General features: G+C 42.1%; 18 non-coding genes and 4 pseudogenes across 18 annotated transcripts; 9 read left to right on the top strand and 13 right to left on the bottom strand.

The window, feature by feature from the left end:
- Positions 1-2,767: 2,767 nt before the first annotated feature.
- LOC140283335 (U2 spliceosomal RNA) lies at positions 2,768-2,955 on the bottom strand. Its single transcript, XR_011910040.1, has one exon. It is a non-coding gene; the product is annotated as a U2 spliceosomal RNA (small nuclear RNA).
- A 275-nt stretch (positions 2,956-3,230) lies between these two features.
- Positions 3,231-3,344, bottom strand: LOC140283534 (U5 spliceosomal RNA). Its single transcript, XR_011910131.1, has one exon. It is a non-coding gene; the product is annotated as a U5 spliceosomal RNA (small nuclear RNA).
- A 411-nt stretch (positions 3,345-3,755) lies between these two features.
- On the bottom strand, positions 3,756-3,943 carry LOC140283344 (U2 spliceosomal RNA). Its single transcript, XR_011910048.1, has one exon. It is a non-coding gene; the product is annotated as a U2 spliceosomal RNA (small nuclear RNA).
- Positions 3,944-22,675: 18,732 nt separating this feature from the next.
- LOC140283310 (U2 spliceosomal RNA) lies at positions 22,676-22,866 on the bottom strand. Its single transcript, XR_011910017.1, has one exon. It is a non-coding gene; the product is annotated as a U2 spliceosomal RNA (small nuclear RNA).
- Positions 22,867-34,123: 11,257 nt separating this feature from the next.
- Positions 34,124-34,314, top strand: LOC140283394 (U2 spliceosomal RNA). Its single transcript, XR_011910081.1, has one exon. It is a non-coding gene; the product is annotated as a U2 spliceosomal RNA (small nuclear RNA).
- A 1,196-nt stretch (positions 34,315-35,510) lies between these two features.
- LOC140283379 (U2 spliceosomal RNA) lies at positions 35,511-35,704 on the bottom strand. The gene has a single exon (XR_011910078.1). It is a non-coding gene; the product is annotated as a U2 spliceosomal RNA (small nuclear RNA).
- Positions 35,705-35,971: 267 nt separating this feature from the next.
- LOC140283541 (U5 spliceosomal RNA) lies at positions 35,972-36,085 on the bottom strand. The gene has a single exon (XR_011910137.1). It is a non-coding gene; the product is annotated as a U5 spliceosomal RNA (small nuclear RNA).
- A 397-nt stretch (positions 36,086-36,482) lies between these two features.
- LOC140283311 (U2 spliceosomal RNA) lies at positions 36,483-36,673 on the bottom strand. The gene has a single exon (XR_011910018.1). It is a non-coding gene; the product is annotated as a U2 spliceosomal RNA (small nuclear RNA).
- Positions 36,674-46,999: 10,326 nt separating this feature from the next.
- LOC140283523 (U5 spliceosomal RNA) lies at positions 47,000-47,113 on the top strand. Its single transcript, XR_011910121.1, has one exon. It is a non-coding gene; the product is annotated as a U5 spliceosomal RNA (small nuclear RNA).
- A 298-nt stretch (positions 47,114-47,411) lies between these two features.
- LOC140283343 (U2 spliceosomal RNA) lies at positions 47,412-47,599 on the top strand. The gene has a single exon (XR_011910047.1). It is a non-coding gene; the product is annotated as a U2 spliceosomal RNA (small nuclear RNA).
- A 6,864-nt stretch (positions 47,600-54,463) lies between these two features.
- Positions 54,464-54,651, bottom strand: LOC140283366 (U2 spliceosomal RNA). The gene has a single exon (XR_011910068.1). It is a non-coding gene; the product is annotated as a U2 spliceosomal RNA (small nuclear RNA).
- A 275-nt stretch (positions 54,652-54,926) lies between these two features.
- Positions 54,927-55,040, bottom strand: LOC140283530 (U5 spliceosomal RNA). The gene has a single exon (XR_011910127.1). It is a non-coding gene; the product is annotated as a U5 spliceosomal RNA (small nuclear RNA).
- Positions 55,041-55,451: 411 nt separating this feature from the next.
- LOC140283323 (U2 spliceosomal RNA) lies at positions 55,452-55,641 on the bottom strand. Its single transcript, XR_011910029.1, has one exon. It is a non-coding gene; the product is annotated as a U2 spliceosomal RNA (small nuclear RNA).
- A 27,225-nt stretch (positions 55,642-82,866) lies between these two features.
- On the top strand, positions 82,867-82,956 carry LOC140283480 (U2 spliceosomal RNA; annotated as a pseudogene).
- A 302-nt stretch (positions 82,957-83,258) lies between these two features.
- On the top strand, positions 83,259-83,392 carry LOC140283486 (U2 spliceosomal RNA; annotated as a pseudogene).
- A 411-nt stretch (positions 83,393-83,803) lies between these two features.
- LOC140283506 (U5 spliceosomal RNA) lies at positions 83,804-83,917 on the top strand. Its single transcript, XR_011910105.1, has one exon. It is a non-coding gene; the product is annotated as a U5 spliceosomal RNA (small nuclear RNA).
- Positions 83,918-84,192: 275 nt separating this feature from the next.
- LOC140283367 (U2 spliceosomal RNA) lies at positions 84,193-84,380 on the top strand. The gene has a single exon (XR_011910069.1). It is a non-coding gene; the product is annotated as a U2 spliceosomal RNA (small nuclear RNA).
- A 17,021-nt stretch (positions 84,381-101,401) lies between these two features.
- On the bottom strand, positions 101,402-101,592 carry LOC140283276 (U2 spliceosomal RNA). Its single transcript, XR_011909986.1, has one exon. It is a non-coding gene; the product is annotated as a U2 spliceosomal RNA (small nuclear RNA).
- Positions 101,593-106,530: 4,938 nt separating this feature from the next.
- Positions 106,531-106,707, top strand: LOC140283392 (U2 spliceosomal RNA; annotated as a pseudogene).
- A 14,795-nt stretch (positions 106,708-121,502) lies between these two features.
- On the bottom strand, positions 121,503-121,693 carry LOC140283280 (U2 spliceosomal RNA). Its single transcript, XR_011909990.1, has one exon. It is a non-coding gene; the product is annotated as a U2 spliceosomal RNA (small nuclear RNA).
- A 4,973-nt stretch (positions 121,694-126,666) lies between these two features.
- Positions 126,667-126,843, top strand: LOC140283393 (U2 spliceosomal RNA; annotated as a pseudogene).
- Positions 126,844-136,946: 10,103 nt separating this feature from the next.
- LOC140283559 (U2 spliceosomal RNA) lies at positions 136,947-137,137 on the bottom strand. The gene has a single exon (XR_011910154.1). It is a non-coding gene; the product is annotated as a U2 spliceosomal RNA (small nuclear RNA).
- Positions 137,138-144,179: the final 7,042 nt, after the last annotated feature.

Here is a 144,179-nt window from a genome sequence, read left to right on the forward strand (position 1 = left end):
ATTCGGATTTTGCAATAAAATTAATTCCTTCTCTCAAACCAAGTTCAAACTGCTTTGTCCTTCATATTTATCTACTTCTAATCTAGTTTCAACAATAAACAACCCCACATCATATTTGCTCTTCGCCCAAAGATCATTGGGCACTTCAGCCAACATGGGTATCGAAGACAAATCTTTTTCAGATTAAAAACATGCTTCAAAATGTGATTCTGTGGTAGGAATTAATTCCACAGTTCTTTGACAATGCATTGTACTCAAAAATATTTTTTTGTATGCTGACAATCGTTCAGAAAACATCAAATTTGGATCAGCAGGTGAAACGGTCCAATCCGTTTCTTTCTGACATGTAGCAACAAACTCTCCCACACCTTGTCAATGCCAGTGTGTAGGTTTGGCCAAGGAAATGTGAGGGCGAGTACCACAAACATTAAAAAAATCGAATTGCTCTGGAGTGAGCGACACAGCCAATAAAGTAGGCGCACATATTTTTTCACTTCTTCTCATAGTCATTGTCAGGCCCCAAAGAAATGTGTGATCTTCAGTGCAAATCAGCAGGTTGCATGAAATCAGAAAGGGGTGAAACTAACGCTTTTGCTTCTTCCACTAGTTGTTGTGAAAAAGGAGAACTGGGAAGTTTCCACTCATAAGCATATGTAAGTGCAGATGAATCAAACTGCACTGCTGTGAAAACTTTGTCAGACTGTAACATAACGTTAATACCCTCTGGTGTAGAAGTTAAAATAATGCCTAATTTACACATGAGATCACAGCCCATTAGGTTAATGGGACACAACTCCGATAACAAAAATGAGTGTTTGAAGGAGAGCCCATCGGGAGTGACACACGCAATGGGCGATATCATTTTCTCCTTCACAACCTGGCCTGATGCAGACATAGAGTAAACGTGATTTCCACTTAACTTTGGAGGACAATCAAACTCCCCTGACGTCACTACTGATGAACATGTTCCTATATTCTGAGAGAAATATCTTTGCTCTAGGACGGAACTAGCATGCAAAACTTTACTACGTGAATCACAGTCGGCAAGCGTTTCTTCACTACACAGAGCAGGAAAAATGTGTGAGTGTGTTTGTGCTATCACCCATTAGTGGAGGCTCCGCTGCCGCGTGACGTCCAGAACCTGCCTCCCACCCTCAGTCAGCCTTTGGCCAAATTTCATCACTTTTCAGCTGTGGACAGTCCTTCTTCCAGTGTCCAGTCTGGCCACAGTAAAAACAAATATTCGGATCATAGCTCTGGCGTGGCCCATTTCGACCTCCTCTCTCACACGTCCACGTCTTCGACTTCGGCCTCGTGCTCTGTTTACACCAACTGCGTAATACATGGTCATGGCTGCCAAATGCAGCTCCTTTTCACACTTGTCCCTTTTGGTTGTCTTACGCGTCTCAACTTGGTTCTGAGCATGGCGAGCATATCGGCGAACGTCAGCCAAACGAGGACCCTCATACCATCCCACGTAAATGTTCTTTACTTCAGTGGCGACATCTGGCATGAGGCCTTTAATTATTGCATCGCAAACTGTGGCCTTCTCTCAGCCAAACACCTCTGATCTCGCTTTTCATGATGTAAGGTTGGGCATGCAGACCTTGCTTCACCTGCTTTTCACTAAATATAGTCGGACATTCACACCTTCTTGCAGCCGAACACTTCCGCTCCACCTTTTAGTGTTCTATCACACCTTTTTTTTCACCGCATTTTATAGATTATGGTTGGAAATCCTAAACCACTCTCATCCGAAGACCTCTCCTCCCGCTTTTGATCATAGATTGTCAGGCATTCGCACCTTGTCTTACCCGCTTTTTACAAAATTTAGTCGAACATTCACACCTTTTTGCAGCCGAACACAGTTTTTTGCAGCCGAATTTGGGCATTCGAACCTTTTCATACCCACTTTTTACCAACTATGGTCGGACATTCACACCGTCTTACAGCGGAACACCTCCGCTCCCTCTTTTGATGGTGTATGTTCGGGCATTCGAACCTTTTCTTACCCGCTTTTTACAAACTATGCTTGGACATTCAAACCTTCTTGTAGCCGAACACATCCACTCCTGCTTTTGATGATGTATGGTTGGGCATTCGAACGTACTTGTTGCCCGCTTTTCATTAATTATGGGTGGACATTCACACCTTGTCGCAGCCAAACACCTCCGCTCCCTGTTTTGATCATGTATGGTTGGACATTCGCACCTTTTCTCACCCGCTTTTTGCAAACTATGGTCGGCCATTCACAGCTTCCTCTCCACCATACTTGTATGGTGGGATATTCACACCCACTTGCATCCGAAGACCTCCGCCCCCACTTTTGTTGATATTTAGCCGATCATTCGCACCTTACCCGCTTTTGGCAAACTATGGCCTTCTTGCAGCCAAAAACCTCTGATCTCGCTTTTGATGATGTAAGGTTGGGCATTCAGACCTTGCTTCACCTGCTTTTCACCAAATATAGTCGGACATTCACACCTTCTTGCAGCCGAACACTTCCGCTCCACCTTTTAGTTTTCTATGGGGCATTCACACCTTTTTTTACACCACATTTTATAAAAACACCACAGGAACACCGTATTGAGGCTTTGTTCTGACCGCTCATTCGGTGTCGCGTTTCTTTCAAGCAATTCTCCTGGTTAGCCCGCACTCGGCTCGCTCCCAGAGCCGTGTTAAAGTCTGCTTCGCATTCACTCTCTTTTCTCAGCAGATTAAAGAAACTTCCATCCTGCACCGCTGTTTGCTTTTTCACAAGAGCAGAGGAGAGCGCACCGTTCCCAGCGGCACTGCAGTACCGGGTCGATGCTTGGAGTGAACGGAGCAAGCTCCTTTTTCAACTCCTATTGATAAAAATCCATTTAATATGTAGTCCTTGCATAGACATATCACATATTAAACTGATAAGTACAGATACTACACTTGATCTTAGCCAAAAGGCCGAGAAGCGATAACTGTCCACTGGTTCACGTCCGAGGGCCCTTCCTGGCACAATGCGCACTTGTAGCGGTGTTCGTTTTATGGCCATAGTGTCACTTTGCACCTCCGCCCACCCGCTGCACTGAGCACTCTTCAACCCTTTTAAATGGTATAACTTTACACTACCGCACGCTCCAGCGAGCACCATTCAAGCAACATCGGCACAGTCGCAACAAGTAAGGCGACTCTACTCAGAGAAGTCACTCTGCACAGTAACAAGATTTCTTTTGCACAGACAGAAAGGGCTTCACCCGCAAAGGTAAAGCCTGCCAAAAATAGAAACAATTCATTAGTGCTGCTCGCCACGGAAGTCTTTAGTAAAAGGCGAAAGACTTGTACATTATGAAGAGAAACCAGTGTATGATTATCCATCACTGCGGGAGCAGGGCATCAGGCTAGTTGGCATAGCCACCTTCCCCATGGTGAGCTTTGCTTGGTTGAGACGCTTGCTCCCCCCCCTTGCTCCTCGGCTGACCAAGTAGGAACAATCGGGCCCTATTCGATGGCTGCCTTGTCTTTTACTCTGTGCAAAAGACAAGGCAGCCACAAACAACACGGGAACACCGTATTGAGGCTTTGATCTGACTGCTCATTCGGTGTCGCGTTTCTTTCAAGCAATTCTCCCGGTTAGCCCGCACTCGGCTCGCTCCCAGAGCCGTGTTAAAGTCTGCTTCGCATTCACTCTCTTTTATCAGCAGATTAAAAGAAAGTTTCATCTTAGGCTCCCTGAAACTTCCATCCTGCACCGCTGTTTGCTTTTTCACAAGAGCAGAGGAGACCGCACCGTTCCCAGCTGCACTGCAGTACCGGGTCGATGCTTGGAGTGAACGGAGCAAGCTCCTTTTTCAACTCCTATTGATAAAAATCCATTTAATATGTAGTCCTTGCATAGACATATCACATATTAAACTGATAAGTACAGATACTACACTTGATCTTAGCCAAAAGGCCGAGAAGCGATAACTGTCCACTGGTTCACGTCCGAGGGCCCTTCCTGGCACAATGCGCACTTGTAGCGGTGTTCTTTTTATGGCCATAGTGTCACTTTGCACCTCCGCCCACCCGCTGCACTGAGCACTCTTCAGCCCTTTTAAATGGTATAACTTTACACTACCACACGCTCCAGCGAGCACCATTCAAGCAACATCGGCACAGTCGCAACAAGTGAGGCGACTCTACTCAGAGAAGTCACTCTGCACAGTAACAAGATTTCTTTTGCACAGACAGAAAGGGCTTCATCCGCAAAGGTAAAGCCTGCCAAAAATAGAAACAACTCATTAGTGCTGCTCAACGTTGTACTTTGCAGTAAAAGAAAGAGCAAATCTAAAGTTTCAGGAATCCGAGAATAAGCTTACTTTCATGAGTTCTTCACGATTTCGGATTTTGCTATAAAATGAATTCCTTCACTCAAACTAAATTAAAACTGCTAAACCGCTAATCTGTTACATACAAGGCAGATGTCAAATTCACCGAAATAGGATCTAAGGGTATTTGGCCAATCGAGCTGTAGCAGCTTCGGTAAAAGAGTATAAGTTGAAGAGTTTTTGAATAAAGGTGTGCGCACACATAGTGAGTTGTAGGAAAATAGGCAGGGAGCAATGCCGGCTGGGGTATATGTTCTTGTATGTTGTCTGACTGTTTGATTTGAATGTGTTGTGTAAGTGTCCTGAAATGTTATATGTTTGGGCTGTGTGACATGCTTAATGCTTTTCAGTAGCAACCCACTTATTCATATATAGCAACTGACAACATAAGAAGTCCGGACATACTTTGATAGTAGTTGTAGAAGGATCCTTATTGATAATAGATAAACTAATTCATAGTGATAGAACAGTAGATGAACAGGTGCCTGCACATGTCTCATGAAAATAAAATGGGTGTATGATTGCTGACGGCAGAGCAATACTGCCAAACTTATGAGTTCTTTTGGCAAACTTGATTCAGTGTCTTGACGTGTATACGCTGTTTGGCTGACTTGTCACAAGAAACAAAGTGTGTTTGATAAGATCCGACCATTTTATTACGGGAGGATCAGTATGTATGGATTCTGATGTGACTGATAAACCCATTCGTATCTTAAGCATAATCTAATACGTGAGACAACGCCCTGGCACACAATCAAAAAAAAAAAGAGAGAGAGCGGTTTTGTGTCCCCACAGTCCATAATGTAGAAAAGAGAGAAAAAAGCCTTTCTGATTTGGTGTGTGTGCTCACAGTGCAGAGTGTAGAGAAAAGAGAGAAAAGAAAGCCGTTTTGGTGTCACGGGTGTTGTGACTTACACACACACATTTCTGAATTGAGAAAGGAAATTATTTTAGAGAAAGCACTAGAGTTTAGATCCCACATTTGTTGATAGGCATTCATTTAATTTTTCTTTTAATCAGTTTTAAAGTGAATACTAACTGAGAAATGAAAAAGGTGAAGAGTTTAGAAGCTTGGTTCAAGAGCAAAACTTGGTTTATGATCAGCTGAGTCTCTAAACAGAACAGCAAAGGGCTTCATCGAACATTTAAAAAAGATTCAGATTGTTAGAATATCCAGAATTTATAGGAATGGTGGTGATTACTCTTATTTTCTAGAATGGAAATAACTGCACCATGTCTGTTTTATGAATTTAAGGGGCTAAAAAGTTTTGTTCTCGTTTTTCTATGATTAACCGAATGTATGTGAGAGTCCAAACAGACAGAAGGGTTACGGCCGAGCGCTGGACCTTCCAAAAAAGATGAGACAGGCTGGACCTGTGCCATACTAGTTAAGACCTGCCTGTGGATAACAGGTTCATTAAACTCTCACATACACAAACTCACACACGTTCGCACACATACACCCATTCACACACACATTCTTGAACTTGCTGCAAGATTAAACATTTGCATTAACTGACTCCAGCAACTCTGAGTCTCATTGAGAGACTTTTCTCAACAATTGGGTCCTCAAACCAGATCTCAACGTTTTTTCCGCTTTCCAGGGTCGGAGCTGAAACCGTGCACGGGGGAGTCCAGTACTCCTAATGAAAGACCCCCTGCTGAATTGCGGTAATTAGGGGCAAGTGTCCACTGAAAGGGGGAAACAGGGACGAGATCGTACTTTTGAATCAATGGCCAGAAGCCATTGGCAGTGCAGGCATCAACAATAATGGTGTTATTTCACCCATTAACACTTAAGGTACCTCATGCAGTGGCTGTGATATGGTTACTTAACAAAATATCTTTAGCAGACATCTCTCCTACATAACAGTTCTTCTTTCACAGCCACACCTTGTTGTCGAGAGATGTGCTACACTTAATCCATCCACACTGCTACCTACCCCACAGATGGAAAGCCTTATGATTGCATGTCAGAAATAACCATCAGTGTTTTACCCAGGCCAGACTTAACTGATATACGTTATGAAAATGCAGAAATAACTATATTTATTCAACAGGTCAAGCAAAAAACCCTGATGGCACAAATGCTACAGGATTTGCAGTAGTAACAGAAACTGAAGTTTTCTTAAAACACCAACTACCAAAAAATTACTCTGTTCAAGCAGTCGAATTGGTAGCTTTAACTGAAGCTTGTAAATTAAATAACAAAAAGGTTGTTAACGTTTACACTGACAGTCAGTATGCCTTCTCAACTGTACATGTGTTAACACAGCATTGGAAAAACAGGTATGTTGACATCCACAGCTAAATGTATAAACTACAAATATTTTAGCATTATTAGATGTTATTCAATTGCCATCTACAATAGACTCGTATGAATGACCAGAAGGAAAACCATACTGCCAAAGAATTTGTTTAAATATGCTGCAGTATTGAGCCACGGACCATGTCATGTCTGAACAGGAGGGATGGAAGCAATAATGAACAAGGTTTTTACAGCATATGGTTTTACTAATTATTGAATTTTTTTTTTAGAATAAATAAATGAATAAAGTTTTGTCTAGCAGGTCAAATATGTGCAAAATACATTCCACAGGGCAATCTAAGACCAAAACGAAGATAATTCCCTAAGCCAGTTTATCTTTTTCAACATATTTGTTTGTATTTCATTATTTCATTATTGTGTAGATTTCATTGAACTAAATTAATGTTAAGGGAAACGATTCTGCTCAGTGACAACAGAGGTTTTTACCAAATGGTCTGAAATATTTCCATGTGCACAAGCAGATGCACTCTCAGTAGCAAAATCACGCGTAAAATAACTCATTTCTAGATTTGAAATTCCTGAAAAGATCTTCAGTGATAATTTGACACACTTTGTAAACTATGTCATCTCACTGATGGCAAAGAACTTAAAATAGATCTTAGAAACCACTGTGATATAGAAGGTTTCGCTAACACATTGGAATTGTTTTACTATTTACATATGCATGTGCAGTGAAGAATTGCTTGCTGCTGATAAATGCAAAGAAGAACAGCTTACACATAGATGCTCACATATAGGCTGCTGAATGCAATGAAGACCTGCTTATCCAGTAAAGTTCAATGTCAATGTGTAATATTCAATTAGGATTTGCAAAACAGTGAAGTTAAACAATGAATGGGTCCATAGTCGGTATGAGAAGACTACAGGAATATTTACCTGGGTGTACGTTCAAACAGAGATGAGAAAATTGCGATAAATTATTGTTTGTTTGTTTGTTAGTATGTATATGAATGTTATGTGTATAAACTGTGTTGAGTTGTAGTTACTCAGTAGTGTCTCAGTGAAACAACCGACGGGGGAAGCCTTGCGGTGACAACAAAAGCAGTGTTTTACTGATCAGTCAAGTTGCTCCAGTGTACTCCATACAAACTGGTTGGCTACTGAAGGGATAGAAAATGGGGAATACTTGTTTTAAAGCAAACAAGGAATTAGATGGGAAAAATACATGTTTTAACGGGACCCAGACAATATTAAATACTCAGACAGATGGGAGAAGAAGTGTAGTTTTGTAGGAAATCACAAAATTATTACATAAAATGAGTGAAATCAATTGAAGAATGCCTTTCTGAAGAGCTGTTTACCACAGATGAGCAGCTTTGCGACCAAGCACATTGTAGATCGCTTTACTGCCAAAATGATCTAGTTTAATGGATTGGTTTAGACATGCATAACAGCATTTTAAGAACAAAGAGAGAAACAAAAAGGGACAACGCTTCATGGTGGAAGGTGATGTATAAATAACTGTGTATATGATGAAGGAGAGACCATTTGAGCAGCACAGCCATTTCGCAGCACAGGGACAGCAGTCCAAGTTAAAGGATCTCCCACGTGGTATCACCTGTCACACTGTGTCAAGGCATCAAAAGAAGAAAAAATCACAAAACTCAAGGACAAAGAGACGAAGACTCCGGTGAACGAAGAGAGAGGACTTACAAACCAGAAATACAAAAGGATGCTCGATATCAAGATCCAGAAGAAGAGGCTAACAATGCCACGAACACTTACGATGCTGGGAATGATGCCAGCAATGAACAGAGAAGAAGATTCAGTGTCATCAATCTGCAACACGTGCCTCTAATGAGGGGGTGAATATAGAATCCTCAACGATTACAACGTCTCTGGGAACTGTGACAACAACAAGGTTTAAACCATTTTGATATATATTGTAACCTATTGGCTAAGGAATAGTGCTGAAAATTAGGTAAATCTAATCCACCACTGTCCTTGGTCTTCTGTAGGGTTTTTAAACTAATACGTGGTGGTTTGTTTTTCCACAGAAATTTGGAGATGCATGAATCTAGTGACTTAAACCAAGTAGCAAATGGTTTTATGGGGATCATTGAGAACAAATAGTTAACTTTTGGTAGTATCATCATTTTAATGGTTGTAACTCTCCCCATAAGTGATATAGGTAAGGACTTCCAACGAGAGAGATCGTCCTCTACTCTCTTTAATAATTGCACATAATTTAGCTTTGTTAGCTCTGAGAGCCTGGAGGAAATGTTTATGCCTAAATATCTAATATTTCCTGACTGTAAAGTGATCGCAGGTATATTCTGGACCCTACAGTTAATGGGCAGAACTGTGGTCTTAGACCATTTGATAGAGTAGTCAGAAAGTGCCGAGAATTTATTTATGAGTGTGATCGTGTGAGTGAGAGACGTCTCTGAGTTCTGAAGGAAAAATAATACATCATCAGCATAAAGACTTATTTTATGCTCAATATTTTGGGGTTGGATGCCTTTAATATTTCTATCTTGTCTGATAGCAGCTGCTAAAGGTTTGATGAAAATAGCAAAAAGTGAGGGAGAAAGTGAGCAACCCTGTCTTGTACCTCTCTGCAGACTGAAGCTTGGAGAAGTTTGATCATTTGTCCTGACACTTGCATTTGGGGAGCTATATAATATCCTTATCCAGTTGATGAAGTGTGACCCAAACCCGAATTTGTTTTATGCTGCGAATAAAAATTTCCAGTTCCCTCCATTAAATGCTTTTTCTGCATCTAGAGAGTCGATTGTGGTTTCCAAGTTGTTGATGGTAGAATAGTCTATGAGATTAACGATGCGGTTTGTGAACGAACTGTTGTGCCTACTGCTCTTCAGCCTGTCAAATGAAACGTAGAATTTAAAACGTGACAAATGAACGAAGACCCAAGGAGTTGAGTCGTAAACTAATCAATACTGTTTCCTGTGCGAGGACCCGTCAGTCGAGGAGTTGAGTCATGAACGAATCAATACTGTTTCCTGTCCTGCTGACTGAGCTTATGAAGCTGCCGCCTGCCATGTGGTGAGGAAGGGTACTGCATGAAAATGAACGAATCACTCACTGAGACAACACGTTACTCCCGAGTCATATAAAAAATTTGTTCATATCGAACGAATCGCTCACGAACGACACTTCACTATCTATTTGACGAGTTATGCATGAATTCGGATTTTGCAATAAAATTAATTCCTTCTCTCAAACCAAGTTCAAACTGCTTTGTCCTTCATATTTATCTATTTCTAATCTAGTTTCAACAATAAACAACCCCACATCATATTTGCTCTTCGCCCAAAGATCATTGGGCACTTCAGCCAACATGGGTATCGAAGACAAATCTTTTTCAGATTAAAAACATGCTTCAAAATGTGATTCTGTGGTAGGAATTAATTCCACAGTTCTTTGACAATGCATTGTACTCAAAAATGTTTTTTTGTATGCTGACAATCGTTCAGAAAACATCAAATTTGGATCAGCAGGTGAAACGGTCCAATCCGTTTCTTTCTGACATGTAGCAACAAACTCTCCCACACCTTGTCAATGCCAGTGTGTAGGTTTGGCCAAGGAAATGTGAGGGCGAGTACCACAAACATTAAAAAAATCGAATTGCTCTGGAGTGAGCGACACAGCCAATAAAGTAGGCGCACATATTTTTTCACTTCTTCTCATAGTCATTGTCAGGCCCCAAAGAAATGTGTGATGTTCAGTGCAAATCAGCAGGTTGCATGAAATCAGAAAGGGGTGAAACTAACGCTTTTGCTTCTTCCACTAGTTGTTGTGAAAAAGGAGAGCTGGGAAGTTTCCACTCATAAGCATATGTAAGTGCAGATGAATCAAACTGCACTGCTGTAAAAACTTTGTCAGGCTGTAACATAACGTTAACACCCTCTGGTGTAGAAGTTAAAATAATGCCTAATTTACACATGAGATCACAGCCCATCAGGTTAATGGGACACAACTCTGATAACAAAAATGAGTGTTTGAAGGAGAGCCCATCGGGAGTGACACACGCAATGGGCGATGTCATTTTCTCCTTCACAACCTGGCCTGATGCAGACATAGAGTAAACGTGGTTTCCACTTAACTTTGGAGGACAATCAACCTCCCCTGACGTCACTACTGATGAACATAAGTTCCTATATTCTGAGAGAAATATCTTTGCTCTAGGACGGAACTAGCATGCAAAACTTTACTACGTGAATCACAGTCGGCAAGCGTTTCTTCACTACACAGAGCAGGAAAAATGTGTGAGTGTGTTTGTGCTATCACCCATTAGTGGAGGCTCCGCTGTCGCGTGACGTCCAGAACCTGCCTCCCACCCTCAGTCAGCCTTTTGCCCAATTTCATCACTTTTCAGCTGTGGACACAGCCACAGTAAAAACAAATATTCGGATCATAGCTCTGGCGTGGCCCATTTCGACCTCCTCTCCCACACGTCCACGTCTTCAACTTCGGCCTCGTCCTCTGTTTACACCAACTGCGTAATACATGGTCATGGCTGCCAAATGCAGCTCCTTTTCACACTTGTCCCTTTTGGTTGTCTTACGCGTCTCAACTTGGTTATGAGCATGGCGAGCATATCGGCGAACGTCAGCCAAACGAGGACCCTCACACCATCCCACGTAAATGTTCTTTACTTCAGTGGCGACATCTGGCATGAGGCCTTTAATTATTGCATTGCATGCAATACTCTCCCATGGTCCTGATTCATTACCCAAATCCCTTGGATCTGATGACCGCTGTGCTTGCTGACTTCCTCAAGGATGCGGTGTACAAAATCATCAGTCCCTTCATTGGGTTTCTGTTTGCAGGTGTAAATGTGGGACATATTGATTTTGGTTGGAAATTGAGTGGTGATGGCTTGACACAGTCTTTGGATGGCTGCTTAATATTGAGCATTATCATTATGTCCTCGTTCACTGTTGGTAGGTCGCAAATCCAGTTGTAGCATACTGGCCTCTATTTTGCAGAGGTCGGTCAGTTTGAACTTTTTTGCCAATATGCGACGCAATTCAACCCCGGTCGGGCAGAATTGTGCGCAGAAATCTCGCAACTCGTCAGCAAAATGGGGTCCAGAAATCTCTGGATCTGGTAAGCATTGTTATGCTTCCATGATGTCAGTCTCAGTCCAGGGTCGATAAACCAGTAATGGTCCAGTGGGAACTGCAACTTTAACCATAGGCATGGTTTGAATCTGGTTTTGTTTTTTCTCACGTTTAGATCTCTGAAGTCCAGATTGTGGGTAAAGGATTTTTGTCACTTGCGTTAAAAGTTCTTGGGCAGGTACGCTGGAGAACCAAACGTCTTCCTTTTCCTCATCATCAGACCTATGTAACTGATGTTGTGAGAATGATGGAATTTCTTCCCGAGGGAGGATGGAAGAAGTCCCTTCTTCCCGAGAGCCAGAGGCTTGTGGCAGGGCTGGCTGTTGTTGTTGCAGGCGTCGTGGAGGGCAGGAGTCCAGGTCTGGATCCGGCACAGCGAGAGCGCTCAGGGTGGGGTAAAGAGGTGCAGAAGGAGAAAAAGTGTTATCAGTGGAATATGGTGGTGGTTTAAAGAAGATTCAGTCTTAATCAGAGCTGAATTATGTTTTCGTCCACATACTAAATTATTATCATCATTCCGTCATGGCATTTGTTTAACATTTTCCTTTCTTTCTCTTAATACACTTTATTTTTTCCAACATTCTATACCTTTCTTACTTCTTATTTAAACTTAATTTTCTTTTTTTTGCTTCATCTCTTTCTCATATTTGCAAAACCTTTCTTCTAATTTTCTTATTTCTAACATACTAAAAGAACCTTCAGGTGGAAAACCTCTGGACCATATTTCTTTTTCATTTCAACATGCTTAGGTCCCCCGGTAGGGTCAAAAGTCTGAGACCTACTGTTTCCCATTCTCAGACTTGGAATGGGGAAATATATTCCTTCACTCAAAGGACGTCTCCAATGAGGACCTTTAATCTGTACTCACACTTCTTCGGAGTACTTCACACTTCTTCGGACTGCTTCAAAAGTTTCACTTACCCATGAAATCTCTGTCTCACTAATGACACAACCGGGAAACCCTCTTTTATTCAAATAAAAACTAAAAAGCAGTCCTATCGTCTCAGACTATCATATTTAAAAAATGATCCCAGTGCTGATATTCAGGAAAAGGACCTGCCAGTCCTCTCTCTCAGAAAAGGCCTTGGAGGTATGAGGCTGGAACAGCTACTTCAGTCCAGGCTGGCCATGCACTGCGGTCCGGTCCAGAGACACCAGTCGAGGGATCCTGTTCGTGACGCCAAAATTGTGGACATTGAAGGGCATGTTGAAGGTGTGAATGTCCGACCATAGTTGGTAAAAAGCGGGTAAGAAAAGGTTAAAATACCCGACTCTACACAATCAATAGCGGGAGCGGAGTTGTTCGGCTAAAAGAAGGTGTGAAAGTCCGACCATGGTTTGTAAAAAGCGGGTAAGAAAAGGTTCGAATGCCAAAATATACACCATCAAAAGCGGAAGCCGAGGTGTTCGGCTGCAAGTAGGTGTGAATGTCAGATCATAATTTGCAAAAAGCTGATGAGAAAGGTGTGAATGACCAACAAAAGTTGCTGAAAAATGTGATTCTGTGGTAGGAATTAATTCCACAGTTCTTTGACAATGCATTGTACTCAAAAATGTTTTTTGTATGCTGACAATCGTTCAGAAAACATCAAATTTGGATCAGCAGGTGAAACGGTCCAATCTGTTTCTTTCTGACATGTAGCAACAAACTCTCCCACACCTTGTCAATGCCAGTGTGTAGGTTTGGCCAAGGAAATGAGAGGGCGAGCACCACAAACATTAAAAAAATCGAATTGCTCTGGAGTGAGCGACACAGCCAATAAAGTAGGCGCACATATTTTTTCACTACTGTTTCCCATTCTCAGACTTGGAATGGGGAAATATATTCCTTCACTCAAAGGACGTCTCCAATGACGGTGTGAATGACCGACAATAATTGCTGAAAAATGTGTTAGAAAAGGTAAGAATGCCAGACCATTCATCATCAAAAGCGGGAGTAGAGGTGTTCCGCTGTAAGATGGTGCGAATGTCCGACCATAGTTGGTAAAAAGCGGGTAAAAAAAGGTTCGAATGCCCGAATATATACCATCAAAAGCGGAAGCGGAGGTGTTCGGCTGCAAGAAGGTGTGAACGTCCGACCAAAGTTTGTAAAAAGCAGGTAAGAAAAGGTGCGAATGCCCGAACATACACCATCAAAAGAGGGAGCGGAGGTGTTCCGCTGTAAGATGGTGTGAATGTCCGACCATAGTTGGTAAAAAGCGGGTAAGAAAAGGTTCGAATGCCCGAATATATACCATCAAAAGCGGAAGCGGAGGTGTTCGGCTGCAAGAAGGTGTGAATGTCCGACCAAAGTTTGTAAAAAGCAGTTAAGAAAAGGTTCGAATATCCAACCAAACAATCAAAAGTGGGAGCAGAGCTGTTCGACTGCAAGTAGGTGTGAATGTCCACCCATAATTCCTGAAAAATGGGTAAGAAAAGGTGCGAATGCCCAACCATACATCATCAAAAGAAGAAGTGGATGTGTTCTGCTACAAGAAGGTTTGAATGTCCGACCATAGTTTGTAAAAAGTGGGTAAGAAAAAGTTCGAATGCCCGAACATACACCATCAAAAGAGGGAGCGGAGGTGTTCGGCTGCAAGACGGTGTGAATGTCCGACCAAAGTTTGTAAAAAGCAGTTAAGAAAATGTTCGAATATCCAACCAAACATAATCAAAAGCGGGAGCAGAGCTGTTCGACTGCAAGTAGGTGTGAATATCAGATCATAATTTGCAAAAAGCTGTTGAGAAAGGGTGAGAATGCCCGACTATACACTATCAAATGTGGGAGCGGAGGTGTTCGTCTGTGAGTAGGTGTGAATGTCCGACCATAATTGCTGAAAAATGTGTTAGAAAAGGTAAGAATGCCGGACCATATATCATCAAAAGCGGGAGAGGTTGTGTTCGGCTGCAAGTAGGTGTGAATTTCCAGCCATAATTACTCACAAACGGGTAAGAAAAGGTACTATTGCCAGACCATAAGATCAAAACAGGGAGCGGAGGTGGTTCAGCTGCAAGAAGGTTTGAATGTCCGACTAAAGTTTGTAAAAAGCGGGTAAGACAAGGTGTGAATGCCCGACAATGCATGATCAAAAGAGGAGCGGAGGTTTTCGGCTGCAAGAAGGTCTGAATGTCCACCCATAATTACTGAAAAATGGGTAAGAAAAGGTGCGAAAGCCCAACCGCACATGATCATAAGTGGATGAGAAGGTGTTCGACTGCAAGTAGGTGTGAATGTAAGATCATAATTTGTAAAAAGCGGGTAAGAAAAGGTAAGAATGCCCAACCATAAATTATCAAAAGCGGCAGCAGAGTTTCAGCTGGTATTTATCAATGTCTAGATAGATTTCAACAAAAAACAACGTTGTACTTTGCAGTAAAAGAAAGTGCAAATCAAAAGTTTTAGGAATCCGAGAATAAGCTTATTTTCATGAGTTCTGCACGATTTGGGATTTTATGTATAAAATGAATTCCTTCACTCAAACTAAGTTAACACTGCTTTGTCCTTCATATGTACCCATTTCTACATATATTTCAAGCATAAACTTCCTCATACTACCCTGAATGAGAAAGAGCCACACTTGTGATTAAGCCATACACCCCTTTTGAGGAGTTCTGCATGATTTGGGATTTTATCTATAAAATCAATTCCTTCACTCAAACTATGTTAAAACGGCTTTTACCTTCATATTTATCAATGTCTCGATAGATTTAAACAAAAAAACAACGTTGTACTTTGCAGTAAAAGAAAGAGCCAATCAAAAGTTTTAGGAATCCGAGAATAAGCTTATTTTCATGAGTTCTGCACGATTTCGGATTTTATGTATAAAATGAATTCATTCACTCAAACCAAGTTAAAACTGCTTTTTCATTCATATTTATCAATGTCTAGATCGACTTCAACAAAGAACAACATTGTATTTTGCAATAGAAGAAAGAGCAAAACTGAAGGATCAGGAATCCGAGAATAAGCTTATTTTCTTATGGGCAAGTGGGAACTGCTTTGTCCTTCATATTTATCAATGTGTAGATGGATTTCAACTTCTTCTACTGCAAAGTCCAATGTTTTTCTTTGTTGAAGTCGATCTAGACATTGATGAATATGGAAGGACAAAGCAGTTTTAACTTGGTTTGAGCAAAGCAATTCATTTTATAGCAAAATCCGAAATCGTGCAGAACTCATGAAAGCAGGCTTATACTCGGATTCCTGAAACTTTAGATTTGCTCTTTCTTTTACTGCAAAGTACAACGTTGTTTTTTTGTTTAAATCTTTCTAGACATGGTAAATATGAAGGACAAATCAGTTTTAACATAGTTTGAGTGAAGTAATGCATTTTATAAGCAAAATCCCAAATCATGCAGAGCTCACGAAAAGCTTTTTCTCGCTTTTCACTGCTTTTAACAAACTTTGGTCGGACGTTCACACCTTCTTGCATCCGAACACCTCCGCTTCCGCTTTTGATGATGTATATTCGGGCATTCGAACCTTTTATTACCCGCTTTTTACAAACCATTGTCGGACTTTCACACCTTCTTGCAGCCGAACACCACCTCTCCCACTTTTGATGATGTATGGTCCAGTATTGTTACCTTTTCTAACACATTTTTCAGCAATTATGGTCGGACATTCACACCTACTCACAGCTGGACACCTCCGCTCCCGCTTTTGATCATACAATGTCGGGACATCGCTCCTTGTCTTACCAGCTTTTTACAAACTTTAGTCGAACATTCACACCTTCTTGCAGCTGAACACTTCCGCTCCCGCTTTTGATGGTGTATAGTCGGGCTTTCGAGCCTTTTCTTACTCGGTTTTTACAAATTATGGTTGGACATTCAGACCTTGCAGCCGAATACCTCCGCTCTCTCTTTTGATCATACATTGTTGGGCATTCGCACCTTGTCTTACCCGCTTTTTACAAACTATAGTCAGACATTAACACCTTGCAGCTGAACCTCCGCTCCCTGTTTTGATCATGTATGGTCTGGCAATACTACCTTTTCTTCCCCCGTTTGTGAGTAATTATGGCTGGACATTCACACCTACTTGCAGTCGAACAGCTCTGCTCCCGCTTTTGATTATGTTTGGTTGGATATTCGAACCTTTTCTTAACTGCTTTTTACAAACCATGGTCGGACTTTCACACCTTCTTGTAGCCGAACACCTCCGCTCCCGCTTTTTATGGTGTATAGTCGGGCATTCGAACCTTTTCTTACCCGCTATTTACAAACCATGGTCGGACTTTCACACCTTTTAGTAGCCAAACAACTCTGCTACCGCTATTGATTGTGTACAGTCGGGTATTTTAACCTTTTCTTACCCGCTTTTTACCAATTATGGTCGGACATTAGCACCTTCTTACAGCGGAACACCTCCGCTCCCTGTTTTGATCATTTATGGTCTGGCAATACTACCTTTTCTTACCCGTTTTTCAGTAATTATGGCTGGACATTCACAGCTTCTTGCAGCCGAACACCTCTTCTCCCGCTTTTGATGATGAATGGTCCGGCATTCTTACCTTTTCTAACACATTTTTCAGCAATTATTGTCGGTCATTCACACCTTTCTCATCAGCTTTTTGCAAATTATGATCTGACATTCACACCTACTTGCAGCCGAACACCTCGGCTTCCGCTTTTGATGGTGTATATTTTGGCATTCAAACCTTTTCTTACCCGCTTTTTAAAAACCATGGTCGGACTTTCACACCTTCTTTTAGCCGAACAACTCCGCTCTCGCTATTGATTGTGTAGAGTCGGGTATTTTAACCTTTTCTTACCCGCTTTTTACAAACTATGGTCGGACATTCACACCTTCTTACAGCGGAACACCTCCGCTCCCTCTTTTGATGGTGTATGTTCTGGCATTCGAACCTTTTCTTACCCACTTTTTACAAACTATGCTCGGACATTCACACCTTCTTGCAGCGAAACACCTCCACTCCCTCTTTTGATTGTGTATGTTCGGGCATTCGAACCTTTCTTACCCGCCTTTTACAAACTATGGTCGGACATTCAAACCTTCTTGTGGCCGAACACATCCACTTCTGCTTTTGATGATGTATAGTTGGGCATTCACACCTTTTCTTACCCATTTTTCAGTAATTATTGATGGACATTCAGACCTTCTTGCAGCTGAACACCTCTGCTCCCGCTTTTGATGGTGTATAGTCGGGCTTTCGAGGCTTTTCTTCAACAGTGTTTACAAATTATGGTTGGAAATTCAGACCTTGCAGCCGAACACCTCCGCTCCCTCTTTTGATCATACATTGTCGGGCATTCGCACCTTGTCTTACCCGCGTTTTACAAACCATGGTCGGACTTTCACACCTTCTTGTAGCCGATCAACTCCGCTCCCGCTATTGATTGTGTACAGTCGGGTATTTTAACCTTTTCTTACCCGCTTTTTACCAATTATGGTCGGACATTCACACCGTCTTACAGCGGAACACCTCCGCTCCCTCTTTTGATGGTGTATGTTCGGGCATTCAAACTTTTTCTTACCCACTTTTTACAAACTATGGTCGGACATTCAAACCTTCTTGTAGCAGAACACCACCACTTCTTCTTTTGATGATGTATGGTTGGGCATTCGCACCTTTTCTTACCCATTTTTCAGGAATTATGGGTGGACATTCAAACCTACTTGCAGTCGAACAGCTCTGCTCCCACTTTTGATTATGTTTGGTTGGATATTCGAACCTTTTCTTAACTACTTTTTACAAACTTTGTTCGGACGTTCACACCTTCTTGCAGCTGAACACCTCCGCTTCCGCTTTTGATGGTATATATTCGGGCATTCGAACCTTTTCTTACACGCTTTTTACCAACTATGGTCGGACATTCACACCATCTTAAAGCGGAACACCTCCGCTCCCTCTTTTGATGGTGTATGTTCGGGCATTCGCACCTTTTTTTACCTGCTTTTTACAAACTTTGGTCGGACGTTGACACCTTCTTGCAGCCGAACACCTCCGCTTCCGCTTTTGATGGTATATATTCGGGCATTCGAACCTTTTCTTACCCGCTTTTTACCAACTATGGTCGGACATTCACACCATCTTACAGCGGAACACCTCTTCTCCCGCTTTTGATGATGAATGGTCCGGCATTCTTACCTTTTCTAACACATTTTTCAGCAATTATTGTCGGTCATTCACGCCTTTCTCATCAGCTTTTTGCAAATTATGATCTGACATTCACACCTACTTGCAGCCGAACACCTCGGATTCCGCTTTTGATGGTGTATATTTTGGCATTCGAACCTTTTCTTACCCGCTTTTTACAAACCATGGTCGGACTTTCACACCTTCTTTTAGCCGAACAACTCCGCTCCCGCTATTGATTGTGTAGAGTCGGGTATTTTAACCTTTTCTTACCCGCTTTTTACCAATTATGCTCGGACATTCACACCGTCTTACAGCGGAACACCTCCGCTCCCTCTTTTGATGGTGTATGTTCGGGCATTCGAACTTTTTCTTACCCACTTTTTACAAACTATGTTCGGACATTCAAACCTTCTTGTAGCAGAACACATCCATTTCTTCTTTTGATGATGTATGGTTGGATATTCGCACCTTTTCTTACCCACTTTTTCAGGAATTATGGGTGGACATTCACACCTACTTGCAGTCGAACAGCTCTCCTCCCACTTTTGATTATGTTTGGTTGGATATTCGAACCTTTTCTTAACTGCTTTTTACAAACTTTGGTCGGACGTTCACACCTTCTTGCAGCCGAACACCTCCGCTTCCGCTTTTGATGGTATATATTCGGGCATTCGAACCTTTTCTTACCCGCTTTTTACCAACTATGGTTGGACATTCGCACCATCTTACAGCGAAACACCTCCGCTCCCTCTTTTGATGGTGTATGTTCGGGCATTCGCACCTTTTCTTACCCGCTTTTTACAAACTATGGTCGGACATTCATACCTTCTTGTAGCCGAAAACCTCCACTCCCTCTTTTGATCATCCATTGTCGGGCATTCGAACCTTTTCTTACCCGCTTTTTACAAACTATGCTCGGACATTCAAACCTTCTTGTAGCCAAACACATCCACTCCTGCTTTTGTTGATGTATGGTTGGGCATTCGAACCTACTTGTTGCCCGCTTTTCATTAATTATGGGTGGACATTCACACCTTGTCGCAGCCAAACACCTCCGCTCCCTGTTTTGATCATGTATGGTTGGACATTCGCACCTTTTCTCACCTACTTTTTGCAAACTATGGTCGGCCATTCACAGCTTCCTCTCCACCATACTTGTATGGTGGGATATTCACACCCACTTGCATCCGAAGACCTCCGCCCCCACTTTTGTTGATATTTAGTCGGTCATTCACACCTTACCCGTTTTCTTGCAGCCAAACACCTCTGATCTCGCTTTTGATGATGTAAGATTGGGCAATAAGACCTTGCTTTTCCTGCTTTTCACCAACTATAGACGGACATTCACACCTTCTTGCAGCCGAACACTTCCGCTCCACCTTTTAGGTTTCTATCACACCTTTTTTTTCACCGCATTTTATAGATTATAGTTGAAAATTCTCAACCACTCATCCGAAGACCTCTCCTCCCGCTTTTGTTAATATATTTCAACTTTAGTCAGACACTCACACCTACTTGCAACCGAACACCACCTCTCTAGCTTTTGATGATGTATGGTCCGGCATTCTTACCGTTTCTAACACATTTTTCAGCAATTATGGTAGGACATTCACACCTTCTTGCAGCTGAACACCTCCTCTCCCACTTATGATCATGTGCGGATTGATTTTCGAAAATTTTCTTTCATGTTTTCTAGCAATTAATGATGGACATTTAGACCTTCTTGCAGCTGAACACCTCTTCTTCCGCTTTTGATCATACATTGTCAGGCATTCGCACCTTGTCTTACCCGCTTTTTACAAACTTTAGTCAAACATTCACACCTTTTTGCAGCCGAACACAGTTTTTTGCAGCCGAATTTGGGCATTCGAACCTTTTCATACCCACTTTTTACCAAATATGGTCGGACATTCACACCGTCTTACAGCGGAACACCTCCGCTCCCTCTTTTGATGGTGTATGTTCGGGCATTCGAACCTTTTCTTACCCGCTTTTTACAAACTATGCTCGAAAACCTCCACTCCCTCTTTTGATCATCCATTGTCGGGCATTCGAACCTTTTCTTACCCGCTTTTTACAAACTATGCTCGGACATTCAAACCTTCTTGTAGCCAAACACATCCACTCCTGCTTTTGTTGATGTATGGTTGGGCATTCGAACCTACTTGTTGCCCGCTTTTCATTAATTATGGGTGGACATTCACACCTTGTCGCAGCCAAACACCTCCGCTCCCTGTTTTGATCATGTATGGTTGGACATTCGCACCTTTTCTCACCTACTTTTTGCAAACTATGGTCGGCCATTCACAGCTTCCTCTCCACCATACTTGTATGGTGGGATATTCACACCCACTTGCATCCGAAGACCTCCGCCCCCACTTTTGTTGATATTTAGTCGGTCATTCACACCTTACCCGTTTTCTTGCAGCCAAACACCTCTGATCTCGCTTTTGATGATGTAAGATTGGGCAATAAGACCTTGCTTTTCCTGCTTTTCACCAACTATAGACGGACATTCACACCTTCTTGCAGCCGAACACTTCCGCTCCACCTTTTAGGTTTCTATCACACCTTTTTTTTCACCGCATTTTATAGATTATAGTTGAAAATTCTCAACCACTCATCCGAAGACCTCTCCTCCCGCTTTTGTTAATATATTTCAACTTTAGTCAGACACTCACACCTACTTGCAACCGAACACCACCTCTCTAGCTTTTGATGATGTATGGTCCGGCATTCTTACCGTTTCTAACACATTTTTCAGCAATTATGGTAGGACAGTCACACCTTCTTGCAGCTGAACACCTCCTCTCCCACTTATGATCATGTGCGGATTGATTTTCGAAAATTTTCTTTCATGTTTTCTAGCAATTAATGATGGACATTTAGACCTTCTTGCAGCTGAACACCTCTTCTTCCGCTTTTGATCATACATTGTCAGGCATTCGCACCTTGTCTTACCCGCTTTTTACAAACTTTAGTCAAACATTCACACCTTTTTGCAGCCGAACACAGTTTTTTGCAGCCGAATTTGGGCATTCGAACCTTTTCATACCCACTTTTTACCAAATATGGTCGGACATTCACACCGTCTTACAGCGGAACACCTCCGCTCCCTCTTTTGATGGTGTATGTTCGGGCATTCGAACCTTTTCTTACCCGCTTTTTACAAACTATGCTCGGACATTCAAACCTTCTTGTAGCCGAACACATCCACTCCTGCTTTTGATGATGTATGGTTGGGCATTCGAACCTACTTGTTGCCCGCTTTTCATTAATTATGGGTGGACATTCACACCTTGTCGCAGCCAAACACCTCCGCTCCCTGTTTTGATCATGTATGGTTGGACATTCGCACCTTTTCTCACCTGCTTTTTGCAAACTATGGTCGGCCATTCACAGCTTCCTCTCCACCATACTTGTATGGTGGGATATTCACACCCACTTGCATCCGAAGACCTCCGCCCCCACTTTTGTTGATATTTAGTCGGTCATTCGCACCTTTGGCAAACTATGGCCTTCTTGCAGCCAAAAACCTCTGATCTCGCTTTTGATGATGTAAGGTTGGGCATTCAGACCTTGCTTCACCTGCTTTTCACCAAATATAGTCGGACATTCACACCTTCTTGCAGCCGAACACTTCCGCTCCACCTTTTAGTTTTCTATGGGGCATTCACACCTTTTTTTTTATAAAAACACCACAGGAACACCGTATTGAGGCTTTGTTCTGACCGCTCATTCGGTGTCGCATTTCTTTCACTCTCTTTTCTCAGCAGATTAAAAGAAACTTCCATCCTGCACCGCTGTTTGCTTTTTCACAAGAACAGAGGAGAGCGCACCGTTCCCAGCGGCACTGCAGTACCGGGTCGATGCTTGGAGTGAACGGAGCAAGCTCCTTTTTCAACTCCTATTGATACAAATCCATTTAATATGTAGTCCTTGCATAGAGGACACATCAGACATTAAACTGATAAGTACAGATACTACACTTGATCTTAGCCAAAAGGCCGAGAAGCGATAACTGTCCACTGGTTCACGTTCGAGGGCCCTTCCTGGCACAATGCGCACTTGTAGCGGTGTTCTTTTTATGGCCATAGTGTCACTTTGCACCTCCGCCCACCCGCTGCACTGAGCACTCTTCAGCCCTTTTAAATGGTATAACTTTACACTACCGCACGCTTCAGCGAGCACCATTCAAGCAACAACTTTGCACTCCAGCTTCGAACATCGGCACAGTCGCAACAAGTAAGGCGACTCTACTCAGAGAAGTCACTCTGCACAGTAACAAGATTTCTTTTGCACAGACAGAAAGGGCTTCTTCCGCAAAGGTAAAGCCTGCCAAAAATAGAAACAACTCATTAGTGCTGCTCAACGTTGTACTTTGCAGTAAAAGAAAGAGCAAATCTAAAGATTCAGGAATCCGAGAATAAGCTTACTTCCATGAGTTCTTCACGATTTTGGATTTTGCTATAAAATGAATTCCTTCACTCAAACTAAATTTAAACTGCTAAACCACTAATCTGTTACATGCAAGGCAGATGTCAAATTCACCGAAATAGGATCTAAGGGTATTTGGCCAATCAAGCTGTAGCAGCTTCGGTAAAAGAGTATAAGTTGAAGAGTTTGTGAATAAAGGTGTGCGCACACATAGTGAGTTGTAGGAAAATAGGCAGGGAGCAATGCCGGCTGGGGTATAGGTTCTTGTATGTTGTCTGACTGTTTGATTTGAATGTGTTGTGTAAGTGTCCTGTTGAATGTTACATGTTTGGGCTTTGACATGCTTCACTGATGTTGTTAACTGTGTGGTGTGTCCTGAAATGTTATATGTTTGGGCTGTGTGACATGCTTAATGCTTTTCAGTAGCAACCCACTTATTCATATATAGCAACTGACAACATAAGAAGTCCGGACATACTTTGATAGTAGTTGTAGAAGTATCCTTATTGATAATAGATAAACTAATTCATAGTGATAGAACAGTAGATGAACAGGTGCCTGCACATGTCTCATGAAAATAAAATGGGTGTATAATTGCTGACGGCAGAGCAATACTGCCAAACTTATGAGTTCTTGTGGCAAACTTGATTCAGTGTCTTGACGTGTATACGCTGTTTGGCTGACTTGTCACAAGAAACAAAGTGTGTTTGATAAGATCCGACCATTTTATTACGGGAGGATCAGTATGTATGGATTCTGATGTGACTGATAAACCCATTCGTATCTTAAGCATAATCTAATACGTGAGACAACGCCCTGGCACATAATCAAAAAAAAAAAAGAGAGAGCGGTTTTGTGTCCCCACAGTCCATAATGTAGAAAAGGGAGAAAAAAGCCTTTCTGATTTGTTGTGTGTGCTCACAGTGCAGAGTGTAGAGAAAAGAGAGAAAAGAAAGCCGTTTTGGTGTCACGGGTGTTGTGACTTACACACACACATTTCTGAATTGAGAAAGGAAATTATTTTAGAGGAAGCACTAGAGTTTAGATCCCACATTTGTTGATAGGCATTCATTTAATTTTTCTTTTAATCAGTTTTAAAGTGAATACTAACTGAGAAATGAAAAAGGTGAAGAGTTTAGAAGCTTGGTTCAAGAGCAAAACTTGGTTTATGATCAGCTGAGTCTCTAAACAGAACAGCAAAGGGCTTCATCGAACATTTAAAAAAGATTCAGATTGTTAGAATATCCAGAATTTATAGGAATGGTGGTGATTACTCTTATTTTCTAGAATGGAAATAACTGCACCATGTCTGTTTTATGAATTTAAGGGGCTAAAAAGTTTTGTTCTCGTTTTTCTATGATTAACCGAATGTATGTGAGAGTCCAAACAGACAGAAGGGTTACGGCCGAGCGCTGAACCTTCCAAAAAAGATGAGACAGGTTGGACCCGTGCCATACTAGTTAAGACCTGCCTGTGGATAACAGGTTCTTTAAACTCTCACACACACAAACTCACACACGTTCGCACACATACACCCATACACACACACATTCTTGAACTTGCTGCACTAGAATTGTAGTCTGAATACCTTTATGCCAAACAGATTTGCTTTGCCAAGGGAAGTTTTATAAATGTTTATTGTTTATGTTTACAATATATAAACTAGCAGAATATTTAATTCATCCTCCTTGTCCCTCCCACCCCAGAGAGGGCAGCCAGAGACTGGCTGCAATAGGCATCCCCGCTACCTGGGACCCAACACAGGGCAGGAGGGCCTGATGTCCACCAGGCTCGGGGCCTGCAGTCACCATATTCCGGGAGCTACTGTACCCCCAGAAGGAACCCATCCCGCCCCACCCCACTCAACCCAACCCCACCCCGGAGGACCTCTACAAAAACAAACAAACAACAACAAAAATCAAACAAACAAACAAACAAATCACCCGGTTACACCAGTCGCAGCAGCCCGGGCCTGAGACCCACCATCACCCAGGCCCCCCCAGGCCCCCCCCAACTGGGGAAAAGCACACCCCCATACAGACCCCCTCCTCCTCACCGCACGCCCCAACACCCTAAAAAAAACAACCACCTGCGGACACCTTGGAGTTCCCAGAGCAACAAGGCCGGCACCAGGACCTGCACCAACCCACGCATACTGTGGCATGTCCAGGGCAACCCAGACCCCCCAGGCACAGGCAGGGCCCCGCCCCGGGCGCAAGGCAGCGGCAAGCCACCAGGTCCAGGCCCAGCTCCACCACCCACGCCAGAGCGGCCCGGTCACCCGGTACAGAGCCAGCAGCCACCACCCCAAGGCCCCTAAGGGACCCCGCCCCACACCGCAAGACAGCCCCACCCGCAAGCCTCCAAAACTGCCCTCCAAGCCCGACACACAGTCCCCCCCAACAATGACCAACCCGGTCCCCACGACCCGAGAGACCACCAGACGCCCGAAGCCACACAGCCCCCCCCAGCACACACCCAACCGCCCAGAGCGATTTCTAAACTGGTTAATACACAGATTGTTCTTCGCTTTCCAGTTCATGAGAATAGTTTTCTTTGCTATACATAACACTGTGAGGATCATGTGTGCTAAGCTAAATTCCACGTTGATGTTGTCTAAGTCACCCAGTATGCACAGTGTGGGGCATGCAGGAATGCTACACTTTAGCCATGTTGACAGGTCCGCACAGACTTCAAGCCAGAACTTCTGGACAGGCGCACAAAACCACAAAGCGTGTGCATAATCATCAGGTGTGTTATCTGTGCAATGTGAGCAGATGTTTGAGTGTGTTAGACCCATCCTGAACATCCTTTGTCCTGTATAGTGTGTTCTATGAAGAATTTTGTATTGTATGAGCTGTAAATTAGGATTTTGAGTCATTCTGAAGGTGTTCAAACATATTTGTGGCCAGAAGCTATGACTAGAACTGATGGATAAATCTGCCTCCCATTTTGAGGACGGTAGAGACATTGTGTCATCTATCTTAGACAATAATTTATATATTTTTGATAGTAGTTTTGGGGTGCAGATGCTTAGAAATTCTGCTACCCTAATCGGGAGTTGTAAGTCTGGTTGGTGGAGGATATATTTCTTTGTTATTATAGACTTAAGTTGTTGATATTCTAGGAATTTATTGCTGCCTATCTCATGTTGTGATATGAGCTCATCAAATGAAATAAAATGTCCATTTTGGATTATATGTTCCAGATGTTTGATTCCTTTGATCTTCCATAGAGTAAAGTTTAGCATTTTTTTGTTTTGCAGGATGTCAGGATTGTTCCAGATGGGTGTAAGCTTACACGGGACAAGTGAAGACTTTGTTATTTTAAGAAATTCCCACCAGGCTGTCAGAGAGGTGCTGATGTTAATGCTTTTGAAACATTTGTGATTTTTTACGTTTTGACTAATAAGTGGCAGGTCAGAGATTTCCAGATTATCACACAATGCTTGTTCTATATTTATCCATGTTCATCTATTGGGCTAGGTTTAAACCATTTTGATATATACCGTAACCTATTGGCTAAGGAATAGTGCTGAAAATTAGGTAAATCTAATCCACCACTGTCCTTGGTCTTCTGTAGGGTTTTTAAACTAATACGTGGTGGTTTGTTTTTCCACAGAAATTTGGAGATGCATGAATCTAGTGACTTAAACCAAGTAGCAGGTTGGTTTTATGGGGATCATTGAGAACAAATAGTTAACTTTTGGTAGTATCATCATTTTAATGGTTGTAACACTCCCCATAAGTGATATAGGTAAGGACTTCCAACGAGAGAGATTGTCCTCTACTGTCTTTAATAATTGCACATAAATTAGCTTTGTTAGCTCTGAGAGCCTGGAGGAAATGTTTATGCCTAAATATCTAATATTTCCTGACTGTAAAGTGATCGCAGGTATATTCTGGACCCTACAGTTAATGGGCAGAACTGTGGTCTTAGACCAATTGATAGAGTAGTCAAAAAGTGCTGAGAATTTATTTATGAGTGTGATCGTGTGAGTGAGAGACGTCTGTGAGTTCTGAAGGAAAAGTAATACATCATCAGCATAAAGACTTATTTTATGCTCAATATTTTGGGGTTGGATGTCTTTAATATTTCTATCTTGTCTGATAGCAGCTGCTAAAGGTTTGATGAAAATAGCAAAAAGTGAGGGAGAAAGTGAGCAACCCTGTCTTGTACTTCTCTGCAGACTGAAGCTTGGAGAAGTTTGATCATTTGTCCTGACACTTGCATTTGGGGAGTCAGTTATTTTCTTGTGAGGAGATAAGAGGCTTTAATAATAATATCTTGCAAGAGAGAACAACACAGTACAGAATACAGAGTTGCTCTGACCACTGAAGCAAAAACACACAGTTATATTGCCCGCTCATCACGTCATCTGTTTTTGGGTATAATTGATTGTTCTTCTAACTTTCCTCCCCAACCATCAGTTGAGGTTACCCAGACACACTCGTAAATACCAGCCTAACCCTGTCCCCCCTAAAGTGCACCTATCTCATTATAACAAGCCCACCATTGTAAAGAGGAATTTAAGAAAACAGGGCAGGGTGGTACCTTGCAGCTCGGTCATTTGCAGGTTATACACAGTAACACTCAATACAATGCATATAAGAATTATTTTCCATTACATTCCTCCCTTTTGATTATAATAATACCATTATATTAATCAACCCAAAAGAAACAAGGAAAATAATAACTTTATCTGTAAAACATCAGCCTGCATTTGCACACAACGTGAGTTTAAAATGCAGGCATCATAGTAATAAAGGGTCCAATGATAAACAATCAAAACATGAACAATTAAACATGATTATCTTCATCCCTCTCTAAGTCAGCGTCACTAGAGGAAAAATTTTGAAAGCAAGAAAGTTATTTGAGTCATTTGGTCTTTTTCACACTGTTGTTTAGATGGACTACATAAAAGGATGTCATCCACATACTGCAAAAGAGCAGAGCCTGTGGTTGATTGAAGTTAATCCAGACTAGCTTTGAGGGCAGCATTGTAAATAGTGGGACTTTCACAGTACCCCTGGCATAACCGGGTAAAAGTCCAAGATCTCCCTTCAAACTAAAAAGCAAACCAAAATGGGCTATCAGGGTGCACTGGCGACAAGTCAACCACTGAGAAAAACTGTGCATCTGATGTAATTTGAGACAAAATAGTGTGTGGGTTGGGCACAGTAGGAGCATGTGGCTGAACTGCAGCATTCACCGCTTGGAGGTCCTGTACAAAACGCCATTCATCTGGCTGGCCAGCATCTTTAATCTTTTTAACAGGAAACAATGGAGTAAGCACAGGTGAATTTTCAAAAGGAACAATAACGCTTGTTTTCTGAAAAGATTGAAAAACAGGTTTAATCCCTTTAATTGCTTCAGGCTTAAAAGGGTATTGTTTTTTACATCGACAAAAGTCTGATTTAGGGGTGACAATTACTGGTTCACAGCCTTTTATCAACCCCACATCATATTTGCTCTTAGCCCAAAGATCATTGGGCACTTCAGCCAACATGGGTATCGAAGACAAATCTGTTTCAGATAAAAAACATGCTTCAAAATGTGATTCTGTGGTAGGAATTAAGTCCACAGTTCTTTGACAATGCATTGTACTCAAAAATATTTTTTTGTATGCTGACAATCGTTCAGAAAACATCAAATTTGGATCAGCAGGTGAAACAGTCCACTCCATTTCTTTCTGACATGTAGCAACAAACTCTCCCACACCTTGTCACTGCCAGTGTGTACGTTTGGCCAAGGAAATGTGAGGGCGAGTACCACAAACATTAAAAAAATCGAAGTGCTCTGGAGTGAGCGACACAGCCAATAAAGTAGGCGCACATATTTTTTCACTTCTTCTCATAGTCATTGTCAGCCCCCAAAGAAATGTGTGATGTGCAGTGCAAATCAGCAGGTTGCATGAAATCAGAAAGGGGTGAAACTAACGCTTTTGCTTCTTCCACTAGTTGTTGTGAAAAAGGAGAGCTGGGAAGTTTCCACTCATAAGCATATGTAAGTGCCGATGAATCAAACTGCACTGCTGTGAAAACTTTGTCAGGCTGTAACATAACCTTAACACCCTCTGGTGTAGAAGTTAAAATAATGCCTAATTTACACATGAGATCACAGCCCATCAGGTTAATGGGACACAACTCTGATAACAAAAATGAGTGTTTGAAGGAGAGCTCATCGGGAGTGACAACACGCAATGGGCATTGTCATTTTCTCCTTCACAACCTGGCCTGATGCAGACATACAGTAAACGTGGTTTCCACTTAACTTTGGAGGACAATCAAACTCCCCTGACGTCACTACTGATGAACATAAGTTCCTATATTCTGAGAGAAATATCTTTGCTCTAGGACGGAAATAGCATGCAAAACTTTACTACGTGAATCACAGTCGGCAAGCGTTGCTTCACTACACAGAGCAGGAAAAATGTGTGAGTGTGTTTGTGTTATCACCCATTAGTGGAGGCTCCGCTGCCGCGTGACGTCCAGAACCTGCCTCCCACCCTCAGTCAGCCTTTTGCCCAATTTCATCACTTTTTAGCTGTGGACAGTCCTTCTTCCAGTGTCCAGTCTGGCCACAGTAAAAACAAATATTCGGATCATAGCTCTGGCGTGGCCCATTTCGACCTCCTCTCCCACACGTCCACGTCTTCGGCCTCGTCCTCTGTTTACACCAACTGCGTAATACATGGTCATGGTTGCCAAATGCAGCTCCTTTTCACACTTGTCCCTTTTGGTTGTCTTACGTGTCTCAACTTGGTTCTGAGCATGGCGAGCACATCGGCGAACGTCAGCCAAACGAGGACCCTCACACCATCCCACGTAAATGTTCTTTACTTCAGTGGCGACATCTATATAATATTGTCTGGGTCCCGTTAAAACATGTATTTTTCCCATCTAATTCCTTGTTTGCTTTAAAACAAGTATTCCCCATTTTCTATCCCTTCAGTAGCCAACCAGTTTGTATGGAGTACACTGGAGCAACTTGACTGATCAGTAAAACACTGCTTTTGTTGTCACCGCAAGGCTTCCCCCGTCGGTTGTTTCACTGAGACACTACTGAGTAACTATAACTCAACACAGTTTATACACATAACATTCATATACATACTAACAAACAAACAAACAATAATTTATCGCAATTTTCTCATCTCTGTTTGAACGTACACCCAGGTAAATATTCCTGTAGTCTTCTCATGCCGACTATGGACCCATTCATTGTTTAACTTCACTGTTTTGCAAATCCTAATTGAATATTACACATTGACATTGAACTTTACTGGATAAGCAGGTCTTCATTGCATTCAGCAGCCTATATGTGAGCATCTATGTGTAAGCTGTTCTTCTTTGCATTTATCAGCAGCAAGCAATTCTTCACTGCACATGCATATGTAAATAGTAAAACAATTCCAATGTGTTAGCGAAACCTTCTATATCACAGTGGTTTCTAAGGTCTATTTTAAGTTCTTTGCCATCAGTGAGATGACATTGTTTACAAAGTGTGTCAAATTATCACTGAAGATCTTTTCAGGAATTTCAAATCTAGAAATGAGTTATTTTACGCGTGATTTTGCTACAGAGAGTGCATCTGCTTGTGCACATGGAAATATTTCAGACCATTTGGTAAAAACCTCTGTTGTCACTGAGCAGAATCGTTTCCCTTAACATTTATTTAGTTCAATGAAATCTACACAATAATGAAATAATGAAATCCAAACAAATATGTTGAAAAAGATACACTGGCTTAGGGAATTATCTTCGTTTTGGTCTTAGATTGCCCTGTGGAATGTATTTTGCACATATTTGACCTGCTAGACAAAACTTTATTCATTTATTTATTCTAAAAAAAAAAATTCAATAATTAGTAAAACCATATGCTGTAAAAACCTTGTTCATTATTGCTTCAATCCCTCCTGTTGAGACATGACATGGTCCGTGGCTCAATACTGCAGCATATTTAAACAAATTCTTTGGCAGTATGGTTTTCCTTCCGGTCATTCATACGAGTCTATTGTAGATGGCAATTGAATAACATCTAATAATGCTAAAATATTTGTAGTTTATACATTTAGCTGTGGATGTCTACATACCTGTTTTTCCAATGCTGTGTTAACACATGTACAGTTGAGAAGGCATACTGACTGTCAGTGTAAACGTTAACAACCTTTTTGTTATTTAATTTACAAGCTTCAGTTAAAGCTACCAATTCGAGTAATTTTTTGGTAGTGGTTGTTTTAAGAAAACTTCAGTTTCTGTTACTACTGCAAATCCTGTAGCATTTGTGCCATCAGGGTTTTTTGCTTGACCTGTTGAATAAATATAGTTATTTCTGCATTTTCATAACGTATATCAGTTAAGTCTGGCCTGGGTAAAACACTGATGGTTATTTCTGACATGCAATCATGAGGCTTTCCATCTGTGGGGTAGGTAGCAGTGTGGATGGATTAAGTGTAGCACATCTCTCGACAACAAGGTGTGGCTGTGAAAGAAAAACTGTTATGTAGGAGAGATGTCTGGTAAAGATATTTTGTTAAGTAACCATATCACAGCCACTGCATGAGGTACCTTAAGTGTTAATGGGTGAAATAACACCATTATTGTTGATGCCTGCACTGCCAATGGCTTCTGGCCATTGATTCAAAAGTATGATCTCGTCCCTTTTTCCCCCTTTCAGTGGACACTGGCCCCTAATTACCGCAATTCAGCAGGGGGTCTTTCTTTAGGAGTACTGGACTCCCCCGTGCACGGTTTCAGCTCCGACCCTGGAAAGCGGAAAAAACGTTGAGATCTGGTTTGAGGACCCAATTGTTGAGAAAAGTCTCTCAATGAGACTCAGAGTTGCTGGAGTCAGTTAATGCAAATGTTTAATCTTGCAGCAAGTTCAAGAATGTGTGTGTGAATGGGTGTATGTGTGCGAACGTGTGTGAGTTTGTGTATGTGAGAGTTTAATGAACCTGTTATCCACAGGCAGGTCTTAACTAGTATGGCACAGGTCCAGCCTGTCTCATCTTTTTTGGAAGGTCCAGCGCTCGGCCGTAACCCTTCTGTCTGTTTGGACTCTCACATACATTCGGTTAATCATAGAAAAACGAGAACAAAACTTTTTAGCCCCTTAAATTCATAAAACAGACATGGTGCAGTTATTTCCATTCTAGAAAATAAGAGTAATCACCACCATTCCTATAAATTCTGGATATTCTAACAATCTGAATCTTTTTTAAATGTTCGATGAAGCCCTTTGCTGTTCTGTTTAGAGACTCAGCTGATCATAAACCAAGTTTTGCTCTTGAACCAAGCTTCTAAACTCTTCACCTTTTTCATTTCTCAGTTAGTATTCACTTTAAAACTGATTAAAAGAAAAATTAAATGAATGCCTATCAACAAATGTGGGATCTAAACTCTAGTGCTTTCTCTAAAATAATTTCCTTTCTCAATTCAGAAATGTGTGTGTGTAAGTCACAACACCCGTGACACCAAAACGGCTTTCTTTTCTCTCTTTTCTCTACACTCTGCACTGTGAGCACACACACCAAATCAGAAAGGCTTTTTTCTCTCTTTTCTACATTATGGACTGTGGGGACACAAAACCGCTCTCTCTCTTTTTTTTTTTGATTGTGTGCCAGGGCGTTGTCTCACGTATTAGATTATGCTTAAGATACGAATGGGTTTATCAGTCACATCAGAATCAATACATACTGATCCTCCCGTAATAAAATGGTCGGATCTTATCAAACACACTTTGTTTCTTGTGACAAGTCAGCGAAACAGCGTATACACGTCAAGACACTGAATCAAGTTTGCCACAAGAACTCATAAGTTTGGCAGTATTGCTCTGCCGTCAGCAATCATACACCCATTTTATTTTCATGAGACATGTGCAGGCACCTGTTCATCTACTGTTCTATCACTATGAATTAGTTTATCTATTATCAATAAGGATACTTCTACAACTACTATCAAAGTATGTCCGGACTTCTTATGTTGTCAGTTGCTATATATGAATAAGTGGGTTGCTACTGAAAAGCATTAAGCATGTCACACAGCCCAAACATATAACATTTCAGGACACACCACACAGTTAACAACCACAGTGAAGCGTGTCAAAGCCCAAACATGTAACATTCAACAGGACACTTACACAACACATTCAAATCAAACAGTCAGACAACATACAAGAACATATACCCCAGCCGGCATTGCTCCCTGCCTATTTTCCTACAACTCACTATGTGTGCGCACACCTTTATTCACAAACTGAAGCTGCTACAGCTCGATTGGCCAAATACCCTTAGATCCTATTTCGGTGAATTTGACATCTGCCTTGTATGTAACAGATTAGCGGTTTAGCAGTTTTAATTTAGTTTGAGTGAAGGAAATCATTTTATAGCAAAATCCAAAATCGTGAAGAACTCATGAAAGTAAGCTTATTCTCGGATTCTTGAAACTTTAGATTTGCTCTTTCTTTTACTGCAAAGTACAACGTTGAGCAGCACTAATGAGTTGTTTCTATTTTTGGCAGGCTTTACCTTTGCGGGTGAAGCCCTTTCTGTCTGTGCAAAAGAAATCTTGTTACTGTGCAGAGTGACTTCTCTGAGTAGAGTCGCCTTACTTGTTGCGACTGTGCCGATGTTCGAAGCTGGAGTGCAAAGTTGTTGCTTGAATGGTGCTCGCTGGAGCGTGTGGTAGTGTAAAGTTATACCATTTAAAAGGGCTGAAGAGTGCTCAGTGCAGCGGGTGGGCGGAGGTGCAAAGTGACACTATGGCCATAAAAGAACACCGCTACAAGTGCGCATTGTGCCAGGAAGGGCCCTCGGACGTGAACCAGTGGACAGTTATCGCTTCTCGGCCTTTTGGCTAAGATCAAGTGTAGTATCTGTTCTTATCAGTTTAATGTCTGATATGTCCTCTATGCGAGGACTACATATTAAATGGATTTTTATCAATAGGAGTTGAAAAAGGAGCTTGCTCCATTCACTCCAAGCATCGACCCGGTACTGCAGTGCCACTGGGAACGGTGCGCTCTCCTCTGCTCTTGTGAAAAAGCAAACAGCGGTGCAGGATGGAAGTTTCAGGGAGCCTAAGATGAAACTTTCTTTTAATCTGCTAAGAAAAGAGAGTGAATGCAAAGCAGACTTTAACACGGCTCTGGGAGCGAGCCGAGTGCGGGCTAACCAGGAGAATTGCTTGAAAGAAACGCGACACTGAATGAGCGGTCAGAACAAAGCCTCAATACGGTGTTCCTGTGGTGTTTTTATAAAATGCGGTGTAAAAAAAGGTGTGAATGCCCCATAGAAAACTAAAAGGTGGAGCGGAAGTGTTCGGCTGCAAGAAGGTGTGAATGTCCGACTATATTTGGTGAAAAGCAGGTGAAGCAAGGTCTGAATGCCCAACCTTACATCATCAAAAGCGAGATCAGAGGTTTTTGGCTGCAAGAAGGCCATAGTTTGCCAAAAGCGGGTAAGGTGCGAATGATCGGCTAAATATCAACAAAAGTGGGGGCGGAGGTCTTCGGATGCAAGTGGGTGTGAATATCCCACCATACAAGTATGGTGGAGAGGAAGCTGTGAATGGCCGACCATAGTTTGCAAAAAGCGGGTGAGAAAAGGTGCGAATGTCCAACCATACATGATCAAAACAGGGAGCGGAGGTGTTTGGCTGCGACAAGGTGTGAATGTCCACCCATAATTAATGAAAAGCGGGCAACAAGTAGGTTCGAATGCCCAACCATACATCATCAAAAGCAGAAGTGGATGTGTTCGGCTACAAGAAGGTTTGAATGTCCGAGCATAGTTTGTAAAAAGCGGGTAAGAAAAGGTTCGAATGCCCGAACATACACCATCAAAAGAGGGAGCGGAGGTGTTCCGCTGTAAGACGGTGTGAATGTCCGACCATAGTTGGTAAAAAGTGGGTATGAAAAGGTTCGAATGCCCAAATTCGGCTGCAAAAAACTGTGTTCGGCTGCAAAAAGGTGTGAATGTTCGACTAAATTTTGTAAAAAGCGGGTAAGACAAGGTGCGAATGCCTGACAATGTATGATCAAAAGCGGGAGCGGAGGTGTTCAGCTGCAAGAAGGTCTAAATGTCCATTTTTAATTAATAGAAAACATGAAAGAAAATTTTTGAAAATCAATCCGCACATGATCATAAGTGGGAGAGGAGGTGTTCAGCTGCAAGAAGGTGTGAATGTCCTACCATAATTGCTGAAAAATGTGTTAGAAACGGTAAGAATGCCGGACAAAAAATGGTCGGCCATTCAAACCTTCTTGTAGATGCTTGGAGTGAACGGAGCAAGCTCCTTTTTCAACTCCTATTGATAAAAATCCATTTAATATGTAGTCCTTGCATAGACATATCACATATTAAACTGATAAGTACAGATACTACACTTGATCTTAGCCAAAAGGCCGAGAAGCGATAACTGTCCACTGGTTCACGTCCGAGGGCCCTTCCTGGCACAATGCGCACTTGTAGCGGTGTTCGTTTTATGGCCATAGTGTCACTTTGCACCTCCGCTGCACTGAGCACTCTTCAACCCTTTTAAATGGTATAACTTTACACTACCGCACGCTCCAGCGAGCACCATTCAAGCAACATCGGCACAGTCGCAACAAGTAAGGTGACTCTACTCAGAGAAGTCACTCTGCACAGTAACAAGATTTCTTTTGCAAAGACAGAAAGGGCTTCACCCGCAAAGGTAAAGCCTGCCAAAAATAGAAACAATTCATTAGTGCTGCTCTCCACGGAAGTCTTTAGTAAAAGGAGAAAGACTTGTACATTATGAAGAGAAACCAGTGTACTGCGGGGCAGGGCATCAGGCTAGTTGGCATAGCCACCTTCCCCATGGTGAGCTTTGCTTGGTTGAGACGCTTGCTCCCCCCCCTTGCTCCTCGGCTGACCAAGTAGGAACAATCGGGCCCTATTCGATGGCTGCCTTGTCTTTTACTCTGTGCAAAAGACAAGGCAGCCACAAACAACACGGGAACACCGTATTGAGGCTTTGATCTGACTGCTCATTCGGTGTCGCGTTTCTTTCAAGCAATTCTCCCGGTTAGCCCGCACTCGGCTCGCTCCCAGAGCCGTGTTAAAGTCTGCTTCGCATTCACTCTCTTTTATCAGCAGATTAAAAGAAAGTTTCATCTTAGGCTCCCTGAAACTTCCATCCTGCACCGCTGTTTGCTTTTTCACAAGAGCAGAGGAGAGCGCACCGTTCCCAGCGGCACTGCAGTACCGGGTCGATGCTTGGAGTGAACGGAGCAAGCTCCTTCTTCAACTCCTATTGATACAAATCCATTTAATATGTAGTCCTTGCATAGAGGACACATCAGACATTAAACTGATAAGTACAGATACTACACTTGATCTTAGCCAAAAGGCCGAGAAGCGATAACTGTCCACTGGTTCACGTTCGAGGGCCCTTCCTGGCACAATGCGCACTTGTAGCGGTGTTCTTTTTATGGCCATAGTGTCACTTTGCACCTCCGCCCACCCGCTGCACTGAGCACTCTTCAGCCCTTTTAAATGGTATAACTTTACACTACCACACGCTCCAGCGAGCACCATTCAAGCAACAACTTTGCACTCCAGCTTCGAACATCGGCACAGTCGCAACAAGTAAGGCGACTCTACTCAGAGAAGTCACTCTGCACAGTAACAAGATTTCTTTTGCACAGACAGAAAGGGCTTCATTCGCAAAGAAAAAGCCTGCCAAAAATAGAAACAACTCATTAGTGCTGCTCAACGTTGTACTTTGCAGTAAAAGAAAGAGCAAATCTAAAGTTTCAGGAATCCGAGAATAAGCTTACTTTCATGAGTTCTTCACGATTTCGGATTTTGCTATAAAATGAATTCCTTCACTCAAACTAAATTAAAACTGCTAAACCGCTAATCTGTTACATACAAGGCAGATGTCAAATTCACCGAAATAGGATCTAAGGGTATTTGGCCAATCGAGCTGTAGCAGCTTCGGTAAAAGAGTATAAGTTGAAGAGTTTGTGAATAAAGGTGTGCGCACACATAGTGAGTTGTAGGAAAATAGGCAGGGAGCAATGCCGGCTGGGGTATAGGTTCTTGTATGTTGTCTGACTGTTTGATTTGAATGTGTTGTGTAAGTGTCCTGTTGAATGTTACATGTTTGGGCTTTGACATGCTTCACTGTGGTTGTTAACTGTGTGGTGTGTCCTGAAATGTTATATGTTTGGGCTGTGTGACATGCTTAATGCTTTTCAGTAGCAACCCACTTATTCATATATAGCAACTGACAACATAAGAAGTCCGGACATACTTTGATAGTAGTTGTAGAAGTATCCTTATTGATAATAGATAAACTAATTCATAGTGATAGAACAGTAGATGAACAGGTGCCTGCACATGTCTCATGAAAATAAAATGGGTGTATGATTGCTGACGGCAGAGCAATACTGCCAAACTTATGAGTTCTTGTGGCAAACTTGATTCAGTGTCTTGACGTGTATACGCTGTTTGGCTGACTTTTCACAAGAAACAAAGTGTGTTTGATAAGATCCGACCATTTTATTACGGGAGGATCAGTATGTATGGATTCTGATGTGACTGATAAACCCATTCGTATCTTAAGCATAATCTAATACGTGAGACAACGCCCTGGCACACAATCAAAAAAAAAAAAAGAGAGAGCGGTTTTGTGTCCCCACAGTCCATAATGTAGAAAAGAGAGAAAAAAGCCTTTCTGATTTGTTGTGTGTGCTCACAGTGCAGAGTGTAGAGAAAAGAGAGAAAAGAAAGCCGTTTTGGTGTCACGGGTGTTGTGACTTACACACACACATTTCTGAATTGAGAAAGGAAATTATTTTAGAGGAAGCACTAGAGTTTAGATCCCACATTTGTTGATAGGCATTCATTTAATTTTTCTTTTAATCAGTTTTAAAGTGAATACTAACTGAGAAATGAAAAAGGTGAAGAGTTTAGAAGCTTGGTTCAAGAGCAAAACTTGGTTTATGATCAGCTGAGTCTCTAAACAGAACAGCAAAGGGCTTCATCGAACATTTAAAAAAGATTCAGATTGTTAGAATATCCAGAATTTATAGGAATGGTGGTGATTACTCTTATTTTCTACAATGGAAATAACTGCACCATGTCTGTTTTATGAATTTAAGGGGCTAAAAAGTTTTGTTCTCGTTTTTCTATGATTAACCGAATGTATGTGAGAGTCCAAACAGACAGAAGGGTTACGGCCGAGCGCTGAACCTTCCAAAAAAGATGAGACAGGCTGGACCCGTGCCATACTAGTTAAGACCTGCCTGTGGATAACAGGTTCTTTAAACTCTCACACACACAAACTCACACACGTTCGCACACATACACCCATACACACACACATTCTTGAACTTGCTGCACTAGAATTGTAGTCTGAATACCTTTATGCCAAACAGATTTGCTTTGCCAAGGGAAGTTTTATAAATGTTTATTGTTTATGTTTACAATATATAAACTAGCAGAATAATTAATTCATCCTCCTTGTCCCTCCCACCCCAGAGAGGGCAGCCAGAGACTGGCTGCAATAGGCATCCCCGCTACCTGGGACCCAACACAGGTCTAGGAGGGCCTGATGTCCACCAGGCTCGGGGCCTGCAGTCACCATATTCCGGGAGCTACTGTACCCCCAGAAGGAACCCATCCCGCCCCACCCCACTCAACCCAACCCCACCCCGGAGGACCTCTACAAAAACAAACAAACAACAACAAAAATCAAACAAACAAACAAACAAATCACCCGGTTACACCAGTCGCAGCAGCCCGGGCCTGAGACCCACCATCACCCAGGCCCCCCCAGGCCCCCCCCAACTGGGGAAAAGCACACCCCCATACAGACCCCCTCCTCCTCACCGCACGCCCCAACACCCTAAAAAAAACAACCACCTGCGGACACCTTGGAGTTCCCAGAGCAACAAGGCCGGCACCAGGACCTGCACCAACCCACGCATACTGTGGCATGTCCAGGGCAACCCAGACCCCCCAGGCACAGGCAGGGCCCCGCCCCGGGCGCAAGGCAGCGGCAAGCCACCAGGTCCAGGCCCAGCTCCACCACCCACGCCAGAGCGGCCCGGTCACCCGGTACAGAGCCAGCAGCCACCACCCCAAGGCCCCTAAGGGACCCCGCCCCACACCGCAAGACAGCCCCACCCGCAAGCCCCCAAAACTGCCCTCCAAGCCCGACACACAGTCCCCCCCAACAATGACCAACCCGGTCCCCACGACCCGAGAGACCACCAGACGCCCGAAGCCACACAGCCCCCCCCAGCACACACCCAACCGCCCAGAGCGATTTCTAAACTGGTTAATACACAGATTGTTCTTCGCTTTCCAGTTCATGAGAATAGTTTTCTTTGCTATACATAACACTGTGAGGATCATGTGTGCTAAGCTAAATTCCACGTTGATGTTGTCTAAGTCACCCAGTATGCACAGTGTGGGGCATGCAGGAATGCTACACTTTAGCCATGTTGACAGGTCCGCACAGACTTCAAGCCAGAACTTCTGGACAGGCGCACAAAACCACAAAGCGTGTGCATAATCATCAGGTGTGTTATCTGTGCAATGTGAGCAGATGTTTGAGTGTGTTAGACCCATCCTGAACATCCTTTGTCCTGTATAGTGTGTTCTATGAAGAATTTTGTATTGTATGAGCTGTAAATTAGGACTTTGAGTCATTCTGAAGGTGTTCAAACATATTTGTGGCCAGAAGCTATGACTAGAACTGATGGATAAATCTGCCTCCCATTTTGAGGACGGTAGAGACATTGTGTCATCTATCTTAGACAATAATTTATATATTTTTGATAGTAGTTTTGGGGTGCAGATGCTTAGAAATTCTGCTACCCTAATTGGGAGTTGTAAGTCTGGTTGGTGGAGGATATATTTCTTTGTTATTATAGACTTAAGTTGTTGATATTCTAGGAATTTATTGCTGCCTATCTCATGTTGTGATATGAGCTCATCAAATGAAATAAAATGTCCATTTTGGATTATATGTTCCAGATGTTTGATTCCTTTGATCTTCCATAGAGTAAAGTTTAGCATTTTTTTGTTTTGCAGGATGTCAGGATTGTTCCAGATGGGTGTAAGCTTACACGGGACAAGTGAAGACTTTGTTATTTTAAGAAATTCCCACCAGGCTGTCAGAGAGGTGCTGATGTTAATGCTTTTGAAACATTTGTGATTTTTTACGTTTTGACTAATAAGTGGCAGGTCAGAGATTTCCAGATTATCACACAATGCTTGTTCTATATTTATCCATGTTCATCTATTGGGCTAGGTTTAAACCATTTTGATATATACCGTAACCTATTGGCTAAGGAATAGTGCTGAAAATTAGGTAAATCTAATCCACCACTGTCCTTGGTCTTCTGTAGGGTTTTTAAACTAATACGCGGTGGTTTGTTTTTCCACAGAAATTTGGAGATGAATGAATCTAGTGACTTAAACCAAGTAGCAGGTTGGTTTTATGGGGATCATTGAGAACAAATAGTTAACTTTTGGTAGTATCATCATTTTAATGGTTGTAACTCTCCCCATAAGTGATATAGGTAAGGACTTCCAACGAGAGAGATTGTCCTCTACTGTCTTTAATAATTGCACATAAATTAGCTTTGTTAGCTCTGAGAGCCTGGAGGAAATGTTTATGCCTAAATATCTAATATTTCCTGACTGTAAAGTGATCGCAGGTATATTCTGGACCCTACAGTTAATGGGCAGAACTGTGGTCTTAGACCAATTGATAGAGTAGTCAGAAAGTGCTGAGAATTTATTTATGAGTGTGATCGTGTGAGTGAGAGACGTCTGTGAGTTCTGAAGGAAAAGTAATACATCATCAGCATAAAGACTTATTTTATGCTCAATATTTTGGGGTTGGATGTCTTTAATATTTCTATCTTGTCTGATAGCAGCTGCTAAAGGTTTGATGAAAATAGCAAAAAGTGAGGGAGAAAGTGAGCAACCCTGTCTTGTACTTCTCTGCAGACTGAAGCTTGGAGAAGTTTGATCATTTGTCCTGACACTTGCATTTGGGGAGTCAGTTATTTTCTTGTGAGGAGATAAGAGGCTTTAATAATAATATCTTGCAAGAGAGAACAACACAGTACAGAATACAGAGTTGCTCTGACCACTGAAGCAAAAACACACAGTTATATTGCCCGCTCATCACGTCATCTGTTTTTGGGTATAATTGATTGTTCTTCTAACTTTCCTCCCCAACCATCAGTTGAGGTTACCCAGACACACTCGTAAATACCAGCCTAACCCTGTCCCCCCTAAAGTGCACCTATCTCATTATAACAAGCCCACCATTGTAAAGAGGAATTTAAGAAAACAGGGCAGGGTGGTACCTTGCAGCTCGGTCATTTGCAGGTTATACACAGTAACACTCAATACAATGCATATAAGAATTATTTTCCATTACATTCCTCCCTTTTGATTATAATAATACCATTATATTAATCAACCCAAAAGAAACAAGGAAAATAATAACTTTATCTGTAAAACATCAGCCTGCATTTGCACACAACGTGAGTTTAAAATAAAGGCATCATAGTAATAAAGAGTCCAATGATAAACAATCAAAACATGAACAATTAAACATGATTATCTTCATCCCTCTCTAAGTCAGCGTCACTAGAGGAAAAATTTTGAAAGCAAGAAAGTTATTTGAGTCATTTGGTCTTTTTCACACTGTTGTTTAGATGGACTACATAAAAGGATGTCATCCACATACTGCAAAAGAGCAGAGCCTGTGGTTGATTGAAGTTAATCCAGACTAGCTTTGAGGGCAGCATTGTAAATAGTGGGACTTTCACAGTACCCCTGGCATAACCGGGTAAAAGTCCAAGATCTCCCTTCAAACTAAAAAGCAAACCAAAATGGGCTATCAGGGTGCACTGACGACAAGTCAACCACTGAGAAAAACTGTGCATCTGATGTAATTTGAGACAAAATAGTGTGTGGGTTGGGCACAGTAGGAGCATGTGGCTGAACTGCAGCATTCACTGCTTGGAGGTCCTGTACAAAACGCCATTCATCTGGCTGGCCAGCATCTTTAATCTTTTTAACAGGAAACAATGGAGTAAGCACAGGTGAATTTTCAAAAGGAACAATAACGCCTGTTTTCTGAAAAGATTGAAAAACAGGTTTAATCCCTTTAATTGCTTCAGGCTTAAAAGGGTATTGTTTTTTACATGGACAAAAGTCTGATTTAGGGGTGACAATTACTGGTTCACAGCCTTTTATCAACCCCACATCATATTTGCTCTTAGCCCAAAGATCATTGGGCACTTCAGCCAACATGGGTATCGAAGACAAATCTGTTTCAGATAAAAAACATGCTTCAAAATGTGATTCTGTGGTAGGAATTAAGTCCACAGTTCTTTGACAATGCATTGTACTCAAAAATATTTTTTTGTATGCTGACAATCGTTCAGAAAACATCAAATTTGGATCAGCAGGTGAAACAGTCCACTCCATTTCTTTCTGACATGTAGCAACAAACTCTCCCACACCTTGTCACTGCCAGTGTGTACGTTTGGCCAAGGAAATGTGAGGGCGAGTACCACAAACATTAAAAAAATCGAAGTGCTCTGGAGTGAGCGACACAGCCAATAAAGTAGGCGCACATATTTTTTCACTTCTTCTCATTCTTCTTCATTGTCAGGCCCCAAAGAAATGTGTGATGTGCAGTGCAAATCAGTAGGTTGCATGAAATCAGAAAGGGGTGAAACTAATGCTTTTGCTTCTTCCACTAGTTGTTGTGAAAAAGGAGAGCTGGGAAGTTTCCACTCATAAGCATATGTAAGTGCCGATGAATCAAACTGCACTGCTGTGAAAACTTTGTCAGGCTGTAACATAACCTTAACACCCTCTGGTGTAGAAGTTAAAATAATGCCTAATTTACACATGAGATCACAGCCCATCAGGTTAATGGGACACAACTCTGATAACAAAAATGAGTGTTTGAAGGAGAGCTCATCGGGAGTGACAACACGCAATGGGCATTGTCATTTTCTCCTTCACAACCTGGCCTGATGCAGACATACAGTAAACGTGGTTTCCACTTAACTTTGGAGGACAATCAAACTCCCCTGACGTCACTACTGATGAACATAAGTTCCTATATTCTGAGAGAAATATCTTTGCTCTAGGACGGAAATAGCATGCAAAACTTTACTACGTGAATCACAGTCGGCAAGCGTTGCTTCACTACACAGAGCAGGAAAAATGTGTGAGTGTGTTTGTGCTATCACCCATTAGTGGAGGCTCCGCTGCCGTGTGACGTCCAGAACCTGCCTCCCACCCTCAGTCAGCCTTTTGCCCAATTTCATCACTTTTTAGCTGTGGACAGTCCTTCTTCCAGTGTCCAGTCTGGCCACAGTAAAAACAAATATTCGGATCATAGCTCTGGCGTGGCCCATTTTGACCTCCTCTCCCACACGTCCACGTCTTCGACTTCGGCCTCGTCCTCTGTTTACACCAACTGCGTAATACATGGTCATGGTTGCCAAATGCAGCTCCTTTTCACACTTGTCCCTTTTGGTTGTCTTACGCGTCTCAACTTGGTTCTGAGCATGGCGAGCATATCGGCGAACGTCAGCCAAACGAGGACCCTCACACCATCCCACGTAAATGTTCTTTACTTCAGTGGCGACATCTATATAATATTGTCTGGGTCCCGTTAAAACATGTATTTTTCCCATCTAATTCCTTGTTTGCTTTAAAACAAGTATTCCCCATTTTCTATCCCTTCAGTAGCCAACCAGTTTGTATGGAGTACACTGGAGCAACTTGACTGATCAGTAAAACACTGCTTTTGTTGTCACCGCAAGGCTTCCCCCGTCGGTTGTTTCACTGAGACACTACTGAGTAACTATAACTCAACACAGTTTATACACATAACATTCATATACATACTAACAAACAAACAAACAATAATTTATCGCAATTTTCTCATCTCTGTTTGAACGTACACCCAGGTAAATATTCCTGTAGTGTTCTCATACCGACTATGGACCCATTCATTGTTTAACTTCACTGTTTTGCAAATCCTAATTGAATATTACACATTGACATTGAACTTTACTGGATAAGCAGGTCTTCATTGCATTCAGCAGCCTATATGTGAGCATCTATGTGTAAGCTGTTCTTCTTTGCATTTATCAGCAGCAAGCAATTCTTCACTGCACATGCATATGTAAATAGTAAAACAATTCCAATGTGTTAGCGAAACCTTCTATATCACAGTGGTTTCTAAGATCTATTTTAAGTTCTTTGCCATCAGTGAGATGACATAGTTTACAAAGTGTGTCAAATTATCACTGAAGATCTTTTCAGGTATTTCAAATCTAGAAATGAGTTATTTTACGCGTGATTTTGCTACTGAGAGTGCATCTGCTTGTGCACATGGAAATATTTCAGACCATTTGGTAAAAACCTCTGTTGTCACTGAGCAGAATCGTTTCCCTTAACATTTATTTAGTTCAATGAAATCTACACAATAATGAAATAATGAAATCCAAACAAATATGTTGAAAAAGATACACTGGCTTAGGGAATTATCTTCGTTTTGGTCTTAGATTGCCCTGTGGAATGTATTTTGCACATATTTGACCTGCTAGACAAAACTTTATTAATTTATTTATTCTAAAAAAAAAATTCAATAATTAGTAAAACCATATGCTGTAAAAACCTGGTTCATTATTGCTTCCATCCCTCCTGTTGAGACATGACATGGTCCGTGGCTCAATACTGCAGCATATTTAAACAAATTCTTTGGCAGTATGGTTTTCCTTCCGGTCATTCATACGAGTCTATTGTAGATGGCAATTGAATAACATCTAATAATGCTAAAATATTTGTAGTTTATACATTTAGCTGTGGATGTCTACATACCTGTTTTTCCAATGCTGTGTTAACACATGTACAGTTGAGAAGGCATACTGACTGTCAGTGTAAACGTTAACAACCTTTTTGTTATTTAATTTACAAGCTTCAGTTAAAGCTACCAATTCGAGTAATTTTTTGGTAGTGGTTGTTTTAAGAAAACTTCAGTTTCTGTTACTACTGCAAATCCTGTAGCATTTGTGCCATCAGGGTTTTTTGCTTGACCTGTTGAATAAATATAGTTATTTCTGCATTTTCATAACGTATATCAGTTAAGTCTGGCCTGGGTAAAACACTGATGGTTATTTCTGACATGCAATCATGAGGCTTTCCATCTGTGGGGTAGGTAGCAGTGTGGATGGATTAAGTGTAGCACATCTCTCGACAACAAGGTGTGGCTGTGAAAGAAGAACTGTTATGTAGGAGAGATGTCTGGTAAAGATATTTTGTTAAGTAACCATATCACAGCCACTGCATGAGGTACCTTAAGTGTTAATGGGTGAAATAACACCATTATTGTTGATGCCTGCACTGCCAATGGCTTCTGGCCATTGATTCAAAAGTACGATCTCGTCCCTTTTTCCCCCTTTCAGTGGACACTGGCCCCTAATTACCGCAATTCACCAGGGGGTCTTTCATTAGGAGTACTGGACTCCCCCGTGCACGGTTTCAGCTCCGACCCTGGAAAGCGGAAAAAACGTTGAGATCTGGTTTGAGAACCCAATTGTTGAGAAAAGTCTCTCAATGAGACTCAGAGTTGCTGGAGTCAGTTAATGCAAATGTTTAATCTTGCAGCAAGTTCAAGAATGTGTGTGTGAATGGGTGTATGTGTGCGAACGTGTGTGAGTTTGTGTATGTGAGAGTTTAATGAACCTGTTATCCACAGGCAGGTCTTAACTAGTATGGCACAGGTCCAGCCTGTCTCATCTTTTTTGGAAGGTCCAGCGCTCGGCCGTAACCCTTCTGTCTGTTTGGACTCTCACATACATTCGGTTAATCATAGAAAAACGAGAACAAAACTTTTTAGCCCCTTAAATTCATAAAACAGACATGGTGCAGTTATTTCCATTCTAGAAAATAAGAGTAATCACCACCATTCTTATAAATTCTGGATATTCTAACAATCTGAATCTTTTTTAAATGTTCGATGAAGCCCTTTGCTGTTCTGTTTAGAGACTCAGCTGATCATAAACCAAGTTTTGCTCTTGAACCAAGCTTCTAAACTCTTCACCTTTTTCATTTCTCAGTTAGTATTCACTTTAAAACTGATTAAAAGAAAAATTAAATGAATGCCTATCAACAAATGTGGGATCTAAACTCTAGTGCTTTCTCTAAAATAATTTCCTTTCTCAATTCAGAAATGTGTGTGTGTAAGTCACAACACCCGTGACACCAAAACGGCTTTCTTTTCTCTCTTTTCTCTACACTCTGCACTGTGAGCACACACACCAAATCAGAAAGGCTTTTTTCTCTCTTTTCTACATTATGAACTGTGGGGACACAAAACCGCTCTCTCTTTTTTTTTTTTTGATTGTGTGCCAGGGCGTTGTCTCACGTATTAGATTATGCTTAAGATACGAATGAGCAGTCAGAACAAAGCCTCAATACGGTGTTCCCGTGTTGTTTGTGGCTGCCTTGTCTTTTGCACAGATTAAAAGACAAGGCAGCCATCGAATAGGGCCTGATTGTTCCTACTTGGTCAGCCGAGGAGCAAGGGGGGGGAGCAAGCGTCTCAACCAAGCAAAGCTCACCATGGGGAAGGTGGCTATGCCAACTAGCCTGATGCCCTGCTCCTGCAGTGATGGATAATCATACACTGGTTTCTCTTCATAATGTACAAGTCTTTCGCCTTTTGCTAAAGACTTCCGTGGAGAGCAGCACTAATGAGTTGTTTCTATTTTTGGCAGGCTTTAACTTTGCGGGTGAAGCCCTTTCTGTCTGTGCAAAAGAAATCTTGTTACTGTGCAGAGTGACTTCTCTGAGTAGAGTCGCCTTACTTGTTGCGACTGTGCCGATGTTCGAAGCTGGAGTGCAAAGTTGTTGCTTGAATGGTGCTCGCTGGAGCGTGTGGTAGTGTAAAGTTATACCATTTAAAAGGGCTGAAGAGTGCTCAGTGCAGCGGGTGGGCGGAGGTGCAAAGTGACACTATGGCCATAAAAAGAACACCGCTACAAGTGCGCATTGTGCCAGGAAGGGCCCTCGGACGTGAACCAGTGGACAGATATCGCTTCTCGGCCTTTTGGCTAAGATCAAGTGTAGTATCTGTTCTTAGCAGTTTAATATGTGATATGTCTATGCAAGGACTACATATTAAATGGATTTTTATCAATAGGAGTTGAAAAAGGAGCTTGCTCCGTTCACTCCAAGCATCGACCCGGTACTGCAGTGCCGCTGGGAACGGTGCGCTCTCCTCTGCTCTTGTGAAAAAGCAAACAGCGGTGCAGGATGGAAGTTTCTTTTAATATGCTGAGAAAAGAGAGTGAATGCAAAGCAGACTTTAACACGGCTCTGGGAGCGAGCCGAGTGCGGGCTAACCAGGAGAATTGCTTGAAAGAAACGCGACACCGAATGAGCGGTCAGAACAAAGCCTCAATACGGTGTTCCTGTGGTGTTTTTATAAAATGCGGTGTAAAAAAAGGTGTGAATGCCCCATAGAAAACTAAAAGGTGGAGCGGAAGTGTTTGGCTGCAAGAAGGTGTGAATGTCCGACTATATTTGGTGAAAAGCAGGTGAAGCAAGGTCTGAATGCCCAACCTTTCATCATCAAAAGAGAGATCAGAGGTTTTTGGCTGCAAGAAGGCCATAGTTTGCCAAAAGCGGGTAAGGTGCGAATGATCGGCTAAATATCAACAAAAGTGGGGGCGGAGGTCTTCGGATGCAAGTGGGTGTGAATATCCGACCATACAAGTATGGTGGAGAGGAAGCTGTGAATGGCCGACCATAGTTTGCAAAAAGCAGGTGAGAAAAGGTGCGAATGTCCAACCATACATGATCAAAACAGGGAGCGGAGGTGTTTGGCTGCGACAAGGTGTGAATGTCCACCCATAATTAATGAAAAGCGGGCAACAAGTAGGTTCGAATGCCCAACCATACATCATCAAAAGCAGGAGTGGATGTGTTCGGCTACAAGAAGGTTTGTATGTCCGAGCATAGTTTGTAAAAAGCGGGTAAGAAAAGGTTCGAATGCCTGAACATACACCATCAAAATAGGGAGCGGAGGTGTTCCGCTGTAAGACGGTGTGAATGTCCGACCATAGTTGGTAAAAAGTGGGTATGAAAAGGTTCGAATGCCCAAATTCGGCTGCAAAAAACTGTGTTCGGCTGCAAAAAGGTGTGAATGTTCGACTAAATTTTGTAAAAAGCGGGTAAGACAAGGTGAGAATGCCTGACAATGTATGATCAAAAGCGGGAGCGGAGGTGTTCAGCTGCAAGAAGGTCTAAATGTCCATTTTTAATTAATAGAAAACATGAAAGAAAATTTTCGAAAATCAATCCGCACATGATCATAAGTGGGAGAGGAGGTGTTCAGCTGCAAGAAGGTGTGAATGTCCTACCATAATTGCTGAAAAATGTGTTAGAAACGGTAAGAATGCCGGACCATACATCATCAAAAGCTAAAGAGGTGGTGTTCGGCTGCAAGTAGGTGTGAATGTCTGACTAAAGTTCAAATATATTAACAAAAGCGGGAGGAGAGGTCTTCGGATGAGTGGTCGAGAATTTCCAACCATAATCTATAAAATGCGGTGAAAAAAAAAGGTGTGATAGATACCTAAAAGGTGGAGCGGAAGTGTTCGGCTGCAAGAAGGTGTGAATGTTATATATATAGTTGGTGAAAAGCAGGAAAAGCAAGGTCTGAATGCCCAATCTTACATAATCAAAAGCGAGATCAGAGGTGTTTGGCGGCAAGAAAACGGGTAAGGTGTGAATGACCGACTAAATATCAACAAAAGTGGGGGCGGAGGTCTTCGGATGCAAGTGGGTGTGAATATCCCACCATACAAGTATGGTGGAGAGGAAGCTGTGAATGGCCGACCATAGTTTGCAAAAAGCAGGTGAGAAAAGGTGCGAATGTCCAACCATACATGATCAAAACAGGGAGCGGAGGTGTTTGGCTGCGACAAGGTGTGAATGTCCACCCATAATTAATGAAAAGCGGGCAACAAGTAGGTTCGAATGCCCAACCATACATCATCAAAAGCAGGAGTGGATGTGTTCGGCTACAAGAAGGTTTGTATGTCCGAGCATAGTTTGTAAAAAGCGGGTAAGAAAAGGTGCGAATGCCTGAACATACACCATCAAAAGAGGGAGCGGAGGTGTTCCGCTGAAAGACGGTGTGAATGTCCGAACATAGTTGGTAAAAAGCGGGTAAGAAAAGGTTCGAATGCCCGAATATATACCATCAAAAGCGGAAGCGGAGGTGTTCGGCTGTAAGAAGTTGTGAACGTCCGACCAAAGTTTGTAAAAAGCAGTTAAGAAAAGGTTCGAATATCCAACCAAACATAATCAAAAGTGGGAGCAGAGCTGTTCGACTGCAAGTAGGTGTGAATGTCCACCCATAATTCCTGAAAAATGGGTAAGAAAAGGTGCGAATGCCCAACCATACATCATCAAAAGAAGAAGTGGATGTGTTCTGCTACAAGAAGGTTTGAATGTCCGACCATAGTTTGTAAAAAGTTGGTAAGAAAAAGTTCGAATGCCCGAACATACACCATCAAAAGAGGGAGCGGAGGTGTTCCGCTGTAAGATGCTGCGAATGTCCGACCATAGTTGGTAAAAAGCGGGTAAGAAAAGGTTAAAAAACCCGACTGTACACAATCAATAGCGGAAGCGGAGTTGTTCGGCTACAAGAAGGTGTGAAAGTCCACCAATAATTACTGAAAAATGGGTAAGAAAAGGTGTGAATGCCCAACTATACATCATCAAAAGCAGAAGTGGATGTGTTCGGCCACAAGAACGTTTGAATGTCCGACCATAGTTTGTAAAAGGCAGGTAAGAAAAGGTTCGAATGCCTGTACATACACAATCAAAAGAGGGAGCGGAGGTGTTTCGCTGCAAGAAGGTGTGAATGTCCGAGCATAGTTTGTAAAAAGTGGGTAAGAAAAGGTTCGAATGCCAGAACATACACCATCAAAAGAGGGAGCGGAGGTGTTCCGCTGTAAGAAGGTGTGAATGTCCGACCATAGTTGGTAAAAAGCGGGTAAGAAAAGGTTCGAATGCCAAAATATACACCATCAAAAGCGGAAGCCGAGGTGTTCGGCTGCAAGTAGGTGTGAATGTCAGATCATAATTTGCAAAAAGCTGATGAGAAAGGTGTGAATGACCGACAATAATTGCTGAAAAATGTGTTAGAAAAGGTAAGAATGCCGGACCATTCATCATCAAAAGCGGAAGAAGAGGTGTTCGGCTGCAAGAAGCTGTGAATGTCCAGCCATAATTACTCAAAAACGGGTACGAAAAGGTAGTTTTGCCAGACCATAAATGATCAAAAAAGGGAGCGGAGGTTTTCCGCTGTAAGAAGGTGTGAATATCCGACCATAATTGGTAAAAAGCGGGTAAGAAAAGGTGCGAATGCCCGACAATGTATGATCAAAAGAGGGAACGGAGGTTTTCGGCTGCAAGAAGGTCTAAATGTCCAACCACAATTTGTAAAAACCGGGTAAGAAAAGGCTCGGAAGCCCAACTATACACCATCAAAAGCGGGAGCGGAGGTGTTCAGCTGCAAGAAGGTCTGAATGTCCATCAATAATTGCTAGAAAACATGAAAAAAAAATTTCGAATATCCAACCGCACATGATCATAAGTGGGAGAGGAGGTGTTCAGCTGCAAGAAGGTGTGAATGTCCACCCATAATTCCTCAAAAATGGGTAAAAAAAAAGGTGCGAATGCCCAACCATACATCATCAAAAGCAGGACTGGATGTGTTAGGCTACAAGAAGGTTTGAATGTCCGAGCATAGTTTGTAAAAAGCGGGTAAGAAAAGGTTCGAATGCCCGAACATACACCATCAAAAGAGGGAGCGGAGGTGTTCCGCCATAAGAAGGTGTGAATGTCCGACCGTAGTTGGTTAAAATACCCGACTGTACACAATCAATAGCGGGAGCGAATGTGTTCGGCTACAAGAAGGTGTGAATGGCCGACCATTTTTTGTAAATAGCGGGTAAGAAAAGGTGCGAATGCCCGACAATACACCATCAAAAGCGGGAGCAGAGGGGTTCAGCTGCAAGAAGGTCTGAATTTCCAACCATAATTTGTAAAAACCGGGGAAGAAAAGGCTCGAAAGCCCGACTATACACCATCAAAAGCGGGAGCAGAGGGGTTCAGCTGCAAGAAGCTCTGAATGTCCATCAATAATTGCTAGAAAACATGAAAGAAAATTTTCGAATATCCAACCGCACATGATCATAAGTGGGAGAGGAGGTGTTCAGCTGCAAGAAGGTGTGAATGTCCACCCATAATTCCTGAAAAATGGGTAAAAAAAGGTGCGAATGCCCAACCATACATCATCAAAAGCATGTGTGAATGTCAGATCATAATTTGCAAAAACCTGATTGTGTGCAGCTGAACACCTCTGCTCCCGCTTTTGATGGTGTATAGTCGGGCTTTCGAGGCTTTTCTTCAACGGTGTTTACAAATTATGGTTGGAAATTCAGACCTTGCAGCCGAACACCTCCGCTCCCTCTTTTGATCATACATTGTCGGGCATTCGCACCTTGTCTTACCCGCGTTTTACAAACCATGGTCGGACTTTCACACCTTCTTGTAGCTGAACAACTCCGCTCCCGCTATTGATTGTGTACAGTCGGGTATTTTAACCTTTTCTTACCCGCTTTTTACCAATTATGGTCGGACATTCACACCGTCTTACAGCGGAACACCTCCGCTCCCTCTTTTGATGGTGTATGTTCGGGCATTCGAACTTTTTCTTACCCACTTTTTACAAACTATGGTCGGACATTCAAACCTTCTTGTAGCAGAACACATCCACTTCTTCTTTTGATGATGTATGGTTGGGCATTCGCACCTTTTCTTACCCATTTTTCAGGAATTATGGCTGGACATTCACACCTACTTGCAGTCGAACAGCTCTGCTCCCACTTTTTATTATGTTTGGTTGGATATTCGAACCTTTTCTTAACTGCTTTTTACAAACTTTGGTCGGACGTTCACAACTTCTTACAGCCGAACACCTCCGCTTCCGCTTTTGATCGTATATAATCGGGCATTCGAACCTTTTCTTACCCGCTTTTTACCAACTATGGTCGGACATTCACACCGTCTTTCAGCGGAACACCTCCGCTCCCTCTTTTGATGGTGTATGTTCGGGCATTCGCACCTTTTCTTACCCGCTTTTTACAAACTATGGTCGTACATTCAAACCTTCTTGTAGCCGAAAACCTCCACTCCCTCTTTTGATCATACTTTGTCGGGCATTCGCACCTTTTCTTACCCGCTTTTTACAAACTATGCTCGGACATTCAAACCTTCTTGTAGCCAAACACATCCACTCCTGCTTTTGTTGATGTATGGTTGGGCATTCGAACCTACTTGTTGCCCGCTTTTCATTAATTATGGGTGGACATTCACACCTTGTCGCAGCCAAACACCTCCGCTCCCTGTTTTGATCATGTATGGTTGGACATTCGCACCTTTTCTCACCCGCTTTTTGCAAACTATGGTCGGCCATTCACAGCTTCCTCTCCACCATACTTGTATGGTGGGATATTCACACCCACTTGCATCCGAAGACCTCCGCCCCCACTTTTGTTGATATTTAGTCGATCATTCACACCTTACCCGTTTTCTTGCCGCCAAACACCTCTGATCTCGCTTTTGATGATGTAAGATTGGGCATTCAGACCTTGCTTTTCCTGCTTTTCACCAACTATATATATAACATTCACACCTTCTTGCAGCCGAACACTTCCGCTCCACCTTTTAGGTATCTATCACACCTTTTTTTTCACCGCATTTTATAGATTATGGTTGGAAATTGTCAACCACTCATCCGAAGACCTCTCCTCCCGCTTTTGTTAATATATTTGAACTTTAGTCAGACATTCACACCTACTTGCAGCCGAACACCACCTCTCTAGCTTTTGATGATGTATATTCCGGCATTCTTACCGTTTCTAACACATTTTTCAGCAATTATGGTAGGACATTCACACCTTCTTGCAGCTGAACACCTCCTCTCCCACTTATGATCATGTGCGGATTGATTTTCGTAAATTTTCTTTCATGTTTTCTATTAATTAAAAATGGACATTTAGACCTTCTTGCAGCTGAACACCTCCGCTCCCGCTTTTGATCATAGATTGTCAGGCATTCGCACCTTGTCTTACCCGCTTTTTACAAAATTTAGTCGAACATTCACACCTTTTTGCAGCCAAATTTGGGCATTCGAACCTTTTCATACCCACTTTTTACCAACTATGGTCGGACATTCACACCGTCTTACAGCGGAACACCTCCGCTCCCTCTTTTGATGGTGTATGTTCGGGCATTCGAACCTTTTCTTATCCGCTTTTTACAAACTATGCTCGGACATTCAAACCTTCTTGTAGCCGAACACATCCACTCCTGCTTTTGATGATGTATGGTTGGGCATTCGAACCTACTTGTTGCCCGCTTTTCATTAATTATGGGTGGACATTCACACCTTGTCGCAGCCAAACACCTCCGCTCCCTGTTTTGATCATGTATGGTTGGACATTCGCACCTTTTCTCACCCGCTTTTTGCAAACTATGGTCGGCCATTCACAGCTTCCTCTCCACCATACTTGTATGGTGGGATATTCACACCCACTTGCATCCGAAGACCTCCGCCCCCACTTTTGTTGATATTTAGCCGATCATTCGCACCTTACCCGCTTTTGGCAAACTATGGCCTTCTTGCAGCCAAAAACCTCTGATCTCGCTTTTGATGATGTAAGGTTGGGCATTCAGACCTTGCTTCACCTGCTTTTCACCAAATATAGTCGGACATTCACACCTTCTTGCAGCCGAACACTTCCGCTCCACCTTTTAGTTTTCTATGGGGCATTCACACCTTTTTTTACACCGCATTTTATAAAAACACCACAGGAACACCGTATTGAGGCTTTGTTCTGACCGCTCATTCGGTGTCGCGTTTCTTTCAAGCAATTCTCCTGGTTAGCCCGCACTCGGCTCGCTCCCAGAGCCGTGTTAAAGTCTGCTTCGCATTCACTCTCTTTTCTCAGCAGTTTAAAGAAACTTCCATCCTGCACCGCTGTTTGCTTTTTCACAAGAGCAGATGAGAGCGCACCGTTCCCAGCGGCACTGCAGTACCGGGTCGATGCTTGGAGTGAACGGAGCAAGCTCCTTTTTCAACTCCTATTGATAAAAATCCATTTAATATGTAGTCCTTGCATAGACATATAACATATTAAACTGATAAGTACAGATACTACACTTGATCTTAGCCAAAATGCCGAGAAGCGATAACTGTCCACTGGTTCACGTCCGAGGGCCCTTCCTGGCACAATGCGCACTTGTAGCGGTGTTCGTTTTATGGCCATAGTGTCACTTTGCACCTCCGCCCACCCGCTGCACTGAGCACTCTTCAGCCCTTTTAAATGGTATAACTTTACACTACCGCACGCTCCAGCGAGCACCATTCAAGCAACATCGGCACAGTCGCAACAAGTGAGGCGACTCTACTCAGAGAAGTCACTCTGCACAGTAACAAGATTTCTTTTGCACAGACAGAAAGGGCTTCACCCGCAAAGGTAAAGCCTGCCAAAAATAGAAACAATTCATTAGTGCTGCTCTACACGGAAGTCTTTAGTAAAAGGCGAAAGACTTGTACATTATGAAGAGAAACCAGTGTATGATTATCCATCACTGCGGGAGCAGGGCATCAGGCTAGTTGGCATAGCCACCTTCCCCATGGTGAGCTTTGCTTGGTTGAGACGCTTGCTCCCCCCCCTTGCTCCTCGGCTGACCAAGTAGGAACAATCGGGCCATATTCGATGGCTGCCTTGTCTTTTACTCTGTGCAAAAGACAAGGCAGCCACAAACAACACGGGAACACCGTGTTGAGGCTTTGATCTGACTGCTCATTCGGTGTCGCGTTTCTTTCAAGCAATTCTCCCAGTTAGCCCGCACTCGGCTCGCTCCCAGAACCGTGTTAAAGTCTGCTTCGCATTCACTCTCTTTTATCAGCAGATTAAAAGAAAGTTTCATCTTAGGCTCCCTGAAACTTCCATCCTGCACCGCTGTTCGCTTTTTCACAAGAGCAGAGGAGAGCGCACCGTTCCCAGCGGCACTGCAGTACCGGGTCGATGCTTGGAGTGAACGGAGCAAGCTCCTTTTTCAACTCCTATTGATACAAATCCATTTAATATGTAGTCTCGCATAGAGGACATTTCAGACATTAAACTGATAAGAACAGATACTACACTTGATCTTAGCCAAAAGGCCGAGAAGCGATAACTGTCCACTGGTTCACGTCCGAGGGCCCTTCCTGGCACAATGCGCACTTGTAGCGGTGTTCTTTTTATGGCCATAGTGTCACTTTGCACCTCCGCCCACCCGCTGCACTGAGCACTCTTCAGCCCTTTTAAATGGTATAACTTTACACTACCACACGCTCCAGCGAGCACCATTCAAGCAACATCGGCACAGTCGCAACAAGTGAGGCGACTCTACTCAGAGAAGTCACTCTGCACAGTAACAAGATTTCTTTTGCACAGACAGAAAGGGCTTCATCCGCAAAGGTAAAGCCTGCCAAAAATAGAAACAACTCATTAGTGCTGCTCAACGTTGTACTTTGCAGTAAAAGAAAGAGCAAATCTAAAGTTTCAGGAATCCGAGAATAAGCTTACTTTCATGAGTTCTTCACGATTTCGGATTTTGCTATAAAATGAATTCCTTCACTCAAACTAAATTAAAACTGCTAAACCGCTAATCTGTTACATACAAGGCAGATGTCAAATTCACCGAAATAGGATCTAAGGGTATTTGGCCAATCGAGCTGTAGCAGCTTCGGTAAAAGAGTATAAGTTGAAGAGTTTGTGAATAAAGGTGTGCGCACACATAGTGAGTTGTAGGAAAATAGGCAGGGAGCAATGCCGGCTGGGGTATATGTTCTTGTATGTTGTCTGACTGTTTGATTTGAATGTGTTGTGTAAGTGTCCTGTTGAATGTTACATGTTTGGGCTTTGACACGCTTCACTGTGGTTGTTAACTGTGTGGTGTGTCCTGAAATGTTATATGTTTGGGCTGTGTGACATGCTTAATGCTTTTCAGTAGCAACCCACTTATTCATATATAGCAACTGACAACATAAGAAGTCCGGACATACTTTGATAGTAGTTGTAGAAGTATCCTTATTGATAATAGATAAACTAATTCATAGTGATAGAACAGTAGATGAACAGGTGCCTGCACATGTCTCATGAAAATAAAATGGGTGTATGATTGCTGACGGCAGAGCAATACTGCCAAACTTATGAGTTCTTGTGGCAAACTTGATTCAGTGTCTTGACGTGTATACGCTGTTTCGCTGACTTGTCACAAGAAACAAAGTGTGTTTGATAAGATCCGACCATTTTATTACGGGAGGATCAGTATGTATGGATTCTGATGTGACTGATAAACCCATTCGTATCTTAAGCATAATCTAATACGTGAGACAACGCCCTGGCACACAATCAAAAAAAAAAAAGAGAGAGAGCGGTTTTGTGTCCCCACAGTCCATAATGTAGAAAAGAGAGAAAAAAGCCTTTCTGATTTGGTGTGTGTGCTCACAGTGCAGAGTGTAGAGAAAAGAGAGAAAAGAAAGCCGTTTTGGTGTCACGGGTGTTGTGACTTACACACACACATTTCTGAATTGAGAAAGGAAATTATTTTAGAGAAAGCACTAGAGTTTAGATCCCACATTTGTTGATAGGCATTCATTTAATTTTTCTTTTAATCAGTTTTAAAGTGAATACTAACTGAGAAATGAAAAAGGTGAAGAGTTTAGAAGCTTGGTTCAAGAGCAAAACTTGGTTTATGATCAGCTGAGTCTCTAAACAGAACAGCAAAGGGCTTCATCGAACATTTAAAAAAGATTCAGATTGTTAGAATATCCAGAATTTATAGGAATGGTGGTGATTACTCTTATTTTCTAGAATGGAAATAACTGCACCATGTCTGTTTTATGAATTTAAGGGGCTAAAAAGTTTTGTTCTCGTTTTTCTATGATTAACCGAATGTATGTGAGAGTCCAAACAGACAGAAGGGTTACGGCCGAGCGCTGGACCTTCCAAAAAAGATGAGACAGGCTGGACCTGTGCCATACTAGTTAAGACCTGCCTGTGGATAACAGGTTCTTTAAACTCTCACACACACAAACTCACACACGTTCGCACACATACACCCATACACACACACATTCTTGAACTTGCTGCAAGATTAAACATTTGCATTAACTGACTCCAGCAACTCTGAGTCTCATTGAGAGACTTTTCTCAACAATTGGGTCCTCAAACCAGATCTCAACGTTTTTTCCGCTTTCCAGGGTCGGAGCTGAAACCGTGCACGGGGGAGTCCAGTACTCCTAATGAAAGACCCCCTGCTGAATTGCGGTAATTAGGGGCCAGTGTCCACTGAAAGGGGGAAAAAGGGACGAGATCGTACTTTTGAATCAATGGCCAGAAGCCATTGGCAGTGCAGGCATCAACAATAATGGTGTTATTTCACCCATTAACACTTAAGGTACCTCATGCAGTGGCTGTGATATGGTTACTTAACAAAATATCTTTAGCAGACATCTCTCCTACATAACAGTTCTTCTTTCACAGCCAGACCTTGTTGTCGAGAGATGTGCTACACTTAATCCATCCACACTGCTACCTACCCCACAGATGGAAAGCCTCATGATTGCATGTCAGAAATAACCATCAGTGTTTTACCCAGGCCAGACTTAACTGATATACGTTATGAAAATGCAGAAATAACTATATTTATTCAACAGGTCAAGCAAAAAACCCTGATGGCACAAATGCTACAGGATTTGCAGTAGTAACAGAAACTGAAGTTTTCTTAAAACAACCACTACCAAAAAATTACTCTGTTCAAGCAGTCGAATTGGTAGCTTTAACTGAAGCTTGTAAATTAAATAACAAAAAGGTTGTTAACGTTTACACTGACAGTCAGTATGCCTTCTCAACTGTACATGTGTTAACACAGCATTGGAAAAACAGGTATGTTGACATCCACAGCTAAATGTATAAACTACAAATATTTTAGCATTATTAGATGTTATTCAATTGCCATCTACAATAGACTCGTATGAATGACCGGAAGGAAAACCATACTGCCAAAGAATTTGTTTAAATATGCTGCAGTATTGAGCCACGGACCATGTCATGTCTCAACAGGAGGGATGGAAGCAATAATGAACAAGGTTTTTACAGCATATGGTTTTACTAATTATTGAATTTTTTTTTTTAGAATAAATAAATGAATAAAGTTTTGTCTAGCAGGTCAAATATGTGCAAAATACATTCCACAGGGCAATCTAAGACCAAAACGAAGATAATTCCCTAAGCCAGTGTATCTTTTTCAACATATTTGTTTGTATTTCATTATTGTGTAGATTTCATTGAACTAAATTAATGTTAAGGGAAACGATTCTGCTCAGTGACAACAGAGGTTTTTACCAAATGGTCTGAAATATTTCCATGTGCACAAGCAGATGCACTCTCAGTAGCAAAATCACGCGTAAAATAACTCATTTCTAGATTTGAAATACCTGAAAAGATCTTCAGTGATAATTTGACACACTTTGTAAACTATGTCATCTCACTGATGGCAAAGAACTTAAAATAGATCTTAGAAACCACTGTGATATAGAAGGTTTCGCTAACACATTGGAATTGTTTTACTATTTACATATGCATGTGCAGTGAAGAATTGCTTGCTGCTGATAAATGCAAAGAAGAACAGCTTACACATAGATGCTCACATATAGGCTGCTGAATGCAATGAAGACCTGCTTATCCAGTAAATTTCAATGTCAATGTGTAATATTCAATTAGGATTTGCAAAACAGTGAAGTTAAACAATGAATGGGTCCATAGTCGGTATGAGAAGACTACAGGAATATTTACCTGGGTGTACGTTCAAACAGAGATGAGAAAATTGCGATAAATTATTGTTTGTTTGTTTGTTAGTATGTATATGAATGTTATGTGTATAAACTGTGTTGAGTTGTAGTTACTCAGTAGTGTCTCAGTGAAACAACCGACGGGGGAAGCCTTGCGGTGACAACAAAAGCAGTGTTTTACTGATCAGTCAAGTTGCTCCAGTGTACTCCATACAAACTGGTTGGCTACTGAAGGGATAGAAAATGGGGAATACTTGTTTTAAAGCAAAAAAGGAATTAGATGGGAAAAATACATGTTTTTACAGACAATATTATATAGATGTCGCCACTGAAGTAAAGAACATTTACGTGGGATGGTGTGAGGGTCCTCGTTTGGCTGACGTTCGCCGATATGCTCGCCATGCTCAGAACCAAGTTGAGACGCGTAAGACCATCAAAAGGGACAAGTGTGAAAAGGAGCTGCATTTGGCAACCATGACCATGTATTACGCAGTGGGTGTAAACAGAGGACGAGGCCGAAGTCGAAGACGTGGACGTGTGGGAGAGGAGGTCGAAATGGGCCACGCCACAGCTCTGATCCGAATATTTGTTTTTACTGTGGCCAGACTGGACACTGGAAGAAGAACTGTCCACAGCTAAAAAGTGATGAAATTGGGCAAAAGGCTGACTGAGGGTGGGAGGCAGGTTCTGGACGTCACGCGGCAGCGGAGCCTCCACTAATGGGTGATAGCACAAACACACTCACACATTTTTCCTGCTCTGTGTAGTGAAGCAACGCTTGCCGACTGTGATTCACGTAGTAAAGTTTTGCATGCTATTTCAGTCCTAGAGCAAAGATATTTCTCTCAGAATATAGGAACTTATGTTCATCAGTAGTGACGTCAGGGGAGTTTGATTGTCCTCCAAAGTTAAGTGGAAACCACGTTTACTGTATGTCTGCATCAGGCCAGGTTGTGAAGGAGAAAATGACAATGCCCATTGCGTGTTGTCACTCCCGATGAGCTCTCCTTCAAACACTCATTTTTGTTATCAGAGTTGTGTCCCATTAACCTGATGGGCTGTGATCTCATGTGTAAATTAGGCATTATTTTAACTTCTACACCAGAGGGTGTTAAGGTTATGTTACAGCCTGACAAAGTTTTCACAGCAGTGCAGTTTGATTCATCGGCACTTACATATGCTTATGAGTGGAAACTTCCCAGCTCTCCTTTTTCACAACAACTAGTGGAAGAAGCAAAAGCGCTAGTTTCACCCCTTTCTGATTTCATGCAACCTACTGATTTGCACTGCACATCACACATTTCTTTGGGGCCTGACAATGACTATGAGAAGAAGTGAAAAAATATGTGCGCCTACTTTATTGGCTGTGTCGCTCACTCCAGAGCACTTCGATTTTTTTAATGTTTGTGGTACTCGCCCTCACATTTCCTTGGCCAAACGTACACACTGGCAGTGACAAGGTGTGGGAGAGTTTGTTGCTACATGTCAGAAAGAAATGGAGTGGACTGTTTCACCTGCTGATCCAAATTTGATGTTTTCTGAACGATTGTCAGCATACAAAAAAACATTTTTGAGTACAATGCATTGTCAAAGAACTGTGGACTTAATTCCTACCACAGAATCACATTTTGAAGCATGTTTTTTATCTGAAACAGATTTGTCTTCGATACCCATGTTGGCTGAAGTGCCCAATGATCTTTGGGCTAAGAGCAAATATGATGTGGGGTTGATAAAAGGCTGTGAACCAGTAATTGTCACCCCTAAATCAGACTTTTGTCCATGTAAAAAACAATACCCTTTTAAGCCTGAAGCAATTAAAGGGATTAAACCTGTTTTTCAATCTTTTCAGAAAACAGGCGTTATTGTTCCTTTTGAAAATTCACCTGTGCTTACTCCATTGTTTCCTGTTAAAAAGATTAAAGATGCTGGCCAGCCAGATGAATGGCGTTTTGTACAGGACCTCCAAGCGGTGAATGCTAAAGTTCAGCCACATGCTCCTACTGTGCCCAACCCACACACTATTTTGTCTCAAATTACATCAGATGCACAGTTTTTCTCAGTGGTTGACTTGTCGCCAGTGCACCCTGATAGCCCATTTTGGTTTGCTTTTTAGTTTGAAGGGAAATCTTGGACTTTTACCCGGTTATGACAGGGGTACTGTGAAAGTCCCACTATTTACAATGCTGCCCTCAAAGCTAGTCTGGATTAACTTCAATCAACCACAGGCTCTGCTCTTTTGCAGTATGTGGATGACATCCTTTTATGTAGTCCATCTAAACAACAGTGTGAAAAAGACCAAATGACTCAAATAACTTTCTTGCTTTCAAAATCTTTCCTCTAGTGACGCTGACTTAGAGAGGGATGAAGATAATCATGTTTAATTGTTCATGTTTTGATTGTTTATCATTGGACCCTTTATTACTATGATGCCTGCATTTTAAACTCACGTTGTGTGCAAATGCAGGCTGATGTTTTACAGATAAAGTTATTATTTTCCTTGTTTCTTTTGGGTTGATTAATATAATGGTATTATTATAATCAAAAGGGAGGAATGTAATGGAAAATAATTCTTATATGCATTGTATTGAGTGTTACTGTGTATAACCTGCAAATGACCGAGCTGCAAGGTACCACCCTGCCCTGTTTTCTTAAATTCCTCTTTACAATGGTGGGCTTGTTATAATGAGATAGGTGCACTTTAGGGGGGACAGGGTTAGGCTGGTATTTACGAGTGTGTCTGGGTAACCTCAACTGATGGTTGGGGAGGAAAGTTAGAAGAACAATCAATTATACCCAAAAACAGATGACGTGATGAGCGGGCAATATAACTGTGTGTTTTTGCTTCAGTGGTCAGAGCAACTCTGTATTCTGTACTGTGTTGTTCTCTCTTGCAAGATATTATTATTAAAGCCTCTTATCTCCTCACAAGAAAATAACTGACTCCCCAAATGCAAGTGTCAGGACAAATGATCAAACTTCTCCAAGCTTCAGTCTGCAGAGAGGTACAAGACAGGGTTGCTCACTTTCTCCCTCACTTTTTGCTATTTTCATCAAACCTTTAGCAGCTGCTATCAGACAAGATAGAAATATTAAAGACATCCAACCCCAAAATATTGAGCATAAAATAAGTCTTTATGCTGATGATGTATTACTTTTCCTTCAGAACTCACAGACGTCTCTCACTCACACGATCACACTCATAAATAAATTCTCAGCACTTTCTGACTACTCTATCAATTGGTCTAAGACCACAGTTCTGCCCATTAACTGTAGGGTCCAGAATATACCTGCGATCACTTTACAGTCAGGAAATATTAGATATTTAGGCATAAACATTTCCTCCAGGCTCTCAGAGCTAACAAAGCTAATTTATGTGCAATTATTAATGACAGTAGAGGACAATCTCTCTCGTTGGAAGTCCTTACCTATATCACTTATGGGGAGAGTTACAACCATTAAAATGATGATACTACCAAAAGTTAACTATTTGTTCTCAATGATCCCCATAAAACCAACCTGCTACTTGGTTTAAGTCACTAGATTCATGCATCTCCAAATTTCTGTGGAAAAACAAACCACAGTTTGTTTAAAAACCCTACAGAAGACCAAGGACAGTGGTGGATTAGATTTACCTAATTTTCAGCACTATTCCTTAGCCAATAGGTTACGGTATATATGGATAAATATAGAACAAGCATTGTGTGATAATCTGGAAATCTCTGACCTGCCACGTATTAGTCAAATAGTGAAAAATCACAAATGTTTCAAAAGCATTAACATCAGCACCTCTCTGACAGCCTGGTGGGAATTTCTTAAAATAACAAAGTCTTCACTTGCCCCCTGTAAGCTTACACCCATCTGGAACAATCCTGACATCCTGCAAAACAAAAAAATGCTAAACTTTACTCTGTGGAAGATCAAAGGAATCAAACATCTGGAACATATAATCCAAAATGGACATTTTATTTCATTTGATGAGCTCATATCACAACATGAGATAGGCAGCAATAAATTCCTAGAATATCAACAACTTAAGTCTATAATAACAAAGAAATATATCCTCCACCAACCAGACTTACAACTCCCGATTAGGGTAGTAGAATTTCTAAGCATCTGCACCCCAAAACTACTATCAAAAATATATAAATTATTGTCTAAGATAGATGACACAATGTCTCTACCGTCCTCAAAATGGGAGGCAGATTTATCCATCAGTTCTAGTCATAGCTTCTGGCCACATATATGTTTGAACACCTTCAGAATGACTCAAAATCCTAATTTAGAGCTCATACAATACAAAATTCTTCATAGAACACACTATACAGGACAAAGGATGTTCAGGATGGGTCTAACACACTCAAACATCTGCTCACATTGCACAGATAACACACCTGATGATTATGCACACGCTTTGTGGTTTCGTGCGCCTGTCCAGAGGTTCTGGCTTGAAGTCTGTGCGGACCTATCAACATGACTAAAGTGTAGCATTCCTGCATGCCCCACACTGTGCATACTGGGTGACTTAGACAACATCAATGTGGAATTTAGCTTAGCACACATGATCCTCACAGTGTTATGTATAGCAAAGAAAACTATTCTCATGAACTGGAAAGCGAAGAACAATCTGTGTATTAACCAGTTTAGAAATTTTCTTTTAGATTATATTAGCATGGAAACAATGTCTGCTTCCTCAAAACATCAATTGGCTGAATTTAATTCTCTCTGGTCCCTTCTGATTAGCTTGATCACATAGTGGTGGTGGTGGGTTGCTGTCCCGTCGCTCTGGGCGGTTGGGTGTGTGCTGGGGGGGGCTGTGTGGCTTCGGGCGTCTGGTGGTCTCTCGGGTCGTGGGGAAATACAGCAGCCCTGTATTATTGCTTCCTGTGAAATCAAGATACAATGTGCACATGCTGGTTACAAATAAGAAAATACAAACAACAAACAGTTTCTTCCATGGTTCACAGCATGTGTATGATCATCTTCATCGCTGGTCTCAGTAAGGATGTTTCAATCTTCGGTGTCAGAGGTTACTAGCACTTAACACACCGTTGGAGTACAGCTTTTACTGCTGACTCTTATCTTTGTCCTTCCGGGCGTGTTGGTTAGGCTGATGTATGTCAGGGTGGAAGTCATCTACTGGTTCTGGTACCTTCTTACAGTGACTGGCATGAATCCAGGTTGCTCTCTCTGCAACTTTAACAGCTGTGTGAGTGACCAGTAGCACCTGGAACGGGCCTTGCCAACGTTTGGACTTCCAATGTTTCCTGCGAAGTTCCTTCACCACCTGTCATCTGGTTGGAGTGGTGTGTTTTCTGTGGCTGGAAGGGCTGCTTTTACTGTCTGTGAAACTTGAGATAGAACAGTGGAAAGGTTTCGACAGTAAGACAACATAGCATCATCACAAACAGTTGTGGAAGGGAGGGGTCTGGTTACAGGTCCCAATCCCAGGTTAGGAGGTCTGCCAAATAAAATTTCAAATGGGCTGAGATTCACTTGAGCTCTGATTCTCATTCTCATGTAGGTAAGCACAATAGGTAATGCTTTTGTCCATGGCAGACCTGTTTCTTCACAACATTTGGCTAACTTGGACTTTAATGTACCATTTTCTCTTTCCACAGCACCTCCACTCTGTGGATGATAAGCACAATTCCCAGGAATTTACCAACCTCAGTCAATGCAGTGTTTACAAAATGTGTGCCATTATCACTGCTGATCTTCTCTGGAATGCCCCATCTAGGAATGATTTCTGTTTAGCAGTGCTTTAGTCACTGCATTACTGTTTGCATGTTTTGCAGGGAACACTTCAACCCATTTACTAAACACGTCCACTATTACTAGTGCATATTTCTTTCCTTCAGCTGGTGTGAGTTCAACAAAATCCATCATCAAATGTTCAAAAGGTTTCTCTGGTGGAGGGTGTGCAACTTGCGATGTGTGTAATGCCTTTCCTACATTATGTGTGGCACAAACCATACATGACTGACAGTATTTTTGCGCATATGAACTGAACCCTTTTGTGAACCACTGAGCAGTGAGTGCATTCAGCATCCCCCCTTTTGACACATGGTTCAACCCATGTGTCAATTTTGAAAAATGAGGAAAAAAATGTTTAGGTAGACAGGGTTTACCATCAGGTCCCATCCAAACACCATCCGTATGAGTTGCACCCACAGAGGACCAAATGCGTCCAGAGGACCAAATTTCATCTGCAGAGGCAAAAGTTTGCAAAGCATGGAGATCTGTGAGGGAGTCTTCTGCCTGCAAAGAGAGGGAAGCGAAAACAGGAAAAAAATTAGCTGCTTGCTTAGCTGCAGCATCAGCTCTGGCATTGCCACAAGCAACAGGATCGTCTGAGTTAGTGTGAGCCGCACACTTACAGACCGAGATTGCTGTAGGCAAAAGGATCGCATCAAGAAGATCAGAAACCTGCTTGGAGTTCAGAATAGTTTTACCATCTGATTTAAGGAAATGCCTGTGTTTCCACAGCGCACCAAAGTCATGAACAACACCAAAAGCATATCTGGAATCTGTGTAAATAGTGACAGACTTACCAGCTGCCAACTTACAAGCTTCAGTAAGTGCAACTTATTGCACTTACTGAAGCTTGTAAGTTGGCTCAGTAGTTTGAGCAGAGAAATGTTTAGGAAGAGAACCAGACAACAAAGTGTCATGTGAAGAACATACTGCAAACCAAACACAGTTAGTACCTGTGGCTGGATCACGCAAAGCTGATCCATCTACAAAAAGAATCATGTCAGAGTTTGGAAGAGGAGTCTCTAAAAGATCAGGTCGGGGTGTACAAACTTGTTCCAAAACAGCCACCTCATTCGGTGTCGTGTTTCTTTCAAGCAATTCTCCTGGTTAGCCCGCACTCGGCTCGCTCCCAGAGCCGTGTTAAAGTCTACTTCGCATTCCGCACCTCCGCCCACCCGCTGCACTGAGCACTCTTCAGACCTTTTAAATGGTATAACTTTACACTACCACACGCTCCAGCGAGCACCATTCAAGCAACAACTTTGCACTCCAGCTTCGAACATCGGCACAGTCGCAACAAGTAAGGCGACTCTACTCAGAGAAGTCACTCTGCACAGTAACAAGATTTCTTTTGCACAGACAGAAAGGGCTTCATCCGCAAAGGTAAAGCCTGCCAACAATAGAAACAACTCATTAGTGCTGCTCAACATTGTACTTTGCAGTAAAAGAAAGAGCAAATCTAAAGTTTCAGGAATCCGAGAATAAGCTTACTTTCATGAGTTCTACACAATTTCGGATTTTGATATAAAATGAATTCCTTCACTCAAACTAAGTTAAAACTGCTTTGTCCTTCATATTTATCCATGTCCAAATAGCTTTAAACAAAAAAGACCGTTGTACTTTGCAGGATAGGAAAGAACAACACTAAACCTTTTCAGGAATCCGAGAATAAGCGTCGTTTGACGAGTTCTACACAATATCGGATTTTGATATAAAATTAATTCCTTCACTCAAACCAAGTTAAAACTGCTTTGTCCTTCATATTTATCCATGTCTAAATACCTTTAAACAAAAACGAACGTAGTACTTTTCAGGATAGGAAACAACAACACTAATTTTTTTCAGGAATCCAAGAATAAGCTTCTTTTCACGAGTTCTACACAATTCCGGATTTTGATATAAAATTAATTCCTTCACTCAAACCAAGTTAAAACTGCTTTGTCCTTCATATTTATCCATGTCTAAATAGCTTTAAACAAAAAAGAACGTTGTACTTTGCAGGATAGGAAAGAACAACACTGAACCTTTAGGAATCCGAGAATAAGCTTATTTTCACGAGTTCTACACAATTTCAGATTTTGTTATAAAATGAATTCCTTCACTCAAACCAAGTTAAAACTGCTTTGTCCTTCATATTTTTGCATGTCTTAATAGGTTTCAGGCATAAAATTCTTCATATTACCCTGTATATGAAAGAAGCATACTTGTGATGGAGCAATACACTCCTTTTGGGTAACCTAAACTGATGGTTGGGGAGGAAAGTTAGAAGAACAATCAACTATCAACCAAAGACAGATGACGTGATGAGCGGGCAATATAACTGTGTGTTTTTGCTTCAGTGGTCAGAGCAACTCTGTATTCTGTACTGTGTTGTTCTTTCTTTCAAGATATTATTATTAAAGCCTCTTATCTCCTCAGAAGAAAATAACTGACTCTGTGCGTTACTAAATTTCCACCACAATTTTGGCGTCACGAACAGGATCCCTCGACTGGTGTCTCTGGACCGGATCGCAGTGCATGGCCAGCCTGGACTGAAGTAGCTGTTCCAGCCTCATACCTCCAAGGGCTTTTCTGAGAGAGAGGACTGGCAGGTCCTTTTCTTGAATACCAGCGCTGGGATCATTTTTGAAATATGATAGTCTGAGACGATAGGACTGCTTTTTAGTTTTTATTTGAATAAAAGAGGGTTTCCCGGTTGTGTCATTAGTGAGACAGAGATTTCATGGGTAAGTGAAACTTTTGAAGCAGTCCGAAGAAGTGTGAAGTACTCCGAAGAAGTGTGAGTACAGATTAAGGTCCTCATTGGAGACGTCCTTTGAGTGAAGGAATATATTTCCCCATTCCAAGTCTGAGAATTGGAAACAGTAGGTCTCAGACTTTTGACCCTACCGGGGGACCTAAGCATGATGAAATGAAAAAGACATATGGTCCAGAGGTTTTCCACCAGAAGGTTCTTTTAGTATGTTAGAAATAAGAAAATTAGAAGAAAAGTTTTGCAAATATGAGAAAGAGATGAAGCAAAAAAAAAGAAAATTAAGTTTAAATAAGAAGTAAGAAAGGTATAGAATTTTGGAAAAAATAAAGTGTATTAAGAGAAAGAAAGGAAAATGTTAAACAAATGCCATGACGGAATGATGATAATAATTTAGTATTAGCTGTGCCGGATCCAGACCTGGACTCCTGCCCTCCACGACGCCTGCAACAACAACAGCCAGCCCTGCCACAAGCCTCTGGCTCTCGGGAAGAAGGGACTTCTTCCATCCTCCCTCGGGAAGAAATTCCATCATTCTCACAACATCAGCTACATAGGTCTGATGATGAGGAAAAGGAAGACGTTTGGTTCTCCAGCGTACCTGCCCAAGAACTTTTAACGCAAGTGACAAAAATCCTTTACCCACAATCTGGACTTCAGAGATCTAAACGTGAGAAAAAACAAAACCAGATTCAAACCATGCCTATGGTTAAAGTTGCAGTTCCCACTGGACCATTACTGGTTTATCGACCCTGGACTGAGACTGACATCATGGAAGCATAACAATGCTTACCAGATCCAGAGATTTCTGGACCCCATTTTGCTGACGAGTTGCGAGATTTCTGCGCACAATTCTGCCCGACTGGGGTTGAATTGCATCGCATATTGGCAAAAAAGTTCAAACCGTCCGACCTCTGCAAAATAGAGGCCAGTATGCTACAACTGGATTTGCGACCTACCAACAGTGAACGAGGACATAATGATAACGCTCAATATGAAGCAGCCAACCAAAGACTGTGTCAAGCCATCACCACTCAATTTCCAACCAAAATCAATATGTCCCACATTTACACCTGCAAACAGAAACCCGGTGAAGGGACTGATGATTTTGTACACCGCCTCCTTGAGGAAGTCAGCAAGCACAGCGGTCATCAGAGACCAAGGGATTTGGGTAATGAATCAGGACCATGGGAGAGTATTGCATGCAATGCAATAATTAAAGGCCTCATGCCAGATGTCGCCACTGAAGTAAAGAACATTTACGTGGGATGGTGTGAGGGTCCTCGTTTGGCTGACGTTCGCCGATATGCTCGCCATGCTCATAACCAAGTTGAGACGCGTAAGACAACCAAAAGGGACAAGTGTGAAAAGGAGCTGCATTTGGCAGCCATGACCATGTATTACGCAGTTGGTGTAAACAGAGGACGAGGCCGAAGTCGAAGACGTGGACGTGTGGGATCAGAGCTATGATCCGAATATTTGTTTTTACTGTGGCCAGACTGGACACTGGAAGAAGGACTGTCCACAGCTGAAAAGTGATGAAATTTAGGAGGAAAGTTAGAAGAACAATCAACTATCAACCAAAGACAGATGACGTGATGAGCGGGCAATATAACTGTGTGTTTTTGCTTCAGTGGTCAGAGCAACTCTGTATTCTGTACTGTGTTGTTCTCTCTTTCAAGATATTATTATTAAAGCCTCTTATCTCCTCAGAAGAAAATATGCCAGATGTCGCCACTGAAGTAAAGAACATTTACGTGGGATGGTGTGAGGGTCCTCGTTTGGCTGACGTTCGCCGATATGCTCGCCATGCTCATAACCAAGTTGAGACGCGTAAGACAACCAAAAGGGACAAGTGTGAAAAGGAGCTGCATTTGGCAGCCATGACCATGTATTACGCAGTTGGTGTAAACAGAGGACGAGGCCGAAGTCGAAGACGTGGACGTGTGGGATCAGAGCTATGATCCGAATATTTGTTTTTACTGTGGCCAGACTGGACACTGGAAGAAGGACTGTCCACAGCTGAAAAGTGATGAAATTTAGGAGGAAAGTTAGAAGAACAATCAACTATCAACCAAAGACAGATGACGTGATGAGCGGGCAACCAAAGAAATTGGGCAAAAGGCTGACTGAGGGTGGGAGGCAGGTTCTGGACGTCACGCGGCAGCGGAGCCTCCACTAATGGGTGATAGCACAAACACACTCACACATTTTTCCTGCTCTGTGTAGTGAAGAAACGCTTGCCGACTGTGATTCACGTAGTAAAGTTTTGCATGCTATTTCCGTCCTAGAGCAAAGATATTTCTCTCAGAATATGGGAACTTATGTTCATCAGTAGTGACGTCAGGGGAGTTTTATTGTCCTCCAAAGTTAAGTGGAAACCACGTTTACTGTATGTCTGCCTCAGGCCAGGTTGTGAAGGAGAAAATGACAATGCCCATTGCGTGTTGTCACTCCCAATGAGCTCTCCTTCAAACACTCATTTTTGTTATCAGAGTTGTGTCCCATTAACCTGATGGGCTGTGATCTCATGTGTAAATTAGGCATTATTTTAACTTCTACACCAGAGGGTGTTAAGGTTATGTTACAGCCTGACAAAGTTTTCACAGCAGTGCAGTTTGATTCATCGGCACTTACATATGCTTATGAGTGGAAACTTCCCAGCTCTCCTTTTTCACAACAACTAGTGGAAGAAGCAAAAGTGTTAGTTTCACCCCTTTCTGATTTCATGCAACCTACTGATTTGCACTGCACATCACACATTTCTTTGGGGCCTGACAATGACTATGAGAAGAAGTGAAAAAATATGTGCGCCTACTTTATTGGCTGTGTCGCTCACTCCAGAGCACTTCGATTTTTTTAATGTTTGTGGTACTCGCCCTCACATTTCCTTGGCCAAACGTACACACTGGCAGTGACAAGGTGTGGGAGAGTTTGTTGCTACATGTCAGAAATAAATGGAGTGGACTGTTTCACCTGCTGATCCAAATTTGATGTTTTCTGAACGATTGTCAGCATAGAAAAAAACATTTTTGAGTACAATGCATTGTCAAAGAACTGTGGACTTAATTCCTACCACAGAATCACATTTTGAAGCATGTTTTTTATCTGAAACAGATTTGTCTTCGATACCCATTTTGGCTGAAGTGCCCAATGATCTTTGGGCTAAGAGCAAATATGATGTGGGGTTGATAAAAGGCTGTGAACCAGTAATTGTCACCCCTAAATCAGACTTTTGTCCATGTAAAAAACAATACCCTTTTAAGCCTGAAGCAATTAAAGGGATTAAACCTGTTTTTCAATCTTTTCAGAAAACAGGCGTTATTGTTCCTTTTGAAAATTCACCTGTGCTTACTCCATTGTTTCCTGTTAAAAAGATTAAAGATGCTGGCCAGCCAGATGAATGGCGTTTTGTACAGGACCTCCAAGCGGTGAATGCTGCAGTTCAGCCACATGCTCCTACTGTGCCCAACCCACACACTATTTTGTCTCAAATTACATCAGATGCACAGTTTTTCTCACCCTGATAGCCCATTTTGGTTTGCTTTTTAGTTTGGAGGGAGATCTTGGACTTTTACCCGGTTATGCCAGGGGTACTGTGAAAGTCCCACTATTTACAATGCTGCCCTCAAAGCTAGTCTGGATTAACTTCAATCAACCACAGGCTCTGCTCTTTTGCAGTATGTGGATGACATCCTTTTATGTAGTCCATCTAAACAACAGTGTGAAAAAGACAGTGAATCTGTTGAAACATCTTCCTTCTTATGGCCATAAAGCCAGCCTTTCTAAGTTACAGTTTGTACAGGACGAAGTCACCTTTTTGGGTCATGTGATTTCTAAGGATGGGCGCTCACTTTCTCCTAAACATGTTGCTGAAGTTCAGATCATTCCTAAACCGGTTACTAAAAAACAGCTTATGTCATTCTTAGGTATAACATCTTACTGCAGGAACTTTATTCCTAACTACTCTTTTCTCGAAGCTCTCTTAGGTGCTCTTATCCATGGTAAAGGCAGCTGCAGTTCTGACATGCAGCTCCAGTCAGCTGATCGTGTTCCATGGACTCCTGAGGCTGAATCAGCCTTTAGTCAGCTTAAGCTGGCTCTTCAAACAGCACCAACACTTGGCATTCCAGATCCTCATAAACCTTTCATACAGGCAGTTGATGAGAAGCATGGTTGTATGACATCTGTTCTTATGCAGGAACATGGGGCAGGCAAAGGCCAGTGGCTCATTTCTCAGCAAAACTGGACTCTGTGGCTGCAGGCCTGCCTGGTTGTCTTCGTGCTGTTGCAGCTGCAGAGAAAGCTGTCCTGGCCTCCCAAGATATTGTGGGCTACGCTAATTTGACTGTTTTGGTTCCTCATGCTGTTGCCTTTATTCTTCTCGAGCAGAAAACTTCACATCTTTCAACTGCTCGTTGGCTCAGATACACCTCTGTGATATGCCAAATGTCACTGTTAAACGTTGTACTGTTCTGAATCCTGCTACTTTGCTTCCGACTCCTGAGGATGGGGAGCCTCATGACTGTGAAGCTGTTTTGGAACAAGTTTGTACACCCCGACCTGATCTTTTAGAGACTCCTCTTCCAAACTCTGACATGATTCTTTTTGTAGATGGATCAGCTTTGCGTGATCCAGCCACAGGTACTAACTGTGTTTGGTTTGCAGTATGTTCTTCACATGACACTTTGTTGTCTGGTTCTCTTCCTAAACATTTCTCTGCTCAAACTACTGAGCTTATTGCACTTACTGAAGCTTGTAAGTTGGCAGCTGGTAAGTCTGTCACTATTTACACAGATTCCAGATATGCTTTTGGTGTTGTTCATGACTTTGGTGCGCTGTGGAAACACAGGCATTTCCTTAAATCAGATGGTAAAACTATTCTGAACTCCAAGCAGGTTTCTGATCTTCTTGATGCGATCCTTTTGCCTACAGCAATCTCGGTCTGTAAGTGTGCGGCTCACACTAACTCAGACGATCCTGTTGCTTGTGGCAATGCCAGAGCTGATGCTGCAGCTAAGCAAGCAGCTAAATCTTTTCCTGTTTTCGCTTCCCTCTCTTTGCAGGCAGAAGACTCCCTCACAGATCTCCATGCTTTGCAAACTTTTGCCTCTGCAGATGAAATTTGGTCCTCTGGACGCATTTGGTCCTCTGTGGGTGCAACTCATACGGATGGTGTTTGGATGGGACCTGATGGTAAACCCTGTCTACCTAAACATTTTTTTCCTCATTTTTCAAAATTGACACATGGGTTGAACCATGTGTCAAAAGGAGGGATGCTGAATGCACTCACTGCTCAGTGGTTCACAAAAGGGTTCAGTTCATATGCGCAAAAATACTGTCAGTCATGCCACACATAATGTAGGAAAGGCATTACACACATCGCAAGTTGCACACCCTCCACCAGAGAAACCTTTTGAACATTTGATGATGGATTTTGTTGAACTCACACCAGCTGAAGGAAAGAAATATGCACTAGTAATAGTGGACGTGTTTAGTAAATGGGTTGAAGTTTTCCCTGCAAAACATGCAAACAGTAATGCAGTGACTAAAGCACTGCTAAACAGAAATCATTCCTAGATGGGGCATTCCAGAGAAGATCAGCAGTGATAATGGCACACATTTTGTAAACACTGCATTGACTGAGGTTGGTAAATTCCTGGGAATAAGCTTGCGCACACATTGTGCTTATCATCCACAGAGTGGAGGTGCTGTGGAAAGAGAAAATGGTACATTAAAGTCCAAGTTAGCCAAATGTTGTGAAGAAACAGGTCTGCCATGGACAAAAGCATTACCTATTGTGCTTACCTACATGAGAATGAGAATCAGAGCTCAAGTGAATCTCAGCCCATTTGAAATTTTATTTGGCAGACCTCCTAACCTGGGATTGGGACCTGTAACCAGACCCCTCCCTTCCACAACTGTTTGTGATGATGCTATGTTGTCTTACTGTCGAAACCTTTCCACTGTTCTATCTCAAGTTTCACAGGCAGTAAAAGCAGCCCTTCCAGCCACAGAAAACACACCACTCCAACCAGATGACAGGTGGTGAAGGAACTTCGCAGGAAACATTGGAAGTCCAAACGTTGGCAAGGCCCGTTCCAGGTGCTACTGGTCACTCACACAGCTGTTAAAGTTGCAGAGAGAGCAACCTGGATTCATGCCAGTCACTGTAAGAAGGTACCAGAACCAGTAGATGACTTCCACCCTGACATACATCAGCCTAACCAACACGCCCGGAAGGACAAAGATAAGAGTCAGCAGTAAAAGCTGTACTCCACCGGTGTGTTAAGTGCTAGTAACCTCTGACACCGAAGATTGAAACATCCTTACTGAGACCAGCGATGAAGATGATCATACACATGCTGTGAACCATGGAAGAAACTGTTTGTTGTTTGTATTTTCTTATTTGTAACCAGCATGTGCACATTGTATCTTGATTTCACAGGAAGCAATAATACAGGGCTGCTGTATTTCCCCACGACCCGAGAGACCACCAGACGCCCGAAGCCACACAGCCCCCCCCAGCACACACCCAACCGCCCAGAGCGACGGGACAGCAACCCACCACCACCACTATGTGATCAAGCTAATCAGAAGGGACCAGAGAGAATTAAATTCAGCCAATTGATGTTTTGAGGAAGCAGACATTGTTTCCATGCTAATATAATCTAAAAGAAAATTTCTAAACTGGTTAATACACAGATTGTTCTTCGCTTTCCAGTTCATGAGAATAGTTTTCTTTGCTATACATAACACTGTGAGGATCATGTGTGCTAAGCTAAATTCCACATTGATGTTATCTAAGTCACCCAGTATGCACAGTGTGGGGCATGCAGGAATGCTACACTTTAGTCATGTTGATAGGTCCGCACAGACTTCAAGCCAGAACCTCTGGACAGGCGCACAAAACCACAAAGCGTGTGCATAATCATCAGGTGTGTTATCTGTGCAATGTGAGCAGATGTTTGAGTGTGTTAGACCCATCCTGAACATCCTTTGTCCTGTATAGTGTGTTCTATGAAGAATTTTGTATTGTATGAGCTGTAAATTAGGATTTCGAGTCATTCTGAAGGTGTTCAAACATATATATGGCCAGAAGCTATGACTAGAACTGATGGATAAATCTGCCTCCCATTTTGAGGACGGTAGAGACATTGTGTCATCTATCTTAGACAATAATTTATATATTTTTGATAGTAGTTTTGGGGTGCAGATGCTTAGAAATTCTACTACCCTAATCGGGAGTTGTAAGTCTGGTTGGTGGAGGATATATTTCTTTGTTATTATAGACTTAAGTTGTTGATATTCTAGGAATTTATTGCTGCCTATCTCATGTTGTGATATGAGCTCATCAAATGAAATAAAATGTCCATTTTGGATTATATGTTCCAGATGTTTGATTCCTTTGATCTTCCAGAGAGTAAAGTTTAGCATTTTTTTGTTTTGCAGGATGTCAGGATTGTTCCAGATGGGTGTAAGCTTAGACAAGTGAAGACTTTGTTATTTTAAGAAATTCCCACCAGGCTGTCAGAGAGGTGCTGATGTTAATGCTTTTGAAACATTTGTGATTTTTTACGTTTTGACTAATAAGTGGCAGGTCAGAGATTTCCAGATTATCACACAATGCTTGTTCTATATTTATCCATGTTCATCTATTGGGTTAGGTTTAAACCATTTTGATATATACCGTAACCTATTGGCTAAGGAATAGTGCTGAAAATTAGGTAAATCTAATCCACCACTGTCCTTGGTCTTCTGTAGGGTTTTTAAACTAATACGTGGTGGTTTGTTTTTCCACAGAAATTTGGAGATGCATGAATCTAGTGACTTAAACCAAGTAGCAGGTTGGTTTTATGGGGATCATTGAGAACAAATAGTTAACTTTTGGTAGTATCATCATTTTAATGGTTGTAACTCTCCCCATAAGTGATATAGGTAAGGACTTCCAACGAGAGAGATTGTCCTCTACTGTCTTTAATACTTGCACATAAATTAGCTTTGTTAGCTCTGAGAGCCTGGAGGAAATGTTTATGCCTAAATATCTAATATTTCCTGACTGTAAAGTGATCGCAGGTATATTCTGGACCCTACAGTTAATGGGCAGAACTGTGGTCTTAGACCAATTGATAGAGTAGTCAGAAAGTGCTGAGAATTTATTTATGAGTGTGATCGTGAGTGAGAGACGTCTGTGAGTTCTGAAGGAAAAGTAATACATCATCAGCATAAAGACTTATTTTATGCTCAATATTTTGGGGTTGGATGTCTTTAATATTTCTATCTTGTCTGATAGCAGCTGCTAAAGGTTTGATGAAAATAGCAAAAAGTGAGGGAGAAAGTGAGCAACCCTGTCTTGTACTTCTCTGCAGACTGAAGCTTGGAGAAGTTTGATCATTTGTCTTGACACTTGCATTTGGGGAGTCAGTTATTTTCTTGTGAGGAGATAAGAGGCTTTAATAATAATATCTTGCAAGAGAGAACAACACAGTACAGAATACAGAGTTGCTCTGACCACTGAAGCAAAAACACACAGTTATATTGCCCGCTCATCACGTCATCTGTTTTTGGGTATAATTGATTGTTCTTCTAACTTTCCTCCCCAACCATCAGTTGAGGTTACCCAGACACACTCGTAAATACCAGCCTAACCCTGTCCCCCCTAAAGTGCACCTATCTCATTATAACAAGCCCACCATTGTAAAGAGGAATTTAAGAAAACAGGGCAGGGTGGTACCTTGCAGCTCGGTCATTTGCAGGTTATACACAGTAACACTCAATACAATGCATATAAGAATTATTTTCCATTACATTCCTCCCTTTTGATTATAATAATACCATTATATTAATCAACCCAAAAGAAACAAGGAAAATAATAACTTTATCTGTAAAACATCAGCCTGCATTTGCACACAACGTGAGTTTAAAATGCAGGCATCATAGTAATAAAGGGTCCAATGATAAACAATCAAAACATGAACAATTAAACATGATTATCTTCATCCCTCTCTAAGTCAGCGTCACTAGAGGAAAGATTTTGAAAGCAAGAAAGTTATTTGAGTCATTTGGTCTTTTTCACACTGTTGTTTAGATGGACTACATAAAAGGATGTTATCCACATACTGCAAAAGAGCAGAACCTGTGGTTGATTGAAGTTAATCCAGACTAGCTTTGAGGGCAGCATTGTAAATAGTGGGACTTTCACAGTACCCCTGGCATAACCGGGTAAAAGTCCAAGATCTCCCTTCAAACTAAAAAGCAAACCAAAATGGGCTATCAGGGTGCACTGGCGACAAGTCAACCACTGAGAAAAACTGTGCATCTGATGTAATTTGAGACAAAATAGTGTGTGGGTTGGGCACAGTAGGAGCATGTGGCTGAACTTTAGCATTCACCGCTTGGAGGTCCTGTACAAAACGCCATTCATCTGGCTGGCCAGCATCTTTAATCTTTTTAACAGGAAACAATGGAGTAAGCACAGGTGAATTTTCAAAAGGAACAATAACGCCTGTTTTCTGAAAAGATTGAAAAACAGGTTTAATCCCTTTAATTGCTTCAGGCTTAAAAGGGTATTGTTTTTTACATGGACAAAAGTCTGATTTAGGGGTGACAATTACTGGTTCACAGCCTTTTATCAACCCCACATCATATTTGCTCTTAGCCCAAAGATCATTGGGCACTTCAGCCAACATGTGTATCGAAGACAAATCTGTTTCAGATAAAAAACATGCTTCAAAATGTGATTCTGTGGTAGGAATTAAGTCCACAGTTCTTTGACAATGCATTGTACTCAAAAATGTTTTTTTCTATGCTGACAATCGTTCAGAAAACATCAAATTTGGATCAGCAGGTGAAACGGTCCACTCCATTTCTTTCTGACATGTCGCAACAAACTCTCCCACACCTTGTCACTGCCAGTGTGTACGTTTGGCCAAGGAAATGTGAGGGCGAGTACCACAAACATTAAAAAAATCGAAGTGCTCTGGAGTGAGCGACACAGCCAATAAAGTAGGCGCACATATTTTTTCACTTCTTCTCATAGTCATTGTCAGGCCCCAAAGAAATGTGTGATGTGCAGTGCAAATCAGTAGGTTGCATGAAATCAGAAAGGGGTGAAACTAACGCTTTTGCTTCTTCCACTAGTTGTTGTGAAAAAGAAGAGCTGGGAAGTTTCCACTCATAAGCATATGTAAGTGCCGATGAATCAAACTGCACTGCTGTGAAAACTTTGTCAGGCTGTAACATAACCTTAACACCCTCTGGTGTAGAAGTTAAAATAATGCCTAATTTACACATGAGATCACAGCCCATCAGGTTAATGGGACACAACTCTGATAACAAAAATGAGTGTTTGAAGGAGAGCTCATCGGGAGTGACAACACGCAATGGGCATTGTCATTTTCTCCTTCACAACCTGGCCTGATGCAGACATACAGTAAACGTGGTTTCCACTTAACTTTGGAGGACAATCAAACTCCCCTGACGTCACTACTGATGAACATAAGTTCCTATATTCTGAGAGAAATATCTTTGCTCTAGGACGGAAATAGCATGCAAAACTTTACTACGTGAATCACAGTCGGCAAGCGTTGCTTCACTACACAGAGCAGGAAAAATGTGTGAGTGTGTTTGTGCTATCACCCATTAGTGGAGGCTCCGCTGCCGCGTGACGTCCAGAACCTGCCTCCCACCCTCAGTCAGCCTTTTGCCCAATTTCATCACTTTTTAGCTGTGGACAGTCCTTCTTCCAGTGTCCAGTCTGGCCACAGTAAAAACAAATATTCGGATCACAGCTCTGGCGTGGCCCATTTCGACCTCCTCTCCCACACGTCCACGTCTTCGACTTCGGCCTCGTCCTCTGTTTACACCAACTGCGTAATACATGGTCATGGTTGCCAAATGCAGCTCCTTTTCACACTTGTCCCTTTTGGTTGTCTTACGCGTCTCAACTTGGTTCTGAGCATGGCGAGCATATCGGCGAACGTCAGCCAAACGAGGACCCTCACACCATCCCACGTAAATGTTCTTTACTTCAGTGGCGACATCTATATAATATTGTCTGGGTCCCGTTAAAACATGTATTTTTCCCATCTAATTCCTTGTTTGCTTTAAAACAAGTATTCCCCATTTTCTATCCCTTCAGTAGCCAACCAGTTTGTATGGAGTACACTGGAGCAACTTGACTGATCAGTAAAACACTGCTTTTGTTGTCACCGCAAGGCTTCCCCCGTCGGTTGTTTCACTGAGACACTACTGAGTAACTACAACTCAACACAGTTTATACACATAACATTCATATACATACTAACAAACAAACAAACAATAATTTATCGCAATTTTCTCATCTCTGTTTGAACGTACACCCAGGTAAATATTCCTGTAGTCTTCTCATACCGACTATGGACCCATTCATTGTTTAACTTCACTGTTTTGCAAATCCTAATTGAATATTACACATTGACATTGAACTTTACTGGATAAGCAGGTCTTCATTGCATTCAGCAGCCTATATGTGAGCATCTATGTGTAAGCTGTTCTTCTTTGCATTTATCAGCAGCAAGCAATTCTTCACTGCACATGCATATGTAAATAGTAAAACAATTCCAATGTGTTAGCGAAACCTTCTATATCACAGTGGTTTCTAAGATCTATTTTAAGTTCTTTGCCATCAGTGAGATGACATAGTTTACAAAGTGTGTCAAATTATCACTGAAGATCTTTTCAGGAATTTCAAATCTAGAAATGAGTTATTTTACGCGTGATTTTGCTACTGAGAGTGCATCTGCTTGTGCACATGGAAATATTTCAGACCATTTGGTAAAAACCTCTGTTGTCACTGAGCAGAATCGTTTCCCTTAACATTAATTTAGTTCAATGAAATCTACACAATAATGAAATAATGGAATACAAACAAATATGTTGAAAAAGATACACTGGCTTAGGGAATTATCTTCGTTTTGGTCTTAGATTGCCCTGTGGAATGTATTTTGCACATATTTGACCTGCTAGACAAAACTTTATTCATTTATTTATTCTAAAAAAAAAAATTCAATAATTAGTAAAACCATATGCTGTAAAAACCTTGTTCATTATTGCTTCCATCCCTCCTGTTGAGACATGACATGGTCCGTGGCTCAATACTGCAGCATATTTAAACAAATTCTTTGGCAGTATGGTTTTCCTTCCGGTCATTCATACGAGTCTATTGTAGATGGCAATTGAATAACATCTAATAATGCTAAAATATTTGTAGTTTATACATTTAGCTGTGGATGTCAACATACCTGTTTTTCCAATGCTGTGTTAACACATGTACAGTTGAGAAGGCATACTGACTGTCAGTGTAAACGTTAACAACCTTTTTGTTATTTAATTTACAAGCTTCAGTTAAAGCTACCAATTCGACTGCTTGAACAGAGTAATTTTTTGGTAGTGGTTGTTTTAAGAAAACTTCAGTTTCTGTTACTACTGCAAATCCTGTAGCATTTGTGCCATCAGGGTTTTTTGCTTGACCTGTTGAATAAATATAGTTATTTCTGCATTTTCATAACGTATATCAGTTAAGTCTGGCCTGGGTAAAACACTGATGGTTATTTCTGACATGCAATCATGAGGCTTTCCATCTGTGGGGTAGGTAGCAGTGTGGATGGATTAAGTGTAGCACATCTCTCGACAACAAGGTGTGGCTGTGAAAGAAGAACTGTTATGTAGGAGAGATGTCTGGTAAAGATATTTTGTTAAGTAACCATATCACAGCCACTGCATGAGGTACCTTAAGTGTTAATGGGTGAAATAACACCATTATTGTTGATGCCTGCACTGCCAATGGCTTCTGGCCATTGATTCAAAAGTACGATCTCGTCCCTGTTTCCCCCTTTCAGTGGACACTGGCCCCTAATTACCGCAATTCAGCAGGGGGTCTTTCATTAGGAGTACTGGACTCCCCCGTGCACGGTTTCAGCTCCGACCCTGGAAAGCGGAAAAAACGTTGAGATCTGGTTTGAGGACCCAATTGTTGAGAAAAGTCTCTCAATGAGACTCAGAGTTGCTGGAGTCAGTTAATGCAAATGTTTAATCTTGCAGCAAGTTCAAGAAGGTGTGTGTGTATGGGTGTATGTGTGCGAACGTGTGTGAGTTTGTGTGTGTGAGAGTTTAAAGAACCTGTTATCCACAGGCAGGTCTTAACTAGTATGGCACAGGTCCAGCCTGTCTCATCTTTTTTGGAAGGTCCAGCGCTCGGCCCTTCTGTCTGTTTGGACTCTCACATACATTCGGTTAATCATAGAAAAACGAGAACAAAACTTTTTAGCCCCTTAAATTCATAAAACAGACATGGTGCAGTTATTTCCATTCTAGAAAATAAGAGTAATCACCACCATTCCTATAAATTCTGGATATTCTAACAATCTGAATCTTTTTTAAATGTTCGATGAAGCCCTTTGCTGTTCTGTTTAGAGACTCAGCTGATCATAAACCAAGTTTTGCTCTTGAACCAAGCTTCTAAACTCTTCACCTTTTTCATTTCTCAGTTAGTATTCACTTTAAAACTGATTAAAAGAAAAATTAAATGAATGCCTATCAACAAATGTGGGATCTAAACTCTAGTGCTTTCTCTAAAATAATTTCCTTTCTCAATTCAGAAATGTGTGTGTGTAAGTCACAACACCCGTGACACCAAAACGGCTTTCTTTTCTCTCTTTTCTCTACACTCTGCACTGTGAGCACACACACCAAATCAGAAAGGCTTTTTTCTCTCTTCTCTACATTATGGACTGTGGGGACACAAAACCGCTCTCTCTCTTTTTTTTTTTTGATTGTGTGCCAGGGCGTTGTCTCACGTATTAGATTATGCTTAAGATACGAATGGGTTTATCAGTCACATCAGAATCCATACATACTGATCCTCCCGTAATAAAATGGTCGGATCTTATCAAACACACTTTGTTTCTTGTGACAAGTCAGCGAAACAGCGTATACACGTCAAGACACTGAATCAAGTTTGCCACAAGAACTCATAAGTTTGGCAGTATTGCTCTGCCGTCAGCAATCATACACCCATTTTATTTTCATGAGACATGTGCAGGCACCTGTTCATCTACTGTTCTATCACTATGAATTAGTTTATCTATTATCAATAAGGATACTTCTACAACTACTATCAAAGTATGTCCGGACTTCTTATGTTGTCAGTTGCTATATATGAATAAGTGGGTTGCTACTGAAAAGCATTAAGCATGTCACACAGCCCAAACATATAACATTTCAGGACACACCACACAGTTAACAACCACAGTGAAGCGTGTCAAAGCCCAAACATGTAACATTCAACAGGACACTTACACAACACATTCAAATCAAACAGTCAGACAACATACAAGAACATATACCCCAGCCGGCATTGCTCCCTGCCTATTTTCCTACAACTCACTATGTGTGCGCACACCTTTATTCACAAACTCTTCAACTTATACTCTTTTACCGAAGCTGCTACAGCTCGATTGGCCAAATACTCTTAGATCCTATTTCGGTGAATTTGACATCTGCCTTGTATGTAACAGATTAGCGGTTTAGCAGTTTTAATTTAGTTTGAGTGAAGGAATTCATTTTATAGCAAAATCCGAAATCGTGAAGAACTCATGAAAGTAAGCTTATTCTCGGATTCCTGAAACATTAGATTTGCTCTTTCTTTTACTGCAAAGTACAACGTTGAGCAGCACTAATGAGTTGTTTCTATTTTTGGCAGGCTTTACCTTTGCGGATGAAGCCCTTTCTGTCTGTGCAAAAGAAATCTTGTTACTGTGCAGAGTGACTTCTCTGAGTAGAGTCGCCTTACTTGTTGCGACTGTGCCGATGTTCGAAGCTGGAGTGCAAAGTTGTTGCTTGAATGGTGCTCGCTGGAGCGTGTGGTAGTGTAAAGTTATACCATTTAAAAGGGCTGAAGAGTGCTCAGTGCAGCGGGTGGGCGGAGGTGCAAAGTGACACTATGGCCATAAAAAGAACACCGCTACAAGTGCGCATTGTGCCAGGAAGGGCCCTCGGACGTGAACCAGTGGACAGTTATCGCTTCTCGGCCTTTTGGCTAAGATCAAGTGTAGTATCTGTTCTTATCTTCTTAAACCCCAGCTGGTCGAGGCGGATGGCCACCCTTCCTGAGTCTGGTTCTGCCAGAGGTTTCTTCCTGTTAAAAGGGAGTCGTTCCTTTCCACAGTTGCCACAGGCACGCTCAGGACGGGAGATTGGACTGAAGACACGTTTCGGTGCAATCTGTTGGTTTCCTTAGCTAGGATATTAATTTTTTGAATTGGCTCTATATGAATTAATTGGATCATGATTACAATGAATTGAATTCCAATTGGCTTGAATTGGACTATATTACTTAAGTGCCTTGAGATGACAATTGTTGTAAATTGGCGCTATATAAATAAAATTGAATTGAATTGAATTGAATTGAATGTCTGATATGTCCTCTATGCGAGACTACATATTAAATGGATTTGTATCAATAGGAGTTGAAAAAGGAGCTTGCTCCGTTCACTCCAAGCATCGACCCGGTACTGCAGTGCCGCTGGGAACGGTGCGCTCTCCTCTGCTCTTGTGAAAAAGCAAACAGCGGTGCAGGATGGAAGTTTCAGGGAGCCTAAGATGAAACTTTCTTTTAATCTGCTGATAAAAGAGAGTGAATGCGAAGCAGACTTTAACACGGTTCTGGGAGCGAGCCGAGTGCGGGCTAACTGGGAGAATTGCTTGAAAGAAACGCGACACCGAATGAGCAGTCAGATCAAAGCCTCAACACGGTGTTCCCGTGTTGTTTGTGGCTGCCTTGTCTTTTGCACAGAGTAAAAGACAAGGCAGCCATCGAATATGGCCCGATTGTTCCTACTTGGTCAGCCGAGGAGCAAGGGGGGGGAGCAAGCGTCTCAACCAAGCAAAGCTCACCATGGGGAAGGTGGCTATGCCAACTAGCCTGATGCCCTGCTCCCGCAGTGATGGATAATCATACACTGGTTTCTCTTCATAATGTACAAGTCTTTCGCCTTTTACTAAAGACTTCCGTGTAGAGCAGCACTAATGAGTTGTTTCTATTTTTGGCAGGCTTTACCTTTGCGGGTGAAGCCCTTTCTGTCTGTGCAAAAGAAATCTTGTTACTGCGCAGAGTGACTTCTCTGAGTAGAGTCGCCTCACTTGTTGCGACTGTGCCGATGTTGCTTGAATGGTGCTCGCTGGAGCGTGCGGTAGTGTAAAGTTATACCATTTAAAAGGGTTGAAGAGTGCTCAGTGCAGCGGGTGGGCGGAGGTGCAAAGTGACACTATGGCCATAAAACGAACACCGCTACAAGTGCGCATTGTGCCAGGAAGGGCCCTCGGACGTGAACCAGTGGACAGTTATCGCTTCTCGGCATTTTGGCTAAGATCAAGTGTAGTATCTGTACTTATCAGTTTAATATGTTATATGTCTATGCAAGGACTACATATTAAATGGATTTTTATCAACAGGAGTTGAAAAAGGAGCTTGCTCCGTTCACTCCAAGCATCGACCCGGTACTGCAGTGCCGCTGGGAACGGTGCGCTCTCCTCTGCTCTTGTGAAAAAGCAAACAGCGGTGCAGGATGGAAGTTTCTTTAATCTACTGAGAAAAGAGAGTGAATGCGAAGCAGACTTTAACATGGCTCTGGGAGCGAGCCGAGTGTGGGCTAACCAGGAGAATTGCTTGAAAGAAACGCGACACCGAATGAGCGGTCAGAACAAAGCCTCAATACGGTGTACCTGTGGTGTTTTTATAAAATGCGGTGTAAAAAAAGGTGTGAATGCCCCATAGAAAACTAAAAGGTGGAGCGGAAGTGTTCGGCTGCAAGAAGGTGTGAATGTCCGACTATATTTGGTGAAAAGCAGGTGAAGCAAGGTCTGAATGCCCAACCTTACATCATCAAAAGCGAGATCAGAGGTTTTTGGCTGCAAGAAGGCCATAGTTTGCCAAAAGCGGGTAAGGTGCGAATGATCGGCTAAATATCAACAAAAGTGGGGGCGGAGGTCTTCGGATGCAAGTGGGTGTGAATATCCCACCATACAAGTATGGTGGAGAGGAAGCTGTGAATGGCCGACCATAGTTTGCAAAAAGCGGGTGAGAAAAGGTGCGAATGTCCAACCATACATGATCAAAACGGGGAGTGGAGGTGTTTGGCTGCGACAAGGTGTGAATGTCCACCCATAATTAATGAAAAGCGGGCAACAAGTAGGTTCGAATGCCCAACCATACATCATCAAAAGCAGGAGTGGATGTGTTCGGCTACAAGAAGGTTTGAATGTCTGAGCATAGTTTGTAAAAAGCGGGTAAGAAAAGGTTCGAATGCCCGAACATACACCATCAAAAGAGGGAGCGGAGGTGTTCCGCTGTAAGACGGTGTGAATGTCCAACCATAGTTGGTAAAAAGTGGGTATGAAAAGGTTCGAATGCCCAAATTCGGCTGCAAAAAACTGTTCGGCTGCAAAAAGGTGTGAATGTTCGACTAAATTTTGTAAAAAGCGGGTAAGACAAGGTGCGAATGCCTGACAATGTATGATCAAAAGCGGGAGCGGAGGTGTTCAGCTGCAAGAAGGTGTGAATGTCCGACTATATTTGGTGAAAAGCAGGTGAAGCAAGGTCTGAATGCCCAACCTTACATCATCAAAAGCGAGATCAGAGGTTTTTGGCTGCAAGAAGGCCATAGTTTGCCAAAAGCGGGTAAGGTGCGAATGATCGGCTAAATATCAACAAAAGTGGGGGCGGAGGTCTTCGGATGCAAGTGGGTGTGAATATCCCACCATACAAGTATGGTGGAGAGGAAGCTGTGAATGGCCGACCATAGTTTGCAAAAAGCGGGTGAGAAAAGGTGCGAATGTCCAACCATACATGATCAAAACAGGGAGTGGAGGTGTTTGGCTGCGACAAGGTGTGAATGTCCACCCATAATTAATGAAAAGGGGGCAACAAGTAGGTTCGAATGCCCAACCATACATCATCAAAAGCAGGAGTGGATGTGTTCGGCTACAAGAAGGTTTGAATGTCCGAGCATAGTTTGTAAAAAGCGGGTAAGAAAAGGTTCGAATGCCCGAACATACACCATCAAAAGAGGGAGCGGAGGTGTTCCGCTGTAAGACGGTGTGAATGTCCGACCATAGTTGGTAAAAAGTGGGTATGAAAAGGTTCGAATGCCCAAATTCGGCTGCAAAAAACTGTTCGGCTGCAAAAAGGTGTGAATGTTCGACTAAATTTTGTAAAAAGCGGGTAAGACAAGGTGCGAATGCCTGACAATGTATGATCAAAAGCGGGAGCGGAGGTGTTCAGCTGCAAGAAGGTCTAAATGTCCATAATTAATTGCTAGAAAACATGAAAGAAAATTTTCGAAAATCAATCCGCACATGATCATAAGTGGGAGAGGAGGTGTTAAGCTGCAAGAAGGTGTGAATATCCTACCATAATTGCTGAAAAATGTGTTAGAAACGGTAAGAATCCCGGACCATACCTCATCAAAAGCTAGAGAGGTGGTGTTCGGCTACAAGTAGGTGTGAATGTCTGACTAAAGTTCAAATATATTAACAAAAGCGGGAGGAGAGGTCTTCGGATGAGTGGTTGAGAATTTCCAACCATAATCTATAAAATGCGGTGAAAAAAAAGGTGTGATAGAAACCTAAAAGGTGGAGCGGAAGTGTTCGGCTGCAAGAAGGTGTGAATGTCCATCTATAGTTGGTGAAAAGCAGGAAAAGCAAGGTCTGAATGCCCAATCTTACATCATCAAAAGCGAGATCAGAGGTGTTTGGCGGCAAGAAAACGGGTAAGGTGTGAATGACCGACTAAATATCAACAAAAGTGGGGGCGGAGATCTTCGGATGCAAGTGGGTGTGAATATCCCACCATACAAGTATGGTGGAGAGGAAGCTGTGAATGGCCGACCATAGTTTGCAAAAAGCGGGTGAGAAAAGGTGCGAATGTCCAACCATACATGATCAAAACAGGGAGCGGAGGTGTTTGGCTGTGACAAGGTGTGAATGTCCACCCATAATTAATGAAAAGCGGGCAACAAGTAGGTTCGAATGCCCAACCATACATCAACAAAAGCAGGAGTGGATGTGTTTGGCTACAAGAAGGTTTGAATGTCCGAGCATAGTTTGTAAAAAGCGGGTAAGAAAAGGTGCGAATGCCCGACAAAGTATGATCAAAAGAGGGAGTGGAGGTTTTCGGCTACAAGGTTTGAATGTACGACCATAGTTTGTAAAAAGCGGGTAAGAAAAGGTGCGAATGCCCGACAAAGTATGATCAAAAGAGGGAGTGGAGGTTTTCGGCTACAAGGTTTGAATGTACGACCATAGTTTGTAAAAAGCGGGTAAGAAAAGGTGCGAATGCCCGAACATACACCATCAAAAGAGGGAGCGGAGGTGTTACACTTGAAAGACGGTGTGAATGTCCGACCATAGTTGGTAAAAAGTGGGTAAGAAAAGGTTCGAATGCCCGAATATATACCATCAAAAGCGGAAGCGGAGGTGTTCGGCTGCAAGAAGGTGTGAACGTCCGACCAAAGTTTGTAAAAAGCAGTTAAGAAAAGGTTCGAATATCCAACCAAACATAATCAAAAGTGGGAGCAGAGCTGTTCGACTGCAAGTAGGTGTGAATATCCACCCATAATTCCTGAAAAATGGGTAAGAAAAGGTGCGAATGCCCAACCATACATCATCAAAAGAAGAAGTGGATGTGTTCTGCTACAAGAAGGTTTGAATGTCCGACCATAGTTTGTAAAAAGTGGGTAAGAAAAAGTTCGAATGTCCGAACATACACCATCAAAAGAGGGAGCGGAGGTGTTCCGCTGTAAGATGCTGCGAATGTCCGACCATAGTTGGTAAAAAGCGGGTAAGAAAAGGTTAAAAAACCGGACTGTACACAATCAATAGCGGGAGCGGAGTTGTTCGGCTACAAGAAGGTGTGAAAGTCCGACCATGGTTTGTAAAAAGCGGGTAAGACAAGGTGCGAATGCCCGACAATGTATGATCAAAAGAGGGAGCGGAGGTGTTCGGCTGCAAGGTCTGAATTTCCAACCATAATTTGTAAACACCGTTGAAGAAAAGGCTCGAAAGCCCGACTATACACCATCAAAAGCGGGAGCGGAGGTGTTCAGCTGCAAGAAGGTCTGAATGTCCACCAATAATTACTGAAAAATGGGTAAGAAAAGGTGTGAATGCCCAACTATACATCATCACAAGCAGAAGTGGATGTGTTCGGCCACAAGAAGGTTTGAATGTCCGACCATAGTTTGTAAAAGGCGGGTAAGAAAAGGTTCGAATGCCCGAACATACACAATCAAAAGAGGGAGCGGAGGTGTTTCACTGCAAGAAGGTGTGAATGGCCGAGCATAGTTTGTAAAAAGTGGGTAAGAAAAGGTTCGAATGCCAGAACATACACCATCAAAAGAGGGAGCGGAGGTGTTCCGCTGTAAGAAGGTGTGAATGTCCGACCATAGTTGGTAAAAAGCGGGTAAGAAAAGGCTAAAATACCCAACTCTACACAATCAATAGCGGGAGCGGAGTTGTTCGGCTAAAAGAAGGTATGAAAGTCCGACCATGGTTTGTAAAAAGCGGGTAAGAAAAGGTTCGAATGCCAAAATATACACCATCAAAAGCGGAAGCCGAGGTGTTCGGCTGCAAGTAGGTGTGAATGTCAGATCATAATTTGTAAAAAGCTGATGAGAAAGGTGTGAATGACCAACAATAATTGCTGAAAAATGTGTTAGAAAAGGTAAGAATGCCGGACCATTCATCATCAAAAGCGGGAGAAGAGGTGTTCGGCTGCAAGAAGCTGTGAATGTCCAGCCATAATAACTCAAAAACGGGTAAGAAAAGGTAGTATTGCCAGACCATAAATGATCAAAACAGGGAGCGGAGGTGTTCCGCTGTAAGAAGGTGTGAATGTCCCACCATAATTGGTAAAAAGCGGGTAAGAAAAGGTTAAAATACCCGACTGTACACAATCAATAGCGGGAGCGGAGTTGTTCGGCTGCAAGAAGGTGTGAAAGTTCGACCATGGTTTGTAAAAAGCGGGTAAGAAAAGGTGCGAATGCCCGACAATGTATGATCAAAAGAGGGAACGGAGGTTTTCGGCTGCAAGAAGGTCTAAATGTCCAACCATAATTTGTAAAAACCGGGGAAGAAAAGGCTCGGAAGCCCGACTATACACCATCAAAAGCGGGAACGGAGGTTTTCGGCTACAAGAAGGTTTGAATGTACGACCATAGTTTGTAAAAAGCGGGTAAGAAAAGGTGCGAATGCCCGAACATACACCATCAAAAGAGGGAGCGGAGGTGTTACACTTGAAAGACGGTGTGAATGTCCGACCATAGTTGGTAAAAAGTGGGTAAGAAAAGGTTCGAATGCCCGAATATATACCATCAAAAGCGGAAGCGGAGGTGTTCGGCTGCAAGAAGGTGTGAACGTCCGACCAATGTTTGTAAAAAGCAGTTAAGAAAAGGTTCGAATATCCAACCAAACATAATCAAAAGTGGGAGCAGAGCTGTTCGACTGCAAGTAGGTGTGAATATCCACCCATAATTCCTGAAAAATGGGTAAGAAAAGGTGCGAATGCCCAACCATACATCATCAAAAGAAGAAGTGGATGTGTTCTGCTACAAGAAGGTTTGAATGTCCAACCATAGTTTGTAAAAAGCGTGTAAGAAAAAGTTCGAATGCCCGAACATACACCATCAAAAGAGGGAGCGGAGGTGTTCCGCTGTAAGATGCTGTGAATGTCCGACCATAGTTGGTAAAAAGCGGGTAAGAAAAGGTTAAAAAACCGGACTGTACACAATCAATAGCGGGAGCGGAGTTGTTCGGCTACAAGAAGGTGTGAAAGTCCGACCATGGTTTGTAAAAAGCGGGTAAGACAAGGTGCGAATGCCCGACAATGTATGATCAAAAGAGGGAGCGGAGTTGTTCGGCTGCAAGGTCTGAATTTCCAACCATAATTTGTAAACACCGTTGAAGAAAAGGCTCGAAAGCCCGACTATACACCATCAAAAGCGGGAGCGGAGGTGTTCAGCTGCAAGAAGGTCTGAATGTCCACCAATAATTACTGAAAAATGGGTAAGAAAAGGTGTGAATGCCCAACTATACATCATCACAAGCAGAAGTGGATGTGTTCGGCCACAAGAAGGTTTAAATGTCCGACCATAGTTTGTAAAAGGCGGGTAAGAAAAGGTTCGAATGCCCAAACATACACAATCAAAAGAGGGAGCGGAGGTGTTTCACTGCAAGAAGGTGTGAATGTCCGAGCATAGTTTGTAAAAAGTGGGTAAGAAAAGGTTCGAATGCCAGAACATACACCATCAAAAGAGGGAGCGGAGGTGTTCCGCTGTAAGAAGGTGTGAATGTCCGACCATAGTTGGTAAAAAGCGGGTAAGAAAAGGCTAAAATACCCAACTCTACACAATCAATAGCGGGAGCGGAGTTGTTCGGCTAAAAGAAGGTATGAAAGTCCGACCATGGTTTGTAAAAAGCGGGTAAGAAAAGGTTCGAATGCCAAAATATACACCATCAAAAGCGGAAGCCGAGGTGTTCGGCTGCAAGTAGGTGTGAATGTCAGATCATAATTTGTAAAAAGCTGATGAGAAAGGTGTGAATGACCGACAATAATTGTTGAAAAATGTGTTAGAAAAGGTAAGAATGCCGGACCATTCATCATCAAAAGCCGGAGAAGAGGTGTTCGGCTGCAAGAAGCTGTGAATGTCCAGCCATAATAACTCAAAAACGGGTAAGAAAAGGTAGTATTGCCAGACCATAAATGATCAAAACAGGGAGCGGAGGTGTTCCGCTGTAAGAAGGTGTGAATGTCCCACCATAATTGGTAAAAAGCGGGTAAGAAAAGGTTAAAATACCCGACTGTACACAATCAATAGCGGGAGCGGAGTTGTTTGGCTACTAAAAGGTGTGAAAGTCCGACCATGGTTTGTAAAAAGCGGGTAAGAAAAGGTGCGAATGCCCGACAATGTATGATCAAAAGAGGGAACGGAGGTTTTCGGCTGCAAGAAGGTCTAAATGTCCAACCATAATTTGTAAAAACCGGGGAAGAAAAGGCTCGGAAGCCCGACTATACACCATCAAAAGCGGGAGCGGAGGTGTTCAGCTGCAAGAAGGTCTGAATGTCCATCAATAATTGCTAGAAAACATGAAAAAAAATGTTTGAATATCCAACCGCACATGATCATAAGTGGGAGAGGAGGTGTTCAGCTGCAAGAAGGTGTGAATGTCCACCCATAATTCCTCAAAAATGGGTAAAAAAAAAAGGTGCGAATGCCCAACCATACATCATCAAAAGCAGGACTGGATGTGTTCGGCTACAAGAAGGTTTGAATGTCCGAGCATAGTTTGTAAAAAGCGGGTAAGAAAAGGTTCGAATGCCCGAACCTACACCATCAAAAGAGGGAGCGGAGGTGTTCCGCCATAAGAAAGTGTGAATGTCCGACCGTAGTTGGTAAAAAGCGGGTAAGAAAAGGTTAAAATACCCGACTGTACACAATCAATAGCGGGAAGGGATGTGTTCGGCTACAAGAAAGTGTGAAAGTCCAACCATGTTTTGTAAAAAGTGGTTAAGAAAAGGTGCGAATGCCCGACAATGTATGATCAAAAGAGGGAGCGGAGGTTTTCGGCTGCAAGAAGGTCTGAATGTCCAACCATAATTTGTAAAAACCGGGGAAGAAAAGGCTCGAAAGCCCAACAATACACCATCAAAAGCGGGAGCAGAGGTGTTCAGCTGCAAGAAGGTCTCAATGTCCATCAATAATTGCTAGAAAACATGAAAGAAAATTTTTCGAATATCAAACCGCACATGATCATATGCGGGAGAGGAGGTGTTCAGCTGTAAGATGGTGTGAATGTCCATCCATAATTCCTGAAAAATGGGTAAAAAAAGGTGCGAATGCCCAACCATACAACATCAAAAGCAGGTGTGAATGTCATCATAATTTGCAAAAACCTGATGAGAAATGGTGAGAATGCCCGACTATACACCATCAAATGCGGGAGCGGAGGTGTTCGGCTGTGAGTAGGTGTGAATGTCCGACCATACTTGCTAAAAAATATGACAAAGCAGTTTTCACTTGGTTTGAGTGAAGGAATTCATTTTATATCAAAATCCGAAATTGTGTAGAACTCGTGGAAATAAGTTTATTCTCGGATTCCTAAAGGTTTAGTGTTGTTCTTTGGTATACTGCAAAGTAATACTTTCTATTTTGTTGAAACCCATTCAGACATGGATAAATATGAAGGACAAAGCAGTTTTAACTTGGTTTGAGTGAAGGAATTCATTTTATATCAAAATCCGAAATTGTGTAGAACTGGTGATAAGAAGCTTATTCTCGGATTCCTAAAGGTTTAGTGTTGTTCTTTGGTATACTGCAAAGTAATACTTTCTTTTTTGTTGAAACCTATTCAGACATGGATAAATATTAAGGACAAAGCAGTTTTAACTTGGTTTGAGTGAAGGAATTCATTTTATATCAAAATCCGAAATTGTGTAGAACTGGTGATAAGAAGCTTATTCTCGGATTCCTAAAGGTTTAGTGTTGTTCTTTGGTATACTGCAAATTAATACTTTCTTTTTTGTTGAAACCTATTCAGACATGGATAAATATGAAGGACAAAGCAGTTTTAACTTGGTTTGAGTGAAGGAATTCATTTTATATCAAAATCCGAAATTGTGTAGAACTGGTGATAAGAAGCTTATTCTCGGATTCCTAAAGGTTTAGTGTTGTCCTTTGGTATACTGTAAAGTAATACTTTCTTTTTTGTTGAAACCTATTCAGACACGGATAAATATTAAGGACAAAGCAGTTTTAACTTGGTTTGAGTGAAGGAATTCATTTTATATCAAAATCCGAAATTGTGTAGAACTGGCGATAAGAAGCTTATTCTCGGATTCCTAAAGGTTTAGTGTTGTTCTTTGGTATACTGCAAAGTAATACTTTCTTTTTTGTTGAAACCTATTCAGACATGGATAAATATTAAGGACAAAGCAGTTTTAACTTGGTTTGAGTGAAGGAATTCATTTTATATCAAAATCCGAAATTGTGTAGAACTGGTGATAAGAAGCTTATTCTCGGATTCCTAAAGGTTTAGTGTTGTTCTTTGGTATACTGCAAATTAATACTTTCTTTTTTGTTGAAACCTATTCAGACATGGATAAATATGAAGGACAAAGCAGTTTTAACTTGGTTTGAGTGAAGGAATTCATTTTATATCAAAATCCGAAATTGTGTAGAACTGGTGATAAGAAGCTTATTCTCGGATTCCTGAAAAGGTTTAGAGTTGTTCTTTCCTATCCTGCAAAGTACAACGTTCTTTTTTGTTTAAAGCTATTATGACATGGATAAATATGAAGGACAAAGCAGTTTTAACTTAATCGGTTTCATAAAAATAGAAAGTATTACTTTGCAGTATACTAAAGAACAACACTAAACCTTTAGGAATCCGAGAATAAACTTATTTCCACGAGTTCTACACAATTTCGGATTTTGATATAAAATGAATTCCTTCACTCAAACCAAGTTAAAACTGCTTTGTCCTTGATATTTATCCATGTCTGAATCGGTTTCAACAAAATAAAAAGTATTACTTTGCAGTATACCAAAGAACAACACTAAACCTTTAGGAATCCGAGAATAAACTTATTTCCACGAGTTCTACACAATTTCGGATTTTGATATAAAATGAAATCCTTCACTCAAACCAAGTGAAAACTGCTTTGTCATATTTTTCAGCAAGTATGGTCGGACATTCACACCTACTCACAGCCGAACACTTCCGCTCCCGCATTTGATGGTGTATAGTCGGGCATTCTCACCATTTCTCATCAGGTTTTTGCAAATTATGATCTGACATTCAGTCCTGCTTTTGATGATGTATGGTTGGGCATTCGCACCTTTTTTTTTTACCCATTTTTGAGGAATTATGGGTGGACATTCACACCTTCTTGCAGCTAAACACCTCCGCTCCCACTTATGATCATGTGCGGTTTGATATTCGAAAATTTTCTTTCATGTTTTCTAGCAATTATTGATGGACATTCAGACCTTCTTGCAGCTGAACCCCTCTGCTCCCGCTTTTGATGGTGTATAGTCGGGCTTTCAAGCCTTTTCTTCCCCGGTTTTTACAAATTATGGTTGGACATTCAGACCTTCTTTTAGCCGAAAACCTCCGCTCCCTCTTTTGATCATACATTGTCGGGCATTCGCACCTTTTCTTACCCGCTTTTTACAAAACATGGTCGGACTTTCACACCTTCTTGTAGCCGAACACATTCGCTCCCGCTATTGATTGTGTGCAGTCGGGTATTTTAACCTTTTCTTACCAACTTTTTACCAACTACGGTCGGACATTCACACCTTCTTATGGCGGAACACCTCCACTCCCTCTTTTGATGGTGTATGTTTGGGCATTCGAACCTTTTCTTACCCGCTTTTTACAAACTATGGTCGGACATTCAAACCTTCTTGTAGCCGAACACATCCAGTTCTGCTTTTGAGGATGTATGGTCGGACTTTCACACCTTTTAGTAGCCAAACAACTCCGCTCCCGCTATTGATTGTGTACAGTCGGGTATTTTAACCTTTTCTTACCCGCTTTTTACCAATTATGGTCGGACATTCACACCTTCTTACAGCGGAACACCTCCGCTCCCTGTTTTGATCATTTATGGTCTGGCAATACTACCTTTTCTTACCCGTTTTTGAGTAATTATGGCTGGACATTCACAGCTTCTTGCATCCGAACACCTCTTCTCTGCTTTTGATGATGAATAGTCCGGCATTCTTACCTTTTCTAACACATTTTTCAGTAATTATTGTCGGTCATTCACACCTTTCTCATCAGCTTTTTGCAAATTATGATCTGACATTCACACCTACTTGCAGCCGAACACCTCGGCTTCCGTTTTTGATGGTGTATATTTTGGCATTCGAACCTTTTCTTACCCACTTTTTACAAACTATGCTCGGACATTCACACCTTCTTGCAGCGAAACCCCTCCGCTCCCTCTTTTGATTGTGTATGTTCGGGCAATCGAACCTTTTCTTACCCGCTTTTTACAAACTATGGTCGGACATTCAAACCTTCTTGTGGCCGAACACATCCACTTCTGCTTTTTATGATGTATAGTTGGGCATTCACACCTTTTATTACCCATTTTTCAGTAATTATTGGTTGGAAATTCAGACCTTGCAGCCGAACACCTCCGCTCCCTCTTTTGATCATACATTGTCGGGCATTCGCACCTTGTCTTACCCGCGTTTTACAAACCATGGTCGGACTTTCACACCTTCTTGTAGCCGAACAACTCCGCTCCCGCTATTGATTGTGTAGAGTCGGGTATTTTAACCTTTTCTTACCCGCTTTTTACCAATTATGGTCGGACTTTCACACCGTCTTACAGCGGAACACCTCCGCTCCCTCTTTTGATGGTGTATGTTCGGGCATTCAAACTTTTTCTTACCCACTTTTTACAAACTATGGTCGGACCTTCAAACCTTCTTGTAGCAGAACACATCCACTTCTTCTTTTGATGATGTATGGTTGGGCATTCGCACCTTTTCTTACCCATTTTTCGGGAATTATGGGTGGACATTCACACCTACTTGCAGTCGAACAGCTCTGCTCCCACTTTTGATTATGTTTGGTTGGATATTCGAACCTTTTCTTAACTGCTTTTTACAAACTTTGGTCGGACGTTCACACCTTCTTGCAGCCGAACACCTCCGTTTCCGCTTTTGATGGTATATATTCGGGCATTCGAACCTTTTCTTACCCGCTTTTTACCAACTATGGTCGGACATTCACACCTTCTTACAGCGGAAAACCTCCGCTCCCTCTTTTGATGGTGTATGTTCTGGCATTCGAACCTTTTCTTACCCACTTTTTACAAACTATGCTCGGACATTCACACCTTCTTGCAGCGAAACGCCTCCGCTCCCTCTTTTGATTGTGTATGTTCGGGCATTTAAACCTTTTCTTACCCGCCTTTTACAAACTATGGTCGGACATTCAAACCTTCTTGTGGCCGCACACATCCACTTCTGCTTGTGATGATGTATAGTTGGGCATTCACACCTTTTCTTACCCATTTCTCAGTAATTATTGGTGGACATTCAGACCTTCTTGCAGCTGAACACCTCTGCTCCCGCTTTTGATGGTGTATAGTCGGGCTTTCAAGCCTTTTCTTCCCCGGTTTTTACAAATTATGGTTGGACATTCAGACCTTCTTTTAGCCGAAAACCTCCGCTCCCTCTTTTGATCATACATTGTCGGGCATTCGCACCTTTTCTTACCCGCTTTTTACAAAACATGGTCGGACTTTCACACCTTCCTTTAGCCGAACACATTCGCTCCCGCTATTGATTGTGTGCAGTCGGGTATTTTAACCTTTTCTTACCAACTTTTTACCAACTACGGTCGGACATTCACACCTTCTTATGGCGGAACACCTCCACTCCCTCTTTTGATGGTGTATGTTTGGGCATTCGAACCTTTTCTTACCCGCTTTTTACAAACTATGGTCGGACATTCAAACCTTCTTGTAGCCGAACACATCCAGTTCTGCTTTTGAGGATGTATGGTCGGACTTTCACACCTTTTAGTAGCCAAACAACTCCGCTCCCGCTATTGATTGTGTACAGTCGGGTATTTTAACCTTTTCTTACCCGCTTTTTACCAATTATGGTCGGACATTCACACCTTCTTACAGCGGAACACCTCCGCTCCCTGTTTTGATCATTTATGGTCTGGCAATACTACCTTTTCTTACCCGTTTTTGAGTAATTATGGCTGGACATTCACAGCTTCTTGCATCCGAACACCTCTTCTCTGCTTTTGATGATGAATAGTCCGGCATTCTTAACTTTTCTAACACATTTTTCAGTAATTATTGTCGGTCATTCACACCTTTCTCATCAGCTTTTTGCAAATTATGATCTGACATTCACACCTACTTGCAGCCGAACACCTCGGCTTCCGTTTTTGATGGTGTATATTTTGGCATTCGAACCTTTTCTTACCCACTTTTTACAAACTATGCTCGGACATTCACACCTTCTTGCAGCGAAACCCCTCCGCTCCCTCTTTTGATTGTGTATGTTCGGGCATTCGAACCTTTTCTTACCCGCTTTTTACAAACTATGGTCGGACATTCAAACCTTCTTGTGGCCGAACACATCCACTTCTGCTTTTTATGATGTATAGTTGGGCATTCACACCTTTTATTACCCATTTTTCAGTAATTATTGGTTGGAAATTCAGACCTTGCAGCCGAACACCTCCGCTCCCTCTTTTGATCATACATTGTCGGGCATTCGCACCTTGTCTTACCCGCGTTTTACAAACCATGGTCGGACTTTCACACCTTCTTGTAGCCGAACAACTCCGCTCCCGCTATTGATTGTGTAGAGTCGGGTATTTTAACCTTTTCTTACCCGCTTTTTACCAATTATGGTCGGACTTTCACACCGTCTTACAGCGGAACACCTCCGCTCCCTCTTTTGATGGTGTATGTTCGGGCATTCAAACTTTTTCTTACCCACTTTTTACAAACTATGGTCGGACCTTCAAACCTTCTTGTAGCAGAACACATCCACTTCTTCTTTTGATGATGTATGGTTGGGCATTCGCACCTTTTCTTACCCATTTTTCGGGAATTATGGGTGGACATTCACACCTACTTGCAGTCGAACAGCTCTGCTCCCACTTTTGATTATGTTTGGTTGGATATTCGAACCTTTTCTTAACTGCTTTTTACAAACTTTGGTCGGACGTTCACACCTTCTTGCAGCCGAACACCTCCGTTTCCGCTTTTGATGGTATATATTCGGGCATTCGAACCTTTTCTTACCCGCTTTTTACCAACTATGGTCGGACATTCACACCTTCTTACAGCGGAAAACCTCCGCTCCCTCTTTTGATGGTGTATGTTCTGGCATTCGAACCTTTTCTTACCCACTTTTTACAAACTATGCTCGGACATTCACACCTTCTTGCAGCGAAACACCTCCGCTCCCTCTTTTGATTGTGTATGTTCGGGCATTTAAACCTTTTCTTACCCGCCTTTTACAAACTATGGTCGGACATTCAAACCTTCTTGTGGCCGCACACATCCACTTCTGCTTGTGATGATGTATAGTTGGGCATTCACACCTTTTCTTACCCATTTCTCAGTAATTATTGGTGGACATTCAGACCTTCTTGCAGCTGAACACCTCTGCTCCCGCTTTTGATGGTGTATAGTCGGGCTTTCGAGGCTTTTCTTCAACGGTGTTTACAAATTATGGTTGGAAATTCAGACCTTGCAGCCAAACACCTCCGCTCCCTCTTTTGATCATACATTGTCAGGCATTCGCACCTTGTCTTACCCGCGTTTTACAAACCATGGTCGGACTTTCACACCTTCTTGTAGCCGAACAACTCCGCTCCCGCTATTGATTGTGTACAGTCGGGTATTTTAACCTTTTCTTACCCGCTTTTTACCAATTATGGTCGGACATTCACACCGTCTTACAGCGGAACACCTCCGCTCCCAATTTTGATGGTGTATGTTCGAGCATTCGAACTTTTTCTTACCCACTTTTTACAAGCTATGGTCGGACATTCAAACCTTCTTGTAGCAGAACACATCCACTTCTTCTTTTGATGATGTATGGTTGGGCATTCGCACCTTTTCTTACCCATTTTTCAGGAATTATGAGTGGAAATTCACACCTACTTGCAGTCGAACAGCTCTGCTCCCACTTTTGAACCTTTTCTTAACTGCTTTTTACAAACTTTGGTCGGACGTTCACACCTTCTTGCAGCCGAACACCTCCGCTTCCGCTTATGATGGTATATATTCGGGCATTCGAACCTTTTCTTACCCGCTTTTTACCAACTATGGTCGGACATTCGCACCATCTTACAGCGGAACACCTCCGCTCCCTCTTTTGATGGTGTATTTTCGGGCATTCGCACCTTTTCTTACCCGCTTTTTACAAACTACGGTTGGACATTCAAACCTTCTTGTAGCCGAAAACCTCCACTCCCTCTTTTGATCATACATTGTCGGGCATTCGCACCTTTTCTTACCCGCTTTTTACAAACTATGCTCGGACATTCAAACCTTCTTGTAGCCAAACACATCCACTCCTGCTTTTGTTGATGTATGGTTGGGCATTCGAACCTACTTGTTGCCCGCTTTTCATTAATTATGGGTGGACATTCAGACCTACTTGCAGCCGAACACCTCGGCTTCCGCTTTTGATGGTGTATATTTTTGCATTCGAACCTTTTCTTACCCGCTTTTTACAAACCATGGTCGGACTTTCACACCTTCTTTTAGCCGAACAACTCCGCTCCCGCTATTGATTGTGTAGAGTCGGGTATTTTAACCTTTTCTTACCCGCTTTTTACCAACTATGGTTGGACATTCACACCTTCTTACAGCGGAACACCTCCGCTCCCTCTTTTGATGGTGTATGTTCGGGCATTCGAACCTTTTCTTACCCGCTTTTTACAAACTATGCTCGGACATTCACACCTTCTTGCAGCGAAACACCTCCGCTCCCTCTTTTGATTGTGTATGTTCGGGCATTCAAACCTTTTCTTACCCGCCTTTTACAAACTATGGTCGGACATTCAAACCTTCTTGTGGCCGAACACATCCACTTCTGCTTTTGATGATGTATAGTTGGGCATTCACACCTCTTCTTACCCATTTTTCAGTAATTATTGGTGGACATTCAGACCTTCTTGCAGCTGAACACCTCTGCTCCCGCTTTTGATGGTGTATAGTCGGGCTTTCGAGGCTTTTCTTCAACGGTGTTTACAAATTATGGTTGGAAATTCAGACCTTGCAGCCGAACACCTCCGCTCCCTCTTTTGATCATACATTGTCGGACATTCGCACCTTGTCTTACCCGCGTTTTACAAACCATGGTCGGACATTCACAGCTTCCTCTCCACCATACTTGTATGGTGGGATATTCACACCCACTTGCATCCGAAGACCTCCGCCCCCACTTTTGTTGATATTTAGTCGGTCGTTCACACCTTACCCGTTTTCTTGCCGCCAAACACCTCTGATCTCGCTTTTGATGATGTAAGATTGGGCATTCAGACCTTGCTTTTCCTGCTTTTCACCAACTATAGACGGACATTCACACCTTCTTGCAGCCGAACACTTCCGCTCCACCTTTTAGGTTTCTATCACACCTTTTTTTTCACCGCATTTTATAGATTATGGTTGGAAATTCTCAACCACTCATCCGAAGACCTCTCCTCCCGCTTTTGTTAATATATTTGAACTTTAGTCAGACATTCACACCTACTTGCAGCCGAACACCACCTCTCTAGCTTTTGATGATGTATGGTCCGGCATTCTTACCGTTTCTAACACATTTTTCAGCAATTATGGTAGGACATTCACACCTTCTTTCAGCTGAACACCTCCTCTCCCACTTATGATCATGTGCAGATTGATTTTCGAAAATTTTCTTTCATATTTTCTAGCAATTAATTATGGACATTTAGACCTTCTTGCAGCTGAACACCTCCGCTCCCGCTTTTGATCATACATTGTCAGGCATTCGAACCTTGTCTTACAAACTTTAGTCAAACATTCACACCTTTTTGCAGCCGAACACAGTTTTTTTCAGCCGAACTTGGGCATTCGAACCTTTTCATACCCACTTTTTACCAACTATGGTCGGACATTCAAACCTTCTTGTAGCCGAACACATCCAGTCCTGCTTTTGATGATGTATGTTCAGGCATTCGAACCTTTTCTTACCAGCTTTTTACAAACTATGCTCGGACATTCAAACCTTCTTGTAGCCGAACACATCCACTCCTGCTTTTGATGATGTATGGTTGGGCATTCGAACCTACTTGTTGCCCGCTTTTCATTAATTATGGGTGGACATTCACACCTTGTCGCAGCCAAACACCTCCGCTCCCTGTTTTGATCATGTATGGTTGGACATTCGCACCTTTTCTCACCCGCTTTTTGCAAACTATGGTCGGCCATTCACAGCTTCCTCTCCACCATACTTCTATGGTGGGATATTCACACCCACTTGCATCCGAAGACCTCCGCCCCCACTTTTGTTGATATTTAGTCGGTCATTCGCACCTTACCCACTTTTGGCAAACTATGGCCTTCTTGCAGCCAAAAACCTCTGATCTCGCTTTTGATGATGTAAGGTTGGGCATTCAGACCTTGCTTCACCTGCTTTTCACCAAATATAGTCGGACATTCACACCTTCTTGCAGCCGAACACTTCCGCTCCACCTTTTAGTTTTCTATGGGGCATTCACACCTTTTTTTTCACCGTATTTTATAAAAACACCACAGGAACACCGTATTGAGGCTTTGTTCTGACCGCTCATTCGGTGTCGCGTTTCTTTCAAGCAATTCTCCTGGTTAGCCCGCACTCGGCTTGCTCCCAGAGCCGTGTTAAAGTCTACTTCGCATTCACTCTCTTTTCTCAGCAGACTAAAAGAAAGTTTCATCTTGGGCTCCCTGAAACTTCCATCCTGCACCGCTGTTTGCTTTTTCACAAGAGCAGAGGAGAGCGCACCGTTCCCAGGGGCACTACAGTACCGGGTCGATGCTTGGAGTGAACGGAGCATGCTCCTTTTTCAACTCCTATTGATACAAATCCATTTAATATGTAGTCCTCGCATAGAGGACACATCAGACATTAAACTGATAAGAACAGATACTACACTTGATCTTAGCCAAAAGGCCGAGAAGCGATAACTGTCCACTGGTTCACGTCCGAGGGCCCTTCCTGGCACAATGCGCACTTGTAGCGGTGTTCTTTTTATGGCCATAGTGTCACTTTGCACCTCGGCCCACCCGCTGCACTGAGCACTCTTCAGCCCTTTTAAATGGTATAACTTTACACTACCGCACGCTCCAGCGAGCACCATTCAAGCAACAACTTTGCACTCCAGCTTCGAACATTGGCACAGTCGCAACAAGTAAGGCGACTCTACTCAGAGAAGTCACTCTGCACAGTAATAAGATTTCTTTTGCACAGACAGAAAGGGCTTCATCCGCAAAGGTAAAGGCTGCCAAAAATAGAAACAACTCATTAGTGCTGCTCAACGTTGTACTTTGCAGTAAAAGAAAGAACAAATCTAAAGATTCAGGAATCCGAGAATAAGCTTACTTCCATGAGTTCTTCACGATTTCGGATTTTGCTATAAAATGAATTCCTTCACTCAAACTAAATTAAAACTGCTAAACCGCTAATCTGTTACATGCAAGGCAGATGTCAAATTCACCGAAATAGGATCTAAGGGTATTTGGCCAATCGAGCTGTAGCAGCTTCTGTAAAAGAGTATAAGTTGAAGAGTTTGTGAATAAAGGTGTGCGCACACATAGTGAGTTGTAGGAAAATAGGCAGGGAGCAATGCCGGCTGGGGTATAGGTTCTTGTATGTTGTCTGACTGTTTGATTTGAATGTGTTGTGTAAGTGTCCTGTTGAATGTTACATGTTTGGGCTTTGACACGCTTCACTGTGGTTGTTAACTGTGTGGTGTGTCCTGAAATGTTATATGTTTGGGCTGTGTGACATGCTTAATGCTTTTCAGTAGCAACCCACTTATTCATATATAGCAACTGACAATAGTAGTTGTAGAAGTATCCTTATTGATAATAGATAAACTAATTCATAGTGATAGAACAGTAGATGAACAGGTGCCTGCACATGTCTCATGAAAATAAAATGGGTGTATGATTGCTGACGGCAGAGCAATACTGCCAAACTTATGAGTTCTTGTGGCAAACTTGATTCAGTGTCTTGACGTGTATACGCTGTTTCGCTGACTTGTCACAAGAAACAAAGTGTGTTTGATAAGATCCGACCATTTTATTACGGGAGGATCAGTATGTATGGATTCTGATGTGACTGATAAACTCATTCGTATCTTAAGCATAATCTAATACGTGAGACAACGCCCTGGCACACAATCAAAAAAAAAAAAAAAGAGAGAGCGGTTTTGTGTCCCCACAGTCCATAATGTAGAAAAGAGAGAAAAAAGCCTTTCTGATTTGTTGTGTGTGCTCACAGTGCAGAGTGTAGAGAAAAGAGAGAAAAGAAAGCCGTTTTGGTGTCACGGGTGTTGTGACTTACACACACACATTTCTGAATTGAGAAAGGAAATTATTTTAGAGGAAGCACTAGAGTTTAGATCCCACATTTGTTGATAGGCATTCATTTAATTTTTCTTTTAATCAGTTTTAAAGTGAATACTAACTGAGAAATGAAAAAGGTGAAGAGTTTAGAAGCTTGGTTCAAGAGCAAAACTTGGTTTATGATCAGCTGAGTCTCTAAACAGAACAGCAAAGGGCTTCATCGAACATTTAAAAAAGATTCAGATTGTTAGAATATCCAGAATTTATAGGAATGGTGGTGATTACTCTTATTTTCTAGAATGGAAATAACTGCACCATGTCTGTTTTATGAATTTAAGGGGCTAAAAAGTTTTGTTCTCGTTTTTCTATGATTAACCGAATGTATGTGAGAGTCCAAACAGACAGAAGGGTTACGGCCGAGCGCTGGACCTTCCAAAAAAGATGAGACAGGCTGGACCCGTGCCATACTAGTTAAGGCCTGCCTGTGGATAACAGGTTCTTTAAACTCTCACACACACAAACTCACACACGTTCGCACACATACACCCATACACACACACATTCTTGAACTTGCTGCAAGATTAAACCTTTGCATTAACTGACTCCAGCAACTCTGAGTCTCATTGAGAGACTTTTCTCAACAATTGGGTCCTCAAACCAGATCTCAACGTTTTTTCCGCTGTCCAGGGTCGGAGCTGAAACCGTGCACAGTACTCCTAATGAAAGACCCCCTGCTGAATTGCGGTAATTAGGGGCCAGTGTCCACTGAAAGGGGGAAAAAGGGACGAGATCGTACTTTTGAATCAATGGCCAGAAGCCATTGGCAGTGCAGGCATCAACAATAATGGTGTTATTTCACCCATTAACACTTAAGGTACCTCATGCAGTGGCTGTGATATGGTTACTTAACAAAATATCTTTACCAGACATCTCTCCTACATAACAGTTCTTCTTTCACAGCCACACCTTGTTGTCGAGAGATGTGCTACACTTAATCCATCCACACTGCTACCTACCCCACAGATGGAAAGCCAGAAATAACCATCAGTGTTTTACCCAGGCCAGACTTAACTGATATACGTTATGAAAATGCAGAAATAACTATATTTATTCAACAGATCAAGGAAAAAAACCCTGATGGCACAAATGCTACAGGATTTGCAGTAGTAACAGAAACTGAAGTTTTCTTAAAACAACCACTACCAAAAAATTACTCTGTTCAAGCAGTCGAATTGGTAGCTTTAACTGAAGCTTGTAAATTAAATAACAAAAAGGTTGTTAACGTTTACACTGACAGTCAGTATGCCTTCTCAACTGTACATGTGTTAACACAGCATTGGGAAAACAGGTATGTTGACATCCACAGCTAAATGTATAAACTACAAATATTTTAGCATTATTAGATGTTATTCAATTGCCATCTACAATAGACTCGTATGAATGACCGGAAGGAAAACCATACTGCCAAAGAATTTGTTTAAATATGCTGCAGTATTGAGCCACGGACCATGTCATGTCTCAACAGGAGGGATGGAAGCAATAATGAACCAGGTTTTTACAGCATATGGTTTTACTAATTATTAAAAACATTTTTTTAGAATAAATAAATGAATAAAGTTTTGTCTAGCAGGTCAAATATGTGCAAAATACATTCCACAGGGCAATCTAAGACCAAAACGAAGATAATTCCCTAAGCCAGTGTATCTTTTTCAACATATTTGTTTGGATTTCATTATTTCATTATTTTGTAGATTTCATTGAACTAAATTAATGTTAAGGGAAACGATTCTGCTCAGTGACAACAGAGGTTTTTACCAAATGGTCTGAAATATTTCCATGTGCACAAGCAGATGCACTCTCAGTAGCAAAATCACGCGTAAAATAACTCATTTCTAGATTTGAAATTCCTGAAAAGATCTTCAGTGATAATTTGACACACTTTGTAAACAATGTCATCTCACTGATGGCAAAGAACTTAAAATAGACCTTAGAAACCACTGTGATATAGAAGGTTTCGCTAACACATTGGAATTGTTTTACTATTTACATATGCATGTGCAGTGAAGAATTGCTTGCTGCTGATAAATGCAAAGAAGAACAGCTTACACATAAATGCTCACATATAGGCTGCTGAATGCAATGAAGACCTGCTTATCCAGTAAAGTTCAATGTCAATGTGTAATATTCAATTAGGATTTGCAAAACAGTGAAGTTAAACAATGAATGGGTCCATAGTCGGTATGAGAAGACTACAGGAATATTTACCTGGGTGTACGTTCAAACAGAGATGAGAAAATTGCGATAAATTATTGTTTGTTTGTTTGTTAGTATGTATATGAATGTTATGTGTATAAACTGTGTTGAGTTGTAGTTACTCAGTAGTGTCTCAGTGAAACAACCGACGGGGGAAGCCTTGCGGTGACAACAAAAGCAGTGTTTTACTGATCAGTCAAGTTGCTCCAGTGTACTCCATACAAACTGGTTGGCTACTGAAGGGATAGAAAATGGGGAATACTTGTTTTAAAGCAAACAAGGAATTAGATGGGAAAAATACATGTTTTAACGGGACCCAGACAATATTAAATACTCAGACAGATGGGAGAAGAAGTATAGTTTTGTAGGAAATCACAAAATTATTACATAAAATGAGTGAAATCAATTGAAGAATGCCTTTCTGAAGAGCTGTTTACCACAGATGAGCAGCTTTGCGACCAAGCACATTGTAGATCGCTTTACTGCCAAAATGATCTAGTTTAATGGATTGGTTTAGACATTTATAACAGCATTTTAAGAACAAAGAGAGAAACAAAAAGGGACAACGCTTCATGGTGGAAGGTGATGTATAAATAACTGTGTATATGATGAAGGAGAGACCATTTGAGCAGCACAGCCATTTCGCAGCACAGGGACAGCAGTCCAAGTTAAAGGATCTCCCATGTGGTATCACCTGTCACACTGTGTCAAGGCATCAAAAGAAGAAAAAATCACCAAACTCAAGGACAAAGAGACGAAGACTCCGGTGAACGAAGAGAGAGGACTTACAAACCAGAAATACAAAAGGATGCTCGATATCAAGATCCAGAAGAAGAGGCTAACAATACCACGAACACTTACGATGCTGGGAATGATGCCAGCAATGAACAGAGAAGAAGATTCAGTGTCATCAATCTGCAACACGTGCCTCTAATGAGGGGGTGAATATAGAATCCTCAACGATTACAACGTCTCTGGGAACTGTGACAACAACAAGGTTTAAACCATTTTGATATATATTGTAACCTATTGGCTAAGGAATAGTGCTGAAAATGAGGTAAATCTAATCCACCACTGTCCTTGGTCTTCTGTAGGGTTTTTAAACTAATACGTGGTGGTTTGTTTTTCCACAGAAATTTGGAGATGCATGAATCTAGTGACTTAAACCAAATAGCAGATGGTTTTATGGGGATCATTGAGAACAAATAGTTAACTTTTGGTAGTATCATCATTTTAATGGTTGTAACTCTCCCCATAAGTGATATAGGTAAGGACTTCCAACGAGAGAGATCGTCCTCTACTCTCTTTACTAATTGCACATAATCCATCTGTACTTATCAGTTTAATATGTGATATGTCTATGCAAGGACTACATATTAAATGGATTTTTATCAATAGGAGTTGAAAAAGGAGCTTGCTCCGTTCACTCCAAGCATCGACCCGGTACTGCAGTGCCGCTGGGAACGGTGCGCTCTCCTCTGCTCTTGTGAAAAAGCTAACAGCGGTGCAGGATGGAAGTTTCTTTTAGTCTGCTGAGAAAAGAGAGTGAATGCGAAGTAGACTTTAACACGGCTCTGGGAGCGAGCTGAGTGCGGGCTAACCAGGAGAAATGCTTGAAAGAAACGCGACACCGAATGAGCGGTCAGAACAAAGCCTCAATACGGTGTTCCTGTGGTGTTTTTATAAAATGCGGTGAAAATAAAGGTGTGAATGCCCCATAGAAAACTAAAAGGTGGAGCGGAAGTGTTCGGCTGCAAGAAGGTGTGAATGTCCGACTATATTTGGTGAAAAGCAGGTGAAGCAAGGTCTGAATGCCCAACCTTACATCATCAAAAGCGAGATCAGAGGTTTTTGGCTGCAAGAAGGCCATAGTTTGCCAAAAGCGGGTAAGGTGCGAATGACCGACTAAATATCAACAAAAGTGGGGGCGGAGGTCTTCGGATGCAAGTGGGTGTGAATATCCCACCATACAAGTATGGTGGAGAGGAAGCTGTGAATGGCCGACCATAGTTTGCAAAAAGCGGGTGAGAAAAGGTGCGAATGTCCAACCATACATGATCGAAACAGGGTGTTTGGCTGCGACAAGGTGTGAATGTCCACCCATAATTAATGAAAAGCGGGCAACAAGTAGGTTCGAATGCCATACCATACATCATCAAAAGCAGGAGTGGATGTGTTTGGCTACAAGAAGGTTTGAATGTCCGAGCATAGTTTGTAAAAAGCGGGTAAGAAAAGGTTCGAATGCCCGAACATACACCATCAAAAGAGGGAGCGGAGGTGTTCCGCTGTAAGACGGTGTGAATGTCCGACCATAGTTGGTAAAAAGTGGGTATGAAAAGGTGCGAATGCCCAAATTCGGCTGCAAAAAACTGTGTTCGGCTGCAAAAAGGTGTGAATGTTCGACTAAAGTTTGTAAAAAGCGGGTAAGACAAGGTGCGAATGCCTGACAATGTATGATCAAAAGCGGGAGCGGAGGTGTTCAGCTGCAAGAAGGTCTAAATGTCCATAATTAATTGCTAGAAAACATGAAAGAAAATTTTCGAAAATCAATCCGCACATGATCATAAGTGGGAGAGGAGGTGTTCAGCTGCAAGAAGGTGTGAATATCCTACCATAATTGCTGAAAAATGTGTTAGAAACGGTAAGAATCCCGGACCATACCTCATCAAAAGCTAGAGAGGTGGTGTTCGGCTACAAGTAGGTGTGAATGTCTGACTAAAGTTCAAATATATTAACAAAAGCGGGAGGAGAGGTCTTCGGATGAGTGGTTGAGAATTTCCAACCATAATCTATAAAATGCGGTGAAAAAAAAGGTGTGATAGAAACCTAAAAGGTGGAGCGGAAGTGTTCGGCTGCAAGAAGGTGTGAATGTCCATCTATAGTTGGTGAAAAGCAGGAAAAGCAAGGTCTGAATGCCCAATCTTACATCATCAAAAGCGAGATCAGAGGTGTTTGGCGGCAAGAAAACGGGTAAGGTGTGAATGACCGACTAAATATCAACAAAAGTGGGGGCGGAGATCTTCGGATGCAAGTGGGTGTGAATATCCCACCATACAAGTATGGTGGAGAGGAAGCTGTGAATGGCCGACAATAGTTTGCAAAAAGCGGGTGAGAAAAGGTGCGAATGTCCAACCATACATGATCAAAACAGGGAGCGGAGGTGTTTGGCTGTGACAAGGTGTGAATGTCCACCCATAATTAATGAAAAGCGGGCAACAAGTAGGTTCGAATGCCCAACCATACATCAACAAAAGCAGGAGTGGATGTGTTTGGATACAAGAAGGTTTGAATGTCCGAGCATAGTTTGTAAAAAGCGGGTAAGAAAAGGTGCGAATGCCCGACAAAGTATGATCAAAAGAGGGAGTGGAGGTTTTCGGCTACAAGGTTTGAATGTACGACCATAGTTTGTAAAAAGCGGGTAAGAAAAGGTGCGAATGCCCGAACATACACCATCAAAAGAGGGAGCGGAGGTGTTACACTTGAAAGACGGTGTGAATGTCCGACCATAGTTGGTAAAAAGTGGGTAAGAAAAGGTTCGAATGCCCGAATATATACCATCAAAAGCGGAAGCGGAGGTGTTCGGCTGCAAGAAGGTGTGAACGTCCGACCAAAGTTTGTAAAAAGCAGTTAAGAAAAGGTTCGAATATCCAACCAAACATAATCAAAAGTGGGAGCAGAGCTGTTCGACTGCAAGTAGGTGTGAATGTCCACCCATAATTCCTGAAAAATGGGTAAGAAAAGGTGCGAATGCCCAACCGTACATCATCAAAAGAAGAAGTGGATGTGTTCTGCTACAAGAAGGTTTGAATGTCCGACCATAGTTTGTAAAAAGCGGGTAAGAAAAAGTTCGAATGCCCGAACATACACCATCAAAAGAGGGAGCGGAGGTGTTCCGCTGTAAGATGCTGCGAATGTCCGACCATAGTTGGTAAAAAGCGGGTAAGAAAAGGTTAAAAAACCGGACTGTACACAATCAATAGCGGGAGCGGAGTTGTTCGGCTACAAGAAGGTGTGAAAGTCCGACCATGGTTTGTAAAAAGCGGGTAAGACAAGGTGCGAATACCCGACAATGTATGATCAAAAGAGGGAGCGGAGTGTTTCGGCTGCAAGGTCTGAATTTCCAACCATAATTTGTAAACACCGTTGAAGAAAAGGCTCGAAAGCCCGACTATACACCATCAAAAGCGGGAGCGGAGGTGTTCAGCTGCAAGAAGGTCTGAATGTCCACCAATAATTACTGAAAAATGGGTAAGAAAAGGTGTGAATGCCCAACTATACATCATCACAAGCAGAAGTGGATGTGTTCGGCCACAAGAAGGTTTGAATGTCCGACCATAGTTTGTAAAAGGCGGGTAAGAAAAGGTTCGAATGCCCGAACATACACAATCAAAAGAGGGAGCGGAGGTGTTTCACTGCAAGAAGGTGTGAATGTCCGAGCATAGTTTGTAAAAAGTGGGTAAGAAAAGGTTCGAATGCCAGAACATACACCATCAAAAGAGGGAGCGGAGGTGTTCCGCTGTAAGAAGGTGTGAATGTCCGACCATAGTTGGTAAAAAGCGGGTAAGAAAAGGCTAAAATACCCAACTCTACACAATCAATAGCGGGAGCGGAGTTGTTCGGCTAAAAGAAGGTATGAAAGTCCGACCATGGTTTGTAAAAAGCGGGTAAGAAAAGGTTCGAATGCCAAAATATACACCATCAAAAGCGGAAGCCGAGGTGTTCGGCTGCAAGTAGGTGTGAATGTCAGATCATAATTTGTAAAAAGCTGATGAGAAAGGTGTGAATGACCAACAATAATTGCTGAAAAATGTGTTAGAAAAGGTAAGAATGCCGGACCAGTCATCATCAAAAGCGGGAGAAGAGGTGTTCGGCTGCAAGAAGCTGTGAATGTCCAGCCATAATAACTCAAAAACGGGTAAGAAAAGGTAGTATTGCCAGACCATAAATGATCAAAACAGGGAGTGGAGGTGTTCCGCTGTAAGAAGGTGTGAATGTCCCACCATAATTGGTAAAAAGCGGGTAAGAAAAGGTTAAAATACCCGACTGTACACAATCAATAGCGGGAGCGGAGTTGTTTGGCTACTAAAAGGTGTGAAAGTCCGACCATGGTTTGTAAAAAGCGGGTAAGAAAAGGTGCGAATGCCGGACAATGTATGATCAAAAGAGGGAACGGAGGTTTTCGGCTGCAAGAAGGTCTAAATGTCCAACCATAATTTGTAAAAACCGGGGAAGAAAAGGCTCGGAAGCCCCACTATACACCATCAAAAGCGGGAGCGGAGGTGTTCAGCTGCAAGAAGGTCTGAATGTCCATCAATAATTGCTAGAAAACATGAAAAAAAATGTTCGAATATCCAACCGCACATGATCATAAGTGGGAGAGGAGGTGTTCAGGTGCAAGAAGGTGTGAATGTCCACCCATAATTCCTCAAAAATGGGTAAAAAAAAAGGTGCGAATGCCCAACCATACATCATCAAAAGCAGGACTGGATGTGTTCGGCTACAAGAAGGTTTGAATGTCCGAGCATAGTTTGTAAAAAGCGGGTAAGAAAAGGTTCGAATGCCCGAACCTACACCATCAAAAGAGGGAGCGGAGGTGTTCCGCCATAAGAAGGTGTGAATGTCCGACCGTAGTTGGTAAAAAGCGGGTAAGAAAAGGTTAAAATACCCGACTGTACACAATCAATAGCGGGAAGGGATGTGTTCGGCTACAAGAAAGTGTGAAAGTCCAACCATGTTTTGTAAAAAGTGGTTAAGAAAAGGTGCGAATGCCCGACAATGTATGATCAAAAGAGGGAGCGGAGGTTTTTGGCTGCAAGAAGGTCTGAATGTCCAACCATAATTTGTAAAAACCGGGGAAGAAAAGGCTCGAAAGCCCGACTATACACCATCAAAAGCGGGAGCAGAGGTGTTCAGCTGCAAGAAGGTCTCAATGTCCATCAATAATTGCTAGAAAACATGAAAGAAAATTTTCGAATATCAAACCGCACATGATCATATGCGGGAGAGGAGGTGTTCAGCTGCAAGATGGTGTGAATGTCCAGCCATAATTCCTGAAAAATGGGTAAAAAAAGGTGCGAATGCCCAACCATACAACATCAAAAGCAGGTGTGAATGTCAGATCATAATTTGCAAAAACCTGATGAGAAATGGTGAGAATGCCCGACTATACACCATCAAATGCGGGAGCGGAGGTGTTCGGCTGTGAGTAGGTGTGAATGTCCGACCATACTTGCTGAAAAATATGACAAAGCAGTTTTCACTTGGTTTGAGTGAAGGATTTCCTAAAGGTTTAGTGTTTTTCTTTGGTATCACTCAAACCAAGTGAAAACTGCTTTGTCATATTTTTCAGCAAGTATGGTCGGACATTCACACCTACTCACAGCCGAACACCTCCGCTCCCGCATTTGATGGTGTATAGTCGGGCATTCTCACCATTTCTCATCAGGTTTTTGCAAATTATGATCTGACATTCACACCTGCTTTTGATGATGTATGGTTGGGCATTCGCACCTTTTTTTACCCATTTTTCAGGAATTATGGGTGGACATTCACACCTTCTTGCAGCTGAACACCTCCTCTCCCGCATATGATCATGTGCGGTTTGATATTCGAAAATTTTCTTTCATGTTTTTTAGCAATTATTGATGGACATTGAGACCTTCTTGCAGCTGAACACCTCTGCTCCCGCTTTTGATGGTGTATAGTCGGGCTTCCGAGCCTTTTCTTCCCTGGTTTTTACAAATTATGGTTGGACATTCAGACCTTCTTGCAGCCGAAAACCTCCGCTCCCTCTTTTGATCATACATTGTCGGGCATTCACACCTTTTCTTAACCGCTTTTTACAAAACATGGTCGGACTTTCACACCTTCTTGTAGCCGAACACATCCCTTCCCGCTATTGATTGTGTACAGACGGCCATTTTAACCTTTTCTTACCCGCTTTTTACCAACTACGGTCGGACATTCACACCTTCTTATGGCGGAACACCTCCGCTCCCTCTTTTGATGGTGTATGTTCGGGCATTCGCACTTTTTCTTACCCGCTTTTAACAAACTATGCTCGGACATTCAAACCTTGTAGCCGAACACATCCAGTCCTGCTTTTGATGATGTATGGTTGGCCATTCGAACTTTTTCTTACCCGCTTTTTACCAACTACGGTCGGACATTCACACCTTCTTATGGCGGAACACCTCCGCTCCCTCTTTTGATGGTGTATGTTTTGGCATTCGAACCTTTTCTTACCCGCTTTTTACAAACTATGGTCAGACATTCAAACCTTCTTGTAGCCGAACACATCCAGTTCTGCTTTTGAGGATGTATGGTCGGACTTTCACACCTTTTAGTAGCCAAACCACTCCGCTCCCGCTATTGATTGTGTACAGTCGGGTATTTTAACCTTTTCTTACCCGCTTTTTACCAATTATGGTCGGACATTCACACCTTCTTACAGCGGAACACCTCCGCTCCCTGTTTTGATCATTTATGGTCTGGCAATACTACCTTTTCTTACCCGTTTTTGAGTAATTATGGCTGGACATTCACAGCTTCTTGCATCCGAACACCTCTTCTCTGCTTTTGATGATGAATAGTCCGGCATTCTTACCTTTTCTAACACATTTTTCAGTAATTATTGTCGGTCATTCACACCTTTCTCATCAGCTTTTTGCAAATTATGATCTGACATTCACACCTACTTGCAGCCGAACACCTCGGCTTCCGTTTTTGATGGTGTATATTTTGGCATTCGAACCTTTTCTTACCCACTTTTTACAAACTATGCTCGGACATTCACACCTTCTTGCAGCCGAACACATCCACTTCTGCTTTTTATGATGTATAGTTGGGCATTCACACCTTTTCTTACCCATTTTTCAGTAATTATTGGTTGGAAATTCAGACCTTGCAGCCGAACACCTCCGCTCCCTCTTTTGATCATACATTGTCGGGCATTCGCACCTTGTCTTACCCGCGTTTTACAAACCATGGTCGGACTTTCACACCTTCTTGTAGCCGAACAACTCCGCTCCCGCTATTGATTGTGTACAGTCGGGTATTTTAACCTTTTCTTACCCGCTTTTTACCAATTATGGTCGGACATTCACACCGTCTTACAGCGGAACACCTCCGCTTCCAATTTTGATGGTGTATGTTCGAGCATTCGAACTTTTTCTTACCCACTTTTTACAAGCTATGGTCGGACATTCAAACCTTCTTGTAGCAGAACACATCCACTTCTTCTTTTGATGATGTATGGTTGGGCATTCGCACCTTTTCTTACCCATTTTTCAGGAATTATGGGTGGAAATTCACACCTACTTGCAGTCGAACAGCTCTGCTCCCACTTTTGATTATGTTTGGTTGGATATTCGAACCTTTTCTTAACTGCTTTTTACAAACTTTGGTCGGACGTTCACACCTTCTTGCAGCCGAACACCTCAGCTTCCGCTTATGATGGTATATATTCGGGCATTCGAACCTTTTCTTACCCGCTTTTTACCAACTATGGTCGGACATTCGCACCATCTTACAGCGGAACACCTCCGCTCCCTCTTTTGATGGTGTATGTTCGGGAATTCGCACCTTTTCTTACCCGCTTTTTACAAACTATGGTTGGACATTCAAACCTTCTTGTAGCCGAAAACCTCCACTCCCTCTTTTGATCATACATTGTCGGGCATTCGCACCTTTTCTTACCCGCTTTTTGCAAACTATGCTCGGACATTCAAACCTTCTTGTAGCCAAACACATCCACTCCTGCTTTTGTTGATGTATGGTTGGGCATTCGAACCTACTTGTTGCCCGCTTTTCATTAATTATGGGTGGACATTCAGACCTACTTGCAGCCGAACACCTCGGCTTCCGCTTTTGATTGTGTAGAGTCGGTTATTTTAACCTTTTCTTACCCGGTTTTTACCAACTATGGTTGGACATTCACACCTTCTTACAGCGGAACACCTCCGCTCCCTCTTTTGATGGTGTATGTTCGGGCATTCGAACCTTTTCTTACCCGCTTTTTACAAACTATGCTCGGACATTCACACCTTCTTGCAGCGGAACACCTCCGCTCCCTCTTTTGATGGTGTATGTTCGGGCATTCGAACTTTTTCTTACCCACTTTTTACAAACTATGGTCGGACATTCAAACCTTCTTGTAGCAGAACACATCCACTTCTTCTTTTGATGATGTATGGTTGGGCATTCGCACCTTTTCTTACCCATTTTTCAGGAATTATGGGTGGACATTCACACCTACTTGCAGTCGAACAGCTCTGCTCCCACTTTTGATTATGTTTGGTTGGATATTCGAACCTTTTCTTACCTGCTTTTTACAAACTTTGGTCGGACGTTCACACCTTCTTGCAGCCGAACACCTCCGCTTCCGCTTTTGATGGTATATATTCGGGCATTCGAACCTTTTCTTACCCGCTTTTTACCAACTATGGTCGGACATTCGCACCATCTTACAGCGGAACACCTCCACTCCCTCTTTTGATGGTGTATTTTCGGGCATTCGCACCTTTTCTTACCCGCTTTTTACAAACTATGGTTGGACATTCAAACCTTCTTGTAGCTGAAAATCTCCACTCCCTCTTTTGATCATACATTGTCGGGCATTCGCACCTTTTCTTACCCGCTTTTTACAAACTATGCTCGGACATTCAAACCTTCTTGTAGCCAAACACATCCACTCCTGCTTTTGTTGATGTATGGTTGGGCATTCGAACCTACTTCTTGCCCTCTTTTTACAAACCATGGTCGGACTTTCACACCTTCTTTTAGCCGAACAACTCCGCTCCCGCTATTGATTGTGTAGAGTCGGTTATTTTAACCTTTTCTTACCCGCTTTTTACCAACTATGGTTGGACATTCACACCTTCTTACAGCGGAACACCTCCGCTCCCTCTTTTGATGGTGTATGTTCGGGCATTCGAACCTTTTCTTACCCGCTTTTTACAAACTATGCTCGGACATTCACACCTTCTTGCAGCGGAACACCTCCGCTCCCTCTTTTGATGGTGTATGTTCGGGCATTCGAACCTTTTCTTACCCGCTTTTTACAAACTATGCTCGGACATTCACACCTTCTTGCAGCGGAACACCTCCGCTCCCTCTTTTGATGGTGTATGTTCGGGCATTCGCACCTTTTCCTACCCATTTTTCAGGAATTATGGGTGGACATTCACACCTACTTGCAGTCGAACAGCTCTGCTCCCACTTTTGATTATGTTTGGTTGGATATTCGAACCTTTTCTTACCTGCTTTTTACAAACTTTGGTCGGACGTTCACACCTTCTTGCAGCCGAACACCTCCGCTTCCGCTTTTGATGGTATATATTCGGGCATTCGAACCTTTTCTTACCCGCTTTTTACCAACTATGGTCGGACATTCGCACCATCTTACAGCGGAACACCTCCACTCCCTCTTTTGATGGTGTATTTTCGGGCATTCGCACCTTTTCTTACCCGCTTTTTACAAACTATGGTTGGACATTCAAACCTTCTTGTAGCTGAAAATCTCCACTCCCTCTTTTGATCATACATTGTCGGGCATTCGCACCTTTTCTTACCCGCTTTTTACAAACTATGCTCGGACATTCAAACCTTCTTGTAGCCAAACACATCCACTCCTGCTTTTGTTGATGTATGGTTGGGCATTCGAACCTACTTCTTGCCCGCTTTTCATTAATTATGGGTGGACATTCACACCTACTTGCAGCCGAACACCTCGGCTTCCGCTTTTGATGGTGTGTATTTTTGCATTCGAACCTTTTCTTACCCGCTTTTTACAAACCATGGTCGGACTTTCACACCTTCTTTTAGCCGAACAACTCCGCTCCCGCTATTGATTGTGTAGAGTCGGGTATTTTAACCTTTTCTTACCCGCTTTTTACCAACTATGGTCGGACATTCACACCTTCTTACAGCGGAACACCTCCGCTCCCTCTTTTGATGGTGTATGTTCTGGCATTCGAACCTTTTCTTACCCGCTTTTTACAAACTATGGTCGGACATTCACACCTTCTTGCAGCGAAACACCTCCGCTCCCTCTTTTGATTGTGTATGTTCGGGCATTCAAACCTTTTCTTACCCGCCTTTTACAAACTATGGTCGGACATTCAAACCTTCTTGTGGCCGAACACATCCACTTCTGCTTGTGATGATGTATAGTTGGGCATTCACACCTTTTCTTATCCATTTCTCAGTAATTATTGGTGGACATTCAGACCTTCTTGCAGCTGAACACCTCTGCTCCCGCTTTTGATGGTGTATAGTCGGGCTTTCGAGGCTTTTCTTCAACGGTGTTTACAAATTATGGTTGGAAATTCAGACCTTGCAGCCGAACACCTCCGCTCCCTCTTTTGATCATACATTGTCGGGCATTCGCACCTTGTCTTACCCGCGTTTTACAAACCATGGTCGGACTTTCACACCTTCTTGTAGCCGAACAACTCCGCTCCCGCTATTGATTGTGTACAGTCGGGTATTTTAACCTTTTCTTACCCGCTTTTTACCAATTATGGTCGGACATTCACACCGTCTTACAGCGGAACACCTCCGCTTCCAATTTTGATGGTGTATGTTCGAGCATTCGAACTTTTTCTTACCCACTTTTTACAAGCTATGGTCGGACATTCAAACCTTCTTGTAGCAGAACACATCCACTTCTTCTTTTGATGATGTATGGTTGGGCATTCGCACCTTTTCTTACCCATTTTTCAGGAATTATGGGTGGAAATTCACACCTACTTGCAGTCGAACAGCTCTGCTCCCACTTTTGATTATGTTTGGTTGGATATTCGAACCTTTTCTTAACTGCTTTTTACAAACTTTGGTCGGACATTCACACCTTCTTGCAGCCGAACACCTCCGCTTCCGCTTATGATGGTATATATTCGGGCATTCGAACCTTTTCTTACCCGCTTTTTACCAACTATGGTCGGACATTCGCACCATCTTACAGCGGAACACCTCCGCTCCCTCTTTTGATGGTGTATGTTCGGGAATTCGCACCTTTTCTTACCCGCTTTTTACAAACTATGGTTGGACATTCAAACCTTCTTGTAGCCGAAAACCTCCACTCCCTCTTTTGATCATACATTGTCGGGCATTCGCACCTTTTCTTACCCGCTTTTTGCAAACTATGCTCGGACATTCAAACCTTCTTGTAGCCAAACACATCCACTCCTGCTTTTGTTGATGTATGGTTGGGCATTCGAACCTACTTCTTGCCCGCTTTTCATTAATTATGGGTGGACATTCACACCTACTTGCAGCCGAACACCTCGGCTTCCGCTTTTGATGGTGTGTATTTTTGCATTCGAACCTTTTCTTACCCGCTTTTTACAAACCATGGTCGGACTTTCACACCTTCTTTTAGCCGAACAACTCCGCTCCCGCTATTGATTGTGTAGAGTCGGGTATTTTAACCTTTTCTTACCCGCTTTTTACCAACTATGGTCGGACATTCACACCTTCTTACAGCGGAACACCTCCGCTCCCTCTTTTGATGGTGTATGTTCTGGCATTCGAACCTTTTCTTACCCGCTTTTTACAAACTATGCTCGGACATTCACACCTTCTTGCAGCGAAACACCTCCGCTCCCTCTTTTGATTGTGTATGTTCGGGCATTCAAACCTTTTCTTACCCGCCTTTTACAAACTATGGTCGGACATTCAAACCTTCTTGTGGCCGAACACATCCACTTCTGCTTGTGATGATGTATAGTTGGGCATTCACACCTTTTCTTATCCATTTCTCAGTAATTATTGGTGGACATTCAGACCTTCTTGCAGCTGAACACCTCTGCTCCCGCTTTTGATGGTGTATAGTCGGGCTTTCGAGGCTTTTCTTCAACGGTGTTTACAAATTATGGTTGGAAATTCAGACCTTGCAGCCGAACACCTCCGCTCCCTCTTTTGATCATACATTGTCGGGCATTCGCACCTTGTCTTACCCGCGTTTTACAAACCATGGTCGGACTTTCACACCTTCTTGTAGCCGAACAACTCCGCTCCCGCTATTGATTGTGTACAGTCGGGTATTTTAACCTTTTCTTACCCGCTTTTTACCAATTATGGTCGGACATTCACACCGTCTTACAGCGGAACACCTCCGCTTCCAATTTTGATGGTGTATGTTCGAGCATTCGAACTTTTTCTTACCCACTTTTTACAAGCTATGGTCGGACATTCAAACCTTCTTGTAGCAGAACACATCCACTTCTTCTTTTGATGATGTATGGTTGGGCATTCGCACCTTTTCTTACCCATTTTTCAGGAATTATGGGTGGAAATTCACACCTACTTGCAGTCGAACAGCTCTGCTCCCACTTTTGATTATGTTTGGTTGGATATTCGAACCTTTTCTTAACTGCTTTTTACAAACTTTGGTCGGACATTCACACCTTCTTGCAGCCGAACACCTCCGCTTCCGCTTATGATGGTATATATTCGGGCATTCGAACCTTTTCTTACCCGCTTTTTACCAACTATGGTCGGACATTCGCACCATCTTACAGCGGAACACCTCCGCTCCCTCTTTTGATGGTGTATGTTCGGGAATTCGCACCTTTTCTTACCCGCTTTTTACAAACTATGGTTGGACATTCAAACCTTCTTGTAGCCGAAAACCTCCACTCCCTCTTTTGATCATACATTGTCGGGCATTCGCACCTTTTCTTACCCGCTTTTTGCAAACTATGCTCGGACATTCAAACCTTCTTGTAGCCAAACACATCCACTCCTGCTTTTGTTGATGTATGGTTGGGCATTCGAACCTACTTGTTGCCCGCTTTTCATTAATTATGGGTGGACATTCAGACCTACTTGCAGCCGAACACCTCGGCTTCCGCTTTTGATGGTGTATATTTTTGCATTCGAACCTTTTCTTACCCGCTTTTTACAAACCATGGTCGGACTTTCACACCTTCTTTTAGCCGAACAACTCCGCTCCCGCTATTGATTGTGTAGAGTCGGTTATTTTATCCTTTTCTTACCCGCTTTTTACCAACTATGGTTGGACATTCACACCTTCTTACAGCCGAACACCTCCGCTCCCTCTTTTGATGGTGTATGTTCGGGCATTCGAACCTTTTCTTACCCGCTTTTTACAAACTATGCTCGGACATTCACACCTTCTTGCAGCGGAACACCTCCGCTCCCTCTTTTGATGGTGTATGTTCGGGCATTCGAACCTTTTCTTACCCACTTTTTACAAACTATGCTCGGACATTCACACCTTCTTGCAGCGAAACACCTCCGCTCCCTCTTTTGATTGTGTATGTTCGGGCATTCAAACCTTTTCTTACCCGCCTTTTACAAACTATGGTCGGACATTCAAACCTTCTTGTGGCCGAACACATCCACTTCTGCTTTTGATGATGTATAGTTGGGCATTCACACCTTTTCTTACCCATTTTTCAGTAATTATTGGTGGACATTCAGACCTTCTTGCAGCTGAACACCTCTGCTCCCGCTTTTGATGGTGTATAGTCGGGCTTTCGAGGCTTTTCTTCAACGGTGTTTACAAATTATGGTTGGAAATTCAGACCTTGCAGCCGAACACCTCCGCTCCCTCTTTTGATCATACATTGTCGGACATTCGCACCTTGTCTTACCCGCGTTTTACAAACCATGGTCGGACATTCACAGCTTCCTCTCCACCATACTTGTATGGTGGGATATTCACACCCACTTGCATCCGAAGACCTCCGCCCCCACTTTTGTTGATATTTAGTTGGTCATTCACACCTAACCCGTTTTCTTGCAGCCAAACACCTCTGATCTCGCTTTTGATGATGTAAGATTGGGCATTCAGACCTTGCTTTTCCTGCTTTTCACCAACTATAGACGGACATTCACACCTTCTTGCAGCCGAACACTTCCGCTCCACCTTTTAGGTTTCTATCACACCTTTTTTTTCACCGCATTTTATAGATTACGGTTGGAAATTCTCAACCACTCATCCGAAGAGCTCTCCTCCCGCTTTTGTTAATATATTTGAACTTTAGTCAGACATTCACACCTACTTGCAGCCGAACACCACCTCTCTAGCTTTTGATGATGTATGGTCCGGCATTCCTACCGTTTCTAACACATTTTTCAGCAATTATGGTAGGACATTCACACCTTCTTGCAGCTGAACACCTCCTCTCCCACTTATGATCATATGCAGATTGATTTTCGAAAATTTTCTTTCATGTTTTCTAGCAATTAATGATGGACATTTAGACCTTCTTGCAGCTGAATACCTCCGCTCCCGCTTTTGAACATACATTGTCAGGCATTCGAACCTTGTCTTACAAACTTTAGTCAAACATTCACACCTTTTTGCAGCCGAACACAGTTTTTTTCAGCCGATTTTGGGCATTCGAACCTTTTCATACCCACTTTTTACCAACTATGGTCGGACATTCAAACCTTCTTGTAGCCGAACACATCCAGTCCTGCTTTTGATGATGTATGTTCAGGCATTCGAACCTTTTCTTACCCGCTTTTTACAAACTATGCTCGGACATTCAAACCTTCTTGTAGCCGAACACATCCACTCCTGCTTTTGATGATGTATGGTTGGGCATTCGAACCTACTTGTTGCCCGCTTTTCATTAATTATGGGTGGACATTCACACCTTGTCGCAGCCAAACACCTCCGCTCCCTGTTTTGATCATGTATGGTTGGACATTCGCACCTTTTCTCACCCGCTTTTTGCAAACTATGGTCGGCCATTCACAGCTTCCTCTCCACCATACTTCTATGGTGGGATATTCACACCCACTTGCATCCGAAGACCTCCGCCCCCACTTTTGTTGATATTTAGTCGGTCATTCGCACCTTACCCACTTTTGGCAAACTATGGCCTTCTTGCAGCCAAAAACCTCTGATCTCGCTTTTGATGATGTAAGGTTGGGCATTCAGACCTTGCTTCACCTGCTTTTCACCAAATATAGTCGGACATTCACACCTTCTTGCAGCCGAACACTTCCGCTCCACCTTTTAGTTTTCTATGGGGCATTCACACCTTTTTTTTCACCGCATTTTATAAAAACACCACAGGAACACCGTATTGAGGCTTTGTTCTGACCGCTCATTCGGTGTCGCGTTTCTTTCAAGCAATTCTCCTGGTTAGCCCGCACTCGGCTCGCTCCCAGAACCGTGTTAAAGTCTACTTCGCATTCACTCTCTTTTCTCAGCAGACTAAAAGAAAGTTTCATCTTGGGCTCCCTGAAACTTCCATCCTGCACCGCTGTTTGCTTTTTCACAAGAGCAGAGGAGAGCGCACCGTTCCCAGGGGCACTACAGTACCGGGTCGATGCTTGGAGTGAACGGAGCAAGCTCCTTTTTCAACTCCTATTGATACAAATCCATTTAATATGTAGTCCTCGCATAGAGGACACATCAGACATTAAACTAATAAGAACAGATACTACACTTGATCTTAGCCAAAAGGCCGAGAAGCGATAACTGTCCACTGGTTCACGTCCGAGGGCCCTTCCTGGCACAATGCGCACTTGTAGCGGTGTTCTTTTTATGGCCATAGTGTCACTTTGCACCTCGGCCCACCCGCTGCACTGAGCACTCTTCAGCCCTTTTAAATGGTATAACTTTACACTACCGCACGCTCCAGCGAGCACCATTCAAGCAACAACTTTGCACTCCAGCTTCGAACATTGGCACAGTCGCAACAAGTAAGGCGACTCTACTCAGAGAAGTCACTCTGCACAGTAACAAGATTTCTTTTGCACAGACAGAAAGGGCTTCATCCGCAAAGGTAAAGCCTGCCAAAAATAGAAACAACTCATTAGTGCTGCTCAACGTTGTACTTTGCAGTAAAACAAAGAGCAAATCTAAAGATTCAGGAATCCGAGAATAAGCTTACTTCCATGAGTTCTTCACGATTTCGGATTTTGCTATAAAATGAATTCCTTCACTCAAACTAAATTAAAACTGCTAAACCGCTAATCTGTTACATGCAAGGCAGATGTCAAATTCACCGAAATAGGATCTAAGGGTATTTGGCCAATCGAGCTGTAGCAGCTTCGGTAAAAGAGTATAAGTTGAAGAGTTTGTGAATAAAGGTGTGCGCACACATAGTGAGTTGTAGGAAAATAGGCAGGGAGCAATGCCGGCTGGGGTATAGGTTCTTGTATGTTGTCTGACTGTTTGATTTGAATGTGTTGTGTAAGTGTCCTGTTGAATGTTACATGTTTGGGCTATGACACGCTTCACTGTGGTTGTTAACTGTGTGGTGTGTCCTGAAATGTTATATGTTTGGGCTGTGTGACATGCTTAATGCTTTTCAGTAGCAACCCACTTATTGATATATAGCAACTGACAACATAAGAAGTCCGGACATACTTTGATAGTAGTTGTAGAAGTATCCTTATTGATAATAGATAAACTAATTCATAGTGATAGAACAGTAGATGAACAGGTGCCTGCACATGTCTCATGAAAATAAAATGGGTGTATGATTGCTGACGGCAGAGCAATACTGCCAAACTTATGAGTTCTTGTGGCAAACTTGATTCAGTGTCTTGACGTGTATACGCTGTTTCGCTGACTTGTCACAAGAAACAAAGTGTGTTTGATAAGATCCGACCATTTTATTACGGGAGGATCAGTATGTATGGATTCTGATGTGACTGATAAACTCATTCGTATCTTAAGCATAATCTAATACGTGAGACAACGCCCTGGCACACAATCAAAAAAAAAAAAAAGAGAGAGCGGTTTTGTGTCCCCACAGTCCATAATGTAGAAAAGAGAGAAAAAAAGCCTTTCTGATTTGTTGTGTGTGCTCACAGTGCAGAGTGTAGAGAAAAGAGAGAAAAGAAAGCCGTTTTGGTGTCACGGGTGTTGTGACTTACACACACACATTTCTGAATTGAGAAAGGAAATTATTTTAGAGGAAGCACTAGAGTTTAGATCCCACATTTGTTGATAGGCATTCATTTAATTTTTCTTTTAATCAGTTTTAAAGTGAATACTAACTGAGAAATGAAAAAGGTGAAGAGTTTAGAAGCTTGGTTCAAGAGCAAAACTTGGTTTATGATCAGCTGAGTCTCTAAACAGAACAGCAAAGGGCTTCATCGAACATTTAAAAAAGATTCAGATTGTTAGAATATCCAGAATTTATAGGAATGGTGGTGATTACTCTTATTTTCTAGAATGGAAATAACTGCACCATGTCTGTTTTATGAATTTAAGGGGCTAAAAAGTTTTGTTCTCGTTTTTCTATGATTAACCGAATGTATGTGAGAGTCCAAACAGACAGAAGGGTTACGGCCGAGCGCTGGACCTTCCAAAAAAGATGAGACAGGCTGGACCCGTGCCATACTAGTTAAGGCCTGCCTGTGGATAACAGGTTCTTTAAACTCTCACACACACAAACTCACACACGTTCGCACACATACACCCATACACACACACATTCTTGAACTTGCTGCAAGATTAAACCTTTGCATTAACTGACTCCAGCAACTCTGAGTCTCATTGAGAGACTTTTCTCAACAATTGGGTCCTCAAACCAGATCTCAACGTTTTTTCCGCTGTCCAGGGTCGGAGCTGAAACCGTGCACGGGGGAGTCCAGTACTCCTAATGAAAGACCCCCTGCTGAATTGCGGTAATTAGGGGCCAGTGTCCACTGAAAGGGGGAAAAAGGGACGAGATCGTACTTTTGAATCAATGGCCAGAAGCCATTGGCAGTGCAGGCATCAACAATAATGGTGTTATTTCACCCATTAACACTTAAGGTACCTCATGCAGTGGCTGTGATATGGTTACTTAACAAAATATCTTTACCAGACATCTCTCCTACATAACAGTTCTTCTTTCACAGCCACACCTTGTTGTCGAGAGATGTGCTACACTTAATCCATCCACACTGCTACCTACCCCACAGATGGAAAGCCAGAAATAACCATCAGTGTTTTACCCAGGCCAGACTTAACTGATATACGTTATGAAAATGCAGAAATAACTATATTTATTCAACAGATCAAGGAAAAAAACCCTGATGGCACAAATGCTACAGGATTTGCAGTAGTAACAGAAACTGAAGTTTTCTTAAAACAACCACTACCAAAAAATTACTCTGTTCAAGCAGTCGAATTGGTAGCTTTAACTGAAGCTTGTAAATTAAATAACAAAAAGGTTGTTAACGTTTACACTGACAGTCAGTATGCCTTCTCAACTGTACATGTGTTAACACAGCATTGGAAAAACAGGTATGTTGACATCCACAGCTAAATGTATAAACTACAAATATTTTAGCATTATTAGATGTTATTCAATTGCCATCTACAATAGACTCGTATGAATGACCGGAAGGAAAACCATACTGCCAAAGAATTTGTTTAAATATGCTGCAGTATTGAGCCACGGACCATGTCATGTCTCAACAGGAGGGATGGAAGCAATAATGAACCAGGTTTTTACAGCATATGGTTTTACTAATTATTAAAAACATTTTTTTAGAATAAATAAATGAATAAAGTTTTGTCTAGCAGGTCAAATATGTGCAAAATACATTCCACAAGGCAATCTAAGACCAAAACGAAGATAATTCCCTAAGCCAGTGTATCTTTTTCAACATATTTGTTTGGATTTCATTATTTCATTATTTTGTAGATTTCATTTAACTAAATTAATGTTAAGGGAAACGATTCTGCTCAGTGACAACAGAGGTTTTTACCAAATGGTCTGAAATATTTCCATGTGCACAAGCAGATGCACTCTCAGTAGCAAAATCACGCGTAAAATAACTCATTTCTAGATTTGAAATTCCTGAAAAGATCTTCAGTGATAATTTGACACACTTTGTAAACAATGTCATCTCACTGATGGCAAAGAACTTAAAATAGACCTTAGAAACCACTGTGATATAGAAGGTTTCGCTAACACATTGGAATTGTTTTACTATTTACATATGCATGTGCAGTGAAGAATTGCTTGCTGCTGATAAATGCAAAGAAGAACAGCTTACACATAAATGCTCACATATAGGCTGCTGAATGCAATGAAGACCTGCTTATCCAGTAAAGTTCAATGTCAATGTGTAATATTCAATTAGGATTTGCAAAACAGTGAAGTTAAACAATGAATGGGTCCATAGTCGGTATGAGAAGACTACAGGAATATTTACCTGGGTGTACGTTCAAACAGAGATGAGAAAATTGCGATAAATTATTGTTTGTTTGTTTGTTAGTATGTATATGAATGTTATGTGTATAAACTGTGTTGAGTTGTAGTTACTCAGTAGTGTCTCAGTGAAACAACCGACGGGGGAAGCCTTGCGGTGACAACAAAAGCAGTGTTTTACTGATCAGTCAAGTTGCTCCAGTGTACTCCATACAAACTGGTTGGCTACTGAAGGGATAGAAAATGGGGAATACTTGTTTTAAAGCAAACAAGGAATTAGATGGGAAAAATACATGTTTTAACGGGACCCAGACAATATTAAATACTCAGACAGATGGGAGAAGAAGTGTAGTTTTGTAGGAAATCACAAAATTATTACATAAAATGAGTGAAATCAATTGAAGAATGCCTTTCTGAAGAGCTGTTTACCACAGATGAGCAGCTTTGCGACCAAGCACATTGTAGATCGCTTTACTGCCAAAATGATCTAGTTTAATGGATTGGTTTAGACATTTATAACAGCATTTTAAGAACAAAGAGAGAAACAAAAAGGGACAACGCTTCATGGTGGAAGGTGATGTATAAATAACTGTGTATATGATGAAGGAGAGACCATTTGAGCAGCACAGCCATTTCGCAGCACAGGGACAGCAGTCCAAGTTAAAGGATCTCCCATGTGGTATCACCTGTCACACTGTGTCAAGGCATCAAAAGAAGAAAAAATCACCAAACTCAAGGACAAAGAGACGAAGACTCCGGTGAACGAAGAGAGAGGACTTACAAACCAGAAATACAAAAGGATGCTCGATATCAAGATCCAGAAGAAGAGGCTAACAATGCCACGAACACTTACGATGCTGGGAATGATGCCAGCAATGAACAGAGAAGAAGATTCAGTGTCATCAATCTGCAACACGTGCCTCTAATGAGGGGGTGAATATAGAATCCTCAACGATTACAACGTCTCTGGGAACTGTGACAACAACAAGGTTTAAACCATTTTGATATATATTGTAACCTATTGGCTAAGGAATAGTGCTGAAAATGAGGTAAATCTAATCCACCACTGTCCTTGGTCTTCTGTAGGGTTTTTAAACTAATACGTGGTGGTTTGTTTTTCCACAGAAATTTGGAGATGCATGAATCTAGTGACTTAAACCAAGTAGCAGATGGTTTTATGGGGATCATTGAGAACAAATAGTTAACTTTTGGTAGTATCATCATTTTAATGGTTGTAACTCTCCCCATAAGTGATATAGGTAAGGACTTCCAACGAGAGAGATCGTCCTCTACTCTCTTTACTAATTGCACATAATCCATCTGTACTTATCAGTTTAATATGTGATATGTCTATGCAAGGACTACATATTAAATGGATTTTTATCAATAGGAGTTGAAAAAGGAGCTTGCTCCGTTCACTCCAAGCATCGACCCGGTACTGCAGTGCCGCTGGGAACGGTGCGCTCTCCTCTGCTCTTGTGAAAAAGCTAACAGCGGTGCAGGATGGAAGTTTCTTTTAGTCTGCTGAGAAAAGAGAGTGAATGCGAAGTAGACTTTAACACGGCTCTGGGAGCGAGCCGAGTGCGGGCTAACCAGGAGAAATGCTTGAAAGAAACGCGACACCGAATGAGCGGTCAGAACAAAGCCTCAATACGGTGTTCCTGTGGTGTTTTTATAAAATGCGGTGAAAATAAAGGTGTGAATGCCCCATAGAAAACTAAAAGGTGGAGCGGAAGTGTTCGGCTGCAAGAAGGTGTGAATGTCCGACTATATTTGGTGAAAAGCAGGTGAAGCAAGGTCTGAATGCCCAACCTTACATCATCAAAAGCGAGATCAGAGGTTTTTGGCTGCAAGAAGGCCATAGTTTGCCAAAAGCGGGTAAGGTGCGAATGACCGACTAAATATCAACAAAAGTGGGGGCGGAGGTCTTCGGATGCAAGTGGGTGTGAATATCCCACCATACAAGTATGGTGGAGAGGAAGCTGTGAATGGCCGACCATAGTTTGCAAAAAGCGGGTGAGAAAAGGTGCGAATGTCCAACCATACATGATCGAAACAGGGTGTTTGGCTGCGACAAGGTGTGAATGTCCACCCATAATTAATGAAAAGCGGGCAACAAGTAGGTTCGAATGCCATACCATACATCATCAAAAGCAGGAGTGGATGTGTTCGGCTACAAGAAGGTTTGAATGTCCGAGCATACACCATCAAAAGAGGGAGCGGAGGTGTTCCGCTGTAAGACGGTGTGAATGTCCGACCATAGTTGGTAAAAAGTGGGTATGAAAAGGTGCGAATGCCCAAATTCGGCTGCAAAAAACTGTGTTCGGCTGCAAAAAGGTGTGAATGTTCGACTAAAGTTTGTAAAAAGCGGGTAAGACAAGGTGCGAATGCCTGACAATGTATGATCAAAAGCGGGAGCGGAGGTGTTCAGCTGCAAGAAGGTCTAAATGTCCATAATTAATTGCTAGAAAACATGAAAGAAAATTTTCGAAAATCAATCCGCACATGATCATAAGTGGGAGAGGAGGTGTACAGCTGCAAGAAGGTGTGAATATCCTACCATAATTGCTGAAAAATGTGTTAGAAACGGTAAGAATCCCGGACCATACCTCATCAAAAGCTAGAGAGGTGGTGTTCGGCTACAAGTAGGTGTGAATGTCTGACTAAAGTTCAAATATATTAACAAAAGCTGGAGGAGAGGTCTTCGGATGAGTGGTTGAGAATTTCCAACCATAATCTATAAAATGCGGTGAAAAAAAAGGTGTGATAGAAACCTAAAAGGTGGAGCGGAAGTGTTCGGCTGCAAGAAGGTGTGAATGTCCATCTATAGTTGGTGAAAAGCAGGAAAAGCAAGGTCTGAATGCCCAATCTTACATCATCAAAAGCGAGATCAGAGGTGTTTGGCGGCAAGAAAACAGGTAAGGTGTGAATGACCGACTAAATATCAACAAAAGTGGGGGCGGAGATCTTCGGATGCAAGTGGGTGTGAATATCCCACCATACAAGTATGGTGGAGAGGAAGCTGTGAATGGCCGACCATAGTTTGCAAAAAGCGGGTGAGAAAAGGTGCGAATGTCCAACCATACATGATCAAAAGAGGGAGCGGAGGTGTTTGGCTGTGACAAGGTGTGAATGTCCACCCATAATTAATGAAAAGCGGGCAACAAGTAGGTTCGAATGCCCAACCATACATCAACAAAAGCAGGAGTGGATGTGTTTGGATACAAGAAGGTTTGAATGTCCGAGCATAGTTTGTAAAAAGCGGGTAAGAAAAGGTGCGAATGCCCGACAAAGTATGATCAAAAGAGGGAGTGGAGGTTTTCGGCTACAAGGTTTGAATGTACGACCATAGTTTGTAAAAAATGGGTAAGAAAAGGTTCGAATGCCAGAACATACACCATCAAAAGAGGGAGCGGAGGTGTTCCGCTGTAAGAAGGTGTGAATGTCCGACCATAGTTGGTAAAAAGCGGGTAAGAAAAGGCTAAAATACCCAACTCTACACAATCAATAGCGGGAGCGGAGTTGTTCGGCTAAAAGAAGGTATGAAAGTCCGACCATGGTTTGTAAAAAGCGGGTAAGAAAAGGTTCGAATGCCAAAATATACACCATCAAAAGCGGAAGCCGAGGTGTTCGGCTGCAAGTAGGTGTGAATGTCAGATCATAATTTGTAAAAAGCTGATGAGAAAGGTGTGAATGACCAACAATAATTGCTGAAAAATGTGTTAGAAAAGGTAAGAATGCCGGACCATTCATCATCAAAAGCGGGAGAAGAGGTGTTCGGCTGCAAGAAGCTGTGAATGTCCAGCCATAATAACTCAAAAACGGGTAAGAAAAGGTAGTATTGCCAGACCATAAATGATCAAAACAGGGAGCGGAGGTGTTCCGCTGTAAGAAGGTGTGAATGTCCGACCATAATTGGTAAAAAGCGGGTAAGAAAAGGTTAAAATACCCGACTGTACACAATCAATAGCGGGAGCGGAGTTGTTTGGCTACTAAAAGGTGTGAAAGTCCGACCATGGTTTGTAAAAAGCGGGTAAGAAAAGTTGCGAATGCCGGACAATTTATGATCAAAAGAGGGAACGGAGGTTTTCGGCTGCAAGAAGGTCTAAATGTCCAACCATAATTTGTAAAAACCGGGGAAGAAAAGGCTCGGAAGCCCGACTATACACCATCAAAAGCGGGAGCGGAGGTGTTCAGCTGCAAGAAGGTCTGAATGTCCATCAATAATTGCTAGAAAACATGAAAAAAATGTTCGAATATCCAACCGCACATGATCATAAGTGGGAGAGGAGGTGTTCAGCTGCAAGAAGGTGTGAATGTCCACCCATAATTCCTCAAAAATGGGTAAAAAAAAAGGTGCGAATGCCCAACCATACATCATCAAAAGCAGGACTGGATGTGTTCGGCTACAAGAAGGTTTGAATGTCCGAGCATAGTTTGTAAAAAGCGGGTAAGAAAAGGTTCGAATGCCCGAACCTACACCATCAAAAGAGGGAGCGGAGGTGTTCCGCCATAAGAAGGTGTGAATGTCCGACCGTAGTTGGTAAAAAGCGGGTAAGAAAAGGTTAAAATACCCGACTGTACACAATCAATAGCGGGAAGGGATGTGTTCGGCTACAAGAAAGTGTGAAAGTCCAACCATGTTTTGTAAAAAGTGGTTAAGAAAAGGTGCGAATGCCCGACAATGTATGATCAAAAGAGGGAGCGGAGGTTTTCGGCTGCAAGAAGGTCTGAATGTCCAACCATAATTTGTAAAAACCGGGGAAGAAAAGGCTCGAAAGCCCGACTATACATCATCAAAAGCGGGAGCGGAGGTGTTCAGCTGCAAGAAGGTCTCAATGTCCATCAATAATTGCTAGAAAACATGAAAGAAAATTTTCGAATATCAAACCGCACATGATCATATGCGGGAGAGGAGGTGTTCAGCTGCAAGATGGTGTGAATGTCCACCCATAATTCCTGAAAAATGGGTAAAAAAAAGGTGCGAATGCCCAACCATACAACATCAAAAGCAGGTGTGAATGTCAGATCATAATTTGCAAAAACCTGATGAGAAATGGTGAGAATGCCCGACTATACACCATCAAATGCGGGAGCGGAGGTGTTCGGCTGTGAGTAGGTGTGAATGTCCGACCATACTTGCTGAAAAATATGACAAAGCAGTTTTCACTTGGTTTGAGTGAAGGAATTCATTTTCTATCAAAATCCGAAATTGTGTAGAACTCGTGGAAATAAGTTTATTCTCGGATTCCTAAAGGTTTAGTGTTGTTCTTTGGTATACTGCAAAGTAATACTTTCTATTTTGTTGAAACCGATTCAGACATGGATAAATATGAAGGACAAAGCAGTTTTAACTTGGTTTGAGTGAAGGAATTCATTTTATATCAAAATCCGAAATTGTGTAGAACTGGTGAAAAGAAGCTTATTCTCGGATTCCTAAAGGTTTAGTGTTGTTCTTTGGTATACTGCAAAGTAATACTTTCTATTTTGTTGAAACCCATTCAGACATGGATAAATATGAAGGACAAAGCAGTTTTAACTTGGTTTGAGTGAAGGAATTCATTTTATATCAAAATCCAAAATTGTGTAGAACTGGTGAAAAGAAGCTTATTCTCGGATTCCTAAAGGTTTAGTGTTGTTCGTTGGTATACTGCAAAGTAATACTTTCTTTTTTGTTGAAACCTATTCAGACATGGATAAATATTAAGGACAAAGCAGTTTTAACTTGGTTTGAGTGAAGGAATTCATTTTATATCAAAATCCGAAATTGTGTAGAACTGATGATAAGAAGCTTATTTTCGGATTTCTAAAGGTTTAGTGTTGTTCTTTGGTATACTGCAAAGTAATACTTTCTTTTTTGTTGAAACCTATTCAGACATGGATAAATATGAAGGACAAAAGCAGTTTTAACTTGGTTTGAGTGAACGAATTCATTTTATATCAAAATCCGAAATTGTGTAGAACTCGTCAATCGACGCTTATTCTCGGATTCCTGGAAAGGTTTAGAGTTGTTCTTTCCTATCCTGCAAAGTACAACGTTCTTTTTTGTTTAAAGCTATTTAGACATGAATAAATATGAAGGACAAAGCAGTTTTAACTTGGTTTGAGTGAAGGCATTCATTTTATATCAAAATCCGAAATTGTGTAGAACTCGTGAAAAGAAGATTATTCTCGGATTCCTAAAGGTTTAGTGTTGTTCTTTCCTATCCTGCAAAGTACAACGTTCTTTTTTGTTTAAAGCTATGGATAAATATGAAGGACAAAGCAGTTTTAACTTAATCGGTTTCAACAAAATAGAAAGTATTACTTTGCAGTATACCAAAGAACAACACTAAACCTTTAGGAATCCGAGAATAAACTTATTTCCACGAGTTCTACACAATTTCGGATTTTGATATAAAATGAATTCCTTCACTCAAACCAAGTTAAAACTGCTTTTTCCTTGATATTTATCCATGTCTGAATCGGTTTCAACAAAATAAAAAGTATTACTTTGCAGTATACCAAAGAACAACACTAAACCTTTTGGAATCCGAGAATAAACTTATTTCCACGAGTTCTACACAATTTCGGATTTCTATATAAAATGAAATCCTTCACTCAAACCAAGTGAAAACTGCTTTGTCATTTTTTTCAGCAAGTATGGTCGGACATTCACACCTACTCACAGCCGAACACCTCCGCTCCCGCATTTGATGGTGTATAGTCGGGCATTCTCACCATTTCTCATCAGGTTTTTGCAAATTATGATCTGATATTCACACCTGCTTTTGATGATGTATGGTTGGGCATTCGCACCTTTTTTTACCCATTTTTCAGGAATTATGGGTGGACATTCACACCTTCTTGCAGCTGAACACCTCCTCTCCCGCATATGATCATGTGCGGTTTGATATTCGAAAATTTTCTTTCATGTTTTTTAGCAATTATTGATGGACATTGAGACCTTCTTGCAGCTGAACACCTCTGCTCCCGCTTTTGATGGTGTATAGTCGGGCTTCCGAGCCTTTTCTTCCCCGGTTTTTACAAATTATGGTTGGACATTCAGACCTTCTTGCAGCTGAACACCTCTGCTCCCGCTTTTGATGGTGTATAGTCGGGCTTTCGAGGCTTCTCTTCAACGGTGTTTACAAATTATGGTTGGAAATTCAGACCTTGCAGCCGAACACCTCCGCTCCCTCTTTTGATCATACATTGTCGGGCATTCGCACCTTGTCTTACCCGCGTTTTACAAACCATGGTCGGACTTTCACACCTTCTTGTAGCCGAACAACTCCGCTCCCGCTATTGATTGTGTACAGTCGGGTATTTTAACCTTTTCTTACCCGCTTTTTACCAATTATGGTCGGACATTCACACCGTCTTACAGCGGAACACCTCCGCTCCCAAATTTGATGGTGTATGTTCGAGCATTCGAACTTTTTCTTACCCACTTTTTACAAGCTATGGTCGGACATTCAAACCTTCTTGTAGCAGAACACATCCACTTCTTCTTTTGATGATGTATGGTTGGGCATTCGCACCTTTTCTTACCCATTTTACAGGAATTATGGGTGGAAATTCACACCTACTTGCAGTCGAACAGCTCTGCTCCCACTTTTGATTATGTTTGGTTGGATATTCGAACCTTTTCTTAACTGCTTTTTACAAACTTTGGTCGGACGTTCACACCTTCTTGCAGCCGAACACCTCCGCTTCCGCTTATGATGGTATATATTCGGGCATTCGAACCTTTTCTTACCCGCTTTTTACCAACTATGGTCGGACATTCGCACCATCTTACAGCGGAACACCTCCGCTCCCTCTTTTGATGGTGTATTTTCGGGCATTCGCACCTTTTCTTACCCGCTTTTTACAAACTATGGTTGGACATTCAAACCTTCTTGTAGCCGAAAACCTCCACTCCCTCTTTTGATCATACATTGTCGGGCATTCGCACCTTTTCTTACCTGCTTTTTACAAACTATGCTCGGACATTCAAACCTTCTTGTAGCCAAATACATCCACTCCTGCTTTTGTTGATGTATGGTTGGGCATTCGAACCTACTTGTTGCCCGCTTTTCATTAATTATGGGTGGACATTCACACCTTCTTACAGCGGAAAACCTCCGCTCCCTCTTTTGATGGTGTATGTTCTGGCATTCGAACCTTTTCTTACCCACTTTTTACAAACTATGCTCGGACATTCACACCTTCTTGCAGCGAAACACCTCCGCTCCCTCTTTTGATTGTGTATGTTCGGGCATTCAAACCTTTTCTTACCCGCCTTTTACAAACTATGGTCGGACATTCAAACCTTCTTGTGGCCGAACACATCCACTTCTGCTTGTGATGATGTATAGTTGGGCATTCACACCTTTTCTTACCCATTTCTCAGTAATTATTGGTGGACATTCAGACCTTCTTGCAGCTGAACACCTCTGCTCCCGCTTTTGATGGTGTATAGTCGGGCTTTCGAGGCTTTTCTTCAACGGTGTTTACAAATTATGGTTGGAAATTCAGACCTTGCAGCCGAACACCTCCGCTCCCTCTTTTGATCATACATTGTCGGGCATTCGCACCTTGTCTTACCCGCGTTTTACAAACCATGGTCGGACTTTCACACCTTCTTGTAGCCGAACAACTCCGCTCCCGCTATTGATTGTGTACAGTCGGGTATTTTAACCTTTTCTTACCCGCTTTTTACCAATTATGGTCGGACATTCACACCGTCTTACAGCGGAACACCTCCGCTCCCAAATTTGATGGTGTATGTTCGAGCATTCGAACTTTTTCTTACCCACTTTGTACAAGCTATGGTCGGACATTCAAACCTTCTAGTAGCAGAACACATCCACTTCTTCTTTTGATGATGTATGGTTGGGCATTCGCACCTTTTCTTACCCATTTTTCAGGAATTATGGGTGGAAATTCACACCTACTTGCAGTCGAACAGCTCTGCTCCCACTTTTGATTATGTTTGGTTGGATATTCAAACCTTTTCTTAACTGCTTTTTACAAACTTTGGTCGGACGTTCACACCTTCTTGCAGCCGAACACCTCCGCTTCCGCTTATGATGGTATATATTCGGGCATTCGAACCTTTTCTTACCCGCTTTTTACCAACTATGGTCGGACATTCGCACCATCTTACAGCGGAACACCTCCGCTCCCTCTTTTGATGGTGTATTTTCGGGCATTCGCACCTTTTCTTACCCGCTTTTTACAAACTATGGTTGGACATTCAAACCTTCTTGTAGCCAAACACATCCACTCCTGCTTTTGTTGATGTATGGTTGGGCATTCGAACCTACTTGTTGCCCGCTTTTCATTAATTATGGGTGGACATTCAGACATACTTGCAGCCGAACACCTCGGCTTCCGCTTTTGATGGTGTATATTTTTGCATTCGAACCTTTTCTTACCCGCTTTTTACAAACCATGGTCGGACTTTCACACCTTCTTTTAGCCGAACAACTCCGCTCCCGCTATTGATGGTGTATGTTCGGGCATTCGAACCTTTTCTTACCCGCTTTTTACAAACTATGCTCGGACATTCACACCTTCTTGCAGCGAAACACCTCCGCTCCCTCTTTTGATTGTGTATGTTCGGGCATTCAAACCTTTTCTTACCCGCCTTTTACAAACTATGGTCGGACATTCAAACCTTCTTGTGGCCGAACACATCCACTTCTGCTTTTGATGATGTATAGTTGGGCATTCACACCTCTTCTTACCCATTTTTCAGTAATTATTGGTGGACATTCAGACCTTCTTGCAGCTGAACACCTCTGCTCCCGCTTTTGATGGTGTATGGTCGGGCTTTCGAGGCTTTTCTTCAACGGTGTTTACAAATTATGGTTGGAAATTCAGACCTTGCAGCCGAACACCTCCGCTCCCTCTTTTGATCATACATTGTCGGACATTCGCACCTTGTCTTACCCGCGTTTTACAAACCATGGTCGGACATTCACAGCTTCCTCTCCACCATACTTGTATGGTGGGATATTCACACCCACTTGCATCCGAAGACCTCCGCCCCCACTTTTGTTGATATTTAGTCGGTCATTCACACCTTACCCGTTTTCTTGCAGCCAAACACCTCTGATCTCGCTTTTGATGATGTAAGATTGGGCATTCAGACCTTGCTTTTCCTGCTTTTCACCAACTATAGATGGACATTCACACCTTCTTGCAGCCGAACACTTCCGCTCCACCTTTTAGGTTTCTATCACACCTTTTTTTTCACCGCATTTTATAGATTATGGTTGGAAATTCTCAACCACTCATCCGAAGACCTCTCCTCCCGCTTTTGTTAATATATTTGAACTTTAGTCAGACATTCACACCTACTTGCAGCCGAACACCACCTCTCTAGCTTTTGATGATGTATGGTCCGGCATTCTTACCGTTTCTAACACATTTTTCAGCAATTATGGTAGGACATTCACACCTTCTTGCAGCTGAACACCTCCTCTCCCACTTATGATCATGTGCAGATTGATTTTCGAAAATTTTCTTTCATGTTTTCTAGCAATTAATGATGGACATTTAGACCTTCTTGCAGCTGAACACCTCCGCTCCCGCTTTTGATCATACATTGTCAGGCATTCGAACCTTGTCTTACAAACTTTAGTCAAACATTCACACCTTTTTGCAGCCGAACACAGTTTTCTTCAGCCGAACTTGGGCATTCGAACCTTTTCATACCCACTTTTTACCAACTATGGTCGGACATTCAAACCTTCTTGTAGCCGAACACATCCAGTCCTGCTTTTGATGATGTATGTTCAGGCATTCGAACCTATTCTTACCAGCTTTTTACAAACTATGCTCGGACATTCAAACCTTCTTGTAGCCGAACACATCCACTCCTGCTTTTGATGATGTATGGTATGGCATTCGAACCTACTTGTTGCCCGCTTTTCATTAATTATGGGTGGACATTCACACCTTGTCGCAGCCAAACACCTCCGCTCCCTGTTTTGATCATGTATGGTTGGACATTCGCACCTTTTCTCACCCGCTTTTTGCAAACTATGGTCGGCCATTCACAGCTTCCTCTCCACCATACTTCTATGGTGGGATATTCACACCCACTTGCATCCGAAGACCTCCGCCCCCACTTTTGTTGATATTTAGTCGGTCATTCGCACCTTACCCACTTTTGGCAAACTATGGCCTTCTTGCAGCCAAAAACCTCTGATCTCGCTTTTGATGATGTAAGGTTGGGCATTCAGACCTTGCTTCACCTGCTTTTCACCAAATATAGTCGGACATTCACACCTTCTTGCAGCCGAACACTTCCGCTCCACCTTTTAGTTTTCTATGGGGCATTCACACCTTTTTTTTCACCACATTTTATAAAAACACCACAGGAACACCGTATTGAGGCTTTGTTCTGACCGCTCATTCGGTGTCGCGTTTCTTTCAAGCAATTCGCCTGGTTATTCCGCACTCGGCTCGCTCCCAGAGCCGTGTTAAAGTCTACTTCGCATTCACTCTCTTTTCTCAGCAGACTAAAAGAAAGTTTCATCTTGGGCTCCCTGAAACCTCCATCCTGCACCGCTGTTTGCTTTTTCACAAGAGCAGAGGAGAGCGCACCGTTCCCAGGGGCACTACAGTACCGGGTCGATGCTTGGAGTGAACGGAGCAAGCTCCTTTTTCAACTCCTATTGATACAAATCCATTTAATATGTAGTCCTCGCATAGAGGACACATCAGACATTAAACTGATAAGAACAGATACTACACTTGATCTTAGCCAAAAGGCCGAGAAGCGATAACTGTCCACTGGTTCACGTCCGAGGGGCCTTCCTGGCACAATGCGCACTTGTAGCGGTGTTCTTTTTATGGCCATAGTGTCACTTTGCACCTCGGCCCACCCGCTGCACTGAGCACTCTTCAGCCCTTTTAAATGGTATAACTTTACACTACCGCACGCTCCAGCGAGCACCATTCAAGCAACAACTTTGCACTCCAGCTTCGAACATTGGCACAGTCGCAACAAGTAAGGCGACTCTACTCAGAGAAGTCACTCTGCACAGTAACAAGATTTCTTTTGCACAGACAGAAAGGGCTTCATCCGCAAAGGTAAAGCCTGCCAAAAATAGAAACAACTCATTAGTGCTGCTCAACGTTGTACTTTGCAGTAAAAGAAAGAGCAAATCTAAAGATTCAGGAATCCGAGAATAAGCTTACTTCCATGAGTTCTTCACGATTTCGGATTTTGCTATAAAATGAATTCCTTCACTCAAACTAAATTAAAACTGCTAAACCGCTAATCTGTTACATGCAAGGCAGATGTCAAATTCACCGAAATAGGATCTAAGGGTATTTGGCCAATCGAGCTGTAGCAGCTTCGGTAAAAGAGTATAAGTTGAAGAGTTTGTGAATAAAGGTGTGCACACACATAGTGAGTTGTAGGAAAATAGGCAGGGAGCAATGCCGGCTGGGGTATAGGTTCTTGTATGTTGTCTGACTGTTTGATTTGAATGTGTTGTGTAAGTGTCCTGTTGAATGTTACATGTTTGGGCTTTGACACGCTTCACTGTGGTTGTTAACTGTGTGGTGTGTCCTGAAATGTTATATGTTTGGGCTGTGTGACATGCTTAATGCTTTTCAGTAGCAACCCACTTATTCATATATAGCAACTGACAACATAAGAAGTCCGGACATACTTTGATAGTAGTTGTAGAAGTATCCTTATTGATAATAGATAAACTAATTCATAGTGATAGAACAGTAGATGAACAGGTGCCTGCACATGTCTCATGAAAATAAAATGGGTGTATGATTGCTGACGGCAGAGCAATACTGCCAAACTTATGAGTTCTTGTGGCAAACTTGATTCAGTGTCTTGACGTGTATACGCTGTTTCGCTGACTTGTCACAAGAAACAAAGTGCGTTTGATAAGATCCGACCATTTTATTACGGGAGGATCAGTATATATGGATTCTGATGTGACTGATAAACTCATTCGTATCTTAAGCATAATCTAATACGTGAGACAACGCCCTGGCACACAATCAAAAAAAAAAAAAGAGAGAGCGGTTTTGTGTCCCCACAGTCCATAATGTAGAAAAGAGAGAAAAAAGCCTTTCTGATTTGTTGTGTGTGCTCACAGTGCAGAGTGTAGAGAAAAGAGAGAAAAGAAAGCCGTTTTGGTGTCACGGGTGTTGTGACTTACACACACACATTTCTGAATTGAGAAAGGAAATTATTTTAGAGGAAGCACTAGAGTTTAGATCCCACATTTGTTGATAGGCATTCATTTAATTTTTCTTTTAATCAGTTTTAAAGTGAATACTAACTGAGAAATGAAAAAGGTGAAGAGTTTAGAAGCTTGGTTCAAGAGCAAAACTTGGTTTATGATCAGCTGAGTCTCTAAACAGAACAGCAAAGGGCTTCATCGAACATTTAAAAAAGATTCAGATTGTTAGAATATCCAGAATTTATAGGAATGGTGGTGATTACTCTTATTTTCTACAATGGAAATAACTGCACCATGTCTGTTTTATGAATTTAAGGGGCTAAAAAGTTTTGTTCTCGTTTTTCTATGATTAACCGAATGTATGTGAGAGTCCAAACAGACAGAAGGGTTACGGCCGAGCGCTGGACCTTCCAAAAAAGATGAGACAGGCTGGACCCGTGCCATACTAGTTAAGGCCTGCCTGTGGATTACAGGTTCTTTAAACTCTCACACACACAAACTCACACACGTTCGCACACATACACCCATACACACACACATTCTTGAACTTGCTGCAAGATTAAACCTTTGCATTAACTGACTCCAGCAACTCTGAGTCTCATTGAGAGACTTTTCTCAACAATTGGGTCCTCAAACCAGATCTCAACGTTTTTTCCGCTGTCCAGGGTCGGAGCTGAAACTGTGCACGGGGGAGTCCAGTACTCCTAATGAAAGACCCCCTGCTGAATTAGGGTAATTAGGGGCCAGTGTCCACTGAAAGGGGAAAAAGGGACGAGATCGTACTTTTGAATCAATGGCCAGAAGCCATTGGCAGTGCAGGCATCAACAATAATGGTGTTATTTCACCCATTAACACTTAAGGTACCTCATGCAGTGGCTGTGATATGGTTACTTAACAAAATATCTTTACCAGACATCTCTCCTACATAACAGTTCTTCTTTCACAGCCACACCTTGTTGTCGAGAGATGTGCTACACTTAATCCATCCACACTGCTACCTACCCCACAGATGGAAAGCCTCATGATTGCATGTCAGAAATAACCATCAGTGTTTTACCCAGGCCAGACTTAACTGATATACATTATGAAAATGCAGAAATAACTATATTTATTCAACAGATCAAAGAAAAAAACCCTGATGGCACAAATGCTACAGGATTTGCAGTAGTAACAGAAACTGAAGTTTTCTTAAAACAACCACTACCAAAAAATTACTCTGTTCAAGCAGTCGAATTGGTAGCTTTAACTGAAGCTTGTAAATTAAATAACAATAAGGTTGTTAACGTTTACACTGACAGTCAGTATGCCTTCTCAACTGTACATGTGTTAACACAGCATTGGAAAAACAGGTATGTTGACATCCACAGCTAAATGTATAAACTAGAAATATTTTAGCATTATTAGATGTTATTCAATTGCCATCTACAATAGACTCGTATGAATGACCGGAAGGAAAACCATACTGCCAAAGAATTTGTTTAAATATGCTGCAGTATTGAGCCACGGACCATGTCATGTCTCAACAGGAGGGATGGAAGCAATAATGAACCAGGTTTTTACAGCATATGGTTTTACTAATTATTAAAAACATTTTTTTAGAATAAATAAATGAATAAAGTTTTGTCTAGCAGGTCAAATATGTGCAAAATACATTCCACAGGGCAATCTAAGACCAAAACGAAGATAATTCCCTAAGCCAGTGTATCTTTTTCAACATATTTGTTTGGATTTCATTATTTCATTATTTTGTAGATTTCATTGAACTAAATTAATGTTAAGGGAAACGATTCTGCTCAGTGACAACAGAGGTTTTTACCAAATGGTCTGAAATATTTCCATGTGCACAAGCAGATGCACTCTCAGTAGCAAAATCACGCGTAAAATAACTAATTTCTAGATTTGAAATTCCTGAAAAGATCTTCAGTGATAATTTGACACACTTTGTAAACAATGTCATCTCACTGATGGCAAAGAACTTAAAATAGACCTTAGAAACCACTGTGATATAGAAGGTTTCGCTAACACATTGGAATTGTTTTACTATTTACATATGCATGTGCAGTGAAGAATTGCTTGCTGCTGATAAATGCAAAGAAGAACAGCTTACATATAAATGCTCACATATAGGCTGCTGAATGCAATGAAGACCTGCTTATCCAGTAAAGTTCAATGTCAATGTGTAATATCCAATTAGGATTTGCAAAACAGTGAAGTTAAACAATGAATGGGTCCATAGTCGGTATGAGAAGACTACAGGAATATTTACCTGGGTGTACGTTCAAACAGAGATGAGAAAATTGCGATAAATTATTGTTTGTTTGTTTGTTAGTATGTATATGAATGTTATGTGTATAAACTGTGTTGAGTTGTAGTTACTCAGTAGTGTCTCAGTGAAACAACCGACGGGGGAAGCCTTGCGGTGACAACAAAAGCAGTGTTTTACTGATCAGTCAAGTTGCTCCAGTGTACTCCATACAAACTGGTTGGCTACTGAAGGGATAGAAAATGGGGAATACTTGTTTTAAAGCAAACAAGGAATTAGATGGGAAAAATACATGTTTTAACGGGACCCAGACAATATTATATAGATGTCGCCACTGAAGTAAAGAACATTTACGTGGGATGGTGTGAGGGTCCTCGTTTGGCTGACGTTCGCCGATATGCTCGCCATGCTCAGAACCAAGTTGAGACGCGTAAGACAACCAAAAGGGACAAGTGTGAAAAGGAGCTGCATGTGGCAACCATGACCATGTATTACGCAGTTGGTGTAAACAGAGGACGAGGCCGAAGTCGAAGACGTGGACGTGTGGGAGAGGAGCCACGCCAGAGCTATGATCCGAATATTTGTTTTTACTGTGGCCAGACTGGACACTGGAAGAAGGACTGTCCACAGCTAAAAAGTGATGAAATTGGGCAAAAGGCTGACTGAGGGTGGGAGGCAGGTTCTGGACGTCACGCGGCAGCGGAGCCTCCACTAATGGGTGATAGCACAAACACACTCACACATTTTTCCTGCTCTGTGTAGTGAAGCAACGCTTGCCGACTGTGATTCACGTAGTAAAGTTTTGCATGCTATTTCCGTCCTAGAGCAAAGATATTTCTCTCAGAATATAGGAACTTATGTTCATCAGTAGTGACGTCAGGGGAGTTTGATTGTCCTCCAAAGTTAAGTGGAAACCACGTTTACTGTATGTCTGCATCAGGCCAGGTTGTGAAGGAGAAAATGACAATGCCCATTGCGTGTTGTCACTCCCGATGAGCTCTCCTTCAAACACTCATTTTTGTTATCAGAGTTGTGTCCCATTAACCTGATGGGCTGTGATCTCATGTGTAAATTAGGCATTATTTTAACTTCTACACCAGAGGGTGTTAAGGTTATGTTACAGCCTGACAAAGTTTTCACAGCAGTGCAGTTTGATTCATCGGCACTTACATATGCTTATGAGTGGAAACTTCCCAGCTCTCCTTTTTCACAACAACTAGTGGAAGAAGCAAAAGCGTTAGTTTCACCCCATTCTGATTTCATGCAACCTACTGATTTGCACTGCACATCACACATTTCTTTGGGGCCTGACAATGACTATGAGAAGAAGTGAAAAAATATGTGCGCCTACTTTATTGGCTGTGTCGCTCACTCCAGAGCATTTCGAATTTTTTAATGTTTGTGGTACTCGCCCTCACATTTCCTTGGCCAAACGTACACACTGGCAGTGACAAGGTGTGGGAGAGTTTGTTGCTACATGTCAGAAAGAAATGGAGTGGACTGTTTCACCTGCTGATCCAAATTTGATGTTTTCTGAACGATTGTCAGCATACAAAAAAACATTTTTGAGTACAATGCATTGTCAAAGAACTGTGGACTTAATTCCTACCACAGAATCACATTTCGAAGCATGTTTTTTATCTGAAACAGATTTGTCTTCGATACCCATGTTGGCTGAAGTGCCCAATGATCTTTGGGCTAAGAGCAAATATGATGTGGGGTTGATAAAAGGCTGTGAACCAGTAATTGTCACCCCTAAATCAGACTTTTGTCCATGTAAAAAACAATACCCTTTTAAGCCTGAAGCAATTAAAGGGATTAAACCTGTTTTTCAATCTTTTCAGAAAACAGGCGTTATTGTTCCTTTTGAAAATTCACCTGTGCTTACTCCATTGTTTCCTGTTAAAAAGATTAAAGATGCTGGCCAGCCAGATGAATGGCGTTTTGTACAGGACCTCCAAGCGGTGAATGCTGCAGTTCAGCCACATGCTCCTACTGTGCCCAACCCACACACTATTTTGTCTCAAATTACATCAGATGCACAGTTTTTCTCAGTGGTTGACTTGTCGCCAGTGCACCCTGATAGCCCATTTTGGTTTGCTTTTTAGTTTGAAGGGAGATCTTGGACTTTTACCCGGTTATGCCAGGGGTACTGTGAAAGTCCCACTATTTACAATGCTGCCCTCAAAGCTAGTCTGGATTAACTTCAATCAACCACAGGCTCTGCTCTTTTGCAGTATGTGGATGACATCATTTTATGTAGTCCATCTAAACAACAGTGTGAAAAAGACCAAATGACTCAAATAACTTTCTTGCTTTCAAAATTTTTCCTCTAGTGACGCTGACTTAGAGAGGGATGAAGATAATCATGTTTAATTGTTCATGTTTTGATTGTTTATCATTGGACCCTTTATTACTATGATGCCTGCATTTTAAACTCACGTTGTGTGCAAATGCAGGCTGATGTTTTACAGATAAAGTTATTATTTTCCTTGTTTCTTTTGGGTTGATTAATATAATGGTATTATTATAATCAAAAGGGAGGAATGTAATGGAAAATAATTCTTATATGCATTGTATTGAGTATTACTGTGTATAACCTGCAAATGACCGAGCTGCAAGGTACCACCCTGCCCTGTTTTCTTAAATTCCTCTTTACAATGGTGGGCTTGTTATAATGAGATAGCTGCACTTTAGGGGGGACAGGGTTAGGCTGGTATTTACGAGTGTGTCTGGGTAACCTCAACTGATGGTTGGGGAGGAAAGTTAGAAGAACAATCAATTATACCCAAAAACAGATGACGTGATGAGCGGGCAATATAACTGTGTGTTTTTGCTTCAGTGGTCAGAGCAACTCTGTATTCTGTACTGTGTTGTTCTCTCTTGCAAGATATTATTATTAAAGCCTCTTATCTCCTCACAAGAAAATAACTGACTCCCCAAATGCAAGTGTCAGGACAAATGATCAAACTTCTCCAAGCTTCAGTCTGCAGAGAAGTACAAGACAGGGTTGCTCACTTTCTCCCTCACTTTTTGCTATTTTCATCAAACCTTTAGCAGCTGCTATCAGACAAGATAGAAATATTAAAGACATCCAACCCCAAAATATTGAGCATAAAATAAGTCTTTATGCTGATGATGTATTACTTTTCCTTCAGAACTCACAGACGTCTCTCACTCACGATCACACTCATAAATAAATTCTCAGCACTTTCTGACTACTCTATCAATTGGTCTAAGACCACAGTTCTGCCCATTAACTGTAGGGTCCAGAATATACCTGCGATCACTTTACAGTCAGGAAAGATTAGATATTTAGGCATAAACATTTCCTCCAGGCTCTCAGAG

The sequence above is a fragment of the Leuresthes tenuis genome, unplaced genomic scaffold (genome assembly GCF_036924035.1).
Source record: "Leuresthes tenuis unplaced genomic scaffold, fLeuTen1.0.hap1 SCAF_23, whole genome shotgun sequence".
NCBI lineage: Eukaryota > Metazoa > Chordata > Actinopteri > Atheriniformes > Atherinopsidae > Leuresthes > Leuresthes tenuis.